Consider the following 144,179-nt stretch of genomic DNA (forward strand, 5'->3'; position numbering starts at 1 on the left):
TGCATATTTCACACCAGAATATAGTAATTTTCGGAGTGCGGTCAGCGTTTGGAATTTCGATAGTTGGGTTGAAACAATGAGTTACCTGGCAAAACTGACAAATAATTGTTGCTGCTTTAATCAAGCTTGAAGAGATAGACTTTACTTGTTAGCGATTCTTATAGAGACGCTTAAATTATTTCTATGCTTTCATATATTTTATGAGTTCTTTGATTTGTTTTATACCTACTAGTGAATGTTCTCAATAATTATACGTTGTGCAACGTGGACAGATTATTACGTCGACAGGTTTGTAATTTTCGATCGTTGGTACGTTTGTCTATCATGGCAGAACAACGACTAGTCAGGGTAATTCTTCGGCGGCTGGCAGATTAAATTAAGAGCTATAATATTAATAAGCGCTGGTGCATTTAAGAGATAATGTTGAATTTTTCAAAAAGATAGACTAAATATTTTTACTGAATTTTTATGCAATGCATTTAATATCTTGTATTTGTGTTTTCATGCAAATGCGCTACCATAGATAATGTCATTTCTTTACAGAAGCAATTCGCCAGGAAAAATGTCTTCCTGACGACTTTGCTTACGGAAAGGCTAATTAAATAGCGTTCCCTCAGTTGGGGCTGATGGAGGAAGAGAAGGGTTATGTAGACACAAGATAACAGACGCAAGAGCCCAAGATATAGAAACACTGTATGGTCGAGAATATCAATGCATCAATAACGGCTTGAAAAAAAGGTTAATAATAGTGGGAGAGTACGTCTACACTCTTATGAAATCTGACATTAGAACCGATTAACGTTTCCGCTCATACTAATGTATGAAATTGTACTAGAACCAAGAAATTTTCCATAGTGGGGAAAATAAAAATTTTGAGAGTTTGAGACTTGCAAATAATCAATTTGGGTGCAAACCAATTGCTGTGCTGCATGCGACGATGGCACTGCGGAAGAACATCGCTTCTTGTTTCACGAAACGCCGTTTTATGTTAGAATATGCATGGTTACTGTTAGGGCAGTCGGTGACTACATGGGATACATTGTGACTATTAGGGGGAGTCGGTGACTCCCAGCGATGTATTGTGGCTGTTAGGAGGAGTCGGTGACTCCAAGCGATGCATTGTGACTATTATAGGGGAGTCGGTGACTCCAAGGATGCTATCTTTTGATAATTTATTTTAATAGCGTTTAATTTTTCTGCTATGAGATCGCTATTTCCCTTATGGAAACGTATCTTTCGGCGGTATTCCATTGCATTAAAAAAATAGAGTCACGGAATGGGAAGCAAATTCGATTCGTGTTGCAAAATCGTCGATGCTGGATTGATTTAAACGCTTTGTATGGATAATGTAAAGTTATTATGCTTAGCTTCAAGAAGCTTCTAAGGGCGCTTTCTTTTCCTAACACCGAGGAATTTCAACCAGTGCATTCAAAATGAATCCATAAATTCACTATACGAACTCAGACTTAACAGCACTGAAAAGTGTTGGTGAATGTGAAATTTCCAATTGTTTGTTGCGTTGACAAATTACTGTATTAGTTTCTGGGGACAGAGTTCGTTGAAGTAGTCGTAGACAATCAAGATGGACTGAAAGACACAGTGAAGCGATAGTGAATATTTTATTATGTTACGGGCGCGTGACAAAGCGGGGTGACTGTATAAGCAAGGCTTTAGCTCCAGCCAGCGAACGTACTGCTAAAGAGGCAGGGTGGTGACTGACTTTGTGCTGAAGAGTGAAGACACAGCGAAGAACCGCTAGTGTGATGTCACTGGAGATGACATACGCAATCAATGTAACAGCTAAGAGAGATGACGCAACTATGCTGGTCGGAGCCGGACAGAAACGCTCCCATGGCACCAGACAGTGGATATACTGGGAATAAATCGTCGATAATTATCCGCAAGTACGACTGAGCTTCCTCTCAAAGTGGACCATCCATAACAGGACTATTTAAATGGTCCTATGTAAACTTAACGGAATAAACGCAGGATTGAAGTACTATTATAAATGAATATGTCATTAAGATATAACCACTCTAATTTGTTGAACTCAGCAGAGGCATTTGTATCTAAACAAATAAACGTCTGTTTAGGAATGAAATTTTTATCTAGATACTATCTCTTCGTTGAGGCGCGAGCTTACTTTGATTTCTTATGTATTTCGTAGAGTTGTTCAACATTTCTGCACATTTTAATATTTCATTGTTTTTAAAAACGAATCATAGAGGGCGTAAAATTTATCATGTGCATCTACTGTTGAGGTCGCTATCTCTAGTGGGAGAATAAGTTTGTCCTTACATATAGTATGTTGAAAATCCCATTCGAACTCTAAATATAGGAATTATGGTCATAGGATTAGTCGCTGATTGTAGTTCTGGACTCAGTTTGTCATCTTGATACGGTGCGAGGATGATAAGACCGCTACGTACCTCAACTGAAAGTATCTTGCAACCCCGGCTCGCAGTGATGGGCTGAAGGTCGCTCCCTTCTCTCGTAGTAGTTTGCTGCTAAGCTACGTTAGTTATAACGTCCTATTTTCCACGCACCATCACAGTTATTAAAATTTTCTAATGTAAATTTTTCATGATTTAGATTTCTAATAATTTTCAATTTGTAACGAAGTGAAGTGAATTTCAATTAGCCATAAGTGAAAGTGTTTTTTCAAAACGAATGTTGCAAATCATGATTCATTCATTATCATAACATTAACTGAATTGATTGATATTCATGTAATTTTTCTCATTCCGCATTGGTCTCAGTTCAATTTACGTGATAAATTACCTAATTCAGTTCGAATTTGTTCGGTCAAATGAATTCAATGTATGAGCGTTTCTATTAACATGTACCTATTGTTTTTGAGTGTTGTTGAGCATAGCAGCTACTTTTATCTAATTTGTTATCACATTTTGTTGATACAAGCGATAGATAAGACAGTATCTGTAGTCAGGAACAGGCATGCAGGTGCTTAGGTTCATAGCAAAGGTATTGTCATGTAACTTTATAGACCCGGTGGGTCTATAAAGCTAAGTCTGTGAAGTTTAGTTCCCGGTATAGACAGTGCAGAGTACATGCAGGATTGAAGCAGCGAGCTATGGGTTCGATCCCAGCTTCCTGCGACAGTTCTGGTCAAATCGGTGGGAGGCCGGGCATTCAAGCAAAGCTAAATTGAAGCAGAGAGTTGCGTGTTCGATACCTGTGAAAAGCTGTGAATGATTGCGATATTATAAATCGGCGATAGGTATTCCGTAGAGCAAATAACCTTCATCAGAACATGTTACATGCAGGTATAGCGGTCTATCCTTAACGTATCCAGGTATAGCGGTCAATCCCACGCTAACACCACTGTACCAATTTACACTATAATAATAATAATAGCGGTTTCAGCGTTTAGTAGGCCGTAGGCCTGTCGCCGATTCTTAACATCGCAGAACATCCACAGCTTGTTGCGGTCTCGAACTCGCAACTCACTGATTCAAACTCTGCTATGCTTAACCGCCCGGCCTCCTCGCCGATTCTGACCAGAAACTGGCGCACAGAGCTGGGATCGAACCCGCGTCTCTCTGCGCCAATCTTGGTAATCTGAACTTTAACCACTAGGCCACCCTGCCCCACCCTGCACCACACTAATATCACCCCAGTCTCGTACGGCATTCATCCACTTAAGAAGAGGCTACTGGTCCCGCATTGGCGTTGCCTCAACCGTGTTAATCTGTGTATGCACTAGAACAATCATATAAAAAAACTAAACCGCCAAAACGTACAATTATTTATAAAATTTCTGAATTCTCGAGTTTTTGGTGACAAACTGAATAATTTGGTGACAAACTGAAAAAGGTGACAAACTGAATAATTTTTTTTTAGCAAAGATGAAAGGAGTATTATGTTTCTTTGCCCTCTTTGTGTGCCGATTTTATGCAGTCCACTGCGAGTCGGGGGCTACCCAAGCGGGACTTAGGGAAAAAGCAAAAGGGCCTTTAGGAAAAGTTCTCTTCGTCGCAGTGGTTGGATCAAAAAGCCACAAAAACTTCTACTATGGTGTCTCAGAAGCCCTAGCAAACGCTGGCTACGAGGTAAGTGTGATACAAACACCAACATCGATTAATCATATTAAGATCAATAAGATGCCGAATATGATGAATACTTCAAGTGGCGAGAGAAGGTTATGAGGCCTGAATACCTACAAAATTTTCCATTGAACATAGTATATAATATAAACCGCAGGATATTGATTTTAATAAATTATAGATATCATATGAATAAATATAGTCCCGACGTATTACTCCCATAAGTGCAAATTTCCCCAGTGCTTGAGTGATTTGATTTAAATCCAGTCCACTGTACAATTTCAGGAAATTTAGGCATATGTGGCACCCCAGTATTGATGAACGGCATGTAATCCAATAAAAGCTTTAACTTTTTTTTTCAGGTAACTATCCTCACCCCTTACCAGCCCTCTCGTAAGATCAAGAACGTTCGTGAGGTGAGGAGACAAAACATAATTAGAATACAAGATGAATCGAGAAATAAGTTGTGTTAAGGTTGCTTAAGCCTGGTTACACATTGATTCAATTACAGCGTTGTCAGGCTTCTTATTTTGATTTCGTGCTAAAATAATGCAATTTCATCAGATTGTTCTGGAAAGCAACGACATCGCACCACACATGGCTAATGTCTGGAAAGACGGATCCTTCGCCCCCATCTGGCAACTTACTAAATTTGGACCCGAGTTGTGCGCGAAGGCTCTTGCCGCCGACGAGTATTCCGAAGTTCTTAAAGAAAAATTCGACATCGCGTTTGTGTCTGTGTTTTTCTGCGAGTGCTTCTTAGGACACATAAACGCTATGAACGTGAGTATCGTTGCTTTTTTAACGAGTCAATGAGACATTCTTGGACGAAAACGAACTAAATGTCAGGTAATTTTAACACATTATACAAATTCATCATTCGATACAACAAATCTAGTGAAAAATATAAAATTTTCAGATCCCTTTCGTTTTTGTCAACCCTGCTGAAATGATTGGACCTTTTTCTGGGGCGAGGATGGGCAACCCTACATTCCCCACTATAGACGAGAACCCCATGCTGTCATTCCCCAGGCCCATGTCTTTCGTGCATCGCTTTATATCGTCTCTCAGTGAAGTAATGCTGGGAGCCATGACGACTTACTTCAGTTACTGGTGAGCAAAACCTTGACAGCAAATTTTTTTAACTCGTAATAATATTATTTTATTGCGACTTCATAAACACTAATTTTGACTCGAGATGATATTTTCACTTCCTTTGTGGCTGAATCAACTTTCTGGATTTCTGGCCTAAACACAAAGCATCTGCGAGAGCAAGGCAACGTATATTTCAAAGGTATATTTGTAGTGGATGCATTTACCCCCTCATTTGTCGAAACGTCAAGCGCATCGAGATTTGAAGCAGCAATTTGTGGGTTCGAGTTCCAACAAGCTATAAAAATTTTGCACTACAGCTTACTTAGACGGGGTTAACTAGCTGTCAAAGGTTGATTTTTTATATACCCGATATATAAAACATTCATTTAGTAGAGGAATTTTACTTAGAGAAATTATAATTACGATTGTGCTTAGCCTCATTTCTTATACTCATGCACTTTTTTGATTCATGAAAAGTACTATCCAAAAATTCAAAGGAACATCAAGGAAATTAACTCGCCTATTTTTTCAATTCAAGTTTAAACATTAATTATAATCGAACGGTTTTTTATGTTATCTTTTTAATCGGTACCTCTTTAGTTGTTGTTTTAATGAACTCTCCAGAAATATCTATTTTAGATCCATCCTTATAAGATTAAATATTAAAGTAAATAGATTGCCACATTAAAAATCATATCTCATTTTGACCAAATTTTTCTCAAGTCCCATTCGCAGTTAGAACTCTCCGTAAGTTACGCACTTGAAGTCCTATTTTGTAAATATTCTACAAAAATTTCGTAACCATTTTAGCCTTAAGTATTTCTATAACTTAAGAAGTAATTTCAAAGTTTAAATATCTCAAATACATTTCATTAGTGCGGATTCCGTTGTTCGAAGCCAAGGACTTTTGCCTCCAGGAACTCCCTACCTGCCTGACATCTACCGCAACGCCTCACTCATGATCGCTAACAGGTTCTGCCATTCAGTGTTATCACTCGAAATTATTTTACTTTGTTGATCCTGAACAACGGATGTTGAATATATAGTGCTCGTCAAGTCTTTAATGTTAGAAAATGAGATAAATTGAGTTCTATTAGATGCCGGCACCAGTTTTTCTTTATAATCTATGTATACACGCGCTATTCAAGTGTCTTTTCATGTCTATCAGTTTCGCACAGACTGTCAATCGCATTAGAACGGCTATAAAATCCTTTGAAAATTTGATTTCAATTGTCATCTGAAGTATTGTTTTCAGATTTGAACCATTTTATCGACATCTGAAGTAACGCTTAACATGTAGAGCATTACAATGATTTAGTAATATTTCCGTGTAGTTTTTTTTATAATCTGAAGTATTGTTTTCAGATTTGAACCATTTTATCGACATCTGAAGTAATCGCTGAGCATGTAGAGCGTCACAATAATTCAGATTTATTTTAATGCAGTTTCCGCTTGGCTGAACACCCACGCCCCTACATGCCAAACATCCTCCTGCTGGGGGGCATCCACCTCAAGACTCCCAAGCCACTAGAAAAGGTCATTAAGATTTGGTGCCGACGATACGCTAAGTCAACATATGGTTTTAGTTGATGAAAAACATAAAACTGTATCACCATAGAAGCCAAGTTCACTGAATTCAAATTAGATAAAAATATTCCTAGATGATACTTAAGTTTAAATTTTTTTGTAGTATTTTGCAAAGAATTCTTGCACCCACAATGAAGAGAATACGCTAAGCCATTTCACTACTCAGGACCTCAATGATTGGGTGGAGTCCTCCGGAGACGCTGGCTTCATCTTCTTCAGTTTAGGATCAGCAGTTCGAGCCAGCGACATGCCAGCCGAGTGAGGAAACCATAGTCGTGAAGAATTTATAATAACTATAACTATAGTTAATTATATACCATATAAACAATGATTTAATGGTGTTCATATCAGTTCCGGTGCCGCCGAGAGGAGAAATTTCGATGATGAATTGCCACGCCGGGAAATGTGTATACCTCCACTTTAAACGCAAACAACATAGACATTTTTTCATCGTTTACTCAATTCAATTCGGAACGGGCTTAAAACTTTCTGCAAAATAAATATCATTTTTAGATAATTGAATTCGGAACGAGCTTAAAACTTTCTGCAAACTAAACCTTATCATTTTTAGAATTGTATCTTGACTATTTTAGGACGATCAACCTGTTGCTGGAGGTGTTCAAGTCCCTGGAACAGAAAGTACTTTGGAAATTCAACCTGCCTGACCTGGGGGTCGACCTGCCACCCAACGTCCGCTTGACCACTTGGGCGCCTCAACAAGACTTACTCGGTGAGTGATGTTTATCACCAATATTTTTATTCTTGGAAATGATTCGTTTCGTTAAGTGAGGAAAAGATTAGGTTTTCGCTTTTCCCACCAGGCAAATTGCGTTAAAACAACGTTTAATTAACATTGATTCATAGAAATAACGTTTAATTCAACGTTGATACAACATCAGATGTCTAGGGGGTTACGTCGCTCCTCCATTCTATCAGTATAAAAGAGATGAGTAGAATTAGTGTTCAGAAATTACCTTTTACTAAAAGTTCACTGGGAAAAAACTTTTTTTTTTGCATTTGAAATCGTATCAGTCTAAAATTGATATAGTTATTCATTATATCCAGAAATAAACTTTTAGTAGATGTTCATTGGGATTTTTTTTCAGCTTTTGAAATCAAATAGATCCCAAATTGCTATTATGTATTCGTTGTTAGACAGAGGATTTACTATGCAATGTGTAACTTACAGGCCACCCCAAAATGCGGCTGTTCATCACCCACGGAGGCTTGTTCAGCACACAGGAGGCCACGTACCACGGAGTGCCTGTTCTCGGCCTCCCAGTTTTTGGTGATCAGGTGACTTTCACTTAGAAATAATTATAATTAAAAATTTTCTTTCGTTCTTTCATTCTTAAGGTTCAATGTAAGTCTGCGACTAAATCCCAATAAATTAATCCAGCCTCTTAAATTTTTAAGATAAATCACTTCCTCGTAAAAAAACCATTGGTTTCACTGATAAATAGAATTTTTTATCATGAAATTAGAAACGAATATGCTGGTGGGAACAACCTTGAATTTCTCATAGCTCGTTTCTCGCGAATATTTAAAATCCTTAGAACAAAAGATTACTGCGTAACTTAAAATCCCAACTGACTGCTCAACGATGATGCCCAGTTTAACCAGTTTGAGCATAAAATTAGTGCATTTTCTAATATTGTTTAATGTACATGTTACTATAATATACTATATTTCAACCCACAGCCCGGCAACATGCTGAAAGCCGAGGCTCAGGGCTGGGGCCTGAAGCTCGACTGGGACGAGCTCTCACACGACCGACTCAGGAGCGCAATTCTCCGCCTCATCGACGATCCTGTGTACGATTTATTTCTGAACAACACATTCGTAGGAGTTACCGAACTCGATTTTATTACAAATTTTATTTAATTGTTTCTGGCATACCATTTATTTCTGAGCAGCCCTTTCGTAGGAGTTGCCGAACTCGATTTTATTACAAATTTTATTTAATTTATTTAATTGTTTCTGGCATACTATTTATTTCTGAGCAACGCATTCGTAGGACTTACCGAACTAGATTTTATTACTCATTTAATTTAATTGCTTAGGGTATACAATTTATTTTTTAAGCCATAACCCCATTAGTAGGAGTTACCGACTTTTTTTTGCTTCCTGATATAATTTAATTGCTTCTGACAAAGAATTTATTGCTGAACCCACTCGTAGAATTTAGCGAATTTTATTTGATTTCCGATATAATTTAGTTGCTTCTGGTCTGAATCACGTCTCTGATACACCGTGCTGTTTTGTTGTATCATTTCTATATAATTTTACGATTTCATTCCAGAGCAAGTTATTTCTGAAGATTTTAATGATTATCCTGACTGTACCTGGATGTAATTACAGTACTGACTGTATTATTCATTATTAAATAATCGTCATCAAAATCATTCAAATGAATATTATAAATCATTTTTATACTTCATTAATTTGCTTACACCGTAAGTTCACAAAGAATTTAAAAGCAAAGAAAATGTCTCCAATGACGATATTGTGAATTTATATGACATTTTCTTAGCTTTTATATCATTTGATATTAAACAATAATATAATAATATAGCGGTTTCAGCGTTTATTAGGCCGAAGGCCTGTCGCCGATTCTTAACATCGCAGAACATCCACAGTTTGGTGCGGGTTTGAACGCGCAACTAACTGCTTCAATTTTGCTTTGCTTCACCACTCGGCTTCCTTGCCGATACTGACCAGAAACTGGCGCACAGAGCTGGGATCGAACCCGCACCTCTCTGCTCCAATCCTGGTACTCTGAACTGTAACCACTGGGCCACTATGTTCTTAACTGTTTACGGAATTAATTCAGAGCTCGACAAAGAGTCGCCACCATCGGAGCCCTCATGCGCGATCGCCCTACATCCCCGGGCGACGACATCGTCTGGTGGACAGGCTACATCATCAGGACGGGCGGCGCTCGTCATCTCCAGTCCGGTGCTGTGCATGTATCATGGTACGCATGTGGAGTATATATATACATTAATAGGCAATGTGTTTTTATGCAAGTTGTTGTAATAATTAAGTTTTGGTGTTTCATGACGTGGAAGTCATCTATGTGGTCATTCAGTTTTCGCTTGGGTGATTGCACACCTTGTTACACGGTACCATGCAAAAAGCAAATATGTTTCCGCGTACATGCCCGATGCTTGTAGACACTGATTTTATATATGGAGACGAAGCTCAGAAGGTTATGTATGGAGTTGAAGCGAGTAACTCGGGCAGCAGGGTAGAGATAGTGCTCCTACTAAGTACATAAATGAATATTAAACAAAAATAATGGCGCATTAATCAGGGCTTTTGCAAATTGTATTTTCATTGTGTTATTTAATTAGTTTGTAAAAGTGCCATGAATATTATTATGTTAGCATTTAGATTTCTTAACGCGGTTTCGTCGCTTATTAGGCTGTAGGCCTGTCGCGGATTCTTAACATCGCAGAATACTTACAGCTTGTTGCGGTCTCGAACGCACAACTGACAACTCATTGCTCCAATTCAGCTGTGCTTAACCGCCCGGCCTCCTTGCCGATTCTGACCAGAAACTGGCGCACAGAGCTGGGATCGAACCCGAGCCTCAATGCGTCTACTCTGAACTGTAACCACTGGACCGCCCTTCTCGAATTATCTTCCTCACATTCTTCTCTGTTTAGGTATCAGCTATACAACGTGGATGTCTGGGCGGTTGTCGTACTCTTCGTCTTGCTGATACTCTGGGTCGAGTGGAAGATTGTGCTCTTCATCTACAGGCGTATCGTTTCAAAGCCAGCATCCGACGTTTCCAAGAAGCGCAAGAAGCATTAAAAAAGATTTGCGATTTCACATCGATTCAAGTTGCTGGTTCACAGCAACATTGTTCACAGTTTTCTTCATAAATAAAATTTTCAAAAAGACGGTAACTCCATCAGTTCCCATCATCAGCATTTATTGTGCCTGTTTACTTGAAACCTGTTACACTTGAACATCTTGATACTCGCATATTTTAATTGTCCCTCTACGCAACCGAATCGCACTGCACGTACAATTTTTTTTTGCAAAAATTAAATTATCGTAGTTTCGAATGACATACGAGTACATGCCTCCAAGCGTTCGGTTCAAAAGTTAGTCAAAAGTTTTAATTTGGAGACCAGGCGCGAGACCGACCGGGAAAATGGCACTGAGGTTTTGCTGGATTAAAGTTCGTCTAAGGATTTTTTCCCCTACATTGGATCGTATCAGAAAATATATAAGGATTTAAGTAACTTTGTTCCATTTGAGTTGAATGAAGATAGCTTTTTTTAAACCACTTTTTCTAGAATTTTTCTTCATATTTTCATCTTTACCAAAAATGCTTGATATCATCGAAGCCGCCAGAGGCGCTACTGTCGAAACGGATGAACGTTTGTTCCATAATTGCGAAATTTGGTTGTTGGTGTCCGAGAGCGGCGAGAAGTCGTAGCGCGGGAAGCAGCGCAAGAAGGAAACTCTGACAGGGAACAGGTTGGGAGGTGCTTTGTACACCACAAAACTTGAAAAATAAGAAGGAACGTGTGAGGTTACTGTATTCCAGTCAATACCTGGTAGAGTCGCGGTAAGAAGGCTGCATTTCCGACTTGTCGAAAATGAAAGACGAAATGTCTCTTCTTGAATATGGAGAGGCTACAATGGAAGTCAAGAGCTGCATGGTAAGCACTGCTGCACTAATCATTAATGTATGTGATTGAAATTTGTTTAATGAACGCGTGAATTTTTTATTTCTAAAGTTAGTGACTAAACTCGGAACTAGATTTTATAAACGTTTATTGAACTTTAGACAATTTACTGACTAGTTACTGTCAGTCTGTTAATGAGACTGAATCATGAATGAGTCAATGACTTGCTAGGCTATGTGTGGTAAGTGGTTAGCTATTATTATTTTTTGTTTTACCTACCTAATGCTACCATTACCAATAGTGTTTTGCAATCTCAATTTTGAAGATGCTATTTGTTATATAAGAATTCCTCTAGAATTTAGAATCAGTCTCTCAGCTCCTTAAAGGCAGGAAGTCTTTCTTTTTAAAGTGGAAAATTTTGCAGAATTTACCCACAGATTCAAATTAGACAGAAATGCCTGTGAATCTAGTACTAGTACATCATACATGTTTAGTTGTTTCTAGTCTTTTGCTAATTTCTTCATTGGAAACCAAGAAAAACTGTTCATTTTCACAAATGATTCTCTTAAATTACTCATGAAATGATTGCTTTTGCCTTTGATTTTTGGTAACAATTTCTGCCTGATATTCCAAATAGGCTTTGCTTGTGGTATGAAAAGTAGAAAATTTTCCACCTGAATTCAAATGTTAGTCATGGATATTTTTTTAATTTTTTCTCTATAATAGAAGGGAGCATATTGTTTGTTTACCAGTAATTAAAATTTTTACAGCATTCTAGTAGCTATAATTCAATATATCTACCCATCAAGCCGCTAATACTAACAGGATTGGAGGTAATACTTTGGATTAAATGCATCCAAAAAAGGGTGTTTTTTTTAATTAGGTAAACGCGGTATATTCCGTCACATTAAGGACGCATCGAGAAATGAAAAACTAAAAAAAAAACCGTATGCATTACTCGAGTTCTGTTTGCTTTATTTGACTTGCAAAACACCGTACTACGCGCCAGCAACAATGAAACGTCACAAAATGTTGCCATATTTATTTAAAAGCCTTTAGAATGGAAACCTACCAAATCCCTATATTCCGTCACTGTGTGTGGCAATATTCAGCACCTGGTGAGGCGTATTACGTCCGTGCTTCAAATTCTACTGATACGTAATGCCGTCACCACGTGTTCGAATTCTGTTTGCTGTGTGAGCTGTATTGGAATACAACACGGCTTTGAATTAGAACACTAATGAATATAGAACACTACTTAATTACGCTTTTAATTAACAACTATTAAGCTTTTAATTAAGCAAATTTTAATTTTTGTACACAGCTTGGAACGATCTGTGTGTGTCCAATTAAAGTTGTGACAGAATTAGTTTTCATGTGTCTAAATCCATTTCTCAACTTAATCATCTATTAAGTTATTCACTATTTGGTAGAGCAAGGTCAACTGTCAAATTTGACACATTTTTCAATGATCTCACTGGGTAGCGTGCATCGTCTCTCTTTGGATCTCAATATTTTCCCACTAGATGGCCAAGACCTAGTGTTTTGGCATTAGTTCGACACGCAAATGTATGACGTCACCATTTCAACCATCAACGAACGCATGGAACTAAAACAAAGCTCAATATAGAGGAAAAACTAAAGAGGTGACGGAATTACCTACTATGACGGAATATACCGCGTTTACCCTATATGTTTTTTGGGGTGTAGATAAAGAATCTGGAATTTGTATTTGGCTGTCGGCATTGGAAAACCAATTTTTATACATGCCGATTTTTATATATTTTCTAAGAAAAAATGCAAGTTAAATCTTGGCCCCAATATCCGTGGATTTATAGCGTTTTTAACTTAGCCTGGGTGACCCATATTCTCTTGCAACCACAACATTGCAGGCAACCACGACATTGCAACCACCTTTAGGTTAGGTTAGGTTTTTTCGTCGATTTTTGTCCAATTTTTTTACGAATTAGAGCCTAGGGGAAAAAAATCAGTTTTCCAATGCCGACCGCCAAAAACGGATTTCAGATTCTTTATCTACACCCTAAAAACATATAATAAAAAACACCCTTTTTTTGATGCACTTAATCTAAAGTATTACTGGATTGGAATTTTCCTATTTGTTTCTGAAATCTCTTGCTTCTGGCATGCCAAATTTTAATACATTTGTAAACTCACCAGCCTGATCATGCACTTTTGTTAACAATTAGATAGGCAATTCATCTGGCGGGAATCTTGTGGTTCCGGAAATGTTGGGATTACTCCATACTCGGGAAAGCACTAGTTGCGGCCATAAGGGTGATGTTTTCCATGCTTGAATACTAATAGGTAGTGCTTTTCCCCAATGTTTGGAGTCATGAGATTCCTGCTAAATGAATAACCTCCTATCTAGTTATTAATAAAAGTACAAAACCAGGCTGCAAATTTCAAATGTATTGAAAATTTTCCATTTGGCAGCTTAGAGCCATTAGATTTCATAAGTAGAAAATTTCAATCCTGCTAGCCAGCATTACTTTAACTTTAACATGTGGTTCAAAGTAGAAAATTAGGCAAAGGTAATCTGTATTTCATTAAACACTGAACACTGTTGCAATGCTATGTTCCTGTTGACTGTTGTGCAGTTAGCTATCTGCTATTGAATATTATGGCATGAGATCCAAATAATTGTCAAAAGAATTAACCATATTGAAAATGACTGCTGATATAATGAATATATATATACCGTAAAATGGGGTAACTTAGACCGGCGGGGACATATTGAAAATGACTGCTGATATAATGAATATAATATATTAATAAGACATAAAAATTATAGCTTATGGTCCTGTTGCTACTACCTCCTGGATGACATGGAAATGTGGTTAAAAAACTAACTAAATCTAACTTAGTCTAAGGGAGCTAAGCCATACAAAACTCTTTCCAGCTTTGACTCAAGTATGTTGTTACAGAATCCTTTATTTATCCACATTAAGAAGAGAAGTGATTCCAACTACCAATAATGCAGCATCAGTTGAGCCATTAACACATTGACTACGATTGCTTCATCTTGTACAATTATTTCATTTTTTGTACTTTTTTTAAGCAGGGTTGCCAGACGGTCATTTTTTCCGGACAAATTCAGTGATTTAGTTTTTCTCAATTGCGTTGGCTGGCTAAAATTTATGACAGGGGTACTTCCTAATTAAATTTTAAATGCTGCAAAAAGAAAATGAATGGAATTTTTATAGCAGAACCTACAAATAAACTAGTATACATTTAATTATCGGCCTTTTTTGTTCTCGGATTTTGCCGATTTTAGGCAACCTGAATTATGTACCACTACCTCCTGGAGAAATACATTTTGTGGTACATATATGTACCAATACGTAGTCAATGTGTTAAAGAAGCAAATCCCAAAGCAGCTCTAATGATCCCAGAGTGTAGGTATAAAAAGGCCATTGTAAACATCAGCATTGGCCATTGGGTGTGAGAAGCCATGCTGAATGATTGAATGATATTAGTCTTAAAATTATCTCATTAGATTCTAGATGAGCCATCTAAAATCTTGGTTTGTGTGACTTTTGACCATTCTTCTGTGGGTGCTTAAAACTTTGTCAATTGATTAATTTTTGTTGAAGAAATATCTTATTAACATCATTATTTTTACAGGTTCCCTGTAAGCTGAAGCTCAGTGAACAAGGCATTGCCTTCCGAAACCTCAAGACTGGTAAAGCCGAGACTCTCGCTCCATCTGACATTGCTGTTGTAAACTGGCAGAGGCTGTCAAGTGGCTATGGCATCAGAATTTTCACAAGTAATGGAAATCTTCATAGATTTGGAGGTTTCAAAGATTCAGTGAGTTTATTAGTTTATAATTTATTTGTGTTACCTCAAAATTTGTCTTGGTAATTAAATATTTTTCTTTTCATTGTGACCTCTCATTGAGTTAATTAAATCTAAATTTTAAAATGTGTCATCACCTTCACGCGAATAAATTTGTTACAAATTCTCCCCAAATGAATGCCTTTAAAAAAAACTTCATAAAAATCATTATAATTTTATTATAATGTTATAAGTTATTCTAAAACCAATCTAAATGCTACTTTGCTCTCCTGTGTAATTATTTATTATTTAATTTTATTTTAAATTCAATCCTTTGAAATCAACTTTTAAAAGAGTACTATTTATTTTATAAATGACTTCTCATATATATATTTTTATGTATGGCATTAGGGACTTATTTCCATCATACAGTATAAATGAATTAGAGCTAATCATCTATAGAATATTAAAATTTTATGATAATAATGTAGTTACTTACAAATATTTCCTTTGCTTGGCTTATGCAGGAACAGTCACGTCTGGAGAAGTTTTTCAAGAACACCCTGAACAAAACAATGACTGAGAAAGAATTTAGTGTCAAAGGTTGGAATTATGGAGCAGCCAAATTTGAAGGATCTGTTTTATCATTTGAAGTCAGCAACTTGACATCATTTGAAATTCCTTTACATAATGTGTCTAGCTGCACCACTGGCAAGAACGAAGTTACCTTAGAGTTCCATCAGGTGAGATGCAAAGCATGCACCAATAATACTTAGTGATGCAATATTTAACATTTTTTGTTGAGAATTCTCTTAATTGATGAATATTTTATTTAATTTATAACCCGTGAAAGCAACATTAAAATGAGCATTTCTTTAATTAATGCAAGGAGGACTTAATTAGTATTAGTTATTGGAAATTTTATTTTAATTTAGTTCAACACAAGGGATTCCAGAGGTCCTTGGTTATTTATTGCCTGAAAATTCATCGAATATGTCTTTGGATATCTCGTATTGAAGCTACAGTATTAAAATGAAATAGCATTACTCTTTTATGCAATCATTTGATTTGTTTGTTTGGTATTAATTTGTCAATTTTTCACTGGTCAGCCTGATGAAGCACCAACCAACCTGATGGAGATGAGATTCCATATACCCACTAGTGAACTGGCAGGAGAAGATCCTGTTGAGGCGTTCCAGCAGAAAGTATCTGAGAAAGCTTCCATACTCACCGCTACTGGCGAGTCACTTGTTACCTTCCAAGAACTGCATTGTCTCACTCCTCGGTGGGTTGTCTGCCAAGAAATTGGGCTTACTTTCCACTACTAAATGTCCTGTTGTGTTTCAATAAATTGACTGATTTATTTCTACTTAATTCTCTATGGTACATTGGCTTGCAGCCAGAATAATTAATCATTTAATTTATCAACATAAGCTATTCTATGAAAAGATATGTCTGAATTTTTACAGTTATTTTGTTTATTATTCGGCTTGGTGGCTGAAGAATTTTCTTGCTACAAAGCAGCAGAAACTAAAATTATTTCAACAGTTAAATCTTAGCATAAGAGTTAGAGTCTGGGTTTCAGTTTTTGTTAGTTATGTAGTGTATTATATCAGTTTCTTAAATTATATTGCAGTGCAAACTCCTTTATTTAATAGGGTCACAAGCTGGTTGCCTATAAGAAAGTCTTATGTTGCAGTGGTCGTTACGACATCAAATGCTACCCAACCTTCTTGCAACTGCATGGCAAATCCTTCAACTTCAACATACCTGTGGAGTCAGTGTTGCGGCTTTTCTTACTGCCTCACATGGACGGTCGACATCATTTCTTTGTTGTGAGTGATACAAGTTTGTTTGGGTGATCTGTGATGTGAGTAATATAAGTTTGGTTAGGTGACAATTATTGTGAGTGATGCAAGCTTGTTGGGTGACATGTGTTGTGAGTGATATAAGTTTGGTAAGGTGACCTGTGTTGTGAGTGAAACAAGTTGGGTTAGGTGACCTGTGTTGTGAGTGATACAAGTTGGGTTGGGTGCGTTGTGTTGTGAGTGATACAAGTTGGGTTAGGTGACCTGTGTTGTGAGTGATACAAGTTTGGTTGGGTGATCTGTGTTGTGAGGAATTGAAATTTTATTAACTAGTACATAAATGTCTTTTTTTAAATACAGATTTATGCCATTACAAGTTAATTTACTTAGTATTAGAAGTTTTGTTTCTAAAACTTATTTAGCTATCATCCCATTAATGTTCATGTAGATGAATTAATTTTGATATGTTTGATTTGTTCTGTCTTTTTGTTAGTTATAAGTTGTAATAAGACCTTTGCTTCTGCACAGGTGTCATTGGATCCTCCAATCAAGCAAGGGCAGACCCGCTACCCTTACCTCATCATGATGTTTTCTGGGGACGACGAGGACGAAATAGAGCTCCCTTTGTCTGAGTAATAATAATTGAACTATTTTTACTTGTATTAACTGTGAATTGATGGAAATGTAACTACAAGAATATTATAGAATTGGGAACACCGATGTATATTTGAGTAGCAATAATAATAAGTTCAAATTTGTCATGGATGTAATTTTACTGTTAGTTCATGTAACTGAATCATAAAGAGTTTACTTTGAATTAGAATAATGTAATTTTTCTACAAGGATCTTTATGTGAATTAAATTAATCCACCTGTGATAAAAAAAGTTTAAAATGCGAGTGAATGGTTTTACTTACTTTCAAAATATTTAATTTGGCCTGCATAATTTACTGCTTCTGTTTTGAATTGATTTGCTTACCTGGCATGCAATTTGAATCAAACTCCATTGCTATAATGAACTCAAGCTGCGGTTTAAAGTAATGTAATGAATTGTTAAGAATTTATTAATATTTTAATTGTATGCAATAGACATAAAAAGTGCTCATGGTTTTGAATAGCAGGTTAAAAATTTACCATTTTTTTTAATTTGAGCCAGATTCTGTATTTATATCATGCACTGAAATTGCGCTAACCATTTATAGTTACTCATGATTTGTTTGTGCAGGGAGGAATTGAAGGAAAAGTTTGACGGCCGGCTGGAGAAGGAGATGAAGGGTCCACAGTTTGAGCTCGTGAGTCGTCTCTTCAAGGGCCTCTGTGGCAGGAAGATCGTCACTCCTGGATCCTTCTTGGGGTTAGTTCTGTCCTGCTGCATACTACAGGTGCCACTTCCCTTGGATGGCTGCTTATCAGTTGTGGTTGTCTGCTTGATTATTGATTAGTCAGTCACTTCCTATTTATTTATTGATCAGTCGCTTCATATCATTAGGTCCATCTGATTACTTTGTCAACCAATGCTCATGTGAGAATGAAGTGAGGTATGTGAAAATGATGTGGAGTATGTGAGAATGATGTGGGGTATGTGAGAATGATAGGGTATGTGAGAATGATAGGGTATGTGAGAATTGNGGTATGTGAGAATGATGTGTGGTATGTGAGAATGATTTGGGGTGTGTGAGAATTATGTGGGGTGAATGTGAATTATGTGGGGTGTGTGAGAATGATGTGGGGTATGTGAGAATGATGTAGGTATGTGAGAATGATGTGTGGTATGTGAGGATGATGTGGGGTATGTGAGAATGATAAGGTATGTGAGAATGATGGGATATGTGAGAATGATATCGGTATGCGAGAATGATATCGGTATGCGAGAATGATATCGGTATGCGAGAATGATGTGGGGTATGTGAGAATGATGTGGGGTATGGGAATGTGATGTGTGTAATTACTCATTATCCTCCATCTGTTATTATATGATGATTTTTTTACAAAAAACACTGATCAAAGATGGCTTGCGTTTGATTAAATTCTAGTTCAAATCATTAGGTTCCATTGAGTTATAATCCTCATGAACTAGAAATGCTGATGGTAATTTGACAAGATATTTCATACTGGGAAACATTTTGCAGGCATTCAGGGAACCCATGCGTAGGGTGCTCATATAAGGCGGCAGCAGGCCACCTGTACCCCCTAGAGCGAGGCTTCTTCTACTGCTACAAGCCACCCATACACATCCGCTTCGAGGAGATCACGTCTGTCAACTTCGCGCGCTCCGGCTCCACAACGCGCTCATTTGATTTTGAGGTCTGTTATTTCTGCTTATATTTTATGCATGTGATATGCAGAAACTAAATTTGTGGGTTCATTTTGTTCAGTAGGCTAAATTCTGTGATTTTAGTAAGCTATTTCAGTACAGTAATATCATTTGTTCCTGATTATGATAGTATCTGGATTAAAGAACATAAACCTATTCTTGTAGTCGATTTTGACAATTTATGTCCGAAATTTCGCGTCTTTACTGACCTTGTACCATTGAAACACTAGTCATCTGAGTGGAAGTTCTTATCTTCATGTGTCAAATTCCTGACTTTAGCCTAAAAGCTTTTTGTTCATGTTTGATTTTGTTATGTAAATGTTCATGTTTATTTTTATTCATTTTTCAGGTCGAAGTTAAAAACTCCGGAACACACACGTTCAGCAGCATAGAAAAGGGCGAGTATGACAGACTTTTTGATTACGTCAAAAGTAAAAACCTACGAATCAAGAACCGAGGCAAAATGGTATGTAATTGCTTCTAAATTGTATTCTTTTTATGAAAAAATTGGAGTGACCTTAAAAAATCATCCAAAATTGTGAACAATCGTATTTTGTATTGCTTTTATCTGGACAGTGTTGACTTTAATGTATATTTTTTACTTACTCACTTTTTGGTAGATGGCATTTGTTGTAAGTTAGTGATTTATTTGCTAAATTTTTACTACAATCGTATTTTTGTACTAGCTATTGCTTATGTCTGGACAGTGTTGACTTTAGTGTATATTTTTCCTTATTCACTTTTTGGTAGACAGAATTTGTTGGAAGTAAATGATTTATCTGCTAAATTTTTCCTATTAAATTTGTGTTAAGGATGGAGCACGTCACGGCGACGACGATTACCTCAACTCGGACGATGAGCCCGACCATTACATGAACCGTGTGAAGGCGGACGCTGCCAAATACGGTGACGATGACGACGACGATGAGGACGAGGAGAGCACAGACGAGGACTTCGCGCCTGGCGAGGAAGGCAGCGACGTGGCTGAAGAGTGAGTCAAAAATGCTATGATCTTAATTCTAGGAAATTATATTAGCAATAGTTATAGCTGGAAAAGATTTCGTGGTTGTTATCTTGATTTGGAATCGATTATGATGGGTCCTGTTTTTGCGATTCAAGTATGAGAGAGCCTGCTTATTTGTACTGTAAAATCTCGTGATCCCAAAATATTGGTTTGCTGTTAGTACAGAAAGCAGTCGTTAGGTCGCTGGATATTGAAATCATTCTTTCCTTTGATGGATATTGCCTCCAATCATTCAATGGATATCGGTGTGTGTTCAAACAGGTTTGACAGCGATGCGCCCGACTCCAGCGATGATGGCTCAAATGCTTCCGGTGGTGAAGATGGAGAGAAAAAAGAAAAAAAGGTATGTTCATCAAGCATCTTGTATCAATTTCAATATTCGTTTATTAGAATGCGATTTGATCGAATATAGCTAAAGCTTAACACCTATTCGTGAGCTTTGGCATTAGTCTTAAACTAACACTATAAACTGAACACCAGCATCAGCATCCATTTCCATTGTTTGTGCCAATGTTTCATATAAATTTTGAAAGTGTCTATCGAAATTTTCACTCATTGTTATATGCTACTGTAAGTTACTGACAAATTTAATTGTCTTGACTTTTAATTATTTTGACATAGCCGAAGAAAGCAAAAACTGTGAGCGAAAAGCCGCGCAAGAAGCGCCAAAAGAAGGACCGCGACGACAACAAGCCTAAGCGCCCTCAGTCAGCGTACTTCTTGTGGCTCAACGCTCACCGCGAGGAAATAAAACGCAAGAATCCTGGCATTTCCATCACGGATTTGTCGAAGAAAGCTGGCGAAATGTGGAGGGAGCTTAGCGATAAGAAAGAGTGGGAGGAGAAGGCTGCTGAAGCGAAATCGGACTACGACGAAGCCATGAAAGAGTACAAGGCATCGGGAGGTGGCAAGAGCAGTGGTGGCTCTGACAAGAAATCTAAACGAAACGTCAGCTCTAGTAGTTCTCCTAGCAAGGCCGGCAGTGGCGGAGGCTTCAAGTCCAAGGAATACATAGAGTCGGAAGAAAGCTCTGATTCTGGAGAAGACGAAGCAAAAAGTAAGAAGAAGACGAAAAAATCGAGTGAAGTCAAAAAGGAATCTGAGGCTGAAGAAGAGTCATCCAATGCCAGTGATGAGGACATGTCGGAATAAGTTTATCTATCTGTTCACAGGCTACAGTTTTAGCCGGAGCTAGTTGTTGCCAGCTAGTTGTTGAATAGTTGTATACCAGTTGCCTGTGAGGATGCCTTTTCGAGAAACTATATAAAGATTCATTCCGACCCTTGTGGCTTTTACAGTTATTGGAGCCGTTTTCTTTCTAGTAAAATATGATTCTGACTTTGAAGTATATTGCTTTAGTTGTGCGAGGCATTTATTTTAATTTTTACTTCAATCATCACAATATTCTGAAAAGAAGCTCGGATTTGTTTGTAATCTCTTTTCTTCAAGAAAAGGCTTGTGTGGTTTATGAGAGCTATGCAGTCATATCCCATTGTACGTATTTCGGAATCTCCATCAATCTTTCAAACTTATTTTTACTTCGTTGCTTGAATTATGGAAAGCCTCTTGTTTGGTGCCACATCCGCAGTAATAGTTGAAGCCTCGATACTTTTTTCCATTTTTTTAATTTGTTTTGTGTCCTAGTTTGAAGGAGGCATTGTGACCATAAATGGTAGTAAATCTCTTTAATGATAACCCTGGTATTAAACACCTTAGCACACTTAGGTGGAGGCACCACTTCTTACAATTTGTATATTTAGTGTGAAAAATTCGGCGATGAACATGTCGGAGACGAAGAGAATAGAAACGTTGAGCTACTAGCTACGATCAGGTTTTATTTTATAACCTCGTTATTTATCAGGCTGACTAGATTTGGTTAGGTTTCGTTGTCTTCAGTTTCTTCAATCAATCCATCCGTTTTCTAAGGAACTTTATAAATATTGGATATTTCGCTGTCGAGGAGTGATGTAATTTCTATGAAAACCTTGGATAAAAAAATAGGAGCTTAATCAACGCAAAAATGCGCGTGGATCATCACAGATAAAGCTACTCGATATCGTGAAGTCGGGCACTTGCTCCGATGCACGCTTATTATACGCTTAGGCATGGAAATGAATAAACGAATGGTTTACTGTTAATTTTCGCTTTATTTTTTTTTTGTTCATTTTGCGATCATAGTTTACTTGAGTTATCGCTGTGGACCAGTTATTATTTACAGTTGCTTTGCAATTTGGCACTCATTGATGTGCTGAGAATTCCTTCGCATCCAAGAAAATCGATCTTTGCTCTGCTGTGTTGGACCAGCTGGCAAGAAATAGGGACTCGCTGACGTTCGATTGATTTCACACTTGCATTCTGGTAGTTATGGTTCTTGTCATTAGAACCGTTTTAAGAAGTAATTTCATATTCAAATAATTTTTCTATGTATCCTACTCATGATGGTACAACGAACGAACTATCTGGAACCGGAAAGCGATCATTCCTACCTCTGTCGATGATCCTACAGCTTCATGTACACTTTTCTTTATAATTTTGAAGAAAGTTCGACGGAATCGAGTATTACGGCTAGTCCGAATCACGTTTTGCGATAAAAATGTTTCGTTCGGACGTGCTTTTGCCTGGGCGTGGCGTATATGGCGACTGCGACTTAGGCGTCGCGAGACTAACCCCCAAGCACATCCAGTTCTAAAGATCGATATGGCCTCCCCTCACAGCCTGTAGTGCCTGGAACCAACACAGAGCAGAGCGTAAGGTTAGGTGGTCTCAAGGAGACTGCGTGGCTGTAGGTCCTTCTTTAGCTCGAATAAACGATAGTGTTAGTGATTATAATGAAGACCAAGTGGTGAATGTGTGAAAACTGACCAAGTTCTTTCTTATGTGTCGAGTAGTCACTTCAGTGCTGGAAGCGTGAAAATATAAAGTCGATATTGTATTTGTTTATGCTGAGGTGCGGTGACGTCAGTCGGTGAGCTTGGGATTACCGTGCTTGTGGACGAAAAGCTGGATCAGTATTGCTTGCCAGTTTCTAGGCGTTACCGTATATACAAAGTGAGTTGATACATCTTTAAGTTGTTTAAATTGATTTCTAATATTCATATCATCTGTATGAGGACTGAAATTTGGGTGTTAGAAAATGGGCTTGTTACCGTTCTATTTCACGATGGCATAGCTGTACTGTTATTACTGTAGCTATAAAATCACACGGAGTTAAAACCCGTCCTATTTTTTATTTGCTTATGATAAGGATCGCTACAAAAAATTGACAAGAAAGATATCAGTAATTCAAATTTGAGTAATCAATCCGAGAAATTTATGAAGAGGGCGTTTTATTTTATTAGAATAGTCATTTTAAAATGTACAGTTCGGCTCACAGTGATCAATACACTCTAAAAGCCACTTATGTATTTTTAATTTTGGTACGTTTGATAGTGTAAGAGCGTATCAATACAGATTTATCAGAAGTGATGGATTAAGTAATAATTCTTAAATTAAAATTTCAGCAGGATTCAGATCACACAGAGGCTTCGTTTCTACACAACTAACCTGTGTGTAACGAAATAGCTTGCCGGAAAATATTTACATAATGTAATAAATTGTCTGTAATCTATCCAATCTGACTTGATGTTCAGATAATTTTTTTTGCCAAAATGTTAACATGACCACCATTGACTTTCTTCACTGGTTCTATGGAGTCAAAGAAGGTGGGCGGCTGATCCAGGTCAGATGCAAGGCAAGCATCTACTGCTAACCCAATTTTAATTTTTACGAGATCCGGCCCTAGTGCGGTTGAGAGCTGCCTTCCACAGAGCAAACGGCTGCCACAGAGTCAATATTATCTATTCGTTCGTTACTGTCTCATTAAAACAAAGGACGATAAATGCTGTTTCCAATCAGTAGTGATCCCATAATAATTTGGTACAGTGGAAAATTTCTCATACGTGCTCAAAATTTAGAGCACGACTACGGTAGTGCATTCGTCTGTACAGAACAGTGACTCATTCTTGCAAGCACTGTATGAGAGTTGCCATCGTTTACTTTTTTGGAAAGTTTTTCTGTCGCTATTACAATTGTTTCGACATTTTGAAATGAATCAATTGTGGTTTTCATATGGCATCTTGGTATATATGCGATTAGAGAAATTTTGTTAGGTTAGTTTCTATTTGAAAATATGCTAAATTTCTCTTAGTCGATGCCTCAAGGTATATATAGGCTATACGGTATCCAAGTCTTGCAAAATCAATTAGTCTCATTGAGTTTTTGTTACAAATAATTAAAGCATCGATAAAAAGTTTGTAAATGTGTAGTAGCGCTTTACAATAGTATTAAAAGATTCTGATTAAAATCTGGAGAGAGTTGGCAACAACAATAAATGGCACGTGCATCAGCTGTCGAAAGTTATGACGTCACTTAGTAGTTGTATGATCGTTGTTTAGTGTGGTTGTGCGGCTCTCTTGGTGGCTCCTTCCTGGATTATTGCATCTACTTCACAAGGCTCCTACAGAGTAAGAAATTATTTGTCTTTCTTCCATTACGTAATTTAATGCTGCATTTACTTCCATCTGCTATAGAAAAATTTATCACTGAAAGTTACCAGACCGCAACATTCCCGTTGCCTGCAGCCGACGTCACGGCTTGCGCATTCCTCTAGCTCCTTCACGAACTCTGAAGGCAAAAAAGCGGCGTGAATATTACTTTTTGCATTAACACTAATCAGTTAGATTAGTGTGCTTGATGTAATTCAAGATTGCATATTTTCTAAAATGTTCCAATTCAGAAACTTGTTTATTTAAGTAGGAAGTATCGACAATTACAGTATAGGCTCTGTTGCTGCAGCATGTAAAATTACTCGATCTCTCTATTCGTTTATATTTTTCTGTTGCTGTTTCGTCTAACAAGTATTTCGTCTGGCAATTTAAGTATCGAAATGTTTTTCTATTTTAAGGCTGCGTAATCTATTTCTCTTTGCCCTGTGTGGGTAGATTTCTTTGCAAAATTTTAGATATTTTAAGAGCCACCAGGGTAGATACGTTGAACTGTTCTGTTCTTCAAGCACAATTTGTGAATTTTAGCTTCTTACGTTGAATTACGTTGTATCATTTCGAGATCTTAATCGTTTCCTCATATTTTGAATCGTCGGTATTCTTAACTTCTTTAAATTTAATTTCTTGTATATTTTATATGTCTGAAAATCTGCTCCACTGGACTTAAATGATTCGGTTAGGAGAACAGTGTGTTAGATTCAGCTTAGTCTGGTTAAACGCTGCGGATTCTTCTGAATTCCTTGTGCCTACCAAATGTATGTATACGCGATAGAAAAAAAACTGTCTGAATTTACCGACCAAAAATAGATCAGAGGTTTAGCAGACCACTGTGAATCAATGAGTTTTCGGTGGCCACATAGCTCCAAAAGTCTCCAACGTCGGTTTAAAAAAAAATCTGCCCAAGAAAGACAGTTTATAGATCTCCTGTGATCTAAATGTAATCCTGTGTGTCACGAAAATTACAAGAATCGGCGACAGGCTAAGCTCAGCCTATTCATCAGCGCCAACACTAAAATAATAATATACCTAATGATACTAATTTACAAAATCGCACATAAGAGTGCGTCGCGCTGCTTCTCGGAGCGTAGAACTGCCAGAGCAGAGCCGTCGAGCGTCCCGGCTATTGACTAGCGTTCATCCATTCATCGATTCACGCGTACGGTAAAGCCAAGCGCTATTCGGAGCCTGGTTACCTAATACGAGCTGAAGTTCTGGAGCAGCTCAATAGAGTAGAATTACGCCCCTTCCCTTGTTGGAAAGCTGACGAGTATCTTTCTTGATTATCGTTTATCTGTGCTGACTGGTCGCTGCTTTCTGTGGAGGAAATATTTATTGCCTTTACTCCATTGGTGGATGTTAGTTGAGGGTGGCTTTTTTTGTACTTAGAGGAATTTCATTCAATGGTTTCTTTCCGAAGAGATCTGTTGATACTTGACACGTAGAGCCACTAGTTGGAGCCCCAATAACATTACAAATCCGTTTTTAAAATAAGAATTGTTGATAGTCGTAATTTAGACGAATTATTCCGGATTTGTTGATAGTCGTAATTTAGACGAATTATTACGGTTTTTTTTTAATCAGAGTGTGACTTTTAAGTATTGCATTACATAATTATGATCAATCTAGCCTTGTATCTCGTTTAGTTTCAAAATATTACACAAGCATGTAAAGAAAGTCTCAAGCTACTGTATTGCTCCTCCATAATTCCGCCCTGCAGGCCCTGCCTCATTTGCAAACTTTCGTTCCTTCTCGAAAATTTAAACGAAAATGAATTTCTATCGTTGTATGTATATGTATATTTACAAACGCAAAGCCGCAATAATTTATTTTTGCTTTTCTGAATTGCGTAAGGTTTGCCCGTTCAAAGAATTTTCTCATTTTTATCTTGGCATGATAATTTCTTCGCCAAGAACTATGGATCAATTAACTTATTTTTTGTCAATTCATGGACCCTTTTCCTTTAGAAGATTCCCCCGTGTAGACTAAATTCTTTTGGCAAGTCTTTATGAACGCAGTCTGTTTTGACGTTAGATTTAAAACGTATTCAGATGGTCATTCCGCGGCTCGGCGTGAAATGCTTCATTGTTAATCTCAATGTTTTGAGATCCTTGAAATATTAACTATTGGTAGCGGCGCGGAATGCTTCCTCATGCTGCTCAAATTTCGAAATTGACCTAAATGTCTCTCGTATATAACTTGATCGTTTTTAAAGTAGCTATGCTCTCATACATAACTTAATTTTATTTAAACTCTATCAAAAATTGACTAGAGGGTTTGTCTTGCTGTCTTGTTTATTTTGGAATTTTTTTAATTTGTGCGCTTGCCGAAACGTGAAGAGGTCACGGAGTTCGTTACGATCGTCAGGCTGCCACACACAACGAAATCTACCGTCAATCGTCGGCGCTTCGGAACTTGCCAAGTCTCTAAGTTCGTTCACCTGCCGTAGAGACCGAGTGTAGATTTTCGCTACCCGTGCCTCTATCTACCGTCATAATTACTGTACTATTCTCTGTAATTTTATTTCACTTGATACGCTCTGGTAACTAAGCAGGCATTTAGGGTTTACATTTCTGTGGTCTAATTCATGTTGTTACTTGGGTTGAAAATTTTCACCTTGAGCTCTCTTAGTTTCTCTTGAATCATTCGTGGAAGCTGCAATTTGTTCGTTGGAGGAGCGTGTTTTGTTTATGGGGTTTGAATACACCGAACAAATAAAGCCCCTTTTCAATATCTATTTGAGTAGCTTAATTTAGTTTTTATAATTTATTATCCTTTCTTAAATGATAATTTGAACTAAAAATCTTGAACAATTGCGATAAGTCACAGAATTTTCATCCTTCTGAAGACTAATCTCTCACACGTATCGTGGGTATTACGTTTCAGATCTCGGCTGCGGTATAGGTGCAATCCGCGATGGGAAGTTGATCAACTGATGGTACTTTTTAAGCGTTTATATTGCAATTGTTTGGTGAGATTTAGAAAGGTTTACAATGCTTCCAACACTCTTACTACCGATCTGTTTTAATCTGCCGATCGACGTCCTCAGAAACCTGCGAATCGGCGAAGATCTGGAAACTTTCGAAGATTCTTCTCATTAATATTTCCTGGAACCGGTGATGAAGTAAAAACGCGGTATAAACTCGTCACACACCGGATGTTGAGAAAATACTTTCTTTATTGCTTGAAACCGCATCTAGAATGCTGCATAAAGTTTCTGACTTCTTTGCTTTCCTTTCAAATCGTACTGACTTGTACCGGTGTTTACCGCCATGCGCCAGAAGCGCCCACCCTTGTGTGGAGCTCAGTAATGAGTGGGCGTGCTGTTTTCTGCCCTGTCTTCCTTCACTGAATTTATAGTTATCGGTTCTCTCGATGATAGAAAAATACCTCTGGGCGGGTTTTGTTCGTATCCGGAGTGATTCGCATGGTCGATTACCGGTATTATTCGATCGTATTCAAGTTATGAAGTTATATTACTCGTATACTAACTGTAATTAGCCATTTTGACGACATGATTTCCTGCCTTTACAGGATTATTGGAATCAAACATCGCCAATATTCATCAGTAAATTATTCAGAAGTCTTGGCGGATAATAATTCTATATAAGTATATTATTCACAGTATTTTGACGACAGTCCCAAACCATAACTGTCCAATTAACCTGCAGTTGCATAATTAGTCTACAATTTTGAACAATTGATTTTTTATATGAACTGAATTTCGAGCCACTGGTCATTGAAAGACTCTTGATTTTCGTTGAACAATCAAAACTTTTTGACCATGTATGCTGAACTATAATTTAACGCTTCTGAGAATAGATGAACTGCGAGCAAACTGACAGCTGATGATGGAAGTTTTATCAGTGTAAGCTGTTTTGTTGTTGCTATTATATACCTTTTCCCATTCATAAGTGGGTTTTGTGTGTTAATCGAGTAGCGTTCTATATTTTGTGGAAATCTGAGCGCTTATTCGTAATACTCACCGTGTCTCGATATCACCTCGCTCTGAAATCATGGTGAAGAAATCTTGAAATCGGTAAATCGACATTAAAATTAAAGGCTCCAAAGGAAAAATTTACCTATACGAAGCATTTTTTTGAGTTTTAATTTTCTGTCGTTGGGCAGGATTACTTAGGTTATAGATATTTTTTTTTGCATTTGTTTGTATCCTGTAAGTTCGAGGAAAAATATAAAAATTTCACTTGTTCAAATTCTAAAATTTTCATTACTTTCAGGACTCCCATCACATCCATCACGTCCAGCATGCCAGCTTGAGATGCTAATGTTACCCAAGGTGAGTAATGATTATTTCTTCAATAACAATCTTGACAGGCCTAAATCATGGATAATCTGATGCACCTCCAGAAGTGGATCCAACAGTTCATTAATCTATGCTCTGGTTAAAATCCACCAAATCGCTATTACCATCCTATATTTTCAAAACTCGCTAAGTGAACGTATAAGTACTTACGCACTATTTTCTTGTCTATGATTGGTGGATTTGGCTTGAAAAGGCCGTCAATGCATGATTGGCGGATGAACTTACGATCTCTTAACTTTTTTTGAAAGTATGGGCCCTGACGCCGATATCTCGACAAGTCTCTCGCGGTTAACTGGAAGCTCAAGTTTCTCTTGGATGTTGTAAAACGCGCTTTTATCTCCAGATTTCGGGGGTATCGGGTATCGAATGTCTGCCGCTTGCCATATGGAGACGGGCTTGCTCTTGGTATTCCTTATATGCTTAGGGTTCTTTACTTCTCTTCTAAAAAATATGTATTGTATGTAGGTACTTTGCCCCAAGCATCCTTGTTAACGCTCATTTATTGAATTTCGAACCGTTTGAAACCATGGACGTTGAACTTCTGATAGGAAATTTCTGTCTCCTCAGAGAATTCGCCAAGGAAAATTTTCATCAAAAATGAAGGGTTTTGGACTGACAGCAGATTCTTTGTGTTCCCTTACAAGTTTAAAAGCTTTTTAAAAATAGCGATTTTTTTGTTCTAATTTTGATCAGTTTAAATTCGATTTTTTCATCTTTAATCAAGCCTATTGCTTTTCGCCGCATTTGAGGGAATGTTCAAAGCCAGTGCTGACTGTTGATGAATTGACGAAGAATTGCATCGCTACGTTTTTCTACCTTTTAACTTGACTTTTTAATATTCATATATGGTTCTCTCTTATTTCATATAGTAGTATAGGACCTTAAATCGATACCTATTTATGTTATGCTCTCTTCCCAATATTTAAAGTAAGCTGTAAAACTACCAAATTTTCTTCTGCATGTAAATTTTTTTGTGATTTTCAGTACTGGCTGGCTTAGATTTTAAGTTAGTGTTAGCGGTGTTGTCCATTGTGTTTATGTTAATAATTTAATTGGTAGGCATGAATGATCTGCCACGGCTTACCGTAGCTACTTTGGAAATTGTTCTCAATTTTTTATTCGATATGAGGCATATTGAGATTTTTCTCATCTGACTTAATTTATTCGAGACATGTCGTATATTCAGATCCACTTAAAAGTGACGCTTCATCTTGAAATTTCCTGGAAACGACGTTCATTTCTATTTTAGATACGGCTTGTGTTGTAATCAACTTCTTGATTATATTCACTTATAAGTGAATTAAGCTGGTATTCTTCAATGTTGCACTAAGATTTTGGCCCAAGGTTGTTGTAGCGGGTCGTTACTATTGACTCCCAAAGCCTGAACTTGGTACTTGAGCTGTGTCACTTTCGCAGACGCCACACAGTGTCTTTTGTTATTGTATATGTCAGCCAGCCAATGTCTATTGTTACAATATATGTCAGTCAGCCAGTATGGCCTGGAATAAGCTGGTATTCGTGGCATGAATGTCATTACAATAAAGATGACGAATGTGATGGCGAATGTGAGGTAGAAGGTGAAGAGGTCCGAGTAGCTCTCTCCCCTCTAGTGGCCGCGAAGACCTCATAATATTTGTTCTTTAACCCGCCAGGTGAAGAGAGGGGAGCTTTCCCCGAGCATAACCTGAACGCTGATGAGGCAGGTTGCGTTTCTTTTGTAAATCTAACCCTCGCTAACGCCTAATTGCAATGGAAGTACGTTGTCATCACTAGTGTTCACTTGTTTAAATATGTCTTCTTACCGATTTACCAAGTAATGCTTTTTCTCTCGCTATAGATATTGAAGCGGTGATATGTTAACATGATGGTTTGAAAGCGGGTTTGGATTGAGCAGCTCCAGAAATGACCAGAAATTTTAATGAGCAGATGCGTTTGAAACTGATGCTGTAGGCACAGGTCTGCAAATTTTCATTTGTGAAAAGGCTTTGTTTCTATATATTTTACCATGATTTTAGCTACGGCCTATCCTTTCATTTTATTACCATCAAAGTTTAGTGGGAAAAAGATGCAAGGATTCGCGTCATTTTCAGATAGGGTTCATGTCGCTGCTCTTATTTTGGGATGAAACTAGAAGAAATCGGATTCAGGCGCCTACATTTTGATGATCGCACGATCAATTCACAATATTTGGGCAATGATTCTATTTTATAGACTGCATTCCATTAATTGGGCAATAAATCTTCCCGCTTGGCGGCTTCCTCTGGTGCGCCTCCGCTGCCGTTAAAAGTATTGCATTTTTATTACATTTAATCACGACTTACCCATTTCGCAATAATGAAGTCCTTGACCACCGGGAGTTTAATCCAGTTAAAATATTCCTAAACCTCGCCGGTCACGAGATCGGGCAAAGGTCGCGTGTCAGCTGTTAATGTGGCTGCACTGTGGAATCTGGAGCTTCATTGCACCAGAAGAGTTTTTATTGAACATTCAAGTCTGAATTGGCGCACGAGCTCCAACGGAGCGAAGAGGTGGGCGTTGGGACCCGCTAGCTTGTGTGGCACGCCGCTCCCCGATGCTGGTGCTACTGGTGGTTGTTCCTCTGCTGCTGCTGGTGGTGGTGGTGGCGGTTGTTCCTCTGATGCTGGTGGTGGTGGTGGTGGCGGTTGTTCCTCTTCTGCTGGTGGTGGTGGTTGTGGTGATGGTGGTTGCTCGTACCTCTGCTGCTGCTACTGCTGCTGGGTGGTGGTGGTGGTGGTGGTGGTGGTGGTGTGTGTTACTGGTGTGGTGGCAGTGGTCGTGTTGATGTTGCTGGTGTGGTGGCAGTGGCCATTTTGATGTTGCTGGTGTGGTGGCAGTGGTCGTGTTGATGTTACTGGTGTGGTGGCAGTGGTGGTGTTGATGTTGCTGGTGTGGTGGCAGTGGTCCTATTGCTGCAGGCAGTTCAAAACTAGAGCAAGACGCTTTCAGCTGCCACCAACGTTGACCCCCATGCAATAGAAAGCATTTTCTTCGTTCTGGCTATCCAGTGGAAGGCGGTTAAATGTAAAAATAGCATAGTTTCCCGCATGAACTTTATTAGTGAAGAACCGGCACCTGGTCATGCGGTACCGGTACTTGGAACGCAATAGTTGTACAAATATTGGGGTTGTTGTTTTACCTTTTTTTTCTTATGTATGGCTGCCGTCATCTGATATTTTAAACTTAATTTAAACTTAAAATCCGTGGAAAATTTTGATACGGTGGTTCATAGCATAGTTAAGGTTTATTTTTATTTAAAATTTAACTTGATATTTGCATGTTAAGCTAGTCATAGTAAACCACATACAGTGGGGGGAAATAAATATTCGTACACTTGAAAAATCGTATTTTATTGTATGTAAGTACACAAACTAAACAGGAAAAGGGATTTAAATTATGTATAGAGACGCATAGTATTCAAAAATACTATCAAAAGAAATTAAATCTCAATGCAACAAAAAACAATGCAACATGTTCACTTTTCGGATGAAAAAGTATTCGTACAAAACAATAAATCCGCATTATTTTAATTTAATACTTGGTTTAATACCNCGTGCTAAACGTTCCAAATTATTCCATGGGTTCTATGTCGTGCTAAACGTTCCAAATTATTCCATGGGTTCTATGTCGTGCTAAACGTTCCAAATTATTTCATGGGTTCTATGTCGTGCTAAACGTTCCAAATTATTTCATGGGTTCTATGTCGTGCTAAACGTTCCAAATTATTCCATGGGTTCTATGTCGTGCTAAACGTTCCAAATTATTCCATGGGTTCTATGTCGTGCTAAACGTTCCAAATTATTTCATGGGTTCTATGTCGTGCTAAACGTTCCAAATTATTTCATGGGTTCTATGTCGTGCTAAACGTTCCAAATTATTCCATGGGTTCTATGTCGTGCTAAACGTTCCAAATTATTCCATGGGTTCTATGTCGTGCTAAACGTTCCAAATTATTTCATGGGTTCTATGTCGTGCTAAACGTTCCAAATTATTTCATGGGTTCTATGTCGTGCTAAACGTTCCAAATTATTCCATGGGTTCTATGTCGTGCTAAACGTTCCAAATTATTCCATGGGTTCTATGTCGTGCTAAACGTTCCAAATTATTTCATGGGTTCTATGTCGTGCTAAACGTTCCAAATTATTTCATGGGTTCTATGTCGTGCTAAACGTTCCAAATTATTCCATGGGTTCTATGTCGTGCTAAACGTTCCAAATTATTCCATGGGTTCTATGTCGTGCTAAACGTTCCAAATTATTTCATGGGTTCTATGTCGTGCTAAACGTTCCAAATTATTTCATGGGTTCTATGTCGTGCTAAACGTTCCAAATTATTTCCCATCATTCTCGTGAGAATCAGGTTTCGAATTTTATGCTTAGAGAATTAAATTTCCGATTGTAAAAAATTAAGCTTGTTGAAGAATTATGTTGAAAACGTTTAGGCAGCATTCTTAATGTTCCAGATAATGTATCGCACTGTCGAACTAAGGTTAACGTCGCTTCAAGTCTAAGTTTTTCCGCCAGATAATGTTTTTGTCCCAATGGAATATTTTCCTATTGACGTCTATTAAAATCGCTTCCTAGTAAATGTTGTTTATGAGAACGGCGATTGGCCGGGTTGATAGCGTGAACCGAGGTCCGACGTGTTTACTCGTGACTAGTTTAGTAATACACCGCTAATTAGCTGCGTGGTACGAGACATCCCTATCGGTATCATGAAGTATCACCCAAAGTTGGTCCATCCCACCTATATTGGTTTGTTGGTGAAATGCACAACTTGAGGAATCACTATATACAAGCTTTATCATTCAGTTTCCAGTTTTTTTAACGAATAATTTGGTGTGGAGTAAACCGATCTCCACCCCAAACACTATGATCGATTCTAACCTATAAGCCGGGCTATTTTAACCACGTAAGGCTTCCCTCTGGTGTATAACAGCTCTTGTCCCTCTATCATTATAGTCTTTGGGTACCGTCCACCCTCAAGCGTTTCATCGGGGGCGACTGAATGGCTTCAGCTTCAGCTCTATTATATCATAGGTAGCCTCCGTGGAAGGGTATTTTTAAGCAATATTGGGTTTTAAAAGTCGGAGCACAGCAGATGGGAAAACTTAGTGTTTTTTAATAGAAAAATGTTTGAATTTTTTTAATAAAAAAGCCTTGTGGGTGCTAGTGAGTAATCAGAACTGTGTTAAAATTTTTTTGCAAAATTTTACTTATCGCAAAAAAGTAGTTACAGCATTGAACTGTTGATACGATAATGGGTAGTATAATTGATGAGTATATTATCAATAAGTTCCCTTTCCATCGTCTCGTAGGTTATTGACAACTATCAATTAACTGCAAGACATAAAACGAATGAAACCATAAATGCAGTGATATAGTTATTCTGAATGATGCCCCCACTTTCATAAATTTATTTAGGTATACATTTAAAATGAATGATTTATACACCAATGTAAAAAGAAAGACATACCATTTTTTAACCTATTAAAAAAACTGAAACGGTCGCTTGAGTTCTCGCACCAGCCAGCCGCCTTTGTGTTTCACTGTCCCTTGTGAGTGACATGGCTATACTGTGCAGCACAAAGTTTGCTGCGTACTTGAGCTTAATAGAAGTGAGTCGCAAGTTACACTTACAATGCAGCGGGCATTTCGTCTCAAATTCGGTATTGAACCACCGACAAGATAAGCATTAGCCGTTGGCTTAAGTAATTTGAACAAACTGGAAGTGTGTGTAAAGGAAGAAGCTCAGGCTGACCGCGTGTATAAGTTTTGGTCGCAGTCCACGCAAGTCAGCAAATAAGAGCTAGTAAAGAACTTGGCATACCCCAATAAACTGTATGGAAAGTTCTACGAAAACGTTTACTGTACAAGCCCTATCGATTACAACTTGTGCAGGCTCTAAATACAGTAATACCTAATGACAAAGTGAAGCGCATTGAATTTTGTGATATGCTACACATGATGATGATGGAAGCTAACGGATTTCTACAGCGCATGGTTTATAGCGGTGAAGCTACGTTCCACATCAGTGGGAAAGTCAACTAACACAATATTGACATATGGAGTGTGCAAAATTCAAATGCAACATTGCAACATGAAAGACTAGCCAAGATAAACATGTCCTGTGCCATATCTCGTACAAGGGTTTATAGACCTTTCTTTTTTGCGGAAAGAACTGTGACTGGAATCAGTTATCTGGACATGTTGGAACAATGGCTGTAACCTCAACTTGCTGAAGATCCATAGGACTTCATTTTCCAACAGGATGGAGTTAATGCATTCAGTTAGCTGATTTTTGTGTTTTGTTCAACTCGCTGAGGCATATTGACGAGTATGTTGGCAATGGCTTGGCGTATGTTCTACAAATAAGGGAGGGTACTGGGACAACCATTATAAAAAATTGAACCAGACCCTCTTGCATTCACACTTCCACTTTCCCTAAATGTGTTCACCCACGTAACAATCGATTTCCGATCAGTAACTCGAACCTGAAGCACGCATACGGAACTGAGTACGGAATGCTCGTTGAGTAACGGCCATTAGAAAAGTACGCCTTGATGGCAAACGCACGCTATTCCTTTTTTTAAATGCATAGTGGCAACTGACTAGGCGGGACACAAAACTTCACAACCTTGCCTTTAATATGAAACACTCTCCACCCTTTTTCTATAACGTCTGGCTGATAGACGCGAATTACTAAACAGGAAGTTTCCGTTATCATCTTGCATTTAAGTGTATGGCTCGTGTAGCTTTGCCCCGACGATACACGGGTGCACTGGTGCAGTGACGAGCGGTATTCTTGATACCTGTAATACCAGGGTGACTCTAATGCCCTTGCAGGTATCGATCTTCAGCAGTGCACTCAATACACACCTCCTTAGAAGTACTCCACTCCCCTGCAGTGAACACTGCACTCTGCTTCACTCTGCAGTGTCTGCACCTCGCTGCTGCGTGCAGGTTATAGCGTGGTGTAGTCGTCTTATTAGCCGCTTCTGACAGCGTCGTTACTTTGCAGCGTCGTAAAGCCCCTTCATCGATTGTTGGCCCCCTCGATACTGCGACTCAGCGTTGCTGATAAGGCACTTTTACCAGTCACTGACACGTTTTTTTCGCGTATTGCTTCTATACTGATGGCCAGTATATTTCTCATGCTTCTCCTCAATCACGTTTCATTTGTAGTACAGTTGCACACGCATAATCGAATGACAGAAAATCATCTGAATGTCAATATATATTGCACGCAGAAAACTCTGCCACCTATTCTTTCTTGTGCGAATACTTGTACCTAACCCATGGTAGAGGTCCAGTGTTGCCAGGTGCCCAATAGCTCTTGTCAGCGGTGAGGTGAAAGGCGGCGTTTAGCTGTACCAGCCAGCGCGCTGTGGCGTACAGAAGGTCGCGTTATCCACAGTGAAATATGCAGTTTCTATGCATGCTGCCCCTTATGGAAGTAATATTCATTGGATTGACAGCAAAATGGTGTAGTCTACGAAAAGCTAATACTCTAAAATCTGCACATGGAGCGCGTGATATGTTGCCACTCTCGCCAGAAATAAGACTGCATTTGATCTTCGGCGATTGGTGCTTCGTGGATGCGCTTTAAGCAAGTTCGTTCTGCAAGGTGACTTGTGATTTGAGTCGGCGCTCTCACAATTCCTTATTTATGCGTGATAATTCCTATAATAATTCATAAGATTTTAATGGTGTATTTTCTTATAGATTATTAAATAGCATCGCATTAATTACAAGAAAATAGAAGCTCAAGTTTTCATGTGACTAATTTTTACGATTACGACGGTCACATCTTCGTATACCGTGCCTTCGTTGGTTTATTTTGCTTTGTATTTGTTCGCAGTTTCAAGATATCATGATTACGGGCGCTTGTTGGCCACCAGCTGCGCACTATCGCACTGTGCTCAGTAAAGGTCGCGCCTTGCAGAGGAAGCTTTCATCAATGACGAGTCTCGCGTTTGCTTGCATGCACTTCTTCCTGTCGAAAAAAACGAGCAGGCTATGCGCGGCGGATAACAATGCGAGGCTGTCCGTTGTTTCCAATCATAATGAATGAGATATGTACTCTTAATTGGGAACCAGGAATAATTTCCATGCCGACTTTCCCTCGAACTTTCGAATTTTTAACCCACGCAGTTATGTGTTGGTCTGGTTCTGAGTTATCATAAATTCGGAAAGGACGCCAATTCAATAGAAATTTACTTTTATATAATGAGAATGTTACGGCCAAACCTCCTAAATTTCTATAGAGTTCTCGATTGCATCAACTAGTCTACTTATACATTGTTCGTGCTGCATTCTTAATTATCTATTCTGGATTCATTGGATTTGTTCATGCCTGGCATTCCGAAAAATACCGTCTTCGTTGTACCTTTAGCTGTCTTAACTTAAAAAATGTTTAAAACACACAACCAACCGTGAGCGTGTTAACATCACTTAAGATTACTCTGAAAGCTGCAGTTGTACTTGGATGTTAACAAAGCGCATTTAGGACCAGGATTCAGCCACTTATTATACTTTCACCTGAGTAATGCAGGTGTGTAGGCATGAATGAAAGCTGTTCTCGCCCCCACATCAGGCCGAGGTGAATATTGTGGGCGTGTCGCCTAGAAAGCAGAAGTGTGTTATACCGGACAATATATGGGTTGATAGTTGGTAGTTACTCATTCGCTTATAATTTAATATATAATTCGTTCTATAATCTCCTGAAGATAGAACGATTGATACTGAAACTCGTTTCTTGCGAGCACTCCGAGAGGATAGCTAAAATCACTAATAGGATTTATAGGAAGATATGATAAATATGGAGAGAAACTCGCTACCTGATGAAGGTGCCCACAAGAAGCACCTACATCAATGAATTACCCGATCACCTATAAATTTGTGGACCAGCTAATGACGACATCGACCTCATGTCATGGAAGATTTGCGCCCTAATGTACCAGTTTTTCCCGCGAGTCTTGCACTTTTCCACCATTGCCAGAACATCATTATCGCAGTTCTACGAAGCAATGTGGCGCAGAAATGTTCGCAGATTTTTAGCGAGCTTATTACCTCGTCATTACTGGCTTGAGAGCGAGGCTCTTCTGTGCTACGATCTTAAGTCGGTCATGACTTCCGATGTCATTTTTTGTTCACATTGCTGTGTCGAACCTTAGAATTTCTTTTATCGGGATCGATTTCTTGTCTCTTGAGCTAGCGTTCAATCGTGGACTGGCAAACGTCTTTCTTTCTTCGTTATTTATTCGTACCCAGACATTAATAGATAAGCAATGCTTTGCAATGGTTAATTTCGCTACTACCCTCAATCTTCGTTGCATTATTATCGTCATGAACACTTGCTCTATTTTTTATTTGCTTAACAGTACCTGATTGCACACTTGCACGCAATGCTGTGTACAAACCACTTGTTGTGTGCTCGCGTGACAAACTGCTGCATGCGAGATCTTCAACACGCACTTCGCACTTTAATTCTAGTCTTATTTTAAACTTTAAACAGCTTATTAAGGAAAATTGTGTTTATCGACTCGAAGGATGGTGATTGTAGCGGTCGTGTTTGCAATACGTATTCATATGTTGAATGATCTCAGTACCTTACAAACACAATATAGAATATTGGCTTGTAAAATGATGAAAATAGTGTGATCAACCACTTTCCAAGTCGGAAGGTTCCAGTAGCAACCAAAGGACCACCAGGATATCCTCATAAGAAATTCGTTTCTTGAATTATTTTAACCGCTCCATCGCCTGTAAAATTACTGACTGCCTTGAAATTCAGGCTTTGGATAGTCAGCGCTCATGATGTGGTTTGGTCGAATGTTCGTATAATTTTTTCCCTTATCTGCTTGTTGGCGACTCGTTGGCCTAGCAACTGATGTGAATCAGGGAAACTTGTTGTCTTGATTGCATAATTTAGCACATTTATGAGTAATATCTGATAATGTTTAAAAGTAAATATTGTTACATGTTCACTCGTCGCATGACAGTGTTGATTACAACGCTTTAATGCTAAGTAGAAATGTGAGTTGGTTTGCTGCATGTAGTTGACATGCATACGGCTTGGTTTCAGGTATGCTATGACACGCGAGTGCTTGTTTATCGGTATGACACTTGCGCTTCTAAATAAATTCTTTTAGAAATTACCTTATTTCAGTTTTATTTTCACGAATATTCATAGGAAGCGATGCTTGATTTTTTTAGTGAGCTGAAAGTAGTGAACTCAAGTTTATACTGAACCGGAGGACAATATTAGTTTTTTGCGGATGTCGATGACGTGACGACGTTGCGTTACAAATAAAATTTCAATTTCATCGTCTCTCCTTGTGACTTGTGAGTTGTGACAACTTTGCAACCAATAATTACTAATCGAATATTTCACTTTTTGGCCGTTAATGAATGATATTTTGCTATGAAAGGTAATCTTATATTAAATTAATTTTAAAGAGTACTCAAAATATATTTTTCTTTATTCACACATCTCCATCATCTTATGAGGTTATTCATATCAGTCAGCCTTCAAATGATGTAGTTTTTTATGACACTGTTGAAATTAGAAAACGAGTTTGGCGTATGCTGAAGTAAACCTATTCCGTAAAGAAGTTTCTCATCAAGTGTATTTTATAATATTATATCTCTTGCTACTACGAGTATAGGACCCTCGCCGTTTAATCTTGTCATCTTTGATACGCTCTGCGATAGTTTTATTAATATTTTAGAATCCTTGACGTTAAATACTTTCACTTTTGATAGATTATATTTAATATTTCTAAGTCTTGTCTAACGCCAACGCTATGTTTTACAATCTACAGCAGTAACAGCACTACAGGCTATCAGGACTGAGGCTGGCTACTGAGTACTGGCTACAGTCTCTCAACGAGCGAAATTTAAATCGACAATTTAAGAAGCCGAAATTAAATTCTGGCAACGGTGCTGTTTTTGGCTTGTTTCTGTGTTTTATCGTTGGCGCTCCAAGTATGAACGCGTTCAAGAACAGACTAGATAAAGCTATAGTAAAATATATGTTCAGATTTGAAATGCCTAGCTCCTTATCGAACCCGGTGGAAGTCTAGTAGCTATTTCAAACTATCGTCAGTCATGAAAATATCCGGTCAAATGACACGATATTAGATCTTCTGTGAACAAGGCGTGAAAAAGAAAAGAATCGGCGACATGCCACAACAGGCCTACACTTCAGCGCCGAGATCACTATGTTATGTTTTGTTGTTATGTTATTTGTATAAATTATATAATGATGCTCGGTTGCCGGAATGCTGTTGCTGCCCACCGAGTTCACCGACTCGAATTTCTTAGTTCTATGTGCTCGTATCTTGGATACAATTGTTACTAGTTCAGATTTTATCGCAATCAAAAGACGTTTGGTCTTGGATATGAATTTTAGTTGTAGAAATGTTTCAGCGATGCAATTTGCCATTCTTCTCGAAACGAGGCTCTAGTCAAGATGTCACTGTTAATAATTTCGTATCATTCGTTAAAATTTCCCGTTCCCACTATTTGTTGCTAAATAATGGTATAATTTACACTTATTTGATTTTATCGTCCTTTTCAATGTATTAAACTTTACCGGATTGAATATTTCGTTAATGCTATTGATATCATGAGATGTCACATGAATTTGAGATCTGACAGATTTGTTTCATGCATGTAAACTTTCTTTACACTAATTTCATTCTAGTATCTGAGCTCTGTTTATCTTGAAACAATTTTTTAAGAATACCAGAATTTCCCCAGCACGGCTGCTGAAGTCAAGAATTTTTTTTTTTTTAAACGTCATTTTATCTATTTCTGGCTGTGATATTTGTATTTTTCTATAAAGAAAACTTATGCAAGGAATGTGGCAATGTAACTGTAATAGGCCTGTGATGGAGCCAAGTGTTTCTCATGCCGCGTCTTCCAGTCAATGTTTATTGGTATTTGTTCTCTGCTGTGTCAGCCGCGGCAGGGTTCACACTTTCGCCGCATGTACATGAACCGGTGAGCATGGCGCCGCCGGTGCCTAGTTACAATGCAGTGCAAGTGCACTATCCTACTGCAGCTGCTGATAATAGTTGCTAGCTTAGACTGGGCGGCTGAACCTGCATTGTATTTCCACCTCCATGATACTCGCTCATCTTACATTCCTGTTCGTACGTACAAGTGTAACAGAAGTCATTAACCCAATTTTTTTGTCAACAAATTGCGCCTGCTCGTTTTTTTTGCTCAATTGTTTTTCATATTTTTATTAACGCGCATGTGTTTTGTTGCCTGCATAGTGTCCTCCAAACTGCAGAGCGTCCCACCTCCACATCGCCCCACCTCCACGAGACCAGCTTGGCACCACAGACAACAGCCGCATTTGGGGGTGCGGAGGGGGGGAGGGCGAGAGTGTAGCTCCAACCTTGGCTCCAGTCGACTGCACAGTGCACGTGTGTCTGCTCATGTGACGACAGTCTGTCCTCACCAGTAGTTTTGTCTGACATCGCCACAGTAAATCTCATGTATTTGAACGTCTTTAGAGGATTCACAATTCGGACAGCTGATTTAACAACTTGAATTGTTTTCTACAAAGCTAGATTGCGAGGCACACATGCTGAAAAAGTGCTGTTCGCATAAGGACAAGTGTTTATAGACGCTAAGCAGTGACGCCGGTTCCTCGAGTCTGAGGTTCGAGCATTCACGATGGGAAACTACACCCGTAAACAGTGGTTAACGCTCATCGTGTTCTGCATTGCACAATTCTGCAATGCCGTGTGTGTGTCACTACAAGCACCATTCTATCCACATGAAGCTGAGATGAAAGGTGCCACAGCCACGCAGTACAGTTTCGTGTTTGCAGTTTTCGAACTTGTAGTGTTCACTGTGTGTCCAATATACGGACAGTTCTTGGAGAGAATAGGAGTCAACTTCATGAACAATGCTGGAATTTTCACAGTTTCAGTATCGTGCATTTTATTTGGGTTTCTTAACCGGATGAGCGGACCTACTGTTTTCTTGACATTCTCGTTCATCATTCGGATAATAGAAGCGCTAGGTAATGCCGCCTTCATCACCACAGCTTTCAGCATTATAGCGCAGGAGTTCCCCTTGAATGTTGCTTCTGCTTTTGCCACTCTGGAAACTTTCTTCGGGCTTGGTTTGATAGCGGGACCCACAGTCGGAGGCGCTTTGTACGAGTTGGGAGGCTTCACTCTGCCATTTGTGGTGCTCGGCTGCGTCTTGATGGTCGCAGCAGCAATGGTGTGGTACTTCTTACCTGTGGAAGGTAGTCTCAACAGACCAACTTCAAGATACTCGGTGTTTTCGCTTTTGAGGAAACCAAAAATATTCCTTTTCGCCTTCACAACAATGTCGGGGTCTATCAGCGTTGGCTTCTTGTTTTCAACTCTGGAGCCCCATATACGTCCGTTGAATCTAACTCCTCTGGAGATCGGCCTAATCTTCGTATTAAACGGCTTTGCTTATGCCGTTTCTGCGCCGATTTGGGGCCGTTTATGCGACAGATGTCTTCCAGAGCGAGCTGCTACAACGATGGGGGCTTTAACAGTCACTGTGGCTTTCTTGATGTTGGGTCCTTCACCCATTCTTCCCATAAAAAACAGCTTACCTCTGTGTATATGTGCCTTGGTGATTCATGGCCTTGGCTTCGGGGCCCAGTTTGTGGCCACTTTCAGCGGGACGCAAAAGGATGCCGTCGAGGCTGGGCTCCCTGACGATCTCACAACCTACGGCCTCGTGTCCGGACTCTGGAATTCTTCTTTTGCGCTTGGCGCCTTCATCGGGCCATCCATCGCCGGGGTCATGTTTGATACCATTGGATTTGGTTGGGGCACCTCCATCATTGCCCTGCTTCACTTATTGGTGGCCATTGTCACAATCTTCCTATCTTGCTACTACCGCTACTATCCAGACGAAGATCTTTCTGAAAGAACGTCTCTTTTGCAAAGATCTGCAAGAGGAAGTGAATCCGCAGACTCCACGTATGGCAGCGGCTGCAACTCAACCCGCGTGTCTCGCGAGGATATAGCTATAGTTACTGTTGATTAAATTATTACGCTTAGAATATTGTGACAATAATGGCTTTGTATATTTTTACTTGTTGCCGTATGCCTCACAGTCGAAGAAAGGCTATCGTAAGTCAAGAAATTTAATAGTTTCGCAATTTTCTGTAGTGATTCCTAATCATTAAGAATGAAAGGTTTTTATTAGTGATTTGATATTAAACTCCGATGGCGTGAGATGAATTAAATTTTATTACGAATGTACATCCAGCTTCTAGAATTTGACCTTTACTCGATACTTACGAAGAATCCTAGTTCTTACACTAGACTAGTTCACGAAATCCCTTGATTCGTGTTTAAGCTGCTAGCTTGAAAAATCACATCATGTTCATTTCACATTTGAAACTAGATTGCAACTAATGCAGCTAATTTTCTTCCATCACGAGATATGAAATGTATGAAATCATTCGTACTTAGAGTTATGTGCTTGTTAGTTTGTTGAAGAAGTCTCGACTGTATATGGAGGACTTGTATAATATTTACAGCGTTTGTGTGCTCGTGCATGCGAATCAACTCCTAATCTATCATGTATCGTTTATTATTGTTATCAATGTTATGCGTTTATTATCTCATTTTGTGAGGATTAGTGTCACCAAAATGTGCATCGTTTCAAATCCAACTAAATTTGAAGTCTATTTCTCTATGGGAAGTCTAGTGTAATAATTTATGCTCTTTGAGTGCCAGTTCCTCGCATATTCAGAGTTATTTTATTTGCTATTGAAACACGAATTTATCAACAATCGTGTGTTCTTCAGATGTTTTATTCTTATCGAATGGATCTAATTTAAAAGCGGATGTCTGATGGCATCTAATCTGTCAATTTAGTCGCTAAATTTGATGGTTCTATTTAATTATTTCAATATGTATGGATTATAATTAGGCATTAAATATTTCTATTCAAATGTCTAAATTGTGATATTGTTGCACAAGAATCTGGTGCGTCAGTTTGTTTAACTTTGTTATTATTTCGCCAAATTTTATTTTCTATTAAATTGGTTTGAGCGTTGGTTGGAACCAGGTGCTGAGTATGTCAAGTTCTTACTAAAGTGTGATAATATTCTTGAATTGTATTGTTTTTAGTGATGATAATCAATGCTGGTGTCAATAAAAGCTTAACAAGACGAGAAAAAATTTGCACTGTTGAATAATATTTGATGACCCGTTCACAGAGTTTTAGGTTGTTTCTTGTGGTAGAAGAGGAAGGGATTGTTTGAGCTAATGTCATTGAAATTTAAAGCCCGGTACATAACTGATCCGAGAAAGACTTGTTTTCTGCATCTTACTTCCATTGAAATAGGTTTGTAAGTTCGCTGGTTACAGAAACCAACTACGTTTCTTTTAAAAACTCATAACATTATGTTATTTTCACTATATATGTCAACGACTAGCTGCTTTACACAACCGTTATTTTGAAGGATAACACTGAAGATAAATTAATATCGTCTATATTGATGCCACTAGCTGGTGTGTCAGTCCTAATGATAAGAATTTTTCAATAGTGGAGCTATTCAATATATTTCAATATTATCGACACGATTTATTTTTTATTTATCGGATGGTATGCATTGGAGTCTCGTTGTATCAAACGCGTTGGGAAAGTATTTTAGTTAATCATAAGTTGTTAGTCCCTTACCTCTCAATTGATATTATGATAACAGACGCTGCTAAAATGCATTTGTACCTGTACATCGCTATCGGCGAGTTGCGTTATGTCTTCCGTCAGTTTTGGGTGCATGTCTATTTTTTATACATATGAAGAACGTTTATACCTTCTTTCTTTTGGTGCAATGTCGTTGATTTGGTCTCACAATAAATGGTCATGACTGTGAAATTGTAACGTGACAACTCCGCTCTGCCATTATCTTATTAGTTATGCAGTGCGCAAAAAAGTGGGTTTTAAAATGTTTAAGTCTGAAGCATTTATTGTAAATGTATATTGAAAGTTCTTCCCACCAGCGAATTTGAATTCAACGGCCTCCTGTACCGTAGTCTTATTTACACTCCAGTTCCTACGAAGCTAACTTTAACATATCACGCTGCTCGTGTCATTTGTTACAAGTAAAGATGTGTCCAACGTAGAGTTTAATTTGCGTTTTCAAGTCCAGTTTCATGTGATTAAGCGCCATCACATTGCATTATCAGTTTTCAAGTCCGACTTCTTTATTCCACCACACTTTTCCATTACCAACTAAGTAATTTTTTTCGAACAGAATGCGTCTTCTAATAAATCTTGAAGATGTTCCTTGGGCCTTCAGCCTAGGATTTTGCAGGCTTTTTGGTCAACGAGATGTGTGTGAATTGTTGGTGAGATATTACATATTTTCCTATATTATCCTCGGTGTCAAGTCATTCTAACGGATTTTTTTGTTTCAATATCAGCAATTCTTACTTTTTCCGGCTAAGCAAATCTATAAACCAAAAACTCTGTAAACGCCATAAATAGGATATTGTTGTAAATAGGATTGTGAAAACCTGCTGGATTGTTTCAATAAATTTTTTGTGACTTGCAATGATTTCTTTGATGTATTTTTTTATATTTCGTCGTCGACTAAAAAACTTTCACTACGAGTCTTTCTGTCCGAAGGCGCTGTAATACCAGTGTAAATGTTATTTTTTATTGCAGTGATGTTATAAAATCCACCCACGAACTCTTTTGCATATCATGTACCGTACTTATTTATAGCACAAAATATTCCTATGCATTGAGAAATCTGAAACTGTATTAAAATGGTCGACAATGTGTTGACGTTAGTGGTTTGTGCAGTTAGTGGTTCTTGTGGTGCAGTTTGTGGTTCTTTCCCACTTGTATTGTAGCGCATGGAGCTTAAATTCCGTTTCCATGAATGATGTATTAGTTGATAGGCCAAGTCTAACATGGCATTGGTGTATTCAAAGACTGACTTCAGATTCAAATTAAAATTTGGTATCTGCAATTGAATAATATTTTCCAAGTCGATAATATGTGTAATTGGCTTAATTTATACATGCTAATGGCGTAGTAGGTGTTTATTTTAGAATTGCATTGTTGCAGGTTAAAAAATAATTATTGCACTGCTCAATTTTTTCAAATAATTGCTCAAGAAGACTGATGTATCGCTATTGACTGTGAACGTATCTTTATCAGATTGTGATAAGCTCAAGTGCCTTACTATACCTAAAATAAAACATTCAGGCCATGCACCATGCCCTGTAGTTCTATTTGGAATGCCAGTATTGATTTTGAATTATGTTAACCGTTCTCTCATTTGAATTATTGTAATTACTCTTAATACAAAAATGCATTATAAACTCGAGTATTTGAATAGTAATTGGCAATATTAAATAGTAGGTGCTAATAACTTTTAACCTGACATAAATGACTCAATGTAAGTAACATTATAAATACGGATCTAGTTATGGCGCTTGTTTTTCTAATTATTTCTGTGACGATGAAAATATATATTTTGAATTTGTCTCGTCATTCTGAGAATCTCACTATTGTTATTTATGCATAGGTTGTAGGAAGAAGTTATGGAGTTGCTAGTTATTGTGGAGCATTTCTGTCGTGCCACACCTGCGCAGGTGGCATACAATGTGATATTGTATATTTGTGTTGAGTTACAAATTGTATTTTGCATACTCGGAATAAAGATATTCCTTTTCTATTTTTATGCTTTCACTTCCCTTTTGAACTATTTATTTGGGACAAAAATCAATTGTGCCTTAATAAGACGTTTTTTGGGATCGAAATTCGCTGTAGATTTGGTCTGGGCTAATTAAGGTTTGTTCCAGATTCGGTTATAATCATTAGTCCTGTGGATTAGTTAGAGAGCACTTCTGTTGTCACCGACATGCAGAGTTTTCCATTGAACTATACGTGACAATACTAACTTTTGCACCCATTTTGATGATACCAAATCAATTCTAAACCAATTTGTTCGTCAATATTTGATCAAAAAAAATTACTGAGGCACTTTTTGCTTTAAAACCTTAATTCACAAAACCTGACGAAACGATCTTGAAAAAGACGAATTATTAACGAATATTTAGTCTCATTTGATCACGGTTGTTGTTATAGTCTGTAGTTATAGCTGCAGTTATCGCGTCGCCGTGGAATTATAGTTGCATGGCGCCACGAGGTTGACAAGTGGCATGCATACCTCTGTTCTTTTTCTCCGTCCCTGGCGTCTCGGCAGTCGCTTGGTCGAGCTGTTGCTACGCTGGCCGAGCCTCCTGTTTGAGGGCGACGACACTAAAATTAAGCTCGATCTAACTACAACAGATTTCCTCTCGGACTTTTTATAAAGCATAATTTCAAGGATAGAGAAGCGAGATTTTGTACGGTTTCGTACGCTGGTAGAGCCTCCTGCTGCTCGAGGGCGACGACACTAAAATTAAGCTCGATCTAAATACAACAGATTTCCTCAGAATTTTTTATAGAGCATAATTTCAAGGATAGAGAAGCGAGATTTTGTACGGTTCCGTATCTTCACTAGGTTAATTTCTTATGTGAAGGCGATATTACCTATTAAATATATTGACATTTATTTCGAGTATATTGCTGAATCCAGCTTTTCGAGATGAGCGGAAAAATTAAAATGGCTCTAAACGTAAATATTTTCCAGCGAAATTAGTCATAATTCATTGACAAGTATTAACTTTGTCCAATAATCATTTTATTGCAAATTATCTGCAGTTACGGGCTTACTTGACAAGCTTGCAAAATTTTCAACAAACTTCGTTTTTCGGAAATGCGCGTTTGAATCGGTACTTTTGATCTAATTGTAAACCACTCGGCCAACGTAAGTTTCCCATGAAGAATTAATAGAAATTGTTTTACAAATGTAAGTATTGGTATGTCTTGCACTTACTTGACATCTGAAATTATAGGTCGATTTATATATATCGACTGTTTCGTTGACTCGTGGCTTGCGTGCTACGGAGTCCGCCGCCTCCAGATATTTCCGGTCTCTTCTGCACTGTCGTATGTGGAGCGCTCGTCGCGAGCTTAATGCGGTTCTTATTCCAACTAAACTCTCTTCGCAATAGTCTATGGTGATAAATGCACGAAAAACATGCTGCTTTATACGTACATTTTACTGCCAAGTTGTGATTACCGAGCAGAATTTCACTCGTACAATTTCTGCCTGAGGAAATATGTTAACGAAATATGTTCATTCATTTTGGTGTTGCTAGATGTATTCAATGCATGGTATCCAAGTCTTACGTCATGCTAAAGATGAACAGAATCAAGCGCCTCATGCTAAGAACAACGTTGCCTTTGATATTTAAATATTTTTTTCATCTCATTCATCTATGGATAATCAGAATCAAGCCCCTTATGATAAGAACAAATGTTACCTTTCATATTTTAATTTTTTTTTCATCTCATTCATCTATGGATAAACAGAATCAAGCCCCTTATGGTAAGAACAAATGTTACCTTTGATATTTTAAATTCTTCATCTCATTCAGCTATGGATAAACAGAATCAAGCGCCTTAGTCTAAGAACAGATTTTGCCTTTGATAATTTTTATTTTTTTTTCATCTCATTTGGAAGGTTTCACATTAGAACTCGCGCTGATTGGAAACCTGTCCAAAGCGCTGGATAATTACGGAGGCCGTAATTTATGCACGGCCCACGGCGCCAGACAGATTATATTTATTGGCTGCCCGGTGAAGTGCCGAGCTTTGGCGACGGGTTTTTTTCTTCTGTTGCCCAAGCTGTTTTTTCTTGGACCGCAATTCGCAGTTCGTGGAAGCTTTGCATATTCGAAGACTTCACGATGACCATGACTTCGGTCGGTGACTGTACTTGAAGGAAAATGTTGTGTTTCTGTTGGCATTTTATTCATACAGACACAAACGTTTTCTCGGCATAATCGTCAATAAGTCGCATTATTTTAATGACTTATTTTAATGTGCAACATAGGTTTAACACGTTGACTACGATTGCTTCATCTTGTACAATTATTTCATTTTTGTACTTTTTTTTAAGCAGGGTTGCCAGACGGTCATTTTTTCCGGACAAATTCCGTGATTTAGTTTTTCTCAATTGCGTTGGCCGGCTAAAATTTATGATAGGGGTGCTTTCTAATTAAATTTTAAATACTGCAAAAAGAAAATAAATTGAATTTTTATAGCGGAACCTACAAATAAACTAGTATACATTGAATTATCGGCCTTTTTTGGCCTTTTTCGTTCTCGGATTTGGCCGATTTTAGACAACCTGAATTATGTATCACTACGTCCTGGAGAAATACATTTCGTGGTACGCATATGTACCAATACGTAGTCAACGTGTTAAAATATTCAATTATTTCAAAGAACTGAAAAGAAATCATAGAATTTCTGATGTACGTGTATCAGTTATTTGCTTCAGTCGTCCATGGTCGCAATCTCTTGTGATTTGTGCTCGGCGTCTAAGCTTCGGTTTTTTCTAGAAAAAAATGCCTCGTTTATGCAAAAACGGCCGTGATGCCCAAGAGTCAAGAAACCTTTAATTTGAATAATGAGCGATGTTCATTGTTTGAAAATTGAATAGGTCCAAGTTAGTGTATCACCTATAAAATTGCTATCTTCTTGCCAGAAACTGTATCCTTGTCTCTTGTTAATTATTAATTTAGTCAAAGTCCTGTACCTTGGTCCTTTTAATTGATGATGAAACCTTCGTAATCCTCATCAAAAATTTTTTGCGTTGGTGGAATCTCATGTGGGACATAAACCGCGAGTATTTTTATGGTTTAACGCATAGTACTGGTAGTCGTGAGATCGATGTTAAATTTCTAATTGGCTAGTTTTTTCCCCTATTTATTGAAAATTTATTTTCTCTTTTTTTTTATGGTTGATCGAGTGCGCTATCAGACGGTGACGCAGCATTGCTCAAGTTATCTCGCTTGCAGTTCCTACGTTCTATATACCGCAGTATATGGTATCTTCTATGTTGATTTATAGTATAATCCACTGCTACTCGTAGTATCAGTGGATGAAGTATCATGTATGTTGACTCTTGTTGACTAATCATGCTTGACAGCTACTCAGCATGTTATTACTCGGAGAAAAATTATGCAATCATTGGTATCTTCGTTGTCAACGCTGCAAACTGACCGCGAATACCCCGGCATCGTTCATGGTATGATTATGTACTTTCTCTCCCAAAATTGTATCAAGTCAGAGAATATTTATCCTCTGGCATTATATTATTCGATGTTTAAGAATATTTAGAATGAATTAAAATAAAGATGCTGGCCAAAAAGTATTTGAATCACGATTCATGCTTCCTACAGCTATTTTCTTCCTGAAGAACTTTTTTTTTTACTTTTTCACCAATATAGCATTTCTTTCACATGATTTATGTCCTTATTAGATTGGGAGCACATTGACTTTGAGTGAACACACATCCCCAGTTCTGGTAGAGCTCATTGGAAAATGCATTTCATAGTGCGCAATGAGAAATTAGTCCTCAACATTCAAGGCGGAAAAAAATTTCCGGTTTGAAATTGTTGTCGACGCAATTGCTGTTGCTGTAAACCATGTAAGACATGCTTGTTTATGTTTCACTAGCAACTGGATTAATAGTACTGCGGAGGCAATGAAATGCTCATAGCTAATGATTGAAGTTTTATATTGATGGTCTAATTATAAAAACTATGGAATGTATAAGTAATGTTAAACTAGTACAACTAATGAAGCAGAGAAATGTACCACTAATAGAGCAGTGAAATACCAGGGAACTATATAGGAGCATGGGGTGACGAAATTACTAGTATATACGAAGCTATTACAGCCATTGGTGCAGTTCATGCAGAGACCAAGTAGTCAATAAATGGCTAGGAAATCACATCGCTTCTCCCAAAATGAGCCTTAGCACCAAAATAAGAGAAATATTGAGAAGAAATAACTAGAAATGTGTCAGACTTGCAAGAATTTATTTTTATTTTATTTAAAAAAATGTTAAAATATCCCGGTTGCCAATATACGTTGTTTCAACCAAAAATGCTCGGAACACTGTAGATACATAATATCTATGGGATACAAGTTTTTTGTTTTACGGTGGGTAATTGTAAGTTTTGGAGATCGTTACCTGTCGTTTAAGAATACGAAGCTAGATTTATCTTTGACCGCCATCTAAAGCATGGCTGGCGAGACCGGCATGCCGATGCGCCTCTAGCGGTTGCCGCTAGTAATCCAGCTCGCTCAAGTCACTCGGTGGTGATAAGAGTAATCCTCTACACGTCTCAAGTTCTAATCTTAAGATTATATTCACTTCCAGCATTAAAGCATTAATCGTTCAAGCGCTTCCAGCAGTAATCGTAGCCCTGGATCACTAATGGAACACCGTCCCGAACACGTCTTGAGAACGATACAAAATTTCACACCCATGCACCGACTGTTTCAGGCGCGAGAGTAGCTGATCTGCGTTTTATATAGAGTATCAATGAACGACCATTTTAGATTGGTCAGTATTTGTTAATAACGTTAACATTTTGGCAAAAACTAGAAAATACATTTGAAAATAATTTAAATTCAAAATTTCCGGTACTCTCAATACCGTCCTCGAGCGCGTTATGCTCTCGAGTTGTCGCTGGCGAACGCCACTGCGCGAAGAGTCGATAGCTGCGACGTGGCGCTCTCACTCCCTACATGGTGGTGCTCGATCGCTCGGTATGCTCCGAGAGACTTCTCGACTCCTTTTAAATGTTTTAATGCTATGTCATATGGTGATTTATGACGTTCCAGAATACTTCATCCATGTCAAGGACCATGCATACTGAAGCTCTATTGATTGGCTATGCAAGGTAAAATTATGTGTAGTATATAATATATGACTTCTTACTTGATTCACAATTTTGACCGTATATTACTATGGATGAATTTTTTTTAATAATCGAGTCGCTTTGATCATTTTTTCTTGTTTGGACGCGCAATTAATGTTCAGTGATTTCAGTTCGGTTACAAATGAATGTTGCGTGATTCTTATTGAACGCTTTGCAAAAGGATTCGTTCATATGAATGACTTTCGAAAATAATACCTGTTTAGAGGCACATGACTCGATACAATTCAAGGCCGAATCCCTAACAAAATTTAGAGTCGCCCCAGCTTCTGGTACTCCAAATCAGAAGCTGCCGCGTCTGTAAATTTTCACTGGGATATCGCTCATTCAAGTGTGTGCTCGCGCCTTCTCTGCTTGGGGCATCGAGTGTATGCAGCACTTTTCACAATCAAGACGTATGGCCCGTAACGTATTTTAATTTAATAACTGCGCTACGCTAAATCTAATATATTGCGTAGATTGCACACCGCGCTTGTCAAATCGTATAGTAACTTAAATGATGTATATGGTATTTTTTCGCAGTCATTCATTATGCGCCTTAAATTTAATTCGTTACTTTTATACCTGCCCCCAAGTCCGATTAACGTTCCGGGAAAAACAAATATTCTTACTCGAATAATTGTGGGATTGGTTTTCAACACCACACAATGCCACTACTGTACCATAGTAATGTACCTGTGGATGCTTAATGACCCAGCTACGAAGGGTAGCACGTTTAAGGAGTTAGGCTCCATTTGCCTTCATTCTTATTGTGTTCGTTATTATGGTTCCAATAAAGCCTATTCGGTGCTGCTATGTTCTTCCCAATCTTCACGCACGAACCGTCGCCCGTTACAATAAATTGCTCCTACTATTAACATAACATAGTGATCTCGGCGCTGCAGTGTAGGCCTGATGTGGCCTGTCGCCGATTCTTTTCCTTTTCGTGCCTTGTTCACAGAAGATCTAAAATCGTGTCATTTGACCGGATCTTTTCGCGACTGACGAAAGTTTGAAATAGCTACTCGACTTCCGCCGGGTTCGATATGGTGCTAGACATTTCAAATCTGAACATGTATTTTTCCATAGCTTTATCTTGTCTGTTCTTGAACGAGTTCATACTTGGAGCGCCATCGATGTCATCGGGGAGGCTGTTCCACATGTCGGTGATTCGAAGCTGTTCCAGGAGGCTGTTCCACATGTCGGTGATTCGAGAAGAAATTTTGTCGCGTGGAGAAGTTGCAGCGCAGTTTTTTTAGTTTATAGCCGTGGCCCCTGGTGTTGGTTCTTGTTTCAAATTCTAGTAATCCTTCGGGGACCTTGTATAAACCATGAGCATACTTGTATACTTCAATGAGGCCCCCACGCAGACGTCGATAACTGAGGCTTGGAAGCTTCATAATCTTTAATCTTTCTTCATAGGACTTGCCCTTCAAGCCTGGAATTATCCTTGTTGCGCGTCTTCGAACATTCTCTATTAAATTTTTGTCCTTTTCAAATCTCGGTGACCACACAACATTTCCAAACTCTAGATTCGGGCGCACGACAGCAACAAACAACTGCTTCATCGCTTCTGCATCTAGGAACTCGTATGAGCGTCTGATTAGTCCAAGAAGTTTGTTGGATTTGTTAGCTTGCGTTTCAACATGCTTAGAAAATTTCAGCTCCTTGTCGACATAAACTCCGAGATCTTTTTCCACACTAGACTTTTCAATCATTACTCTCTCGTTGCAACCATGTGTATTCGAGTAACAACAAATGTATGAATGAGTGGAAAGCAATAAATATTAATGAATATGTTTTATTCTATGTTTTAATTTCATCCTTAGGTAATAGATTAATCGGTTTTATTTCCAGTTAGGAAGGAATTTCACTGTCGCTCATGACTGAACTTGCAAAGTGGTAAGTGGATCCTCATTTTTTACACTTATTTTAATATTATTTTATATAGTTCCGTCTTAGTGAATCATCTCGGCCAGTGCCGCACTTTATTTATTGAACAATCGCGTTAATTGAACGACAACAAGCTGTTATTGGTGCTCAAGGCTATGAATCCTCACGATGATTCGCCCCCTCATTTGACTTCCCTCGTTCCCCGCTCCCGAGTCTGCATAGATGGTCGCACTCTGCAAGCTGTCATGCCCCCCGTATGTTGACAAGCAGTCGGGTCAAGGTGGCCACATTTTCGCACGTTAGTGGCGACTTACGACAAGGAAGGAGTGCATGCTTGCCCTGAGCGTGCATGAGAAGTACCCGGGTCTACGTCACAAAATTTTAGATTTAAAGCTGACTTTTTAGCGCATTTTCTCATCTATGAAAAAAGGCGCTATTGTGCTCGTCATGTCCGTCCGTCCATCCGTCTGTCTGTCTGTGACTTCACGTTTTCGTCGATTTTGAGATAAGGCGCTCTCTGTCACTCACTGCAGTGAGTACTGAGTTATATTTTTTCATTCTTATGTTGACTTGATGTTATTTCGCGTGCAGGCTTTTAGTTCTTTTGTGGAATGGTTAACAGCTATTACCTGCAATGTTGTTATTCTATAATAATAGATGTCGTTTAGCAGACTAAGTCTGTGCACAGATAGAATAAATATGAATTGTAAAATGCTATTTTTAACAGAAATTTGAGGAACTTTCGAGTTTGAGGAAATTGAGGAACAATATTAAACGGGGAAAAGGATGATTACAGGAATCACTAAAATTCTTTGACTCGATCAGTGCCGGAACATTCGCATGTTGCATTTCTCGGCAGCAAGTTGGCGTGAAAGGTTCCCCGAGGCTATCCAAAATTACAGTTCTTGACGGTTACAAAAAGTTTAGTCAATGGTTTATATGCCAGATTTGCCACAGATTGAACTAATAGCAATCAAATCATGCACTCATGCCTCGTTTGATGTTTTTCCTAACTACTCATTCAATTTTGCTGCAACTGCATTGAAATATCGTGTAAAATATATTCCTAATCTGCATAATGAATTAATCGATGATTTATGTAGTTTGCTCGTATGTCATTAAATGCATCTCCTTAAAACCCTGGGGCCATAGTTTCAAAATTCGCTAAGTCAACGTGAGTACTTACGCTCTATTTTCTTGTCTATGATTGCATGGATTTTGCTTGGAAGGCCGTCAATGATTGGCTGATGAACTTACGATCTATTAACTTTTTTGAAAGTATGGTCTCTAGTGCAGAGGTCTGGAGAGCTCCCCTCATATCGGTCTTTTGATAAGCTCAGACGCTTATAGATTGCACTAGGTTCAACAACGTCGACACTCAATTAATCCTACGATTTGTGTAGGAATTTCGTTATGAAAAATAATGTGAGTCAGCAATGTTAGTTTGGGGTAGGACGATATTGTCCGATTCATTTGCCAATTAAGATAAGAATTACTAAGTGATAGAGTGGACGATGTGGCCGGCAAGTCAGGAGTGAGTTGGATGCTGTATACTGTACTAAGTACTGCACCTTCTTGTGAGTCGTCTTGTAGTCGACCCTAACCTTCAAATGCCTCATTAACTAAATCTTCTGCAATCCTTTTATGGTAGAATTGACCTGCAGATAACTTGTTTCCGTATCAGTATAGTCCACAGCCCGATGTCCTTATTGGCATAAGTACTCCATTGATTTCTTTAAATTTTGTCATGTACTTATAATAATATGCTGTGTCGAATTTTTCAATTTTACTCAGACGGATCTCGGTTGCCTTGATTTTCCAATATGAAAACATGAGCTTATTCGTTGCTGGTGTTGGGCTATGAATTACATGAAGGCTAAGCGAAGGCGTCTATAAATGGCACTTGTATGTTACTCTCTTGCTAATGTATTCAACGCTTAGCATCTGCTCGCATTTCAACGCTGAAGAAACGTGTTGACCCTGTGCATGGTTCTCAAACTGCGGCCGTTGTGCGCGATCCGCTAGCGGTACACGAGAAGCTTCAAGTGACACGTGAAGACTTTCAGTATCATGAACGGGTTTTAAATTATATTAGTTAATTTCAATTAACATACATAAATGTTTACTTAATAACAACTATTTGAAACGCGGTGACTAAACGAGCCGGGCCCTCCAAGTGGTATGTGCACTTTTGCGAGAACAGAGTGGTAAGCACAATAGTTACGTAAGGTTACATGTGTTCCTTCGATAATATCGCCTAGAAGTGAGTCAAATGTCTTGTAATTCGAATACGTATATACGACGGATTTTCATTTTAGAAATAATGTGTTCATATCGGAAATTGTTGGTTGTTGATTTCCTTGTTTTGCGAGCTTCATTTGGTAGTCTATCAATCGTCAAAACGATTTGGCGATTTGGTAGTCAATCAATCGTCAAAAAAATACAACTGGTTTCCTTATCAAGATTAATTTGTTGTAGCTAATTTTCTATGCTGTGTAGTGCGGCGTTTTCTTTTGAACATTCCATGGGGAAACCAATACAAACCTGAATTAGCCGCTCATTCAACCTCGAACTATGTTTATGTTTCCAATTCTGTTTGTCTTTTTGTTAGTCTATTTGTAAATTATTATTAGGTTAAAAAAGGGGTAAAGGTATTGACGTGAAATGAAATTTGTCAAGCCGGTGATCGACGCCTGCCTTGAACTGAATTGCTGGGCCCCTTATGACGCCTGCCAGCAGTGATCAATAGCCCAGCTCGTGTTCTGTTTATCTACTTTCGGTTACTGTTGTTGTTATGCGGCCTTCGACGACTTTAAACTCGTCTCTCACGAGGAGCAACAGGTTCGTCTGTTGTAATACTATTCCTACGAGGACGTTATTTATCCGTGCATCACCACAGGGGATCAATATATTCCCTTGTTTCAATGTTGTGCCCATTAAAGCTAACTCTTCATCTCTCAATGGAATGAATTAGTTCGTTTGGTGCGATGCCATCCGTAGCTCCACGTCTCGTAAATCTTGTCTTGAGAGATCTCATTTGTTCCTTTCTATAATGAAATTCATGGCTGACTTATGAATTGAGTGTGCTGGACGAAGTTAATAATGGGTTAAATGCACTTGATTTTAAGCGAAGAGACCAAATTAATCTTCAACTATAGTTTCAGTTCGAAACAATTGGAAGAATAATTTCTATCAAGAGCCTTTGGTGTAATGACAGATTTAGCCAATTAATTTTACCATCGGTTTCTTAATTCCACTTTATGATTATCCTTGCAATTTTAGATTTAATCTGATTATCGCTCCCAATTAGTCCATCAAAGTTTCTATTTTCGTTCCTGTAATTTATGTTGATTTTCCTGTTGTTAAATTTCCTTTCACCGCATAGAATGAGTCGGAAAATTTTTTGGTCTAAAATTGAATAGGAATGTTGAGATTGAATTGAAATTTAATCTTAAAATGCAAGTCTTTTTACTATTAGAATCTATAGCCATCATATATAGATGTTTAATTGTAGAAATGTCATTTAGAAATGCCGTCTATAGCTCAAAGTGTCGGTATGAGACCATATTCGTAGGTATGTCTGTTGAAATCTTAACTGAATGCCCATCTCAAGTACATAATAGAACAAATTACGTGGATTATTGGCTTGTGGAATGTTGAGGAACAGCACGGCATGCTCGTCACGTGTCATCAGGCCTCGCTTTATGGAGTTTCAATTTGGCCGGAGTTGTCGAAAGTGAGATGTAATAAAGAGGAGAAAGTTCTCGCGGTTTCCCGTAAAGTTACCGTGATGTCCCGTAAAGTTGCCGTGATGTCCCGTAAAGTTGCCGTGATGTCCCGTAAAGTTACCGCGGTGTCATACGCCTATACCGCATTAAATGTCATCAATATTAATTTAATACACGTAATATTTTCACACTCGCAGCATGCTAATTTATGCCTGAAATCTCTATCATATATAAGAATTTCGTCTACCCAAATGAAGATTGGGATTCATAGCTAATAGTGCGCTGAAGCATTGGTCAACATTAATTTCTATCCGTTACAATGTGTAAAAACGTGACTCAAAAGGCAACAAGTTTTTTTCATTATAATTGAATTGGTTTCGTAGCTTCGATCTAGACGCCTTGAAAAAAATTCTAATCAAGTTGATGTTGACATGAGGTTCCTTCAGGCAAATCGCTAATTATAGCTGCACTATATTGCAGAGAGGTAATTCGAGGACCATTAGACCATTTAAGCGAGCTGATCCAATTAAAAGGCGCCTTGTGCTCGCTGTCCTCATCTTGGTTCCGTGTTATCTGAGTACACAGGCTACGGTGACGCCGCCTCAAGGCTGCCCCGCCAACTTTTTGGCTTCTCCTACGATCCTGAAATTGCGTCGTAGCTTCTGGACTATTCCATCCTGCTGAGCTCGCAGAAAAATGCGTGGGACTATGTCCAAATAGCGATGTAATTTTTTACTTGTGTGGGTCACCCTGAACCACTTTGGACCGCTTGAAAAGCGTATCAGTGAAGAAAATGTATCACTATTTCGATAATACGGCCTTTGCAGTGAGGGGGACGACGTGTAATTAACTGTACACAAATCCACTCATCTTCTCCGTATTTAATGCGTAGTTATCATTAAATTTAACTCAAGTACACGTGATTTTGGAAAAAATTCTTGCATAACAATAATTTAACATGCACACTGATTCTCGACGACTCTTCTTATCTGCATTTATGAAGTCGCCAATCGATCAACAGTCATCTGCGTTGACAGTTAACTGAATTTCTTCAACTACTATGTAGTTCTTTTTCTAAATTCGATATTTGCAACATTTATAATATAGTTTTCCCCGGGATCTGGTCAAGGGTTGTTTAATACACTCTATTTATATTTATATCAAAACGCCTAATCGTTCTCCCGACAGTGCTGAAGCCCATAGTTTTTAATTGAATAGTTTTTAATTGAAGTTTGAATTGAAGCGAATAGTTTTTAGTGGCCAACTTGGTCAGTGCCGGGGACTGCCTACCTTATTCGACCATGTGATCAATATTGTGTTGTAGGGGTTACGTGCTTGATATGGATCTAAACCTTCGTTCCTTGTAAGAACCTGTTTCGTGCTATCATGAACAATAGTTCAAACTTTCTCTTGCATAGTTAGGTATTTAATACATTTAGTGGGTTATATGCGTATGGCGTGATCTATTGACTTTTACTTTTCTAGTGCTCGCTTTAGCTTAAGCATTCGTTGTGCTTGAAATAAAAGCCATACTAATTTATTTGTTTGTATATTTTTTTATGCGCAAGCCTATTCTTTCTCTACTGTTAATAATAAAGCAATCAGAATTTTTCTTTCTCGTTAATATTGAGCTATTTAATTTTTGTTTGATACAATTTTAGCATGCTAGTGATATAGCAACTCTTCCATCATATTTTATTTACATGTCATGGCCGTTATTTTTTAAAGTTGAATGTACTTATCGCACATTTTGTACCTCAGAAACAGGGCAGGCGTTTCATTCCAATGTTCAGTATCATGATTGGCGTTTCATCGCCAATACTCTGCCATCGCTGATTCCTGAGCATTTCATGGAGCTTTAAATCTAACGTTATCAGCCATGTGCTAACAATTTATGCTAATATTATGCATGCATGCTGATCATGCGGTCTCCACCAATAGTGAACGCCACTTCAGACCTTGTAGACGACCACGTATGCGCTTAATAAAACTAGGACAATTAAACGCAATTGCAAACGTACTACGAAGAGTTTACAAATGCCAAGGAAACATTACTCAAAATATTGTTCAGTGAGTGGCTTAATTTTTAGTTGCGTTAAATTATTACACTTAAGGTGATTATTTAATTTGTTCCTGACTGTCTATGGTTCTTATTTTCAAATTTGAAATTATTCAGAGGTTTTTGATACATCCCAAAAAATTATTAATGTTTGAAAAAAAGTTCTTTACTAGTCTTGAATCATTAAATTTAAACAAGACGTGCATGTAAGTTGTAAAATGGGTTTCATTGCGAAATATTCCAAAGTTATCAAAAATCGCGGTTATATTTCGCTCGTACTGCGCCTATAATGATAAGAAATCGCGTATTGCCTCACCCATATACTGCATCCAGCCTTGCTAGTACCCACGCCGCTGCACCGAGAATGTCTTGTCATGTCAATACACATGCCCCAGACTTCCTCACTTCAATTTTTCCTGTTGATTGTTTGATTTGGGTAAGAAAAGCGTGACCCTGACATCAGTGTTAAATTCTTCCTAAGCCTAGGCGTAAAAACTCGTTATACTGCGGTAGCGAGGTTATGGAAAACAAGGAACTACTCGACTTCGAATTCTTGGTATTTACTCTTTGGTTTGTGAATGAATGCTCGACCCTGACATGAGTACCGAAATTTAACTCTTCCTCTAGCACAGACACACACAACTCCATAAGCTTCAGTGGCGAGGTCTGTAGAACTAGGCCTTTAATGAAGCTCAAACAACTTTTGTAGAGCCGCCATATATGGAGCACGGCTCGGCCCGAGTATGTCGGCATCCGCTGCCGTTGGCGTCGCCGCCGCCCAGCAGGCTACCCGGGTTATTGGGTGGTGGACTTTTATATTAAGCCTATAAAATGTTACGCGTTTTGATATGACTTTGATAACTTTGGTTTGTCTGTAGCATTATTGCTCTCATTCGTGATGATCTTCCTTACTTACTCGATGTTCGTTTGAATTATCCGATCTCTGTGGTATGGTATATTAAGCCTATAAAATGTTATGCGTTTCGATATGACTTTGATAACTTTGGTTTGTCTGTAATATTATTGCTCTCATTCGAGTTAATTTTCCTTACTTACTCGATGTTCGTTTGAATTATCCGATCTCTGTGGTATAGATCACATTTGCATATAATCCAGATCGCGCGTTCACCTGATCTAGCATGAGCTTGTCGAGCTGATGCAACGCTTTCTATCTCCATGACCCTTCTACCGTAGAAGTACTTTTTTAGCATAAATCTACTCGAATGTTCTACAAGTCGGTGCCTTATGAACTGATTTTTTTCATCCACCCTTTGATGTAAATTGAAATACAGTAAACAGAACTGGAATGCGTCTATTAGCATCTTCACGTTTATCATATTCAAATTCTGACATAAATTCTAGGGCCAATCACACAATATTTCAAACTTGTCAAACAGTTGACTTAAAAAAATTAAATTAAAAAATCGGGAAATTAAAAACAATTACTGTTTTTATTCATTATTTTGTAAAATATCACTTGAGCACGTACTAATTATGTCATCCTACATCCTTCCAACAAGAAATGTATTCAAGCATATTTCGTACCGACATTCCCTAACACTAAGCAAGATAAACCTGCACCACACACATACAAATCAAATTACTGCTAAAAACCCTATAAACGGAAACTATTTATATTTATTGTGATTGAAAATTTTATCTCAATTTTACATATCTATCGTCATCACGCTGCTTCAGGTATTGTTTTGCAATATTTCTTATAAGAATGACAGTTTGCGGCTCTGTTAGATTACAAGTACACGAACTCACCGCATAACAATCATTTAATTGCCATCATTCAACTAAAGATTACCACAATGAATAGTCAAAGCTTATAATTAAACATAGGATAAGTTGCATTCATTTGAAAATAATTTCTGCGTTTAAAGATTCTCTGGAGTCACCGCAACTTGTGGATCTGGAGGACGAAGGCTCCGAGTTGAGGCTCCCGTACGTCGAGTCCCACGAACGTCTGTTGAGTTGCGTCTCTTCTGTGTAGGCTTCCTCGTCCAGATTCCTGTATATCGGCTTCCCAGGAGGCTTCGTACAACAGTAGCTACATATGATAATGAGAATAACTACCAAGGCGTGCAGTCCAACGATAAACTGACTTGCGTAGCTGAAGCCAACGGCGTCAAGCAGCACTCCTGCGCTAGAGGGACCGATGAAGGCTCCCAGTGCGAAGGTCGAAGTCCACATGCCAGACACAAGTCCATATGTGGTAAGGTTGTTTGGCATCCCATAGGCTATTGCGTCTCTATGTGCTCCACCAAATGTCGCCACGAGCTGGGCTCCAAACCCAAATCCGTGGATTATGAGAGCAGCAATGCAAAGGCCCAACGATTCCTTAATGGGCAAGAACGGCGCGGGGCCAAGCAGTATAAAAGCTACGATTACTGTCAGTGATCCAATGAGTGAAATGATGATCGGTGGCACTCCTTTGTCACAAAGTTTCCCCCAAATCGGCGCAGACGCGGCATACGTAGCGCCGTTCAGAACAAACACTAGCCCCGTTTGAAAAGGTGATAGCTGTAGCGGCCGCAAATGTGGTTCTAAAGTGGCTTGGACGAACCCGATGCTGATGGAGGAGGCAATGATCGAGAAGGCTGCGAGAGCTACAGGAGGAATTTTAAGCAATTCTATCATTTGCGATCCGCCGTGCAAACTGTCTGTTTCAGAAGGTCCGTCCGCCGAAGGAAGTAAGAAGAATGTTAGCGCTGCAGCTGTAAGAAGAAGGCTGCCCATGCACACGAAGGGTAGCGTGTAGCCTCCAAGTTCATACAGAGCCCCACCAACAGTGGGACCTACGATTAGGCCCACCCCGAAGCAGGTCTCAAGCGCTGCAAACGTCACGCTTACATTGTCCGAAAATTCTTTAGCTATAATGCTGAAAGCTGCGGTTAGAAATCCTGCGTTTCCAAGCGCTTCTACAATCCGGACCAGGAACGAAAGAGTCACGAAGGTTTTAGTATCCTGGACATGATTTAGGAAGCCGAATAGAATGCATGTCGATCCGGTAATGAATATGCCAGCATTGAACATAAACTTGGCTCCAATCTTTGATATGTACTCGCCGTAGATTGGGCTTACAATGAACACCACCAATTCAAAAATACCAAAAACCAAGCCGTATTGTGTTGCAGTAGCGCCTTTCGCCTCGGCCTCCGCAGGGTAGAATGGGGCCTGCAGAGATACGCAGATCGCGCTGCAGAAATCTGCCAGTCCAATGATCAGTAGTGTTGCAATTTGCCGGTTTGTGTATTTACCCATTATTCGACCCATTATTATTATTATTATTATTATTGTTGGATGGCAGATTCAAAGAAAATCTATATGCTTCTAATTTAATTTCGGAATTTATCTAATCTGACTTTACTTCCTGATAATTTCTGTTTATTTTGAATGTTTGAACACTCCAGTTCCGATATCCTTTATGATAATGAACACTAGTGTTGGGATATGCTTTATGATAGTGAAAACTTCTTGTTCCGATATACTTTATTGCAATGAACACTTCTATTATTATATGATTTATGATAATGAACACTACTGTTCTGATATAGGCACTGTGTGATAGATTTTCTATACTCAATCCGACGATCACTGCGAAAAAGTCGCTAATTCCGTTGCTAATTTAGAGTTGAAACTTGAAATAACTTGAAGGGTTTCTAGAAATCATAAAATTTTTTCTTATATTTATCAATATTTTATTTTATTTTCTGTCACGTCTAATTTAAAACTCTGCTCATAAATAGTCGTGCAAGTGTCGGAACTTTCTCTTAAGCTATGGAAACGTTTTTTCTGTTGATGGGTCAGCACTGCTTGGAACTGGAATGAACTTGATGTGGTTGCCAAGGTACATTCCTGTTGCCGGCCGCAAACACCGCTCTTCTGCTATTTTGTTGTCTTAATGCCCACACTGACTTTTCATCCAGCTATTGTGTTCTTGTCGTAAAAACCCTTTCTATTCGTCTCTCAGTTCATTTCTTGACACACGAATTTTTTATTTGCTCGTCATTCGTTTATTGGTTTATGTTAATAAACTTGGGTTTATTTTCAGATTTATTGCACTGCCATGAAGATTTGTTGTTGCTCATATATATCTCTTGCACTCTTCACTGTAATTAAGCCTGTCGCTGGACGCAGTCAACGAAACATGCTCATTAGATGAAAATATTTTGCACACCCACCGATCCGATGTAAATTTGAATACACGCACTGTAAGAATCAAATGTCTTGCACACGCACTGCTCCAATTTAAATATTTTATACACTCACTGCACCGATGTAACGTTCCGCACCGCACCGATCAAATGTTTAATTGCAAGGCAAGAAACACCAGCCAGACTGATCGAGTGTGTGAAGACAATGTTTAATTACAAGGCAATAAACACCAGCCAGACTGATCGAGTGTGTGAAGACAATGTTTAATTGCAAGGCAAGAAACACCAGCCAGACTGATCGAGTGTGTGAAGACAATGTTTAATTGCAAGGCAAGAAACACCAGCCAGACTGATCGAGTGTGTCAAGACCGCTACTCAGAGCGCGTGTTCTGTCTGGGCGAGAAGCTTGTCGCGAAAGACGGCTTTGCCTCGAGGAGACTCCCTCTAGCTGGGCACCACCGCTGTACTACCACAACAGACAGGGTGGTAGGGGTGGAGATCATTCCTTACCTGACGCCACAATCTCATCTACTGTTATGATAGTCCAAGATATGGAGGTAGAAGAGAAATCGTAGTAAATTTCCATTGGGGAATCGATTTTTAAATTGGATTTATGCTCTTGGTTTGATCTCACCACCGTGCGAATTTGTATATGTATGCTTGTCAGTGCAATGGCGCCAGAAGATATTAATGGCGCTGCACGATGTCCAGCCTGCCGCCCCCTGCCGCTGCTGTACAAATGCGCACAAGGTTGTCCTGCCATCCTAATGAGAGTCCTAGACTTGGTTTACATAGTCTCTCTTGAGACACTCTTGCTCTTCCTTCCTGCATGCAAAATTCGTCGTCATTTATGGCATACGTTTCCATGTTTTTGTGGCATTTGACCATTTTTAGGCCTTGATTGTCATGATCTTCATAAGGAATCATTCGATAGTTCGGGTGCGCGTGATATGGGATTCGATTTTTTTTCACTGCCGACTTTACTTTTATTGATTAAAAATCATTATGATAACTCATGTACGAAGCTCGAATTTAGTACGAGTGATTTTTACCTCACGTCATTATTTTTTATTGAGCTCTGAATGGTCGATATCTTTACATCCATGTCGCCAGAGTGTTGAGGCTGAACGAGATGATTTATGTATCCGAAGCTCTTTTTTAATTCTTTTTAGATGATTGGAGCGCTTTCGAAAGTCAAGCAACGAAGATTCTAATTTTAATTATTGGGCATTATCCATAATGAGCATGCATATTTTTCATTTTTTTGTTGTTTTTTTCAATGAGGTAACATCGGAATTAAACTTGAATTATCTTGGAGTAACTGGCAAATTATTCCGCTTGTAAGAGAAGAAAAGTAATGTCATTGATTCTCCGAAGAATTCTCAAATGAGCTAATTTTGAACAAGTGATTACAATATACAATAAGTCTACTATCGAGTGTAGACAAACATGTCACAATGAATGCCGATTCATTTATTTCATTAATTTGGATTTTCTTATATTTCCAGGTGAGTGACGGACTAATTCCATGCGCCGGTATACCCAACACGTTCAGCGGACCTAGGGAAGCGACGACAGGCAACTTGTATGGAGTTACGGTGAGAACAACTGTAGAGATTTTTTTCAGTTTTCAGTAAAATCGTAGGTTAGTTCTTGTAGTTTTTAAAAATATTTTCATAATTATTGCTTCTGCATTTTTACGTTCAGTCTATTACAAATAACAAGAAATATGCTTCAACAAAATGCCTCGTAAAGTTATTGAATTTTAATGCTCCTCCTTCAACACTAATTTATTTTTTCTAAATCTAAAATTTATTTATACAGGTAAGTGTTGAATTAATCTTATTTCAAGCATTTATGAAAGTAATTAAATTAGCAAATTTTCCAGTATGCTTCAAATAGCTCATGATTATTATTCCTTCATCATTTGTTAGTAAAGTCCTCTCAATCCAACTGTTAATGCAGCCACAGATGAGTTTTCTTTACGGAGTGTTTCTAAAATTTGATTTTAAACAACGAGTTGATTGTCGCGTATCAAAATTTAACAATTTAAATGTGAACAAATAGAGCGCACCATATCTGCAGTAAATACCCCGCAATTTGCCGAACACTTATCTAATACACGAGAACAGCATGTACAGATTGAAGTGTTCTTGTGGATTAGATAAGTGTTTAGTATTTACAGTATTTACAGATTGAGAACAGATTAAATGCGTTCCTTTTTGTTTTAAAAGTAGAACGCCGTGAAATGGCACTCAATGATAGCATTGAAAAGTTCTTGAAATTGAGTTATTGTACGGTTATTGAAGTTATTTCAATTGAGTATTGAAAAGTTATTCCTGTAGTTGTGCTTAATGACGAGACGTGTCAAGTGAAATTTTGAACGATTGAAAATAGAACTAATTCTGATGAGCTGTGATGTGTGTTTACATGTGTTCATCGCATGTAAACTTCTGGTTCATAAATGGGATATTAACTTTAAAGTTGGTATTATATGTGTGCGGTCTTTGAAGTGGGCATTGTGATGTAGGTGTGGCATTTGAAGTGGGTATTGTGATGTAGGTGTGGTCTTTGAAGTCGGTATTGTGATGTAGGTGTAGCCTTTGAAGTCGATATTGTGATGTAGGTGTGGTCTTTGAAGTGAGTATTGTGATGTAGGTGTAGCCTTTGAAGTGGGTATTGTGATGTAGGTGTGGTCTTTGAAGTGGGTATTGTGATGCAGGTGTGGCTCTTGAAGTGGGTTATAGTTATTTAGTTGTGATCTTTTAAGTGAGTTATTGAGTATTACGTGTAGCCCTGACAGTGAACGTTACACTGTTAGAAAAAACGGTCCCACTGGCATTCTAGTGGCCGGTCGCCCCGTGAAAATAAACTGTTTCGCCGTTTTTATCAGATGTTTCACGGATTTCTAGTGTTAAATTAGAATAAAAACGGCGACACGATGTTTCTTTTCACGTGCCGACCGGCCACTGAAACGCCAGTAATACCGTTAACGGTAATTTTACTAATAGTGTATGTGTTACGCAAGGTCATAAGAGTGGAACATAATGTTGGTTCTCAAAATGGGACCTTGTGCGTTCTATCTCCTCTTGTTAGTCTGACCTTTCAGCAGAGATCGAATGTTGGAGTAAGGAACTACCATGCTTAAATGATACTATAATGTTGATTTTTGGCACAGCACCGAACTCGGTCTTGAATTCGTCTTCTCATGTTTGTCTATAATCTAAATAGATAATTTGGTTTGAGTGGCCGTTTAGAGATAACGAGATAGCACTATTTGTTTTTCTTCATTGATAATTATTACAAGAAATTCATAATTCCTTCGTACGAGAAGTCATTCGTGATTTCACTACCTTTGAACTTGCATTATATTCTTCATTTTGGATAGAAGTTTGAACCATTTGAACGCAGTAAATAAGTAAATTTGTTTACAAGTATCATTCGAAACTTGGTTAATGTTGAAAACATAAATTACCTTCAATGTCCATGAAGATCGGGACAAAGAAAACCAAATTTTATACGAGAATATGTCAGATTAGCTACCACTAAGGGTATGCATTAAACAACCTGTTTTGAAATTATACATGGGTATGATTTAAAATGACAAATTCGCCTCGAATAAGAAAAAAGCTAAAATAAAATAACAAAGTGACGACTTAAGTAAAATATATTTTCCTATCACGACTTGAGTAAAGTCGTGAAAATAAACGACTCAGTAAAATAAAATAACAAAGTTATTTTATTAAATATAATAGTTATTTTAAACATTAAAATAAATATAACAAAGTTATTTTATTATATTTTTTATTATATATTATAAAATAAATATAACAAAGTTATTTTATTATAAGAATAAATAAAAGTAAAATTACAAAGATATTCCACGCACGCAGAATAGCTCGATCGGTTCACTGGTGCTAATAAGGCCGTAGTGTTCAGTAGGGTAGCATAGCCTACCCTCGTGAGCAAGGGCTACCCTCTCACTTCATCTGTCCCTCTGTTCCCTCTGTCGCAGCTGCCAGGCAGTCAGCAGCAGCAGTATCGTCTCAGGCTTGTGTCGTGCCGTGTCGCGGCTCTGTGTACCAATATGTGATTTATTATCATGTCTGTGCAAGTTATTGTAAACAAGATACCAGTTTTAATATTTATGATAGTGACAAACATGTCGTCTAGTTTCATTTCGTTACTGATTGTGAACTTATTTAATTTGTAGTGGTGCCTGAATTCTGTGCCCACGAGAGAAGTACGAACAAAACATCGGATCCGCATGAAGTGTAGTAGAGCTGCCAGGGCTGTTTCCACTCATTGCCTGTGTATGTTTCTTCTGCTTTCTTTCACTTTGCGACTTGAGTGATATTTTTGTATTCAAATAATACGAAATATTTGTGATACCTACCAATGGCATCTTCGTTGCAGAAGCTGCAGGTTGCGGAAGAGTATCGAATAAATGACGCAAAAATATTCAGATCGTGTCGGAGAACTGAAATAATTATAAATCACTTGCGTAACTGTTGTCATTCTAAAATGAAACTTCCCATGGACGTGTCCATACAAGAATATATTGCCTTTTACTTAGCTTTAATTGAAATCTGCCTATAATTGCCATCGCATTTTCATCATTACTTCTGTTCAACAACCCTAATCGACCTAGATTTTATGGGAAATTTTTTATTTACTGTAGATTCTGATGACGATGTGCATGTTGGCCTGTATCCCTTATTCGCTTGCCAACACAGACTTTGCCCCGCGGCTGAGCTAGTACCTAATTTTCTTGTTTCTTTCCGTAAGTCTTATCTTTTGTCCATGTAAATCTTGTGGCTGTATTGACTCGCGGTTTTCAATGAAGATTATTGAAAAATTATCTTCTTGTTGTGATGCAGAGACTTCCTGTGGAATGCATTGATCAGCATTTTTTAATGGTCGTACTGTAGAATTCGGAAAAATTATTGTGAATTGGTTTGAAAATCGCTCGGTTTTGAAAACTCCGGGCAGGCTTAACGTAATAAATCGACATCACATGAACTGTGAGCTGGACTGAATCTTTTCTAAATGAAACCAAACTATTGTCCGAGTACGAATTGACTAAACGATTACAGGAAAAATGTTAAATGTTACGCATGTATACACAAAGAAAATATACACGTGAAATTTAATTATTAAATTTTGAAGCGTCGTTCATTTTAAAAGATAACGAGGAAAATCATTAGGCAAGAAAAGTTTATTCAATTATTTTGTTTGGATTTGAAAGTAATTCAAATATATCAGAAACCACAATTTTTTTTAATGTGATGAGTTTGATGGAAAAGTTCTCGATTCAACATATCTGATACTTCGTGAAGTTTCTTTGTATTTAACCATCGTTAAACAATTTCTGAAGTTTACATGTTAAGTCCCGTGACGAAGGTTTAGAGATGACGCGCGGTTCTCAAAAAAGAATCAACATTACTGAACGCTCGAGCTACTGTCAAAGAGCTACCTATACCATCTCCTGCTCATGGTGAACGTGACCGCTAGAAATAGAACGGTGATTAGGGCCTTTTCTTATTTTTCTTGAGATCTATTGCCATTGGTGCTGAAAGTGTGAAAACAGTCTGATGTTTTCTTTGAAATTTCTAAAAGTTAGCTAACGTCGCTAAGCTCGGGTTTAGAATGAATCATTAAGTTTTGCTGCACCGACCAGGAATTTGTATCAATTGTTATTTTGTGTTATTAATAAATGTGAATTGAAATTGCCCGTTGACATAATTAAGTGATCTGTTGCTGATGTAAACTGCAATGATGTGGAAAGCTAATATAACCCGCAATAACCAGGATGTAAACTGGTAATCTAATTATTAAATGGAACTTGAGGTTATTTGAAGTGGTGCACTAATGTGTAGCGCTCATGCCCACTCACCACCACTCAACTCGTCACTCCTTCACATGCCCCATGCCAGCATGGGCACAGTGGGGAAACCACAAGCTCCCTCCCCACCAAAGAGATTATTCGTCATCTTTTATATTCCTACGCCAAAGTTGTATTTCCTCAGCCTCTAAAATAAAAGCCGACGAAAAGAAGTCGCTGCATCGTGATGACGGACCCAACAAGGGCAGTGCTCGTCATCCCAGGAAGCTCCTTGATCAGGATGTCATTGAAGGGAGCGATGCAGCTCACTGGATTGGCGGCACAGATCTGCTTGCTTATCAAACCTCGTGCCACCTTATCACTCGACGAGTTAAACAACCGAAACATCCTCAGCAAAGTCGAAGTTCAGAACCTTGTCGATTTTATAGCTCCCGTAACTCTTACTTAGGCCTTTCGGTTTCCCAGTCTTTGTTTACCTTTAACAACAGCGATCATTGTTCGCAGTCACGTTTACCAAGACGGAAATACATCGACAAACTAACTGTCTCAGAAAGCCACTGTGAGAAACTTGCCAGCGCAACCAATGCAGTTATCAATCGCTGTGTAAACTTCGTCTTCGGTGACGTGGCCGACGCAAGGCTTAGAGATTTATCATCCATCATTGGCACGTTAAAGCGAGTGTACTGGAGAAATGCCGATGGCTTGTTCCTACCTGTTGCTTTGTTTTTTAACTTCTTTGACAACCTTGTTGACAAATACCTAGCGGAAAGCACTACGTCTACTCAAGACGAGGCGTATCCTTTATACATGCACTATGCTGATGAGGATCGCACATCCAGCATTCGTTCACCGATCTCGTCCAATGTTCCTGCAGCTCGCGGAAGCTATTTATTTAATTCTTTAGAAGAATTCCCGTCAACAAACACAGCGCGCATGAAGATCGGCGACAGCGGAGTAGGCGACGTGTTTGATTCTTCGGAGACCAAACTAAAGCTGAGTGAGTATTCGGACTTACAAGACCTTGGCATCGACGATTATTACTTTGATGACGATGAGATAACTGTGAACAATGATGCTGTGGCTGTCCACGAAAGAACCTTAGTGGAATCTAAATCTTTCCCCAACATGAGCGACGTTACTTCAGCTCAGTTGGATTTTAGGGAAACTGGATGCGATGTCCGGAAAGATGATCTTCGCTCATTAGATTTAAATGATCTAAACTGCGATGGTGAACGTGCTTGGAGCATGGAAGACTGGTGGTTCAGACCTGTGACTGATGTTACTGACTTCGATTATCATGATGGAATTAATGCCAGTGATAACTGTGGTGAAACTTATTATCTCAGCGATACTAAATGTAACGATTACGATAAATTACCAAACGTGGTTGAAGAAATAATTCCTGTTCGTGCCAAAATGGTTGAGCGTACTCCAGGGCGAGGTAATTTTTCCACGCTTTGTAATGAAGATCTTTCAAATCAACCCAGCCAGCATATGAAAGGTGAGCTTAACTTATGTTTTACATTTTTATTTCATATGAGAGCAGCCCATGTTCCTAAGCGTTAATCTTTGATCCAATCTCTATCATATTTTTTAAATTCAGATCGGAAGATGACGAATCCAAAACTAAATCATTCACAAAATTTAGATAGAGGATTGTTCATAGTGAAACGTTTTGTATATGTTATATATTTTTACGATATCAATCCTTCAGTGATATTGTATAATCTGTGTTGCGATATCATAATACATTATTGTGATTTGAACACTTGCAACCGTCGTCTTGTAGCTGATTAATCTAAAAATTCCGTCATCTTGTAGCTGATTAATCTGTTTATGAATTCCAATGGCAAAGTTGATGTAGTCTTCCCTGCAGGGGGAAAGTAAATTTTCTTTCAGGAACTCGCGTCCAAGAGAAAACGTCTACTTTTTAGGAGATACTCTTTCATTATTGAGGAGTGATCAAAAATTTTCTGAATGCATTTGCTTCTATTTCAAAGGGAATGAAGTGCTGAAATTAATATGCTAAACGACTTTTAAAATAATAAAAATATTCTTTTAAATGTAATTTTTTATTGTGTATTTTTCTGAGACAATATCTAAACGGGTGCAATGAGTGTAAACACTAAACAGTGACTGACTGACTGTCACTGACAGTATGTCAATGAGTGAATCCGCATGGGCCAGGGATGATGGGACCGAATAGAATGTTGTTTAATATTATATCTACTCAATAATTCTAGGTAGCTCAAGTTTGTTGGGGTTTGTTTTTGCGGAATTTTTTCAAAGGTTTTGATGAGTCCAAAACATTACAAGAATCGTTGATAGGCCAAACTTGGCCTACTCTTTAACGCAGACATCACTATGGTATACCAAACTTCTAAGCTTTATGACCTCCTCGACCTGTCAATGCGAATACAATAAAGCACGTCAAAAATTCGTTTTTATCCAACTCGTGATCGCTGATGTCAATCATGTCTGGAAGATACGGTGTTGAACAATAGATCGAATTGATTCAATGCAATTCAATTTTAGATAATTCATATGCGCCGGAAAATTCCAAGAAATCATTAGTAGAATCTGCCAGAGTAGAGTCTATTATGACACAGTGTGATCACGCTCGCAGTACATGTTCCTTTGCAAAGATTTTTGGTCAGAATTACGAAACCTTGGAATTCTATTTAGGCTGAGTCTGGAAAGGATTGTGTTCGATAGTTTTATTGCAATCCTTTGTACATGTTAATCTTACACTGAAATTTGTTAATAAAGTGTTTCGTGCCCACTTTTATAAATTTGTCTTGTTAACGCGGCAAATGAATAGGATGTTTATTATCTCTATCAACTAAAGATGTACCTGGAAGGATATGTATAGGTCTTGTTTCTTCCACGTGTATAGACATTTATCCTGAAAGTTATATTTAGGTCTTGTTTCCTCCACGTGTATAGACATTTATTCAATAACAATCGTCTCTGAGTTCCGGGCAATGCAATATCCTAAGCGTTTAAGTTTCCTGGCAATCCCCTTGCTTGTTTTAGTAATACGACAACTAAACGCATGCAAACACTGCTTGTGGAACCGCCTCCGCCTGTATTAATTGAAGTTGCGAGGCTGAATTGATGTTGAAGGCTGAATTCGACTGATAATATTGAGCTTGTAATTGGAGTTGTGCATGTTCAGAGGATCAAAGAACGCTTTATTATCAATGCCACGAACGTTTTTTTAACAAGGCATGCACGAACGTTATATTAACAAGGCATGCACGAACGTTATATTAACAAGGCCACGAACGTTCTCCCCGTATATACTGTACTTGTTAATTGTGAAACAGAGTGTGTGAAAGTGATCTGAAAACGTCAAATGTTGACAGCTGTGAGCAGATGCTCTGCGCGTGTTTTCGCTCGGAGAGAGGATACTGTCCAACATATCTAAAATTGTAGTTCGCGTGAGTAATGATTTTGTTTTCGGAAAATTACTCATGGCCGAGTTTAATTTAAAAGTTAAAATAATGTTCATATGCAAACATTTAAAGATAATAATTTCTCGTCATTTTTAGCGCATTTTCTCATTTATGGAAAAAATGCACTACGGTAATGTGCTCGCCATGTCCTTCTGTTTGTCTGTCTGTCTGTCCGTCCGTGACCTCAAGTTTTCGTCGACGAGAAAATGCGCTCTCTGTCACTCACTGCAGTGAGTACTGAGTTATATTTTTATATTCAGTTTCTAGTAGCAGTCCACTAACTCAAGTTGCTCCTTCTAACTTAGTAGCTCTGAGTCGCCTGAACTTTACCCATTTTGTGGGAGTATTTACAGTCAGGAGTCGTGAGTTGCGCGTTGAAACTTGGTTTTTGTTGCTTACCTAAAGGCGTAAGATCATTGAATATTCTAAAGCTGTTAGGAATTCATTTTTATCGGGGGAGAGGGATATGAAAAGAATCTGTACTTTCTTATCGCTTTAGTGAGATAATATTTCATCGGATTTACAAGGTTTTTAAATTGAAACTGCTAGATAAAGTGTAGAGAAAGCAGCTTATATTTACTGACCAGCGGTCTCCAAGTAAACTATCGAATCATCGGTCATCTACAATCGAAAAATTTGCTTGGTTTCGTAAAATGCGTTCCGGAAAATATGAATATTGAACACATCACTTCACCAAGTATATTCGAGGCGTAGTAACTATGATACCTAGTCGCCAAATTGCGTATATTGCTGGCGACTCAGGTGAAGCTTCGTTTAAAGCTCTGCCCTCGGAACCAATGGCTGCTCTTAAAGCTGACCCGTTCATGACGCCTCGGTGACCTGCATCTTCGTCTCTTTTTATGAGCACTTCCACGCTACGAAAAGTCATGCCGATATCCAGACTGATTACGTATAAAAGTTGTGTTATATGTCGTGCACTCCGGTACTCGTCATGTAAATTTACGTTACATTTACCTTGCTATCGATGCGTATGTACCGCAGATGATCTAGCTTTTCGGATAGTCCGGAAAGGCTGGGTTGAATTTTGCCTCTACACCGCAGGGCAAATGGTGATGCATGTCCATCGACCAGAACTCTTACGGTATACGAAATGATTGCTGCATGTGTAAGTTAATACACATGTTGATATGCCCTGCCTTTCTGGAGTTGTAAATTTTATTGAGAAAAACGATTTCTAGAGTGGAATGTTGACTTACTAGTCACATACATTGTAAGAAAAAACTTGTTTTAAATTGTATTGATTGAAATTCAGCTACCGTTACTGCAGCCGTGTTACATGTGCATTTAAAACATTGGCTAATTTTAATTTTTAATGGACGTTCTAATTGTTACGTATGTGTAATCAGTATTTTCAGTGACTTTGAAGCTAGCCTGTTTCTACCTTGAACTAATTTCCTCAAGTATCGCTGACTTTGTCGATTTGCATACACAATGACACGAAGTTGTGAGCATGGCAGGTTTATTGCACCGAACTCAATAGCGGGGAAATTCTGCTTTGTGCCGTGGCAATGCAATCACCGCGTATCTGTGATTGTAGTAGAATTTTTAATCCGTTCATGCAAAGTAAACATTACATTTATGTATTTTTTATTTGTGGAGGCTGGTATATTAAGAAAACTCATTCTCTGCGTCGTCGTTCTAGTTTACATTGAAGTACTAAAAAGGATTTGACGAAGAGCGTTTTGCGTTCTGTGTTATTAGGACGGATCTTCTAAAAAGAGGAGAATTAAGTCATGGAACGTTCTCATGCCAGGCACACTGTTATTCACTTCCGTGTATGATGAGGTGAAGGAATTACAAGCATGCTTGTTGTGCTTCCTTGTCACCGCATTCAGTTGACAAGCCGTCTCGCCTTGGCAGCTAACCAAGAGCGTTGCTTGTTGGTATAGACTTTCCCAATACCATCTTCTTACACAGCTTTTTTCTGCCTTCAAATGGTATACGTACATCATATTTAAGACGTGTTTTTTAGCGTCCAAGCATCGAAAAATTAGTCGTGTTTAGAAAATGTTAAATATGTTTAAAATCCAATCATTTATTCTTATTGGAATTTCATGTTATTTTCTTGGTAAAGTGTCTAAATTAGTCAATACTATCCATATTCTGTACCTGCTGACTGCAGGTAAATTCTGAAGAAGCATTTCCTATCTCCGCAACTTCGTGGCTCCTTCAAGCTTTGATCTAATTTTATGAAACCGATTTGCTTCAATGATTTAAGTTAATTGCGTGTTGACATGATGAGTTCAATTTTCTTGGGACTACATGCAAACTTGATTTTTCAAGTGACCAATTTGAAGATTGAAACTCCGTTTATGATTTCGTATCTTGATTATCACACGAGTTTTTATATAAGCCTTGAATAGAGTGCCGACATGCTCGCTGTTGCTTTTCAATCACTATATTTCGAGCGAATATATTAAGCATTGATTTGTTCACTGCCTATGTTTTGGACTCTCTGCATCGCCATTCCAGTGGCCCAGATTATATATTTCCTATTTCCAAGTTGACATAAATTCTTCATCAAGCTCAGGGATTCCCTCGCTCGCAATTTGCATATAAATGAACGATCGCATTTCTCGCGCAAATCTCCTTATTTAGGCCCGCCTTTGCGTCGCAAGGCGGCACAAGTGTGGCTCGTCTGCTTGCGGTGGCAAGATTTTGGACGTCGTAAAGCGCTCTCACTTTTTTCATGCCTGCTTGAAATATTGCCAGCCTTTTGTCGTCGCTGTGACTTGATTAAAAATTGAGTGTACGTTTTTTTTTATTCCGGGTGCTAGTTTGTTATTTTCCTCTCTGAATGAACGGGTGTAGCGAATGAATGCTCGATATAAGCATCAGAATCATATATAATGAATGTTCGATATAATTATAAAGTAGAAATAATCATCGCGCTAGCATTTTATGAGCAAGTTGTCGTCCTTTTTATGGTGGTTCTGTTCAATTCCAGTGTTTACATCTTCTCCCCAAACATTAAAAAAGTTTCCTTCTACAGTTTGTGAAGAAACACGTTTGTTTCATCGTGAAACATCTCTCTCGACCATGCATTCTATAGAAGCTTGCTTCTGTAATAACTTTATTCTTTCTAAGAGGCACTTCTCTCTGACTCGCTAACTATGATTGTTTTTTCGACAGCTGCCAAGTGTTTGCTATTACATTTTATTACAGGAATTCTACCATTAACCTGCAGTGGGGATTAATTAGCGTATCTATACCTATAATCAGTTTGAATGCCACTGGTGTGACGATTTGATTGTTTTCTGGGTGCAGTTTTATTATGTTACAATATACGCCTGAATATGTTATGGATTTATTCTCAATGACACTAAATTTAGGAGTATTTAGTTTGTTTCTTATGCTATTAAATCAGTGACATGATGATCGTTTTACGTAATTTCCGTACCTCAATTCTCTATATTCTGAAGATAATATTTACTGGGAGAGTTCTAATCCTCTTGAATCAAAACAAGAGAGCTCAGTCGCCACTTAGAAATCAAGGTATATATGCATCAATATAGGTATATGTATTCATAATATCGTTCTGAATTCTCGCATATTGGAAATAAAGCTGAATGGCATGAAACCTCACTTCTGAGGGATTGCCTTCCCTGGACCGGCAGCTGTAGGTTATTACTTTATCATTATTAACTCGTTCTTACTTACGTTCACCGCCAGTGCGTATGCAGTGGATGGGCGTTCGCTTGTGTGCGTAAGTTATGACCACAGAAACCGCGCCGCCTGTGGAACGCCGTTAAAGCTGAACGCTCACTCTCTTCATCGCTCGCGCTGCTTCTGCAGCCCTGTCTGCTGCCGTCACTTGCTCCCTGTCTGCTGCCGTCACTAGTTCTCTGTCTGCTGCTCCTTCAGCCCTGTCTGCTGCTCCTTCAGCCCTGTCTGCTGCTTCTTCAGCCCTGTCTGCTGCTCCTTCAGCCCTGTCTGCTGCTCCTTCAGCCCTGTCTGCTGCTCCTTCATTGCTGACTGCTGCCATCACCAGCTCCCTGTCTGTCGTCACTGCCAAATTCGGGCCGAAGTCGCTACTGCCTGGGCTTAATTGTCTCAAGGTGTAGCTCTGCTACTTCTACTTCTGGTCAAAATCACTGTTGCTGCTGTTTTTTCACTGATGCTGGTGTCATTACTCGATCATTGTTCCCATTCCGGTAGTATTTAATGCTTCTACTGCAGTCTATTTTTTGACGCGTTAACTACTGCCATTGCTGCTAAACCAGTTGACCTTTGCACTTAGGTCAGGGGGTACGAAGATCTCTCCTGAGCGGGCGTTCAGACTGCAGATTGGACATCTTGATTTAAGTTTTTTGTATCGTTCAAGCAAATCGTTGGATAGTTGATAATTCATGTTTTTTAACATTGTCACGAGATGATATTATTGGACATCTTGGTTCTGATAGACACAGTTCTATTCAAAATTGAAGTTTATCGCAAAAGGACCTTTCGTAAAATTTATTGAATACTTACGTTTTTTTTCATCCTTCAACCAACTCGTTTGTTAGTTGATTACTAATGTTTTTTATACCATTGTCACGACGTGATCTTATCCACAATTTTAGTTTCCGATGTAATCTCTAACATTTCATATGTTTATTTGCTATCGAAAGCATGTTCCTAATTTCTCGTTATGGTGAACTTCTTGTCTCGTGGTTCAAAGAGACATCGTGCGGTAAACGAACCCGTTCACCAAGCAGAAGCTGCTTACAAGATTCGTCTCATCACTTGGCTGTTCACGTTGGTTCAATGAACCTACTTAGCATTTAAACTAAAAATACACATTGAGGGTGAAAGTTTGCTCGTCGCGTCGAAATGGGTCTCTGTTGATCTTTGAACTGCATTGCCCGAATCGACGCTTCATTTGACATTCGCATGCAGTAAAGAATGGAGAAGAGAGAGGAAAACTTCTATACTATTTGTTCCTGTACGCGAGTATAATTGATATTCAGAAGTTGCCGTACGACTTTATCACTGAACTAGAGCACCTTGAATTGAAACGAGTTACGAAAATTTGTAGAGCTTCTTGTACAATACCGTAAAAAATCAAAATTTTATTGTGATATATTAAATCCATTCATTGCTTCAGCTAGCAGCTGCGTCTTCATGCGGTCACATTCATGTTTATCTTCGTTCACGCTATTATTGTGTATGGGCTTCTGGTAGAGGGTCTGGAACGACCAGCACTTTTCTCTCTGCAAATGTCGACTTCATTTAGATGGTCGCCCCTCAGTTCTGCGGCACTCAACTTGAGTGATGACGCAGCATGTGACCTTTAAGGCTTTAGGTTCAGGTTCTTCATGAAGATCTCAGCCTCATTACTGATGGAAACTTCTAATGAGATATCCAAACTTGGGAACATTTTGGACTGCCTGTATAGCGAACTTCCTCAACTTGCATGCTGATGTCTTTCTCTTTTTCTGTGTAATTCTGTAGATGAGGCTGTTGAGTTTACATTAGAACAGATGTAGTACTTATAATTGACGGCAAGCTTTGTAGTTAATATCCAATCTATTCTTCATTAGTGCTTTCAAACTTCCTATTACGCAGCTAATTGGTATTATGCATTCATATAGTGTGAAAATATTGTCTCCCCGAAGTATTACTCCAGGGTTAGCTGGAGGGCTAATTCAATTATCAGGAAAGGAAATTTCCGTTTTCGTGTTCAATAAAACAAAAATTGTTTTATTACACTGTCCTGTCAGAAAACAGAAAGAAACATGCATAAACTTTCATCAAAATCAAATTCATTGACAACTTAAAGTTCTATGTAGTAAAGGTTTGTCGAAAACGCTGCTGATGTATACTGCCGCCCGTAGCTCATCTCCGTAAACAACTATTTATTAAAAAACAATGAGAGTGCAAGATACTCACTTTCTTATCGCAGCTGTCAAAGATATTCTGTTAGGTGTGTGCAATTGCAGTCATCTGAATATTTTAAATGTTCAGCCATGGTTGTTTCGGGAACTATCAACTATCACTGTTGTATGTTACAATAACGAGACCTCTAGTTAGCGATGTTTGGCGGTATAATTGCATGCATTAAGGAAAAATATTGGCAGCGTTGTTTTGCAAATTTGAATTTGCAAAAGAATTGTAGCAATGCTAATGACCTGGCCTTTCTTGGTAATGATATCGAGGTTCTAGATCTCTAAATGCAATGGTAAGAAAAGCTTATAAAGGTTTGATGTGTGGAGTCGACAAAAGTATTATTAAAGCGACAATTGACGCTTGTGTTACGACGCTTGTGGCAGCTTGAAAGTTTATTACGCAGTTTGAATTATCTCTCAAAGTAGGAGATAAAGAGATGCACGAAATTCAATATTTTAACATTCCATAAACAATATATGTCTACAAATACGCCATGAAAATGTTAAACTTAATCGCAGAACCAGGCATTTTTGCCCTCAATGGTTGTTTGTATGCAGGTATATTATCGAGACGCTGTCTCTATATGCTGCTCACGAGGCGCAGTGATGTTTCTACGATGTTGTTTTGATTTATTGCATACAATTCTGCATTTAATAAAATTTGAAAAATTCGTAAAATTTAATTCATGATTCGGAAAAAACTCGCGCTTGACTCTTAAGATGGTGCTAAAGACTTTTCAAGCGAAGTCATGATCTCATTCTGAGATAACTCTAAAGTCTAAATCTTATTTGGATTACATAACATATATAAACACTATGTACATGCATGTATAGGTGTGTATAATACATATATCCGCAAACCCTTCTTCGCAAAGGTCACAAGCAGAATGAAACGTTTATGCAGAACTTGTGTATGTTATTAAGTAATTTGCTTCACTTACTTTCCTCGATAAATGATCATGCCAACAGGTTCAACTTGAGCTTGAAAATGAGACGACTACTCGCTGATTATATGGGAGCTAAATTTATTCATTGTCCCTCGCAGAAGAATGTGGGCCAAAATAGTCTCCCCTCATTTGTTCATTATTTGTTATTTTTCATATGCATTATTGCTTCGATCAGGCACCGCTTGAGGTCGGTAGACCACGGTGAAGTCATCGATTATTTTTTCACGGAATTTATTTTTCATAAAATTATTTGTATTCACATTTGATTTCGTATTTATTCGCCTCTTTCAAGATTTTTTTTTGTATTATTTTGCATTGATCCTCGTATAATATTTTATTTGCAAGCTCATCTGTATTTGACAACCGAATTTGCGATGCAACTTCGTATTTTTAGCGCATTTTCTCATTTATGGAAAAAATGCCCTGTTGTGCTCGTCATGTCCGGCCGTCTGTCCGTGACCTCAAGTTTTCGTCGACGAGAAAATGCGCTCTCTGTGACTCACAGCAGTGAGTACCGAGTTATATTTTCTTAATTGTTCACTTTTCAAATCAGTAAATTCATAGGTAGCATCTATTTTGTTGATATTGATTATAAGTTTATTTTTGGTTGAATGTTCACTGCTACGAATTGGTGCAGCCCTCGCTGTTGGAAGCCTGCCAGAAGCAGGCGCGGTGCTGCCAGACCGTCGAGCAGCTCTCGAGTCTTCTCAGAATTATGCTTCTACAGCCCTTAATTGGCTCGTTCACATTATTGATCATGATCATATTCCTACATGAATAGCGACACGAAAACTCATAGTTACATAGTTACACTTTATTTTTATATAAACCTTAATAGAACACCTTAATTTTTTTAAAAAATAAAATGCTGGAATTTGCTTCCTAGTTTCAGGAAACTCCCTTCTTACACACTTCCTTTGAGTGTTGCATACATAATTTTACACCTTCATTATACGAAATTTGGGCGGTTAACGTGATGAAATTAAATGTTTACCGTGTTTATACTTCACCATTTTCTACCTCAACAACTTTTCTGAAAAATGTTTGAGATTTGTGCATTTTCTGTAGAAAAGGCACATGATTGAAAATGTCTCCCTAGCCATTTCTTTACGAAATAATTCATTTTTATGTTGAATTTTTTGCGCTCTGACATAACTAAGCCGCGATAACGATTTGCTTTGGCTAGCCTTTGCGTTCCGTCTTTATCCGCAGCAACATTAGTTTGGCGATTAGATAGCGCTTGCATTTAGTGTAGCTTCAGTACAACTTCCTCGTGAACTAATCATCATTAGTCACGCCATTGTCTCCAGCCTGATATTAGGTCTATTTTTTGCATTCCTGTGTTTGCATTCCGCGGCCGCGGTATTATCTGGATTGATTTGCAATTATGCTTGTTGCCAGAGTCCGATAATATATCAGCAATAGACAGAGGTTATTTACCTTGAAAATATTTTCTAACCTTGAAGGTCTAGCCGTGAAATAAACCAAAGCTAGACATAATCGGAAACAGCTGCGTCGTCCTCGATATTGCTAACATCAGTCCCGATTTTGCTAATATTTTACAATGACTCCGCGTTATCGAGTTCCGTTCCGTTCAATTTCCGTGGTTCTACTGTAGTATTAAACGGTGCAAAAAAAAGTTAACAGTCGACTAGCATTGTCCCTCTGTTTGCGATATTGCCTTTCCAGTCTTTGGCTAGTAATTGACCTTTACAGTCAATACCCATATTAAAGAAGCACTTAAATTGGAACCTGATATACACACTGTTAGACGATCCATTTGCATTATTTTTCCAGCATGCATGTTATTTTTGTTACTTTAATTTCAAAGGCACGTGTGATGCCGGATCACTCCATGTGCGGCAAGTTCCACGTCGTAGTGTCGACCGCAATCATGTCTCGGGTTGTGAGAGTGAGCGTTAGGTTCCCTTACTCCTTAATATAATTTACCGCTGCTGGTGGCTTCCAGTAAGTAGGCAATATCTTACAGACCACTTGGCGCCGTAATCTCTCCGCTGCAAGTCGCATTACACGCTCTGCGCTCAACCGAAATTTCTACTTAGTGGAGTTGAAAGATGTTTGTTCTTAGAGTCAGCCGGTTCTCGGGGGCCAGATAATAGCCTGCTGAATTTTCAAGAAAATTAGATGAGAGCTATGCTGTCGAGGAAAAATATTCTACATAGATTCCGTGTTTCATCGGAGCTTGAATGCAGCGTTTATAGGAAGTACGTGGTTTATTAAAGCCTCAATTTCGCAGTGCGTGACATTCCATGTTTTTTTAGAGCTTGAGGGTAACGCTTGCAGAGATTTAATGTTTTTTTTCATATTTGAGTGCCTCATTCGCTGGGGTTCCATGTTTTCACAGTGCTTGAAGTTAGCGTTTGCCGAGATTCCATTTTCGTGGAGCGCTCAGCCTCAGCGACCACAACCTACGCCATCCAGTTCCTCTCAAATTCCATTTTTCGCTCCGCCCTTCTTACTATCTCGTAATTTCCGTTTCAAAATTGATTTATCCATACCCGGTTGCAGTTAAGTGACCTAATACTCAGAACATTTCTCTTTTAATTTCGAATCATCTACATATGTCTCATCATTATCGACTGAGTGTTCAGTTCCGGAAAATTGCGTCGTATTGAGATGGGGGACATTTTCCATTTTTCCTCCGCACTGGGGCTGCTCGGCGTCTGCGCAGCGCCGTTCAACGCGCGCTGGCGCTCAGTCGCTGCCAGTCTAGAGACGACCGCTTCGGGATGAGGGTGTGTGCTATAGCTCTTCTTGTGGCCAACACCCTGTTGAAGGGCCTTTTGCCATATTCTAATCCTATGGCTGGGCCATTTTAAGAATGAAATTGTTTGTGTGGTGATGACGAAGTATTGAACAGAGTGTGGTGAGGCCGATGTGTTCTAGGAGCGTCACTGTGCAGGATTAACTCGATGAGACAGACGCATGGCTGACTCAATGCGCGAACTCGCATTACTCTCCGGCCTTGCGTCTCAGAGGACACACTTGACATTTATTACGTGAAAATGAATTATTCTAAGACCTAAGTCAATCAAAGAAAACTGCTAAGTTATAAAAAGGAAATTGGTGTTTTTAAACTCGCCGTTATTGAAAAATTCATAAGGCGACTCAAACAATAGCCTGAATAGGATTATTTACATGTATAGGGTACGGTAGCTCAAATACTGTGCTGCTGATATTTAGAATAGGACCTTCGAATATTTTGCATTTATTCGTCGAGCTTAGTTATCTGCGAAAAATCAGAATTTTTGGCAATCGAGATGATTTAATGTTTTTGAATTGTTATTTTTGCATTTTTTTCCCGTGGTTGCGGTTGAGCTTGTGTTGTTAAACACGATATTTTTTAGCAACATAAAATGTCGTGTTTCTTGTCTATATACAGCCATTACCTCAAAATTAAAATACTGTACACTTAGCGCAACGTTCAAAATCAGTTATCTTCATGTGTTCTTTCCTGGAGATGTTGCAAACTTAGCTTATCTGGATTAATGTTAGTTTTTATATGCAGTTTTAGCCCCCAGACGATGATGTCACGGATCAGAGACGGTTGATGGCTTTAACAGATCAACTAAATCTCATGTCCGGTCACTGCCTTGCCCTGCACAAACTCTCGTCTACGCAAAGCGCAATGTCTTGGAACTATTTTCTCCGGAATATGCATCCAAATAACAATTGTTTCTTGGCTCAAAAAAAATTTAAATCGGTTCACCCTGCAGCACTTGCCGTTATTTGAAAAAACCGTTAGTATTAAAGTAAATTATGTTATAAGACGTGTTGTGCCCGCTATCTTCTGGACATAGTAGAGCCAGTCTCAGAGCGCCATACTGCGCAGAAGGGAATGTTTGGGGAGGCTTTATCAAAGCTGCCTGTTTGTTGAGCTTATCAGTGGCTCCTGCTCTGCCACTGAGAGTGTAGACCTTGTCTCTGAGCCTCAGTGCCACTGAACTTCTGTCCTTCACTGCTCTGTCACTGAGAGTGTGTATCTTGCCTCTGAGCCTCAGTGCCACTGAACTTCTGTCCTTCACTGCTCTGCCACTGAGAGTGTGTATCTTTCCTCTGAGCCGCAGTGCCACTGAACTTCTGTCCTTCACTGCTCTGCCACTGATAGTGTGGATCTTTTCCTCTGAGCCGTAGTGCCACTGAACTTCTGTCCTTCACTGGCTCAGCTGCCACGTTGCTATGCCACTGAGAAATGTTTAGGTTCCTACTCCCTCAAACTGAACTGGTCGTAACGAGGATCAAAATCGAAGCTCATTTAACTGAACTGCAATGTTTTGAGATTGAGAAACGTAGGGTACCATTGAATCCTCGCAATTGATTTTTCGGTTTCTTGACCAATAATGAATTTACCAATAAGACTTTCACCAATAATGAATTCACCAATAAGACTTTCACCAATAATGAATTAATTTCAAAAATTTAAAAGGAAAGAAAAGATCAAGCAAATTAACCATAATTTCTTTGATGTACTTTCTTTACTTTTAAATCCTTGATTAATTTTTTATTTGAGCCAACTAGTGAATGAATTGCTTATATACAAATTCTACGATATGATTTATTAGTAATTTTCTCATGTGTTTCCTCCACAGAAAGACTCTGACGGTCAGTATTCCTATTATACAGTATCCTACGCCTCGTGCCAAATCCCGCGACTCAGGTGTTATTTGCTAGCACAACCCCGCTGTGAACACGATAAACTTCCTGATTTATCGCTAGTTTGGCATCACGTACATGTTCCTTAGATTGGGTTTCTAAACTTACAGTTCTCAAAGCCTTTGGTGTTTGTCTCGTAACTTCGGCTTTGTCGAGCGATCGTTTCGGCCTTATAAGGAGAGTAACTTTGTCGAGTTCCATGTTAAACAATTCTGATTCAAGTATTTGGTGGTTTAAGCTTTTACTGCAGCGTGATAATATCGTCACTTTGAGCCTTAAGTCATAGTAGAGCGTATTCGAAACATTGTTAACAAAAATGTTTATATTTTGGTGTTAATCGAACTCTGTTTGCTGTTGTCTAAAATTGTTATATACTATTGTAAAAGGAAAAAAGTCTGCTGTGAAGTGTTTCTCCTTTGCTTTTGAGAGAAACAATCGTTCTCTAGGCATTTTCTAATTCATGAATTTGAATGATGGCACGATGTGCATTTGGTTCAGCTGATTATTTGCTATTCATCCTCGTGAATCCGCAAATGAAGCGGAAATCATCTCTGTTTTAAAGAATCGACAACAAAATAACTGCGTGATTTTAAGAAGCCCAACACAATGCCTCAAGCACAAGAAGTTTCCATTCAAGCTCCCCTGCGAGCTCCTCATCGCCTCAACAACAATAACGACGGGGAACTGCTTCTCCTAACTAAGGACAAGCCGCTTGGTGGATGGGACGATGCTCCTGGCAGTCCCCACCGTGTGCCGTTGATCTCGAATAACAACGGCAGCCCAAGACTTACAAACAGGATTGCAAATATATACGGGCTTGGCAAACAGCAGCCTCAAGTTATCGCCTCGCCCCACGGCAGCCCACGTCACAGAGCTTTGGCCAGGCTCACGAAGCCAGCACAAGAAATAGTGCGCAAAGTCATCAATCTTCCTCCAAAAACTGAGCCCCTGGAACCTGCGAGTCCAAAGCTCAGCCGTAAGATCAGCCGCGAAGACGCCAAAGAAATTGAGGAGATTTTGTCTATTCCGAGAATCGGTTTAAGCAGCCCTAAACATAATTTTTATTTGAATCAGTCTGGCAATCCATCTCCAGGGTATCATAACCCTTACCAGCAAACGCAAGCCGGTGTTATAAAGAGTCCTTTCACCCCCACCAGAGAAACGAAGTTTCGATACGAACACCTTAGTCCCAAGCCAGTCGTTGATAATAACCATGTCAATTCAAGGCTTCCGGTTAGTCCTCGTCGCTTTTTCTCTTCTCGCGAAAGTCTCTTGGAAAACGATACAAGCGAGGGTCTAAATTGTGTCAATGAAAATGAACGGTGTGACAGCCGAAATGATTCTCGGCTGAAATCAAGACTCCCTGTTAAATTATTGCATTTAAAAGAACTTAAATACATGCGTCCAAGCTCCCCGGGTATAACCGACTGTGAAGATGACATCAGCAATAACAAAGAGTCACTGCGTCCCTCCGCGAATATGAGAAGTGATCGCGTGACGAATTGCAACACTAACATTTTAATCAATGATATAGCTTGTAGTGTTCAGTCATCAGCGTCTAGCAGTAACGTTAAGGAGCCCGCTGATGTTGACTCAAACCATTCCCAATTGACAGACGATCCTAAACAACGGAGCGGTTGCCAATATTCCCGTGATTGGAACTCTGCTGAGTTCTCGATGACCAATGACAACTCGACGTCTTGGAACTCCGCCGGCAGTGAATCTGATCAAAAAATGAGTGTCGAAGAAAAGGTTTCCATCAAGAAAAGTTCTGAAGACTCGATGAGACCGAGAACCAACAGCTTTGGTTCTTGGTCGCATTCAAACGCATCGGCTGACAAGTCCAGCGCGGCGAGTCTTGGAAACTCGACGGCCGGGGTAGAGATGATACCGAGCGACACTGACTCGGGGTTGGCAGAATCCTTGTCTTCTAAGATGGTGCTGATCAAGTGCAAAGGCGGCACTTATCTCTCGCGGATCTTCCTCAATAATGGAGGTAGGTGTTCGGGATCTTCATTTGTCATAAGAACAGCTGTCGACTTTGTTTGAATGTAAGCAGAATTCCTAATTTCTTAGTGTTAGTCAAATTTACTGCGATAGAGTTTGCATTTTATCCAGGCTTCTTAATATTCTGTAAACAATATATTAGAAATATTATCTATGATAACGACGAAGTATGCAACCTCCGCGGTCTTCGATGTTGCTTTCTTTCTTATCGAGCACTCGACGCGCAGAATTATCTTCTGTTCTGGGTGATGTAAATTATACTGGCATCTTAATTTAAGCCTAGAAACTTGCCTTACAAGCGTGCTGGTTGCCAAGGTTGGCTTTGTGATCAAAATTAGAAGGATTGATATGACAGACCATCTTGAGTGTCTTGCCTTATTTGATCGTGGCGTTGTGTTGTCAGGGTGGGACAAGCTTTAGAACACGTCCGTTTAAGGTGAGCCCATGATCCACTTACACACCTTAACTTAACCTAACCTAACCTAATTGCAGCTGTAATGTACGAAACTACGAACCTTGTGTGGGCGTCGCTTGTCATGCCGTCTGTTGCGTGTCAAGTGTCAACCTATAGCATACAAGCTCGTATGCTTTAACGCTCCTCGTTTGTTATAATTTTCATGTTTCTTTGAAATATTCAACGAGATAATAAATTCCGTTGAGTCTTTATTATTTATATTTAATATTATCAATCATATTCCGGCAATATTTTATGACAGTTAGAAAAAAAAAAACATTTTTGAAGCGCTTCGTTGTTCGTGTTGAGGGGCATTTAATAAATACTTGTTTTTATGCCTGTTTTGACTTTCATTTCATTTACTCGAGTTTGACATCTAATCATTCATCTAACTAGTTGCTTTCGTATGAGAACAACTAGGTGTTTTAATTGTGCCATTGCTTGTTTTTAGCGAGATACAGATTGAGAAATGCCAATAATTCGATGCAAATTTCACACTCTCTAAGCAGAGTCGCCAGCTCGGGAAAAGAACGGTGTAGTCCAGCACTGTCGCATCGATGCACGGTGCTGATAACGTCATTACAACAAATGGACATCCCCTTACACGGGAAGCTCAGTTCTTGCAAGCAGGCTGTGAGGCTCTTACCTAAATTGCTGTCCATTGTCGCCACAAGATAATTTTCTTTCCGTCAAAGTCCTGGACAATTTGAAAGATCGAAGCTATTTTGAGATTTAAATTTTTTTAGACGTAGATTCATGTTTTTTCTGTATTTGACTGGTAATCCGTATTTGATTGGTGTTGCTATATATGACTGTTGATCCTATATCTAGTACTATAATTTATATTATCATATCATATTATAATCATTTTGAACTCTAGGAAACATGCCGGCTTATCCAAACCAGTCTGCTTATACGATCGAGTAGTGAGGTTTGCATATCATTTGTTTTACTTGATCGAATTTTTGACATCAGGAATTATTGATACTTTTCTTTTTATGTGTTAATTTCTATTGATGTTGGTCGTAATGACGAACGCTACAAAGTGCCGTTACTGTATTTTGTTGGTACACGAAACAAAATCAAGATATGATGCTCGAAAGCGTTTTTGTGATACTCGTACGAAATTTGGATTCGGATGTAAAAATAATTAAATTATTTGCCTCTCTTTCACCGTGGAAATTTCGCACACGTTATTTGAATTCATCAAATTGGAGAACCTAGGCACCCAGCTAACCAGCTCGATCTGTAGGATGAATAGGTTGATAGATAACTAACTTCCATCGTTTCGGCTGACGTCACGACAACATTCTTAAAAGAATCCTCTCACACTCGTAATAAAAATAATATAAATGTTATACCTTAATGTTAAATAATGTTAAATTTCTTTTTATATGATGGCGGCTGGACCACATAAGTCATATGTGACTATGGCCTCCATGTACGATTGTGTGTTGCCTTGTGCTTGACGAGTCTACAAATGCCAGTACACTTCCCAACTAAAGTGACCTCCGTCGCCCCTCTTACGGAACTGTTGTCGGTCTCTTGCTATATGGCATTGCCTACAGTCTACACTACACGAATCTCGCATCATGCCATTACCTACACAAAAGTCACTTCATGTCCTTTCACGTCGCTTCAGTTCCTACAGAGATCGAGTTCCATATCAGTTCATACATGGATTGAACTTCATGCCAGATCATACAGAGATTGAACGAACTTCATGCTAGATTATACGGAGATCGAACTTCGTGCTCGCTTATGCAAAGATTGTACTTGATGTCAGTTATAATTCAGAAATCTAACTTATGTAAGTTGATGCTGAGGTTGAGTTTCGTGAAAATAGAGAAATTCTTGTCACTTTTTGTATATATTCTTTTGGTTTTGCCTACAGCACGTTTTCGCATTTCGTAAGCCTAGCCTGTCTATATATACCGAGCCTGGTGGTGCAATATATTGGTCGTTGAAAGAATAGATTGTTTACAAGTGTCTTCCACAAAGAAGATCAAAAGAATGTAAATATATAGTAGGACTGAGATATTTCAGACCGATATAAGCCAAGTTTTTCCTAGAATATCGGCATCTTGCCCATATTGATGATGAGTTTGGTAATATGGTAAAAATGTGCCATAATAACTAATATTGCGCCTGAAACAATTTTCGCAGGTTGCATCTGCTGACCTCATTTCCCTCAGAAACTGATTTGCCATTCATACATCAATTATATTATTACAGCTACAGAAACAGCTTTGGCATGAAAGAGTTGGCCGCGTCACTGCACTGGTAGAACGGTCAAGAGACAAAGGCCTTACTGTTTAATTTAACGGCCGTGTTTGTTTTGCTCCTCCTTGCAGCACATGGTTTGATTCTGCGTCATGATCCCGAGCTAATTGTCAGCTTACAATATATTTATGCGCAATTTCTTGTCATAATACTTTATGCTACTGTCTTTAGTTTTATTCTTATTAATTATATCTGTCACTGTAGTGTTAATTATCCATGTAGGTTACTTGTTCTTCATAATAAGTATTGGAAAATCTGTTTTATTCGGTCGTGAGATTTCAAATACGTTGATATTTATTCCTTTGTTATTGCCGCTCGCTAACGGTTATTGAATCACTCAATTCTGTTGAAACTTGATTGGGTGTGTGGTTTGGCATCGATGTTATCTCTTGCCTTTGATGGATCATATTCATGCACAATTCAGTGTGAATAGTGACAACAGACGAGGCTGATTGCCTGTCCTGACCTTACGGCTTCATTGCTTAACAAGATCTCATGAGGCCGAGTGAAGGGTAGCTATGCTACACTCTGGTGCGAGTGAACCCGACTCTTGTGATGCTATGTAACATGAAGAACATGCACTTTGACGCAGCCACAAAAACCCTGGTGTTTTTTCTATCTAAAAAAGTGGAGGTTTGGATTTCTCGAATGTGAAGTTTGTTCTGAATCAGTTTTGTTCATTTGCTAGTTGAAATAAATTTCAACCTCGCAGATCATGTTAAATATTAAATATTTTATCAAGCTCTTTCAAAATTTGCAATGGTTGTGGGCGCTTATAAAATAAAGAACGAGTTTATTGAGCAACTGTTTTTTTTTTGTCTTTTGGATCTGAAATATTTTTTCACTAATAAACTTAATTTGTCTTCCGTATCATAGCACTGTCTGAAATACCGAAATACACTTTTGCTATTGTAGCTTAGAGCACAATATGATATGCCATTTCCTTATCCATTTTAAGCTTGCTCACACATTCTCTGATAATCAAATTTCCCGCCTAATCAAGAATTGTAAATGTTCGTTTCCCTTTTTTTCATTCGCGCTGGTGAAGTTAAAGAGTTTCAACAAAGTAAATGAAGCTCTTACATTCAGTACTTATGAAGTCGTGTCATCCCTAACAAAATTTAGAGTCGCCTCAGCTTCTGGTACTCCAAATCAGAAGCTGCCGCGTCTGTAAATTTTCACTGGGATGAGAGCCCCGTCATGGCTTCTTTTGCCCGGATTCGGCCATCCCGTTTAAAATTTCATGTAGTGCCTCAGCTCGCATGTGTCTTCTCTTTTATTTAATGCGATTATATGACGAAGAAATTTGTCTCCACTTTCCCACGCTTCGTGCCTGAGAGTACGTAACGTTCAACTTTCGTTTTATGTTATACTTCTATTATGTACGAATGACGAAATCTTGGCACGGATATGAAGGTGTGAACTTCATTTTTGGACAGCGTTTTTTTCAATAATTTAGCCATCGATTTTTTGTGATATAAAATAAATTTGAGCTTCATTGCGTACTTATTGTACGTGTATATGTTCGAATATCTTGGTTAGACGATTGAGGGTAAGCCTTATAACAGATTTTTTCGTGAATTGGAAGAATTTTCTTAGTTGATACACTTTACACGATGTTTGGAAAAATCGTCGCTATTTATCATTTATTTTTTCTTTTTATGAGAAGCACATCGGAGTATTTTACTTTTCCAGCTTTAGCTGCGAATACGCAAAAACATTACTTGCTTCATCACGAAAATAAGTTTTTGTGTGCGCGGTGTCTGCAGCAGAAGCTTGCAGTAGTGGAGGTCATTTTTTCTTTTTATAAGAAGCGCATCGGAGTATTTTACTTTTCCGCATAAACGCAAAAAAAATTTACTTGCTTCATAAGGAACCAACTTAAGCTGCAAATACGCAAAAAATGTACTTGCTTCATCACGAAAATAAGTTTTTGTCTGCGCGGTGTCTGCTGCAGAAGCTTGCAGTAGTGGAGGTCATTAATTACCGGCCCCACGTCGGTTTGTCTCACTTTGCGTCCTCGTAACAAGATCAGCGCTACGAGATCCTTCGTGCTAGCTGGCTTCCCAAGACGCTCGACGTAAGTCCGTCAGTTATTGGTAACTTTCTACTGGAATTCTTGTAGTGGCTGATGTATCTCTCAAATTTCTGAAGAAAATTTTTTATTTCGGTGTTGAAATCGTGGGGAACAATTCATCTTGAGGCAATATAAATAAAAATCGCGGTATAATTTGCTATTCGCTGATGATGCTCAGAGCATTGATAAATTACTTTTGTTAAGGTTAGATGCCGGCTCTTGAATTACTTGATCATTGAAACAATTTGACTCTCAATACCTGCTGAAGTTTTATTTTACAGAACATAGCTGCTAATTTTGTGCACTCGTTTTTCTCCAAAAACCTTTGTATTTTTTACTGACCCAAGTCTTTTGTTTACCGAAGATGGTAAGAGTAGTGTGAGTGTGCATTTATAGAAGCCTCCATTTCGGGCACCAGAAGTCCTGTTAAGTCTCGTCTCAAAAGGCCACCTTGACTCCTTTAAGAGTGTCCGCTCCGTACATGGAGTCGCGACCTGTAGCCGCGTATATCTACGGCCGCTAAACGCAAGGGTCGTTGAGCACGACGCTGGTGTGTGCTTTACGCAGCTCTTATATACATACTACGAGTATATATGCTACTTGAGTAATGAGTATATATGCTACTTTGGCCGTACGGTCAAAACTCGCTTAAGTACACGTAGCGGCTCAAGTACACGTATAGCGGCCAATTTCTCCTATGATGGGTGGGTTTAATTCGGATAGCCGTAAGGGATTGGCTGACGACGTTACGAACTCGTAACTGTTTTCGACAGTACGGCCCCTGATCAGCACCGCGCTGGATCTCGGGCCAAGCTTGCCGTCTACGGATTCGTTTTCACCCCGGATCTAAAGTCTCACTATACTTCAACGATAAAAGTAATGGAAATATTGCACTCATGGGCGGGAAGGAGTTGATCGCTGCGTTCAGTCTTGTCAGACAATCATGGTTAACTGTTAATTTATTTATTAATTCAACAGCCTCACGCGGTGACCATGAGGGTCCGACACGGACATGCATCTTAACATCTATTGTCTCATCCGCAAAAGATGCTTATATATTCGTGATATCCATTTACAAACTTCCATTTACACTGACAAAATTGTACAGGAGCCAATAATAATATTCTTACAGCATATACTTGCTTACTCTTATATTATTTAGTGTAATTCTTTCCTGTCTTGTCACACGTGTTACGTCAGCTGTCGAATAGTTTTACTCGAGCTATTTGATGATAGACTGTTTTGTATCCATACTCGCTTGCAAAATTTTTGCACTTAACATGATTATGTTGATATTCGCATGCCAGTACATCCTTATCATAACTCTTGCATAAGTTGTATTGCTTGAGATGATTTTAGGAACGGCTTTCTTCGTGGTTTCGAAAGATAATATTTATGTGGCACTAGAGGCCCTAAATCTGCCAGCATTAGAGCCATAAATACGACCTCCGGTGTAGCTTACTTCAGCCGTATTGAACTCTGGAGCTCAGGATGTTTTATTGGAGACACCTGATGCTGCTCCCAGCGTTGTAAATTTCTTTGTGTGTACTGTTCATGAGGGTTTCTAAGCAGTACTTTGATGACACAGTCGTAAAATTTTTTTTAGCTTTATAATTATAAGAGTATTTTCCATCTAGCCTATCTTCCGATAAATTAATTTCCCCGCCTGCCAAATCATAAGAATTCGCTAAACTTTTTATATGAAATTGTCCTCCCTACTTTCCAATTTGAGTATTGCCTGTGATTTCCCTCATTAAAGCTAAGCACCGATCCTCTGCTCTGCATTAGCCGATAACATCGATCGTAACAGGGAAAGCCTGCAGGCTCATTGCGAGCTCCACTTCGATTGCATTGGCCTACGCGTTAGTGCCCCATGGCCTTGTCTGCATAAGAAGGTTTCCTGTCATTTGTTTAGTGGACTCGTGGAAAACACGCCGATAGTAAATGGCTCAATCTAATTTACATATTGGCAAGCTGCCTTCAATGATATACGAGAATTGTCCGCGTTTCACTTTGGAAATGGTTAACTGTTGTTGATAATTTTCCAATGTTCAACTGAATTTTCTAGTATTGTTTCTTGAAAATTGTTTTTCATCCCTAAACTTGAATTTAATTGAGACCATGTGCTACGCTTGTGCTAAACTGTTACGCAAAGTTATTGTTGATGTTAGCAAGCCCAACACGTGCGAGTCCGCAGTCTTCATACCGTTCTTTTCGTTGGCAATGTTGCCATAATTTCTCGTATGGTTGATATTAATGCGTGTGTTTTCACCAATATCGTGGATCATTCAGCCTGATTGCGAGCTCTCATATTGACAGGTATAACGACCTAGAACGATTCCATGCAATACGATCGCTTCTGTTAACGCCCCAATATCACGGAGCCTACAAGATGGCTCTGCCATGAACAGCTGCTATTAAATTCATCGGTAGCTCACGTCCGGCCGACCGGCAGCAGTTCACTATTTCCTGGGAATTTTCTGTAGGCTGTCGGGCCGGGAATGTGAAGTTCGTATGCAGATAGCGCCTCGTGATGGACATTTCATTAACCGCATCAGCCGCTGCGATCTGCGCTCTCAAATGCCATACCCGAGCTAACATTTTTATTGAAATACGGCACCTCTTTATTTACCACTGTAATATCAGTGATACTGAGACCACAGATCACTGAACGCTTATGCACAGGAAAAATTATTCAGGAAATATACCTTGATGACACTTCATTAATAATTATTTCTAGTGACTTTCAAAGTAGGTGTTTTCGGTAACTATCACGATAGTTCAATTCAAGTGAATTTTTGAGAATCTCGAATAAAAGCATCTACAGATCAGTTGAAAATTTATTATGTAGCTTTCCTAAAGCACGACACTTAAATTTCGTTATCACAGGAGATTTCGCAACTTTGAAGACTATACAACTGTGAATATCGCTATTTTCTTGGAAACCAATACCTAACGTCAATTTAAACGAGGGTGCACATTAACCTCGTTTTAACAATTAACGGTAAGCAGGATGCCTTCTGAAACAGTTGAAACATTGGTTGTATGTAAAAGGTGTCTAAACTAGTCACAAAAATTTTACAAGGAATAATAGAGACAATTTTTAAACTATTTGCGTGGTATGTAAAAAATTTAGATTCTTTCAACTTGAGTCGAATCCAGTTCCGGCAAAAAGACGCCATCTGCTTGATAGTTTTCCGATTGGTGTCGTTTCTCGCCAGCGCAAGAAAAATTTCGCTGAGAAGTCTTGCACGCAATCGAATGGGGTTTATTACTCGGCGTGTCCCACAACCTACAATTTATTTTAACCCCCGACATGTAATAGAAAGGCAGCGAGCTCTCGAGTTTTGTCATGAAAAGACAGCTATTTTTCGGTAGAAAATTTTCGGGAAAGAGAGCTATTTCATGCGGTAGAAATACCGCATGAAACCAAGTCGTTCTCAACTTGAAACATTTTTTCGATATTCCTACCCAGTTTTACATAGCATACGGGTTCACGTAATTTGTTTCATGAATATTCAGTCGGCATGCTCTATTCAATTCATCATTCTTAGTTCAATTGTATATTTATCAAACACTTATTAAACATTAGCTGTTGACGGGCAGCTGGGTTATATTTATATTTTAAAAATTTACTGGCAGCTGGGTTTTATTATTTTATAGCTTATTCCTTATCAAATTTTATATCAGCATATAAGATTTTATGGCACGTGTGCAGTATAAGCAAGGCGGCTCACTGTCTGGCACTGCAGAGCTTCCGGCTGCGGCGAAGACAAGCAAGTTTCGCTGCAGTTTCAATTTATAGTCGCGCTCTGCAGTGTTGATGGCTTCAATAGGACTCTCTCTGTACTGCAGCTTCAGTTTTTGCTGGAAAAATGATCAAAATCAAAGAATGTTCAAATTGGCACCCTGCTTGAACTAATAAACAAATTTAATTTAAGGGTTTCCGACAAATTTAGTTTAAGGGGGCAACCCTGCTTGAACTAATAAACAAATTGAGTTTAAAGCTTTCCGTTGCTTATATATGAAACAGTTTCTTCAGTCACAGTCCACGGGCATGCTTACTATGAATTAAATTTGTCTAAATAATGTTTTGGCGCATGATAAATTTAATATCACGAAGCGCTTTTTGGAACCTAGTGAATTTCAATTTCTCTGCGGCTTTATGTTGATTGCACACTGCAGTCTGACAGCCAATTTATTTGCCACTGCAAGATCGTCATCGGAGAAAACTATATAAATTTGAGCGCAGTGTGATGGCGCGCCTAGAAACACACTTCCTAAAAGCCTCGTTTGTATTGGGACCGTATATATGGGATTTTTCTAATAATTTTTAGGAAACGTCAGTGTAAGTTAAAAATGAATATCCTATCTACCAATCGTCCAATACGGTACTTTAATTATTTCACATTTGACGGACTGTTCATAAAAAGAATTAATTTGCTTTTGATATTCACTTTTTCAATTCGTTAAAATTCTGCTTCAAATTCTGGCGAGTGTAAATTCGTTGGAACCTCGGCACTAATTATATTAATTAAGCATGAAATTGTCACCTGACTTTTTGTTGGAAATGCAGCATAATCTAATTATATTTGCCGATGCTTGCCTGTGTGCTGCGCTTCCTTACATTCATTTGATTATTTTAAACCCGAAGTTTTGAAATTTAGAGGCATGAACAGCATAGTCGTTGCAGAGCAAAAGCGTGTGGGCTCCTAATGACCTAGGCTCCACCATGTTTACACAGTTCCCCGTGGTTGTTTACTCGAAGCACCCACGAGCCCTCGCTGCTCGAGCTCGTCTTCCCTCTCTGAGGGGAGTGTCGAGCCTCGGACTCGATCATTTTTCTATTTGGCCAGGGGAAACTCTGGGCTGCCATCTTACTTACTTCTGTCGAAAGTGAGTAATGGCTTGTTCTGTATCTGGTCTTGTGCTTAGCTCTCACACGTACACTCTCCGCGGTTCCCTGTTTAGCTTAAACTAAAATGAGTCATCATATTTCTTATTTCAGTCGAGATATTTACAAACTTTATAAATATGAAAATTTCATTCGCAGCTTAAGATTTCAGTCAGATATGCATTGACACAATTTATTTAGATTGCAGCAATGTCTCAATCTATTGATAGGCTTATCGGCTCACATAACACTTATCAGTGATTTCCGCATGCATGCAATAAAGTTTTATTGGCTGCGGCCTAGGACGCGCTCTGAGATTGGCACCCTCTTTATAGTGTAGTGAGCAATCCGAGTTAATGAGAGGTTTCAGTTGCGAGGGCCTTCTAATAAAGCTGTTATGCGAGGTATATGTGTCGTTGTTGTGCAACTGTCATCGTAAAATTTAATTATCTCTTGTTTCTATTCTCATATGCTGAACTGAGCTGTAATTATCATTGTTTCAACACTGAAATTTCGATAAAGAGCCGCTTTCTCTGTTGTGCTTTGTCTCCTGAACGTTTTAGAAAGGATCGTGTGTTTTTAGGTCTCTCCATCTTTTAAATACCTAGTTCTCTCACTGATACACTAGGCTTCTAATAAAACTACTCCGTGGCTTGAATGTGTTCGCTTTAACTTGATTATTTTGGCCGCGTTATTATGTTCCTCTATACTGCAGCTGTGGTGCTCCTTTAAAATTCACGAGGGGCTCTAAATTCTGACGCTGGACGCTGTGAGGGTCAACCTTAAATCTTACCAGCCTTGTTCGTCTCCATTCCTGTCTCGTGAAGACTCTCTGCCCTCTCCTTACGTCGTGCCTTCTTACCGATACTTCGTAGTTAAAGTCTTCATTCTCATCGCTTGAACGAGGGTTGCATACCGGCGGGCCTGAGGGCAGCCGCTCCCCTCGCTACAAATTTGGCTTCGTGTCGACCGAAATAAATAAAAGACTGGCGGTGTTTTTTTTTGTGGTCGGTCTAGTGAGCTGGACCGTGAATCTCTGTGTGTGCGAATTATCTTAGATCATTTCGATACTGAAATTTTTCCTACCTGGTGAAAATATCATGAAAAAATAATTTTTTATTCTTGCCTATTCTTTATGTCATATCAATAAATTTACTTCTTTTTTGGCAAGCTGCTGCTTGAAAAATTATCACATTTTGTAAGATGTAACTAACGTGAGGGAATGAAGAGATTGCAGTACCACAAGCACTTTGGTAGTGAAACATGGAAACTACATATAGCTGTATGATGAATTCAATTAACAGACTTGAAAAATTAATTTTAGAAATTTTACCTCATTCTTTTTAACGGATACAAAATTTCATCCAATGTCTATACAATCTAAATTTTCTGCGAAAGTTTAATATACATACTTCACAAATTTGGTCGTATTCCTAAGTTTACGTGTTCTTTCGGCTGATGTCAAAGCCTGGTTTTCTTGTTGAAATGCTTTTAAACAACGGCGAGGTTCTTTTCTAGACGTGTCTCTGTTGTCGCGTTGCTTCCTACCTCGTTCTTATCGCGTCGCTCTCTGCCTCGTTCTTATCGCGTCTCTCTCTACCTCGTTCTTATCGCGTCTCACACTGCCTCGTTTTTATCGCGTCTCTCTCTACCTCGTTCTTATCGCGTCTCTCTCTACCTCGTTCTTATCGCGTCTCACACTGCCTCGTTTTTATCGCGTCGCTCTCTACCTCGTTCTTATCGCGTTTCTCTTTGCCTCCTTCTTATCGCGTTGCTCTCTGCCTCGTTCTTATCGCGTCTCTCTCTGCCTCGTTCTATCGCGTTGCTCTCTGCCTCGTTCTTATCGCGTCGCTCTCTGCATCTTTCTTATCGCTTCACACTCTGTGTCTCGTTCATATCGCGTCTCTCTGTCTCCTTCTTATCGCGTCGCTCTCTGCCTCGTTCTTATCGCGTCGCGCTCTGCCTGTTTGTTATCGCGTCTCTCTCTACCTCGTTCTTATCGCGTCTCCCTCTGCCTCCTTCTTATCTAAAAGATGCCCTTCGGTGCGTCACTATCGCGACGATATGGCGCAGAGTTGTGAATGCGTGGGCGTGTCGACTCGAGCGCCTTTACCTTGCCTGGCACGAATGTTCTGATTGGGAAATTTTTCGTAGGTGGCAATCATCTCGTGCTATTCTCTGGGCAAAAATACTTTGAATGTGGTTCTTTTTTATTAGTGATTCTTTCATAAAATCTAATGAGATTTCATGAGCTCTTTGTGAATATTGGTTAACAACAATAGAAAAAAGTATGAATTTAAAAGTGTTTTCACTCCGTGATAAAGTGTTTTTTTTCTGTTTTCTTTTAGAAAATATGGTTTCATTAAACCTGATCAAACATGGTTTGATCTGAGAAGCGTTATGTTGAGTTGAACGATAATAAATATTTATTAGAATAATAATATTACATTTTTATTTTTTTCTAATGTTTCTTCAATTTAAAGTACTCATAATGTACTGTTATTTACATACTTTGTACCATGTTTTTCTCCTGGCTGTCACAGTTCAAAGTTTGGCAAGGTCGCTCACACTGCAGCGTCCATATTTCACGTTTTCGATTTCCATGAAAAGCCGCTTAACCAAATGGAATCCAAGAAAATACTTACGGAAGTTCGGATGTTTTCTTCGTGGGGGTCTAAAGTCTCGTGTGAGATATTGTTATACGTTTGTTTTTATTCGACTCTCATCCAGCGTTATTGTGCTCCGAAGATTGTTTTGGTCCCCATTCTTATTTATGAACTGGTACTATTGGCAATTTCGCTTCATTCAACAAACATGTTTTTTGTAATATGTGCGACTTGATTTTTATTATTACAAAATAATTTTGCGCATAATTTGGTGATGTGAGCATATTAATGAATCAATATCGTTGTATCTGCAGTTTTGGAAGTGACCAAATATAGTTAGAAAATGGACAAGTTTTACGAGTATTTCGTATCCGAGAGATGAGAAATTCAATTATATTACGAAAATTAAAAATCACAGAATGGCCCAAAAAAACTCTTTTCAGGGATAGTCATATTGACGCTTATTTTTCTTTACGAATTGTTGAACTCATTTCAGTCTACAAGATGAACCGTTACTGTAGTTCTTTCAGAGTCTTTTTATCGCTTTCAATTGACCGCTCTTCAAATGACTGTCCTTATTTAATATCTTCGTTGGTATCGCCTCTTGCCTGCCGTTATCGCTATCTTACTCTCGTATCGACAGGTTGCGTTGAAAGAACTTCAGTGACGGCTTCCTTTTGAAAATCAAGTTGGAGGCTTTCTTTTGAAAATCGAGTTGGAAATTCAAAGTCTATGCTGTTATTGAAACGATGCACACAGCTATTTTTTGTGCAGCGATCGAGTGGAGTGGATACCTTTATTGTTTTAAAAGTTACTTGTATCTGAAGGTCTTGTAACGAGTCTTACCACTTGTGGAAAACGTTACTTTTACCTCAGCCTCATTCACGGTAAACGAGATTGGTGATTCTTCTTAGTTTCCAGTTTATTGAACTCCGTAAATTGCTTGGCTTTTTTTAACAGTTTTAGAAATATTGGTAATTAATCGAGGTTTCGTCACTTGTTTTCTACTAATAAGGCTGATTGACCAGACACAGTCCTATCGAACGCATTTATATGATTAATAATAGATGTATGTTTTCCATTCTAACAATTTTTCCTCAAAAAATTTATGAACTTGATCAGGATCACATTTTGCCCTCTGTAATGATGGTCTCCAGACTCACAATTGGGTTCATTTCTTTATATTTTGTATCTCGGATATACTCGGCCCAAAGCAGAGTAAGTTCGCTTACCTCGGCCGGTCGTTTGGAGCGGTCGTATGGCCAATATGCGATCCCCTCACGGTTGCTCGAGGGACCGTTTGCCGGGCCTTCGCGTCCGCTTTCCGGGCCTTCGGGTCCGCTTGCCGGGCCTTCAGGTCCGCTTTCCGGGACTTCGGGTCCGCTTTCCGGGCCTTCGGGTCCGTTTGCCGGGCCTTAGGGTCGACCTCACAAGTTCCCATGATGACCTCGACCCTGCAGGGTCTGATTTGTCCTCATTGTCCTCTCCCCTGCCCAGGGCAGGTCCGTTCACGACCAGTCGTTCGTTATCGCTGGCTGATCTTCAACGCTTTTTTCGCCATCAATTACATGACCTAAATCTTGACGAGCTAAATCTCTAATTTAGACACTGGCTCTCGTTAGAAATTTTGGCGCGAACAGAAATATTGCCGTTGGCCAAATCCTGATTTTATAAAATTATCGAGACTGATAATCTTTGCTTAAAAGGTGGACACAAGCATTGATTAATTTTTTTTAAAGTTTTTGGGGACTGTGTTCTATCCCATTTTAATCTATGTTATTACTGTTAGTGTTAACGCTCATGCGCGAAAAATCATGCTCTTTCCTCTCGAATTTCTTGTCCTTGCAAACTAGAAGGGACGTGGGTAATGAGGTGTTAAGGTCCTAATGAGATCATCGGAGGGGGCTCGCAACTTAACGTGTTTCGGATCACTGAGCTCTGCATCTGCTTAAGCTTCCACAGGCAAGTTAGGAAAACTACAAGCAGTTGCCCAGTGAGCACATACGAACAAATCTCATAAAATTGCATGCACTTCGTAATTCTTAACCACAATTCGATATTGTCATTTAGCGCCCACAGAAAACCGTATTAATATGTTCAATTATGTTGTTTGCCAATGCCGAGTTTCTGCTTTAGCTTTACTGCTGCCCAACGCGAGGTTCGAGCCTCAGGCATTGGTAAAATCGCGTGTTCAGTGCCGTTGTGCATATACTTTTACTAATTATTTTTTACAGGTCAAGATTTTGGATGTTATTCGATATATTCTTGCCAAATTTCCAAATTGCTTCTATTAAACCAAAGTTGGGGGAGTAAAAAATAATAGTCAAAGTTTGATGTTCACCTTCATCTGAGATCGGGTATCGAATTGCAACAGTTTGGCGTTTGTGTTTACGTAAATACAAATCCCTGTTTCTACACATGTGTCTCCTGCATATGTTTGTTATTTGTTATCATCACACTAACGTATTGCTGGTCTTGCGTGACGCAAACTAGTCCGTCTTGCAGTGGCAGGACCAAAAGGATATCCTCGGTATATAGCCTCGGCTATAACAAGACAAATCCGGTGCTGTCTGCTGATTTCCCTTTATTTGTTACCTCCAAATGTACTCGTATATTATTTGTAATAATATAATATAAGTATTTATGATAATTTAGAAGTATTAATACTATAGCATTACTATAGAAGTATTTAGTATTATTTATCATTTTTCATATTATAGAAGTCGATGCGATTTATACGGTGGGCGTTTATTTGAATATTGAATAATCATGCATATTGACATAATCATGCATAAGGTAGTCATTTTCTTTTCAGATTTTAGATTGTCTTTAGTTTTTTTCAAATTTCGAGTGCAATTAAGTATCGTTCGAAAAATTAAGCTCTAATTTTTATTAACTAAACTAGAATACATGTGTTAGTAAATGGATTGATTCGTAGTCAATCTTACCTATTGCTATTGCGAATATATAGTCGCCAATTTGATGAAAAAAACTTTTGACCTGTAGCCGGGATAACTCAGGGGTTCATGCAATTGATAAAAATTGTACTAGAATAAAATGCGTTCATCTAATCGGCTTGAAAATACCGCAATTTTGTTAATATTAGAAATTCATCAGCCAATGAACTCGAAATCGATCATATGTTACACAAGTTTGACATTCTAGAATCTAGATGAATGCAGTTATCCTACTGAGTCAATATATTTTGGTTTATAAATTGTTGGTTATTGCCTTCTCAAACATATCAGTGAATATTCTGCACTTTTAAACGTAGACTAAAATTTCCTAACTAAAATGGATTCCCCTACAAGAGTTTATGTTAATTAATGTACATTAATGAACAAATATATATTAAAACATTAAGATGTTTTTGGTTGCACTGCATTTGTTAAGCGCGGCGTCTAGTTGTTCGTGCGGACGGTGTCGGGTGCTCTATTGATCAGGTCACAGCGCTGCCTCTGCAGTGCCGCTTATATTAACTGACCTTCACTCTACTTGACTTCGATTGTTATCGTGCGAACTCGGTGACTTGCGGCTGGTTAACTTGTACACCGACAAACCGATCTTACATTCTACTGCGTTATCGTAAACTTGTATACCGACAAACCGATCTTACATTCTATTGCGTTATCGTAAACTTGTATACCGACACAACCGATCTTTCATTCTACTGCGTTATCGTAAACTTGTATACCGACAAACCGATCTTCATTCTACTGCGACATCGTAAACTGGTATACCGACAAACCGATCTTCATTCTACTNTATATGAAAAAATCAAAAAAATCAAAAAAATCGAAAAAATCAAGAAAATCATGATTTTTTTATAAAAAAATCAAGTGATTTAATCACATGATTTAATCATTTTGATTTAATCACTGCCAACCCTGGACTTCATTCCCATGTGTTTCAAATGACTTCTCTAGTATCAGCGTGAACATTTCTTGTCATGTCGTTCATCAATCGTGTATCATGTCGTGTTTACCATAATACTATATTATTATTGACGTTTATATTTATTTGAAACGTATCCATTTTCTTTACTTTAAAAAATTGAGGCCTTAGGTTTATTTTGTATCAGAATGCCTCCAGAAAGTGTGCTCTGATTTATCAGAATGCGTCCAAAAATTGTGCTCTGGTCTATCAGAATGCATTTATTTAAACTTTGATTTAATTATGAACGTGTATTTTTATTTGCAGGCATTGAAGGCGTGAAGGTGGTGGGTCGTGTTGGGGGAGTGCCTTCCCCTCAGCTGCTCCCCTCGTCTCCCCACCCCTCACCGGCCATCATGAGTGCCGCCCCTTCACCAGTTCACCTCAGCAACAAGGTAATAATATTAATAATAATAATAATAAATACGGCATAAATAACAATATTCTACGGCAAAAATAATTATAGTCTACGGCAAATATAATAATATTTTACGGCAAAAATAATAATATTCGGTTTACGGCACAAATACCATGCTATTTGTGTCGTAAACCGAGGCAGGTGTTGTGCACCAAGTTACGTGTTGTATGAGATTGACGTGTTTTTCATATTCCTAGACTTGGCTTCTATAATGGGGGTCAAATGTGTTTGTTGTGTTGCCAAGGCAGTGAACAAAGTGGTCGAAGGTTTGGGGATTTTTATTATTCACCTGTGCTTTTAATGAAAAAAGTAACATTATTTTTTCAAGGCTTGAATCGAACCAACGGTCACGAGTTACTGTACAGTGAATCTAATTTTGCATGTTACAATCTCTGACGCTGAATTATTTTCGCTTTGGGTTAAATGTTTAACGTGAGCCAGGACTGAAGATTATCGATTATGGTCATAATTTTACATGGAACTGATCTTCGCTTCCATATATTTATAACGCATGACGTTGTGCTTGCGCTGTACAACAAACTCACAGCAGCTATTGTGTCTGTAATGTAAAAGCAAAGGTTCCGACACTTTCCAGAAGGACGCACGGACAAGAGCTAGCATGTCATTGAGTAAAAATGCTAAGAGCGTTGCGTTTGTCCTGAGTTTATATTATTTAATATTAAAATCCAATGAGTTGATAATTCCGGTTACTAATCCCTTCAAGAGGAAGGAAGACATGTTAAAAACTCTTTGAAAATTAAAAACTTTTCAAAGAACTAAGAAGGACTTGAATTTGTCTCGGATTGGCTATGAATAAAATGAAACGCTTTCGTCTTGTAATCTGTAGCACTCAATCAGGAATCAATAGAATTTAGCTATAAAATAACTTTTTAAAGAGAAAGTTGCACGCTATAGTGGCCTGATGTGGTGATTCATTTGTCTTTTACTATCGATTTCACCATTTTACTTTGTTATTTAACTTTCAGAAGCGAAAGTTTTACTCTATAGAGGTCTAAAGTGTTACTATCAATTTTAATTCATTATTTTACTTCTGGAAGCGAGAAAGTTTCACTCTATAGTGGTCTAATGTGTTACTATCAATTTTACTTCACTATTTTACTTTGAAACGAGAGTTTTACTCTATAGTGGCCTGGGGACATACTTTCAAAATTCGCTAAGTGAACATAAGTACTTACGCCCTATTTTCTTGTCTATGATTGGTGGATTTTGCTTGAAAAGCCGTCAATGATTGGCTGATGAACTTACGATATCTTAACTTTTTCTGAAAGTATCGGCCCTAATGTGATGAATGTGCTTTAGGTTAGCGTCGGTGGGAGCGTAGTGAGCGACGCCAGCGCGGGCTCCTGCGGGCCGGACGGCTGCTGCTACTCTGGCGCTGACCGTCCCGCGCAGCACGAGGGAGAGTTCGACCACGACACCGCTGACTACCAGTGGCTGCTGGACTACGAGTGGGTGGTGTGAGGGGAGTGTTGGGTGGTGTGAGGGAGAGTTCGACCACGACACCGCTGACTACCAGTGGCTGCTGGACTACGAGTGGGTGGTGTGAGGGGAGTGTTGGGTGGTGTGAGGGGTGTGTTGGGTGGTGTGAGGGCAGTGTTGGGTGGTGTGAGGGGAGTGTTGGGTGGTGTGAGGGGAGTGTTGGGGGTGGTGGTGTTGTGATGGGTGTATGGGGGTTTGTGTGTCCTGAGTAAAACGTTAAAAGAGTGTATATGGGGAGAGTGTGCGAGTGTGTGGGAGAGGAGAATATATGTGTATATGAAATTGTTTGCATTTAATTAGTGTATCCACATAAAGTGTTGGTTCTTGTTGTGGGCTCGTAAGCGGGCTCTCTGGGAGCTTGCATAGGATTCAATCTTTGGTCTTCTCTAGTTGTAAATCTTATAGTTGAAATCTGATCAGCTTCTCCAGTGTTCTTTTGTAATACATTGATAAATACGTAATTTCTATATTATTAAGCGATTCAGTACAATTGACTTAGACTTTTTTTATGTTTGTGTTCGTTTGCTTTGCTCCCACCCCCCTTCCTCTGTTGTTGCCTGTGTTTATTTTTTATCTGACTTTCTTCCCGCCTTGACATTGCATTGTGAATTTTTTATTTCCTTCATCTAATTTTGACCACTACTGTCGTGTTCTTGTACATGTTTTTTCAACCTGAATAATTCTCACGCTTCAAAATTCTCTTCTCGCGACCTAATGCTGCTTCGAACCTGTCATATATGGTTCGGTTTTCTGTACCCTTGTGCTTTTGACAAAATCGTTCCTCCTTCTTGAATCAGCAGTCAAATTGACGCTGATTACTATTGTGCTTATCACGCTCGCCCTGATGCCGGACATCCTTCTACCCCGTCTACCCTCTCCTTCGATATTTACCCTCCATTCTCTGAACCTCCTTTCCCTTATAATGACGTCAGTTGCTCAAAGTGCTGCAGCGATGCTGAAAATTCCAATAAACCCAATAAAAGATTCAATTTTCTTAAGAGAGGCTCACATCCTGTTAAACTTCAGACCAATGATGTCGAAAATGATGATGGAAGTATTTTTAACGAGGTCTATTTTGAAGATTCGTTAATGATTTCTCATGCAAATGAACTCAATCAAAAAAATTTAAAATTAAACAATACATTTTCTTTTGACAGTGACGAAAGTAATGATAATCAATATGGCCATTCACCTTTTATCCTAATTGAATCCATTTCTTCTGATACGTCTCCCATCTCTGCTAAATTACTGGATGAATTTGCATTGACTTCTTCCATTTCACACGAACCGATCTTGCCCCGCTCTTCATCACCACTACAATTAACCTCATCCAGCATCTTGAGTTCAAATGTTACTGAGAAAGAACCTCACCCGCTTAAGTTACAAAACCAAGCATCGTGTCAATACAAGTCCTCTCATTGTCCCGCGTGCGCCACTAACTGTCCCAGGTACCGGGAAAGTTACACCCGCTCACCACTACAATTAACCTCATCCAGCATCTTGAGTTCAAATATTTCTGAGAAAGAACCTCACCCGCTTAAGTTACAAAACCAAGCATCGTGTCAAGCTAAAGTACTGGACGAATTTGCATTAACAATTTCACACGAACCGATCTTTACCCGCTCTTCATCACCACTACAATTAACCTCGATCAGAATCTCAAGTTCAAGCTTTACTGAGATAAAACCTCACCCGCTTAAGTTACAAAACCAAGCATCGTGCCAATATAATGCCTCTCATAGTCCTGCGTTCGCTACTAACTGTCCCAGGTACCGGGAAAGTTACACCCGCGAGTCTCTCGGTGCCGGGGGTCGGGACGGGTTGTGTCGAGCGTCCGTGCTCGACACGAACCCGGAACCCGACCTACAGGACCTCTCCTATGAAACTTTGTCACGACATCTCGACGCTAACCTCGCTGAAATCGACATGGACGACTTCAGGAGCGACGATATCAACCAACTTCTGGCCCTGCCCAGCGTCTGCGCCCAGTGTCGTGTAAGATTGCCTAGAATTTGCTTCAACAAAGGAGATTTCATATTTATTATTGAAATTATTCTTTCGTGAGCTCGTTGATATAAATGTTTACATGCATAAAAAAATATTACATATGTGCACATACATCTTCTGAAATTTTATTCTATTTATTTTGCAGCTTCATGATCATGACGGCGAGGAGAGCGCCGAGCCGTCAGCCAACAACACTCCCACCAAAAGTCGTCGTCCTACCATGTGCCGCCACAACGCATGGCGACAATGTCAGCACTACGAAGACTATGACCTCGAAGAAGAAGAATTCTCTGGAGTCAGCGGCGACATTTCTTTGTACCAATCTGGTCCGTTGTTTTCCCCCCTAAAAGAACCTCCGCCTATAGGCAACACCACCTTCAGCGTCGACTCTCTCGACTGTGAAAGTCTGCACGAAGATCTCATCTTGACCTGCCAGGCCAACAAGGACAATTATACAATTGCTTTCGAAGGATCGTTCATCCAGTATTCCGAGGATTCGGATTACCATGAAGCAGGTAATGTTTTGTTAATACTATCACAAAATTTTAACTGTTCACGGTTTGTCGTATTATATTAATTTTCTATTGCCAATTTGAATATTTTGACTATAGATTTAATCTTCTCTCTTGCAATTTAGGTTGGATTCTTGCAATTAAGGTTGGATTTTTCTTTTTGGGAAATTCGACTTTATCGAAGGGAAGCAAATCCTTATACTGATTGTATTTGTCACTGCGCCCAGTTTTCGGTCTCTTTGCCAAGTTTTCAACGAGTCTGAAACCACTTTTCGTTTCAGGAGAGAGTGACACGACAGGCAGCGGCTCGTGGACCGCGGACCGTCTTGAGGACGGGCAGTCTCCGGCCCCCGCCATGACGCACTCGGACCAGCCTTACACGACCTGGTCTCGCGTCGGCCGCAAATCTTCCCCTTCTTGTCGGACCCCAGACCCTTCGGGTGCTCATAAGACCCGGGCTGCAACCTCCCACCTTTCCCCCGCGGGGCGTACGCAGGAAGTTCTTCACAAACAAATCCTGCCGCAGCAACTGCAACCAGCCATCACAGCGACTGCTGCTGGAACTGCTAAGGCTGCTCATGAGAGCCACGAAGAAAATAACAGTAAGAGCAACAGCATGCCGAACCTCATGCGACGATCTTTGCTGCGTCAGTCAATAGACACCGGTGTACAATGTATTAAAGTTTTTGACCTGCAAAACAGTCTCCGTTCAAGTCACTCTTCCGCCCGTCAAGCTGAAGGTAACTCTTTTTCTCTCGTGCGCCTCTTCATGAAGCAGAAAAGTTTAAGCAAGGAAGCCATCAGCTTGTCGTCGAGTTGTACTAGCAGATCACATGAAGGTGCTTGCTGCTCCAGTTCTGACAACCCCTCCGCCGTTGACAGTTCTGATTGGCCAATGAACAGTCAAAGCGATGACATGGAAGGCAGCGCGTCACCCGTCCCTCACTCCGTCATGCGTAACAACCAAGCCATCATCGAGCGTGGCATGCGAAGACGAAGTGGCGGCGATATCAACCCGCGAAATATAAACTCTAATTCGGGTGACTTCGGTTCTACTTCCAGTGACATCATTTCGCCCACTGCAGCCACTATCCTCTTGGAGACGGACGGTTCTTTGGTCAACAATAACAATGCGGTCAATCAAATACTTGACAATACTGGACCTGTCGGAGCTTTTGATAATACTGCTAACTTCGAAGAAAGTTTGAAGGAAGTTTGTCCCTGCTCGAAGCCTCCAATGACCAGTCCGATCCGAGAGGAGCCCGAAGGCATGGACATCTCGTTTGACAGTCGCTCTGAAAATAAACTTGTCAATGACCAGTCCGAATCCGAGACAAAAATTTCAACTTGTGCAAATTCAGGGGAGAAGAAAATTTCAGAGTCTGGTTCTTCTCAGAGCTCTCCGACTAAGGAAAGAAGTAAAGACAGTAATACTGGATCGCCGAACAAGAATGTGCTTGGAGCCCACACTGAAGGTAGAAACCGCTCACAATCTCCTAGCACTCCTAAGAAGTCAGCTCACCGTCGTGACGGCACTCAAAGGCAACGCCAAAACTCTGGCAACTCGTCAAGTGGATACGCGAGTACGAAGGGTTCAATAGAGCGGCTACGCTCTGCGTCGGACTCGCATACTCCTCAACACACGCCCCAGCGACCTCGTCCTAAACCCAGGGCTCTCAAACAAATGGCTGATCAGTGTCTGCAGACGTCTAATTTAAAAGTGTCTGCTACCATGAACACCAGTAATCTCATGGACCGAAAAGATGTCTATGTTTATTATCCCAACTACGCTCTTCCAGATCTCAGCTTCCTGAAGGATAAAAAGTACAGTGTAGACTCGCGAATATTTTTGGTGCCTCAGCACTACAGGAGACCTCCCGTGATCAGTCGAAAGGTCAGAGAGGGATCTTCTCGTCGTCCATTTTCTTGTAATGACATGGAAAAATTACGCAAACGTGGGCTCTCTCATATCAAAGACTGGGAGTCTCTTAACGTTCTACTTCCTAAAGAGCTGAAGGAAATGCTTTCTGATAACACTGAATGCATGGAAACAGTAAAACCATCGTATTGTATCTCTCCAAAGTCTCCTCGTCGACCCAATAGTTGTGATTTCGGCTCAGCGAAGACATCGAACAGCAACACAAGTTTGAGCACGCAGCCTTCCTCAGGTTATAGAGGATCATCCACTATTCTTAACGATTCAGAAACAAACCAGCAACTTGCGTCTGGTGAAGAAGCTCCATCGGTTCCCAAACGCTCTGTATCTCTACCTAGTGAGGAAGGTGTGGAAGACATGGATAATCCCCCTCCTCGGCCACCTTTGCCCCGTGGCATATTAAGGAAAGTTACGTCATTGAGGGACGAATCTCAGAAACAAGGCGCCAAGAAACGACACAGCGCCGCGGATTCGCCCGATCGTTTATCTCGGGACGACGTTGCCAGGAGACGATCTCTACCTGAATCTATGGATGCTGGGCAAGAGGAGCGCGACGACGACCAGCCCTGCAGAACTGAGGCCGATGGAGGCGCTGCTGAAATGAACTGCAGTTGCATTACCGCCTGCACTGGATTCTGTGGCAAGGGACTCAGACTGAAGAACCTATTGCCCGTCAGTGAATTACCCAACGTCTCCAGTCACGAGGAGTTTACTGAAGAAGATCTTGCAGCACTCAGGTCCCGCGTGAGCAACTTCCTGGTGGGTAAAAATCTGACCGAAGAGAACACGTGTGCTTGGTGCCCCAAGAAGAGCGTGTCCTTCGCAGGCCACGGCTGCCAACACTCCCGGCAAACCGTCGAGTCAGCGTATGACGTGAGTAATGAGCGAGCCTGCCTCATATAAATTCTGGATATCTTTCCAACTTCTAATTTCTTCTTTTATTTTTGTGAAGTATCGTAAAATTACGAAAAAATGTCAAGTCACAAATTTGAATAGGGACTTGAATACTCTAAAACTAAACACTAGCATGCTCAGCCCATCTCTATGATATTGTCATGCATTAGAAATTGTTTTGAAGGCTCGTTAGTATGCCAAGTAAAAAGTTGTCGTAATTTTAATGCGATTTATTTTTATGAAAAGTATTATAAGCTGCATTTACTTGTATTACAAACTGTTGTTGTTGTCGGAAGGTTCCCTCCAAGATCGAGGAGCGGCCGGTGGTGTACGACGCTCAGGACAAGCGGGCGCTCGTGATGTCCGTCCGCGTGGCCGTCGAGAAGCTCGTGTCGCACTTCAGCCACTCGCACGCCGCTAAGCCTAAACCCAGTGAGTGCTACTATGCAAAAGGATCCTTATCTCACAAACAGTTGATTAATATATATCAATAGAGTTTGTAACTCTGTCAGAGAATAATTGACGAAAGTTTTTGATTTTTGAGCAAAACCCACTAATCTCGGATGTGAAATCGGCCGTTTCGTGTACTGAAGCAAGAGTACGGCCTTTGATGAGTTACAGTTGAGTATGAGTTGTACTGAGGCCGGAGTACCGTTTTTGATGAGTTACATTATTATTGCTACCATCGTGGTGCAGATGGTAGCGGCGGCAGCAGCGTGGCAGCACAGCTCACTCTGGAAAAGCTCTGCCCCGCCATCTACGCGCTGCTGAGTGACGGCCTGCAGCCGTCCCTGCACTCTCTCTTCGGCAAGATTGCCAACTCCGTCTGGAAAATGATTGAGGCCACAAGTCAAATGGGTGAGTTATTCATAGTGAAGCCGAGATAGGGATTTCATGCCGAATTTCATCATTTTGAAGCTTGGATTTCATGCTGAATTTTATTATAATTGAGCTGAGATTTCATACCGAACTTCGTTATACTAGAGCTAGGATTTCATGCCGAACTTCATTATACTAGAGCTGGGATTTCATGCCGAATTTCATTACACTAGAGCTGGGATTTCATGCCGAATTTCATTACACTAGAGCTGGGATTTCATGCCGAATTTCATTACACTAGAGCTGGGATTTTCATTCCAAATTTCATTATACTAGAGCTGAGATTTCATGCTGAATTTCATTATACTACAGCTGGGATTTGATTCAGAATTTCATTACACTAGAGCTTGGATTTCATGCTGAACTTCATCATAATAAAGCCGGGATTTCATGCCGAACTTCATCATAATAAAGCCGGGATTTCATGCCGAGCTTCATTATACCAGAGATAGATTTTCATGCTGAATTTCATTATACTGGAGCTGGAATTTCATGCCGAACATCGGCTGAGGGCTGGAATTTTCAATAAAACTACCCTTAAATAATCAGAGTTCTTCTAATCGATCTTGCAAAGAAGTAATATTAGAATAATAGTGCTCATGTTGCCCCCATGTGCTCATGTTGATAATGTATCCGAAATAATAATGTAAGGCGGATTCATGCCCATTACGTGCAAAGCTTCGTTATAAGTAAATAATCTTAAAATATATGTCAGGCCCTACGACGAAGGCTCTGAGCGACCTCGTCCTGACCCTCAACAGCGAAGAATGTCTCTCTGAGGGACCCATGAAGTTCAACGCCTTCATCTTCGGGCTACTCAAGTTAGTAATTATTGTAGAATAATCTTTGATGGTTATGTTAAACATGCGTTTCTCTTTGATAATTGTATTAAACATGCGTTTTCTTTAATCGTCATGTTAAACATTCGTTTCTATTTGATGGTTATGTTAAACATGTGTTTCTCCTTAATCGTCATGTTAAACATGCGTTTCTCTTTGGTGGTTATGGTAAAGATGCGTTTCTACTTGATTATGTTAAACATGCGTTTTTCTTTGATCGTCATGTTAAACATGCATTTCTCTCACATATATCCCATCCTCGTTCTGCTCCTAATCAAGATTCATTGCATTCAACTCAGGAAAAAAGTCTCTCTTCTCTTGCTAGTTATAACTCTTTTTCTTGCAAATTTATGGAATATATCTAAATTTAAGTATGTCCTGCATTTTCTTTGAAGTATTAATGATTAAATCTTATGGTTTTAAACCGTCATACAAATTAATTGATGGTCAAATAGTAATGCATATATTTTCCTTAGCTGTGTTTAGCGCGAAACTTTTTTTTTTTGCCTCGCGATTTGATGGAATTTCGCTTTAATTTTAGAGTAAAAGATGATTGGCTGTTAAATTGTTAAAGATAATAGGACATTACCTGTGATTCTCTTCATTAATACTTTTTGGAATAAAATAGGACATTACCTGTGATTCTCTTCATTAATACTTTTTGTTTACAGCATACGCTCATTGGACGCGTGGCTGAGTTATCTCCGCACCCGTGAAAGTATCCTGCAGAAACACTTCCACCCTGAAGCTTTCCTGTACCTCTCAAGTACTGCCACCAGGAACCTATACGACGACCTCCTCATGGCAGTGCGCCCTCTGTCGTTGTTGCCCCTCCACCTGGACCTTCTTTATGAGTACAAACTCCTGCACGCAAGCCTGCTGAAGATGGAAGAAAGGCTCATGATTCACACCAGCAGTACCGGCAACAGTCCTGGTGATCGTCCTTCTTCTGTGCTCTTAGATCACCTTCTCGTCGCCAAGGAAACCAAGGAGTTTAAGAACACGGCGGCAGCGCAGCAGGATCGCGTCAAGGCTCTCATGAAAGTCCTCACATCTCCTGAGTCGACGGAGGCAGACTTGCTACAGACTGTCGCTGCAAGCGTCACAAAAGAAAGAAGTCGAAGCCCCAGGCCTCGTTCTTGCTACGATAACGCAGATGCCGTTGGGGATGATCTACATCCTGCCCTTAAGAAACGCTGGAGTAACGTGCAGTTAGGTTCTAAGCTCATCACCGCCATAGATAAACTCATGCTCGAGGAAACAAATGCTGCTTCGGGCTCCAGTGAAGACTTCTCCGACAGTATCGATAATCCTAAGACCACGAGAGCTCTTTCTCAGAATTCTGTAGATGAAGTTTCTCCTGCCATGCGAGATAGCGACATCTCTACCAAAGATGACGATATCAGCGAGCGGTCAGCCACTGACAAAGATACTGAGAATGAGAAGGGCCAGAGACTCTGTCCAACGTCTCTAATATTCGGTAAAGGAAAAGAGTCAGAAGGAGATAAATTCCGACGCCTTCAGCTGAAGTGGGAACTGATGACAGGATGTGAATTGCCAAGCAAATGCCAAGATGCAGAACCGTCGGACGCTACCGACGAAACCACCCCTCTCGCAGACGGCTCCGGCCATTCCTCGACTTCTCCCTCACAAACCGTCCGAGAGAAAGTGGTTAGCCCAAGTTCAGGAAGCCGATCCAAAATACCTCGACCAGTTTCCATGACCTCCCCGCAGAGGCCATTCAAAGTTTTCGAACCGGCTAAAGAAAAAACGTCGCCTCAAATCAAACCACCACTTCACGCTCGTCCTTTTGGTTCATCGCCCTTGACGAGCAAGGATCTCCCGAAGCCCGCGCCGCGTCGCTCACTCAAGGATAAGTCCGATGACTCGCGTCCCATGACGATGCGGACGCGTGTGTCGCCCAAGGTGGGCGGTGGTGCCAATGTCGTAGCTACGGGGAACCGTGCTTCTTCGATGCCCGGCCGCAGCGACTCTATGGAACGCGGTTCTTCACACTCCACTGGAGGCGGTGGCAGGTACGACTGCGTTCACAAGAAGAGCTCAGCGTCGTCAGGCGTACGTTCTGCAAGTCACGGCAGACGCTTGGTACCGGGCTCCGTGCCCAGGTAAGTGTTACGTTACTTCACCGTCAGTCTCACACTCGAACGGCTCCTGTCTAACTCCGTCTTTCCTGTCTTAAATAAATCGAAACAAAGACCGGTTTATATTCTCGCTTTGCACTGGCGTTGTAAGCACCGTCTATCTCGCGCCCCGTGGCTTGTTCTCTGTCAGTAAAAATTATGACTAGGAGGGAGTATGGGCTTGGGAATCATGTGCATTTGTATAATCTCTTCTCCGAAAGCTATTTTAATCAATTTATTTACTTACCTGTTTTCGAGGCAAGCCTATGTGTGGTTCTGGATATTACACACAATTTTGAATTATTCAGTATCGTTTGGTTTATTTCTTCAACATTTTTATTTTGTTTATAAAATCTTCTTCCTCTTCACTTTAGCGAGCAATTTTTATGCCTTTATTTTTTCGAATGCAAGGCACAGTAAGTTAGCTTCGGCTTCGTTCAGCTTTCCTTCCAGTGAAAATAATTTGGGACTCTGAGGCTTTAACTCGACACAAACTTGCCCATCTCGTCTTTTTCGGTAAGCGTAGTCTCGATCACTAGCATATAACGCATTGTTTATTTTACGAGTTTGGTTAATAAGTTGATTTAATCACTAAAAGCATGTGACAATGCACTTTCAGTCGCTTGAAGATAATCAGGCATGGCTCGGTTAACTGCATTATTGACCTGGAGATGCAACATTACTCAGTGTGGTCGAATCCGACGCCTTAGAATTGTTTCCTTTAATTGCATTCTTGATGCTCCAACGCAGCTGTAAATATCCAACGTAAAAGTACACGTTATGCATGGCCTGTCACGGTCCTTTATCGTTTACATTAGCTGCACCTATTATGTTCAATAGAATTTTTGAATCGTCTTATTATTTTACAGTCTCCATTGCATTCAATGCATCAGACTTAGTCAGTGGTAGTTGCTTTTTGAACGTCTTTTACCATCACTTGAATGCTTGGTCTCATTTTCTAGAAGTTGTAGGCCATTCATTCCAATGTCCCATTCTCCACTCAACGTTACAACTCTTGCCTGTAAATAAATACATTTGATATAATGAAGGGGCCTCTCTAACTTTACTATATTACAATGCTTTAGCCAATTCCTTTTGAAATTTCAGGTATGACATTTTACTTCTACGAATGTTGCATCTTGAGGGAAATACATGCATGTTAGCTGCTGAGGATTCGATCTTTGTATTCTTAAGCTCACCTTCGGTACGGGATAGTGAACAATTGCATTGAAAAATTGAAGCTCGTCACGTGAGAAACTCAAAATTTATCTGTTAAGTTCAAGTTCTGCTCGATGTTTATGCCTTCAATTGGGACTGTGTTTAAATTAATATTTACATCACTACTTTGCTGGTTTCTTGTTTTGGCATTTCTCTTAGTTCATTTTCGGGTGTATTGGCATTTGGTCGCACTCACACTCCTATTTTTAAGTGCACATTTGATACGGGTTCTCCTAATTTTATACTTCAGTTTGTTTAGAGAAGTACTGGTTTCTGTCATCTTTATGTACGAGTTTGACTTGATGATGAAAACTTCTCTAATTTACTGAGAATACCTCGGCTACTTCAGTCAGTCCGAACTATTGTCTAGTATTCACATCCAGCATTATAACTGATTTCCTGCATCGATGCAGTGTCAATATCCTTTTTGAATTGAGGATCCTCGCCCACATAGAAGTTTATCAAGAGAATATCTAATTTTTTATTCCAAACGTCATACTCTTGCATATTTCAATCTTGCAAAGCTCTTCTGGAAGATATGTGCAATTTTTATTTGTTCTTAAATGACTGAATAACATAATTTCTTTGGTTTGCAGGCAATAACTGCATTAGCTCGAATATCATCTTTCTTCCGGTTCGCACGGATGTAACGTGTAAAGTTTGTTTCAAAGTTAGTTTCAATAAACGTGTAAAGGTTGCATATTCAAAAAGGAAAATCCTTGTGCGTCACCTTGCTACATTGTTGAATTCTTTCCCCGCATACGAAACGATAAATTGAGTTTTCAATTATCTTCCGTTTAATGAGCATCATTTTTACCATCGCCAAATTTTTCTTTTATCACTTAGTACGTATAGACAAAATTTTTAATATAACCAATATTCTCTATGATAACGACCTATGACCTCACATGTACGTGGTATCAACAGGTACGTGCAGACTCTGCATCACAGACTAGCTACAGACAACGGCCATTTGTCCTTCAACCGCGGCGACTGTCTGCAGGTCGTGGTCGAGGTGGATGACCGCTACCTCCTCTGCTGCCTCAACGGCCGCAAGGGCCTTGTACCGAGGGCCTCTGTCATCGCCTGTGCCGACCAGTGACGTATTTAGAACACGGGGTGTGATGAGACCGGGGTGTGACCAGACCGGGGTGTGACAAGACCCTGGTGTGACAAGACCGGGGTGTGGCGGCCCCACTCACGGGGGGTGACGGCCCCACTCACAGGGTGTGACAAGATCCTGGCGTGACAAGACCGGGGTGTTACAGGCCCCACTCACGGGGTGTGACGAGACCGTGGTGTGACAAGACCGGGGTGTGATGAGACCGGGGTGTGACAAGACCGCGGTGTGACAAGACCGGGGTGTGACAAGACCGGGGTGTGACGAGACCGGGGTGTGACAAGACCGGGATGTGACAAGACCGGATTGTGACATGACCGGGATGTGACAAGACCGGGGTGTGACAAGACCGGGGTGTGACCAGACCGGGGAGTGACAAGACCGGGGAGTGACAAGACCGGGGTGTGACAAGACCGTGGTGTGACAAGACCGGGGTGTGACGGCCTCCCTTTCGGGGTGTTACGAAGGGCGTAACGCTGGAGGCGTTCAGGTTAAGCGTCACACTTGAATCTGATAAAGAAGCTAGTCAACCTACAAGAAAAGATCGCTTATAAATTTGAACATTCGGCAGTGTTCTAAATCATATCGAAATCAACTATAAATTCTTCATATGATATAACTGTGCTAATATATTTCATACTAATGAGATTAGCTTAAAAAGTTCCAACTTGACTACCAAGCCACGATATTGAATTTATAACAAAATTTGAGTTAACAATACATGTTTTTGGTTAGAATTAATCGAAAAACTGGCAGTTTTTACCGCAGTACAGCAGTACAGCGAATGGTTTGCCAGATAAGAGAGTGCGATGTTGCTACAGTTTCAGGATGTCAAATTATTTTTGCAGCGAGCGGCAACGCGAGGTGAACGTTCAAAAAATCATATTTTTCCTCATTTAAACTTTGTCGTTCTATATTGAAATAATTTTATCTTTGCGAATAGTTTTTGGTCATAATTTATTGAAAATTAATTCCAAATGCAACGTGTAATATGTTTTTATTTTATGAAGCATGTTTATCTGTTTAAATACTGAAAAGAACCTAAGCATCGGCGACGTTAGAAAACTTACGACTAAGTCATCTCATGTGATGTACAGCTTCTCTTTGAGTTACCCTCGCCTCTTTGTCTTATCAAGTGCTTGTGTATGTGTTCAGTGCAGTGCAATAAGCATGAGATAATGGATGTATGGGAGGACCTATGTAAAATATGGTTAATGAGGCCGCGTATCGTATTGCTGCTAGTCTTAAGCTCGATGCTTTATTATGTGGTCGTTGCAAGGTACAACAACAAACTGCTTCTAGTGAACTCATGCCTCCAACGCCTGCAAGACAAGGCCGCTGTGGGACCTCCCGAGGTCCCTGAAGTAGAGGGACTTCACGAGGTCATCTAATAAGAGGGATCTAATGAGGTCATCTAATTAGAGGGATCTCATGAGGTACCCTAATTAGAGGGGACCTCACGATGTCATCTAATAATAGGGATCTAATGAGGTACCCTAATTAGAGGGGCATCACGATGTCCTCTAATAATAGGGATCTAATGAGGTACCCTAATTAGAGGGGACCTCACTATGTCCTCTAATAATAGGGATCTAATGAGGTACCTTAATTAGAGGGACCTCACTAGAACCTTTTATTAGAGGGACCTCAAATGGTCCCTTTAATAGAAGAACATCGCGAGCAGTTTGTGGTCGTACCTTGAGAAAAATCTGCCCGAGCATGCGAGCGAGATGGTGGAGAATTTCTCTGTAATGATACTCTTAACACTATACCAATTAACTATCGCTGTCTAGACTTTACTTCAACTAGAATTACTAATTATTTACCTGTAGGTCATCTCATTGTTTGTATAATGTGTGCGTGCGAGTTATGGGTGTTCGTTTCACTCATTTCATTCCTAATCATTATAAGTGCAGCGCTGAGTTCAACCTTGGCGACAGTCCCTACAAAGTTTGAGCGTCTAAAGTGATGTAGAGGAACAAATTCTGCTCTGCGTATTAATTGTTAAAGGTAATTTCGGTGGAAGTTAAACCTTGGCGACAGTCCCTACAAAGTTTGAGCGTCTTAACAAATGATGTAGAGGAACAAATTCTGCTCTGCGTATTAATTATTGAAGGTAATTTCGGTGGGAGACTATTAAATGGTAGTCGGGAGTCGCACTTCTCTTCCATTTATTTCTCCGTATGCTTTAGTTTCTCTAATTAACGAAGGTTGATTCTATTATGCTGTTTAGCGCGAGTATTCTCGGCCGTAGTTATTATATTTCTGCCAAGTCTGTAATTCCTTGTAACTGAAATGAAATTGCTTATATTTTTTAGTTTCTATTCCTCGTGGATTTATGCTTCAATTTTTGATGTATTGAGCGTCGAGAAAATTTCTAATTATTTTTATTTTTATTATTACCATTATTATTATTAGAATTATTTTCATTATTATTATTATTAGTAACTGTTGATGCATAACCTATGATCATTGAATGGCAAAAACGAAATAGGCTACAATTTCCTGTGTTTTCTGTGCTGTGTAAGTTATGAATTTGTCACAATCCGTATTTTAATATTGTGACATTTTTTCTGAATGTATTTGGGAACTATGCAACCTGCTCACTCCGTCAAGCAATGAAAGTTAACCATTTTTTCGGCTTCAGCAACAAGCAGGTTAATTTTTAGCACAATCTATATTAATATTATTCTATACAGCGGATTTGATGATGAACACTTGTTGACTTCGTACCAGCTTAATTACGCGGCGGCGGAAAGAGAACTAAAGTAAATCCAGTAATATTTATTTTGTTGATACCGACGATGCTGCAATGCGAATTGTACATTTACCTTGTAAACTTTGGTTCGCCTCTTATATTCCTCACGCTCCGACCGCTTAGAGGCTGTACATAATTTGCATACGTACATCACTACATCAGCCTAAGGCACCGCTACGATCGCGTCTAAATGTGCGTCCAAATCGATCTTGCGTATCACGAGACCAGCGTACCAATGTAGCGGTATTTAACCAGTGTCCAAGGCTGTTCATTTCAGTTGCTTTTCATGGTGAATTTTTCCCAATATCTCCTCGTAAAGCGTTTGTTATCGATCCCGTATTTTGGGCACCGTTGTGCTCGTGTACAAGCCTCTTATCATCCTGTACTCAGTGATGTCATCACTCGTGTATTAATCTTGTCATGGCCATCATCGTATAATAATCTTGTTCGTAACCAATTCTATGCCGTAAGGTTATTTAGTAATACTGAGTGACTGTGGCTGTAACATGTATCAACATCTCGCTTCTTTTCCATGTTCCACCTCCATTACTAGTGTCACAACAAATAAACTTGAAGCGTGTTTATCTTCAAGCAAAATAAGAAGAAAGATCCGTCGTTCTCTGTTCATATCATTCATGCATTGATCATCTTGGTCGTATTTTATTTTTTGTTAGCTTTATTAGCTGCTTTCTATTCCACGCTGCCTTCTTATAGACTATTTTGCTAAGTGAATAATCGGCTTGATGGTATTTTTCTAGGATATTCACTTATATACCAGCGTTGTAGCTAGTGACCCTTAGACCCTCGAACTATAGTTCAGTGTTATCAAGAGGAACCCAATGAAAGGTACACCCTTTATCTTATCACGACGTTTGCATGAATGTTGCATATCGATGCAAGTTGCCATTTATACATCATTGGCACGAGTCTCTCAATATATCATTGCCAAATTGATCTCTAAGGTTCAAAATTTTTAATAAGACTACTAACTCGATATACTAACAGACCGAGAATGTACAGTAGAAAATTTATGCTTTTTTCGGATCGATCTTGACACCAAAAGTATTGCATTTCATTTGCATTGTATTTAATTCGGCTGTCATGGAGGTCAATAGATGTTCATGCTATGGAAGAAGATTGTTGTCTGAAACTTTCTTCGAGAGCTGCGTGTTCTTGAGATGCTGTGATTGTGATAATTTAGAAGCAAAAATTATCATTTTAGTAAAAAATTTCTGATGTGATCATTTAGAAGCAAAAATTTCCGAAGAAATTATTTGTGAAAAATCTTATGAAAAATTTCAAAATTTTAACTAGAACAATAAGGTTGAGGCAAATCGCATAGTTAATTTTCTCCGTGTCCTATTATGTCTTGACGAAATTCATAATCATTTATATAATTTACAGCAAAAATTCAACTTTTTATATTAATATAAACGAATTCTTTAATTCTAATTGGTGCTGAAAATTGTGCTTATTAGTGTAGGTAACCTAATTAGGTATCGCATTGTATAAATTGATATTCTTAAAGTAATTGATTTTTAATGACTTGTATTGATCCTTACCAAAGAGAATGCGAGGGTTTGCATTGTAAATGATCATTGTAGATAACGAGGATCCAATGCTATGTGAATATCGTGACAGCTCAGCTTGACTGTGGGCGTCTCTAATCATACTCTAGTCTCCCTACAGCCCTTCTTCTTTAATGGGATCATAGTAAACTGTATAGAGCAATAATACTTTTATTATCCGTGTTTTACCCAATATATAAACATTAGAAAAAGCATTTCACTGAAGCCAACATTCGATATCTTGGTAACACAACTTTTCTAGCATCTTTGTCACTATCGCCTGTGAATGAAAGTTCGATAATATTTAACTTGAACTTGCAGTAGTCGCGTGCTAAAACTAACTAAATTGGTCACTTTTTCGTTCGGTTTTGTTTCGGTCGATTTTCGAAGGCGTTAATTACGTATGTAATGTACCACTGTAGGGTTAAGAAACCATATAGAGGTGCTCACCAGTCGAGCGCCTGCTTGTCTGCCCTCAGCTTGCGGTCAATTCACTGCTGGTAAGAGTCCAACGACAGTTATAGTAATTACTGCTGGTTGCGCAAATAAAGGGTTGATACAAAATTATAATCAAAATGTGCTAAATCCGTTTGACACGCTTTAATCTCTCAATCTTCATTATATTCCACCTTGTAGCTTCCGCCGCGCAAGCACTCAAGCATCGATGCCCGAATGTGCCGAGCCTCCTTCCAGCGTTGAAATCTACAAAAATCTGACGTCGAGCGCGTTTCGAGAATACCTCAGGGAAGTGAGGGAGCGCGACCACAATGACGTTGATGCGTTGGTAGTCATATTCATAAGCCAGGAGGGCAGCAGTCAAAACGACATTGAGTTAGTCAGCTTATACGACCAGTTTATGTGCACCGCGCAGTTATGGAAGCCCTTCACGGGGGATAAGTGCCCAACGCTGCAGGGAAAACCAAAACTGTTTTTCATTCAGGTGAGAGAAACGCCCGTTATTAATGACGGGCGTTTTGGACGATGCAGTTCGGTCAAACGCCACTGATGCACGGATGGTGTTGATTCACTGATGCACGGTGGTCGGCACACAAAGTGCCGAATTTGACGACATCTACTGGCCCTGTAAAAAACAAAGAACGTGGTGCGGGTTCTTGGTGAACGTGGTGCGGGTGTCTGGCCACGGTCCATGATTTCTCAAAGCTCAGTCCATGAGCTCAAAGCCTCGGTCCATGCCTTCTCCGCGACAGGCCTGCGGGCAAAAACATCGCACAATATCTGCGTTTAATAATTCATTATTATTATATTCCTTCATGTTGTCATACTCGTCAGTCTCTCGATTCTCAAGTGTTTACTGGAAACCATGCTATACAAAATGTTTTTTTATGTATATAGCTTTATTGATTATAATTATACAGTTTATAGAGTATTTTAATAATTTGTAGATAAACTAGCATGGGGAAAAAAAGGCTGAACAAGAACTTCTACTTGAAACTAGTAGTTACATGCCCCTTAGTTGCTATATTTATATTTGCGATTGCACAGCAGGAAACTCGGTAAATGTTCAACCTACTTCATTTGCCGGAATATTTCCAAACTGAGTAAATAAGGTTGCTAATATCAGTTTTACTTGACTGCAAATTTGTCTGATTAAAGCTTTCTACGGCTAGCCAGTAACGGACATAACATCGATGTCGTAAGCGAACCTTGACATGCACTAGATAATATTTCTTGGAGATCTACTTGCAATTACATCTATTGTGTGCCGTAAAAATTACAGACACTATTTTAAAGAAAACTCAGAGTTCTTGATTCGTCTTTCACATTGATACTTCAAGGATGTGAATATTGTTGAAAACGCACAAAAAGATAATGAAGCATTACATTCCACTCTCCTGTTTTTTGGTTTATTCTTGTCAGAAGAAATGACTTAGGCTTCGAATTGGCAGTTGAAAATGAAAAAAATTACGACATAATAAAGTTTTTTGATATTAAATTGCTTAAATTTTATAACAAAATGATTCCTAAGAATAGATAATTCGAATTTAATCGATATTTTCTACGCTTATTTTGCATTAGAACCACGAGTAAGTCGTATGCGAACATCAGAACGTAGCAAATATGTCAGAGAAATGGCGGAGCTACATGCTCTCTATCCAGATAATGATAAGACAGCGATAGTCGTGCAGCGCGTGAATGTGTAACAAGGATTCTGGCTTATTTAACCTTGAAATACTTCACATTTTATTAGATAGGGTGTTATCAAATTCAAAAATATTTACTGATTAGATAAATTCTAGAATAAATCCAGAATATTTAATGGAATACACTATTTTTTGGTCAGGAATGTGGTGTGTTATTGACTACAGTCTACAGAACGTGCTCTGCGATCAGTGCCGCGTTTATTGTTTGTTAACCCCTGATGAAAATTTGTACAATTACTAATATTTATTGATATTCATTCCCTTATTCGAATGAAATCGTAGAAAACATATTAAATTGATACTCATTATTCTTCTTTGCTAGCTAGATCACATAACTTAAATGTAAAAACGAACTGTACCTACTGACTAGGCTACTGGCTACCTACTCACTAAGTCACCATCATTCCTTGTAGTAGGCCTAGAATAAGTAGATCATGTGCTGTTGTTTAACTTAGGGCGATTACGCCAAGTCGCCAACCAGTTAGTGAGTTACCTTACAAGTTGCAATTGCAAAATACTACATTGCATCAATACCAACTTGTTGAAATTTATTCATTGAAAAAACCTGACAGGTGACAAAAAAAAACAAAAATATATCCAGATACCTACTATCTAGATTCTAGAGCAGTATAGAGCCCAAGCTAAAAAAACTGGCACAAGCCATATGTCCTTATTACAGGATTGGAATTTTTCTAGGTACTTATTACCGTACTGAAATTGCACAGCTTGAAACTGAAAGTGACAAGTTTTCAATACATTTGAAATCTCATTCTCATGGCATGTTTGTCAACTTTTGTTGACAATCAGGTGGGACTGCAGGTGCAGGACATAGGCTAATTCATCTAATTGGAATCTTGCTGATCCAAATGTGGCAGTAAAGCTGTAGTTGCATCTTGACTGTAGATGTGACAGGTAGATAAGTTTAAAGCCTGTCCTGAGTGCAGGCATAAAATACCTATATCTACTTGAGTACTTGGCATTTGGCAAGACATGAATGAATTTTTTGAGCTGTGGTTTTGTGGGTTTGCCAGTCTGCCAGACATGATTCCATTTCTTCAAGCCGTGAATTCCATATCTTGGCCATGAAAAAGCCATTTACGAGCCGCAAACTTATTAGTTACAAAGTCCCATGCACGTGTTCGCCCACATTTCTAATTTACCCTAAAAACAGTCACTAAAATTGTCTTCACTTAAGTGGCAGGCTGGCAGCTGAACAAGTGATATGCAGTCTGACCGCTCTGATGTGACCATAACTACGCAATCTTTAAGGAAACTTTTTGGGTTGACTTGTTGTTGATGTTATTACGTTCTGCATGTTATTTTGTTGGAAGGCAGGACTGCAGGAGGCTGGTAGCATTGAAGAATATATACTGTGTATTGTGGAAGTTGAAAATTTTATGAAACGACACGTTTGCAGAGTGCAAACCGCAATTTTTTCAATCAAACAAAAAGTTATGACATTAGTCTATGATTAGAGCCACAAAATTTCATACCTACTGAAATTATATGATATTAGAGCTGTGGTATTTCAGAAAAACATAGGACTTTTCCAGCCCTGCCTGAGAGGGTATTTAAGGCCCTAAACCAAAAAATTAAAGATTCTCAATCAATTGAGCAAGAAAAGGATTTGTTCAGATTTGGTAGGAGATTCCCATGCAATTGTCAATTTTTTTATCTTCAAGGTATTTATTAAAACCACAGAATTCAATCAGTTGCTATCATTGAATGATCATAGTGATAGAGCTAACAGCCTTAAGGAAAGAATTTTTAACAATTGATTCAACAAATTTGAACAACTGATTTGACAAATTAATGTTATCACTTATCAATAATAGGTACATATAACAAAATAAACTAAGTTAATTTGTTAGAAATCACATAACAAAATGTTGAACAGTTTTGAGATAAGGCTAGAAATAAATGTTAGTTTTGCTTAACAATCGCAAATAATTTGCAAGTTTTGAATGCTTATTACATGGCAACTTTAGAGTGTTGCTTGTGTTTTTAACACGTTTTTCTTAGCTTAGCTTCGCGTTTGTTTGTTGTTAACATTGACAACAAAAATTAGCCCACTTCTGATTGCTCTAGGTCTAGAGATCTGAAATTCGGCATGCAGGCTATTTTTGCCTAACAATTTCAGATACAATCATAAAAACTAGCAATTAGAGACCTAAATTAGCTTAATTGAGTAAAGTATATATAAATAGTATATATATAGTATGACGTGCGGGCGCTGACGTTATAGATGAGCAGGCGCTTACGCTGCGTATCATCGATATGTACGTCAAGGCAAGTAAATTGGCTCGCAACAATGTTTTTCATGTGTAGCAACGGACTAAAAAGGAGAAAATAAAATACTTGAAAAAAACTTATGTTGTGTGCTTTTTGCTTTAATCATAAATCTGCCCGACACATGTTTTTTGGGGCGAGCCATAATTTATTTTCTACTTTTTAGTCCACAAGAAAAACGTGGTTTTTTAAAGAGTTTTTTAAAAGTATTTTATTTCAGCATTAACTTCTTTAACATTTTTTCCTAACTGTAAAACTTATCTTTTTTCTACGGTAATTAAGTTGAAAGTTGGTGAAATGATTTCTGTGTTTTGATTTTGTTAACATGAATTGTAAAGTAAGGTGAGACAAGGCTTTTGCAGATGTGATTGGAGACTTGCAGAGGGATTTTAAACTTGGAGTAAAGAAATTGTTGAACAGCTAACTGAGTGTAATGAAGATCCTTGTGAGAAATGGGTGTGTTGTGTGCTTCTATATTGACCAAACCTTTTTCCAAGATATTCATTGTTTAATGTTGATATGAAGGTCTCCTCAAATTACATACTGCTTGGGGTGGATAGTTCTGGGTTAATCATCTGGCTTCATAACACATTTTCAATTAAGGAACATTTTTATGTCTCCTGAAAGTTTATATAGATCAACAGACTTCGGAACAGCAGACAGACAGTGAATAATATTTGATCATGCAGTTTTGTTGGCAATTTGGTAGGACATAGGAGGTAATTCTTGCTGGAATCTCTAAGCTCCAGGAATGGCAGGAAAGCTCTAGTCATGGATCAAAAAGTAGAGACTCCTTGCCTGGCTGTGGGAACAGGGTGTCCCTAGATCAGGGGTCTCCAAAGTCCAAACTACTGCCTGCTGGCCGAATCTGGCCGATGGCTAGGTTCCATCTGGCCCACCAAGATCTTGTAGTTCAACATAATGTGTACATAAGTTCAGCTGGCATTTATTTCTGGCTACGCATGAACTAAAAACAGTAAATGGGCATGACTGGCTTGCGAAGGTTTCAGAAAGCTTGCTCTTAGCCCTTGGTGAAAAAAGTTTGGAGGTCCCTGCCCTAGATCATGGCTCATAGTACCAGTAACCCATAGCCAAGATTAAAAGTTTGGAGGTCCCTGCCCTAGATCATGGCTCATAGTACCAGTATCCCATAGCCAAGATTAAAAGTTTGGAGGTCCCTGCCCTAGATCATGACTCATAGTACCAGTATCCCATAGCCAAGATTATGTTTACTTTGAAATGGCACCATGTAGGTGATGAACTTGTCTACTTCAACTAACTGGTTGGTGTACATAGGTAAACTTTTAGAGATCCACTTGGAAAATTATAGTTGGATCTATAGAAAATTTCCCAAAAAATTTGTTTCTTTGATCCAGTCTATTGGACAGTAAATGTATTATTGCTTTAGCTGCACTAAATGGATGTTAGCATCATTTTTTCAGTTGCTGTTTTTAATATTATTTACCAAATATTCTGGTCTGAGGGAGTGTTTTTAAGACGTGTTGTTTCTATTTGTGAGCAGTGCCTTGAGAAGTGGTTGCAAAGAAGTCTCATTGGAAACAGTTTGGAAAAATTATCCTGAAAAATGCTTTCCTGCAACAAATGCAATTCAGTGCTTATTTAATAACATGTCCAGTGTTGTCCACTGTTTATAAGCAGACAATGATGCTCATTCACACTCGCCAGTGCTATTCAAATTATTTTTACTTGAATTATCTTGAAAGTTCAAACGTTAGTGCATCAACCTCAGCAAACCTTGCAATTATTATTAGCATCTATCATTCATGCTGGTCTTTGAATAGGCTGAAAATTGGTGTACCTTTGGTGTAATAATTGCTGCAAAGAAATGCATTGGAGTTGTTGAATAATTATATATAAATGCCAGAGAATTGACAATTTTTGTGTTGTATTAGAGGAAGTCAATAAACAATCAAGTTCTATAATTTATGTCAAATTAAAACTAGCATGAATATTCAGATAAGAGGAGCTGACCGGCTATTTAATTCACGCACTGTCAACTACTGATTGGTCTTTCAATCTTTCTTGCACATTTGGCAGGCACAGGAAATTGTATTGCACTAGTTATAAGCTTCAAGCTGCATATGAGGATTCATGGAAACAAAACCATATTCATGACATACTATTACTTGAATTTGTTTTATTTGGGTGATAATCTATACCTATATATGCTATAGTGTTTTAAACCATTTTCAGCCTTTGTTTTTGTATTTATCTCAGAGCAAATGTATTCAGTTAAATATCAATTAAAAATTTGTGCACTACTGAAGCATGGGCTCACAGAAACTAACCTCTGAGTCTAATAAGTTGTCTTTAAAAAGAAATAGTCATTCTGATGTATTCTTGAGCCTCCAGGATCAACGTGATAATGTACGTATTCCAAAATGTTACATTTTCCATGTTATAGTTTATTTGGTTTAATTCTATTATAAAATATTTAGAACTCTTTGCTCATAATTGTTTAGTCTTGGAATTATTCAATTTTATTTTAAAATTATTTCACAATTTTGGTGCCTGAATATTGAATAAATTTTTATAAATAATAAAACTATCCGTTTTATTAGCAAACAATAGATGAAAATTTACTTTCAACTGAAGTTAAAAATATTGTATATAATATATTTTCCATTTTGGCTATATTTGTCTTTTAATTTTCAAAGTAAGGCATTTTCTTTACAACAACCACATTTTTTCAGGAGGTTTTCTGTGACGTTCATTTGGTATGCAATGGAGGAACATTGGCAGCACACAGAATGGTGCTTGCCTCGTGCAGCAACTTCTTCAAGACCATGTTCCAAGAGACACCTGGGGAGATGATGATGGTCATGCTGAAGGATGTTAGTGCAACTGCTGTCTCGGCTCTGCTCGATTTCATGTACATGGGAGAGGTGAGGCTCAAGCATCGCCTATTTCCTGAAGGCTCTACCTTTCTAATCACCAATGCAGTGTCATGATTACAAGCAAGAGCAATTTGAACTTGTAGGTGTTTTCTTTAGAGCAACATTGCTACTTTTTGTGTGACACTGCAATTTTTTTCTTAAATGCAATGTTCAGTGGATAGTTTACCATTTCAATTGGCGGAAAATTTTGCACTAATAATAATTGGTGAGATTGTATTCAGGTTCTACTGTGTCCTAACCCTGAGTTTTATGTTCTCCAGGTGAACATTCCAGAGAATGAATTGGCAAGCTTGACGTCAACAGCAAGGCTGCTTCAAATAAAAGGCCTGCTTCACATAAAAGACAATGCAGTTGCTGGTAAGTTAACATGGTCTGGCATATGAAATTTATATAGGTTTTTACACCGAATCATAGTTTTATTTAAATATTGTAAGCATTTATGTTCAATATTATATTTGATATAGAATGTAGGTATCTCTCATCTTATTCCCTTGCTGCTTGTCTAAGTTTATCATTTGTATCCTATTTTAAATTGTTTACTTGCTCTTTGTAGTTACCTTTTTTTAAATTTCATAATATTTGCTCAATTCACAGATTTGCTCCCAACACTTGTCCAAGATGACAGCAAAAACAGTGCAAGCAACAGTGAAGATGAAGAAGAATTGGAGGCAAACTCTATGCTGAAGAATCCAGACTCTCCTAGTGCCTCGCCCGAACCGAATCACTGGCAGACCTCTTCTTTTAAGCCACTCAATGGTGTCCTTCCAGCAGCTTCTGCACATAGACCTGGCAGTTCCTTGCGTACCGATCAACACTCTCAGCAAATGGCTTTGCAAATTAGGAATAACTTATACCAACTGTCTGTGTTACCTCAGCTTCTGCGACCTGTCTCTACCAGCACTAACAACTCTCCAAAGATGAACTACCCCACTAACAGCACCATCAACTCTCTCATCACTTCTTTTGCATGCACCAGCAACACTGCAGCAACTCCTACCAATGGCCTAGCGCCCTCTGTGAGTGTCTCTTCACAAATGATGCTGAAGCGACCTCGCTCAACTAGCCCAGTTCCCCATCAGGTATGTCCCATTTTCTTCAATATGCAAGATATTTCCCTATTGTCCACATAAAGTTTATATCTGTTGAATCTCTTAGGCAAATGAAAGCTAGTAAAAACTCTTGACTCTTCAATTAATAGAGGGTTATAAATAATGGTGGTACATCACAACTTAATCTAGCTGAATTTTTCATTAGAAAGTGAAATTTAGAAGTGAAAATATTTATTAACTTCGCACCTACTTAAAATTTTTGTCTCCATCTCCCTAGCCCAAAAAGGAAGCGATATGTGAGAGCCCCGAAGTGATCATGGAAAGTAATGCCTGGTCTCCCAATGATCACTCCCAGCAACACAGTGGCTATCTCTCTGATGGGGAAGAGAACGAGCCCAACCTTAGGTAGGTAGTTTGTGGTGCTACTTTATGCTTTTTGTTACATGTTGAAATTTCAGCTTAATAGAATCTTCATGATACAAGTTCACGACACTTCTACTAAAAATTTCTTAATATATTATTGCTCTACATGTGGAAAATACTAAAGTTTGGTATGAAACGAAATGGCTGAGAACTAAAGAACATGATCATTTACTCTAGGGCCCTTGTCTATCACAAATACATATGTTTTTTTTTGCAACTCTAATTTTCTAACCCCATACTTGCGTGTGCAGAAAGCGTTCGTACTCACGCCCCTCTTCCCCGTGCGTGAGCTCAGCGCTGTTCCGCGCTCCTGACGCCCACCTCGGGGCCATGGGTCTGGAGACATTGCTGAGGCCGCGGTTCCCTCCTTCAGGAAGCGTTCAGGCGTACCCGCTCTCCTCCTTCCTAGGCAGACCAGGCTCTCCTCATAATGCCTTCCCTCCTCACAACCTCGCACATCTCGTGAGTGCTTTTTTGCTGCCTTCAGAACCTTACTTGAAATTTCTTTAGTCTAAAACAGTGGGGGGTACCGCCCCCTGGGGGCGGTGGAAAGATCTGGGAGGGAGGCGAGGAAGGAAGGGGCGGTTGGGAGGCGGCAGTCCGAAGTCGAAATCAGAATTTTGAACTTTTGTTTGACCATTTGTACATAACACGTGCACTGACACGGCTCCCCGCGATGGGTTTTTCCACCTAGATCTGGGTTTTTGTTTGGGAACCAATGGCCTAAAATATCGATTTCAAATATTCACACAGAACCAAATTAAGACTTAGGATAGGTATATGAATGCAATGTAGTATCCAATTCTCAACGAACAGTTTTTTTAGATTATGCTTCGTCTGTTCTTAATATCTGTTTATGCTTCGTTCAGTTCTTAATGTCTGTTGTATTTCAGGTGTCGTCAGGTGGTAGCTCTGCTCACTGGTCCCGTCCCCCGCCCTCCCACGCCCTACCTCTGCTGGGGAACGCCTTGTCAGGGCATCCCATGCACGGCGTGTCTTCTGACAAGGTATATTCCTCTGTACAACCTTCTAGTTACTTGTTTACTGAACTTGCTCTTTGTTACTTCCATTGGAGCGGTGACTGAACTCTCACAAGAGAGGTTTTTGGATAGTTGAATGGTAGCACAGCATTTGAAAATGGTATTCTAATTCACCTTGAATTTAACTAATTCAATTTGGTGTCTGGTATCTGGTGCTGTGACATAAATAAAGGAACCAAATAATTTTAAAACAAATATTGTATAGTTATTTCGAATTGTGAAGACAAAATTCTTTGTGTATACAACATGATATGAAAAATTTAAATAATGAAAATGAGATATGTATTTAATATCTTTAATGTATGCGTATAAAAAAAATAACTGGCATAGTATAACAATAATGCCAGGGTATTCAATTTTGTCCTATTGCCGTACTGAATCGTTGGGTAGTTAAAGCCTTGTTGGTAAATTTGATGAAAATTTAAGGGAAGTACCGAAATTTAAAGGCTTCCTTCCCTAAGGCTGAGATTATTCTCGCTACGCATTGAAAATATTCCTTGAAGTGAGACGCGTTTGTAATTGCTTGAACATTGTATTGTATTGGCAGGTGACTGTAACTGGAAAGAACATGGGCGTGGTTTGCAGTAACTGCTCAACCAACAACACAAGACTATGGAGAAGAAATCCCAAAGGTTTGTACTAATCTACGAGCGGTTATTCAGCTAAGCATGAACTCTCGAACGTTCCATTAACAGAGCAATCATGTGAAACAAGTCACACTGCGGGGATGGTCGTTGTCTCCTCTAAATCTCGTTAGCAACCACATTTCTGTTGCTGAGGAGACGAGCGGCATTCAGGTGGCCAATGAATTGCCATATGTCGGTCGGAGCTTATTGCCTCTGGCCGACCACTGGCCATCACTTTCCGCTTGCTCCGGCCTGCTCTATAAATAAGAACTTGTCCGACAGCTGAGGGTTGCAGATAGGCTGTCTACATGTTTCTTGATACAAGGCCCTGTAAACAGACTGTTAGTCAGAGGAGGTTTTGCTTAGTATTTGGACTAAATGATCTTTGAGTTCTAAATTTCTACACGAGAAATGTAGATTGAGAAATACCTGCTAGGCTGCTATACCAATTAACTGATATAAATTAGTATAACATTCCTGGACCAAAGAGGTACGAAATATGTACACATCGCAGAAGCAGTAAATTTCCGCAATTATTTACTGATATAAATACTTTTAGATTTCTGTTATCGCAACAAAATGCCTTGAGTGGCATTGAAAGAATCCCTACGCTTATTTCAAACAAGAGTGGAGTTATGTGGTCTCAACTTAGTGAAGAAATGCTTTGTACCGCTGATATAACGTCATTCACTCTTCATCAAACGGTGAAGAAATGCTGTGTAGTGACCGCTGGTATTCAGTCTTCATAAAACTTAGCCAGGAATGGGCGTGGGAATTCGATGAAATTAATCCCTTTAAACCACACTCATTTTGTAGCTCCTACACTTTGAGAACTAGTCTACAACAAGTCAGAATGAACACATGACTGAAAATTCATGCTACGTCATTATTTTATTAATATTTGATATTGTAATAGTTGAAATTGGGATAGATTGAAAATAATGTAGTGTCATGCTGTATTATTTGAAAACCAAACAATAATGAACAGATTATGTTGGCCGTCAAAATAGTTTTCACCAGCAGAAAATATCCGATCGCATGGTTGATGTTAAAGTGCCGTACATGTGCAGGTGACATTGACATTAAAGTCAGGTGACATTAAAGTGCCGTACATGTGCAGGTGACATTGTGTGCAACGCGTGCGGTCTGTACTACAAGCTGCACAACGTGGACCGTCCCAGCCATCTGTTCCGGGACAGTCCCATGACGCGACGCCGCAACCCCCGAACTATGCAGCGCAAGCGGCCGTACGACGCAGGGGGTGCTTCAGGGTCGTTACCTGACGATCCTGCACAGCTCTCCCCTAATGCTGGTCTGTAGCTACCCTTATGTTGGTCTGTAGATACCCTAATGTCGGTCAGTAGCTACCCTAATGCCGGTCAGTAGCTACCTTAATGCTGGTCTGTAGCTACCCTAATGCCGGTCTGTAGCTACCCTAATACCGGTCTGTAGCTACCCTAATGCCGGTCTGTAGCTACCCTTATGTTGGTCTGTAGCTGCCCTAATGCCGGTCTGTAGCTGCCCTAATGCCGGTCTGTAGCTACCCTAATACCGGTCTGTAGCTACACTAATGCCGGTCTGTAGATACCCTACTGCCGGTCTGTAGCTACCCTAATGCCGGTCTGTAGCTGCCCTAATGCCGGTCTGTAGCTACCCTAATACCGGTCTGTAGCTACCCTAATGCCAGTCTGTAGCTACCCTAATGCCAGTCTGTAGCTACACTAATGCCGGTCTGTAGATACCCTAATGCCGGTCTGTAGCTACCCTAATGCCGGTCTGTAGATACCCTTATGTTGGTCTGTAGCTACCCTTATGTTGGTCTGTAGCTACCCTAATGCCGGTCTGTAGCTACCCTTATGTTGGTCTGTAGCTACCCTTATGTTGGTCTGTAGCTACCCTTATGTTGGTCTGTAGCTACCCTTATGTTGGTCTGTAGCTACCCTAATGCGGGTCTGTAGCTACCCTAATGCGGGCCTGTCTCCCCCATAATGCCCTGCTTTTATTTGCCGAGTCGTTTTTTCTCTTCTTCCCTAAAACATGCAAAAAACTGATTCGTTTCTTATTCGTGATAAAATCTGAATCGGACTTCCGATCGGCGTTAGAATCGAGATGATTGATTATTGGGTGCTGAGATGATAAATTTAGCCTCTGTTTTTGTAATAATAATAATTTGGCTAACTTTTCATATTGATGTGCAGGCGCAGCAGGAAGCAGCTATGCTCTGTCACCTCGCACCCTGAATAGTCCAGGCCCCCAGTCTGACGACGTCCTGAGCGCTGCATATGCCCTCTCGTCCATAGCGTTTAACCGCAGCCTTACTCAGCGCGACACAATCCAGCACCTCGAAGCAGCCTCGTCCAGAGACGCGACGCCATCACTTGAAGCTGCCTCACAAAAAGCCAACATGGGACACCGTGACAAGAAATCTGCATCCGCTGATAAAATTTCGGAGTCTATGCATCACCGAGAGACTGTACCGTCCCAAGGAAGAAAATCTGTCAAAAGCATGCCACTTCAGCAAGGTATGCACGTAAAAGTTGAAGGTTCGGAAGAGTCGACGTTAGGGGTTCTCGGGTCGGATGAACATTCTGGATCAAGCAGTTACCCGAACGAGTCTCTTGACGACCTTTATGATGACTACGGTTCGCCGAAACAAACCCAGGTCCCTCAAGACTCGAGACAGGTGAGTTCTGATATTCGCTTGGTTTTTATATAATTGATATTAAGCCCTATTTTGTGTATCATATCAAAAATATTTTGTGTATCATATCATATCAAAAAAGCCCTATTTTGTGTATCATATCGAATTCAGAATTCCCACACTATGGCTGGTAAAGGAAGAAGACTTGGCTGGTAAAGGGAGATGACTTTTTATCGTCAATAATTTTGCCTATTCTGTAGGTACTTAAAATTTGTGAATCTTAAAACGCTTCATATCAAGAAGCATCACCAAATTCTAAGACGAGGGTGCGTTCACTTGCTTAATTTCATGTGAAAGAATAGTCTCCCTATGCAATCGTAACCTTTACTTCATGAGGAAATTTGTACGAAATAGGCGCCTCAACGGAAGGCTTCAACAGAATTGACAAGAGTAACATTCCTCATGATTCATCTTACAAATGAATGATCTAATTTACCTGTGCATTCCATATTTGAATGAGAATTTTAGTTTTATGTTCCCTCGTAATACTAGTATGAATAAAAAAATTTAGGATTCCCGGGATTTCAATTATTTTCTTTATGAAAAATAGAAAGAATTTTGTAATATATTACTGCTCTACATGTTTGGTATGAAAGGAAATTGCATGTAACTAAGGAACATGATCATTTACTCTTGGAGCTTGATCATTCTTGCCCTTCTCTATTCCTAATACATACGTTTTTTGCAACTCTATGTTTTTATATGTGTGTGTGGAAAAATTCGAGTTATCATGAGCTATTTTGCTCACTTGGCGGTGTCAGGGAGATGATGTATTAACGTAACCAAACTTCATATCATGGTTTAATAGCGAAATTAAAATGACAACTGAATTTCTAGACGGAGTCATGCTCTTCTCCACGACCTCCACCCCCTCCCTTGCTGCGGTTGCCCAGGCTTCCTGAGGACCTGACCTCCCGAAGCTCCCCGACTGGAGAAGCCCAGCAACGCTCCCCTGCCGACCACGCCTCCCGTAGCTCCCCAACTCCCATGGAACCTCGTCACTTCCCCACCACCTCCGTCACCCAATGCTTGCCTTCAGGAGAGGAGGACTCTGTGCCCATATCGTCCTCTCTTGGTCCCTCACTTAAGGCTTAGAGCTATTAATGATTTAAATCTATTTGATATTACAAAATTTATTATCTGAACTTGAAGGGTTACAAAAACATTTGAAAAGAGAGTCGAGGATATAGATTGAATGAAATAAAACTATTTGCATGCTCTCGGTATGTTGGAACACAAGCGCCTATATACCAAACTTGATCACTATTGTTACTTTAATCACCCAATGTTAATTGACACGCGGACGAAGCGGCACTCTTGGTTGCGAAGTTTGTCGTCTGCACGTTCAAACAAATATTTTGCAGTGATAATGTAAGTTGAAATTTAAAAGCATCTCTCGTATTGCGCTTACGATGTGAGTGAAGTGTCGCGGAGGTTGATAGTTTTTCCGTCATAATGTGTGTAGAAAAAAAAAACAAATAAATCCTGATCATAAACCAGATAATCGGTAGAATACGAGTCCTCAGAAATAAATTAAAGCTTGTTAAATATTTTTTATGTAATCAGCTTAAGGAAATCAGATAACTTTCAAACTATATAGAGGTCAGCCAGAATATATAGTTTTAATGCTAATTATTACACTCCATTTCATATCGACCAAATGATTGGCAAATTCACTTCAATTTTGTAATTGCTCAACAAATGAACGTTATTGCTTGACCGGGACTAAAATGAACCGCGTCACCATTTTTTTAAATTTGCAAATGTCCCTCTACTGCTATTTGATAGCGACTCTCATTTTGTATGCTTCCTACAGACGCGTGTTCCTCCTTGATGTATTGCTATTGTTCCTTTTGTTTCTGTTTATCATGCGGTATGCTGAAAATAATTAGGCTGTATCGAGAACAGTTTTGATGAGTCAAGAGTTTGTTGCGCGAGTTCCTTTTTTGTTAGTTGTCTTGGCTGTCAGAATCTCATGTGAAGACCTGTGGGAATATTGAGAATCTCATAACATTGATATCCTCCAAAGATACTTTGTTGTTATTTGTTATCTAGTTGTACTTCGCTTCGTAACGCTGCGCCAGCCTTGGGCTATCTAGACTCGCCTTTTGCCTCACCAGTCAATATTCCATGGCTAGATTTTCTACGCGGTCTTAAAGCTAATTTTATCAGTAATTTATCTCAAAGAATGTCGACTGACGGCCCGCGAAGGATGAAGGTTATTCGATCTGATCGTTTATCGTCATCTCAAAAATGCTAATCACTTAAAGCATTTGACTGGACACTTTTCTGACGAGCGAGGTTTTTCGGGTCTGTAATCAAGTATTGAATATGTTTGTGAAAATTCATTTATAGATCTTGTTGTTTGTGTTATTGCTTCCATTGCATTTGACACTGCAATTTTACCTCTGTTTAGTGGTTCAGACTGCGATATTGTTTTTTTTTAGCATGTGTTTAATCTCGACTCACGCTTTGCGAATTACTTTAGTTGTGACGGACTTTCGATCATCAGTGATGATATAATTATTCTAGTTGCGGCCGATAGCTGACATATAGAAAGAGGCCATTATAATTTGTTATAGACGCGAACTCTCTATCAACAATGGATTTAACGAACATTGATAGTCTTTGACAATTGAGGATTAATTTTTATCACGAGAAATCATCACTTGTTGTGATATATTTGAGCAGCATTGTCAGATAAATTTTGTAGGTATGTGTAACGATACACTTTTCGTAGCATTGTTGAAGAGCTCGTGATGACGTTGCTTGTGCCAGGCTTCCTTTCTTCGTTTAAACGATCACCATGCCCACGATCGTAATAATTATATTAAGCAGAAATTAATGCTATATTTTTTTTGCGCCGGATATTGGAGGCTCCGTTGGCTATTGCTGCATATTGGTCATTTTCTAGGCTCCCTGTTATAACCTTTAACTAGTATATTTACTGACAATATCGTGACCATTGTATTGAGTGCGGAACCGTAGTTCAAACATATCGCATTCTCATGTTTTGTCGTGTTCGTATTCACTAGTTAGCTAGTTTTATATACCTGAATTTGTTTCTGCATAACCTAAGGTATTTATTCTCATACTCGTTTTACACTGTAGTAGTAGGCGTGGTTCTTACTTGTATATTTTAGTGGTTTTGTATTACCGGTGGTAATTATGTTTGATAAATAATACTCCTTTTATAATTAGGACATAATGATGGACAATAGATTCTTTTTGGATTCTCATCTGAATAACTTGATGTGTGGCGTCTACGCAGCTTCCTAGTGAGGCTTAATGTGTCCGTGTCTGCTTCGATCTTTTCATGTAGTCATTTGTCTTTAGTTTTCTTTCCTGTTCATTCTAAGTTTCTTGTTTACTAATTTAATGTGTTTGTCGCCAGTCTTCAGTTACAGCAGTTACTAAGGTTAAAGGAGTTGTGGAGTTCTCCGTTGCGCCCATATTTGATTGAATTATTAAGATTGTGGTGCCGCTGCAACCATATGTTGGCTGCTGATTTGCTTTTAAAGTTAATTTGTACGCAATTCATTAACAATCTGAATCGATGCACAGTATTTGGACATGATCCACTACTACAAGTAGGAAGTCAAAAGCTGAAGTTTCAAGGTTCTCATTTCAAATTTACTTCACCCGTTTAATGGCGTGAAATATAGGCCCTTGACTTTTGATAATAAAGTAGCGTCATTTATTTCTTTCATCGATTTTAATTAACGTTCTTTGTCTTTCGATTTTAAATTTAAATTATAATTTTTTAGTGCAGCGAGCGTTGATTTGCATCCTGTCTATTGCTGTATTAACTCTTCATTTCTTAGTTTTTCCTGACATTTTCCATTATCGTAAAACACATTTTTTACCGATATGACTCGGAAAGTCGAGGTATCGTTTTTGCCCTCATGGGCTCGACAGGAATGTGCCTTAAATATCCTAATAAATCTTAAATAAGCTTACAAGTTACACAGTTGATCCAGTAATTAATCGATGTCGATGAGAACGCAGTTTGAGGCTGGCTTGATGGACAAAATTATTCGACCGTCTGACTGCCTGATTGATAAAAATTTGTTAGATACGAGTAAATCGAGCGCTATGAACATTGTCCATTCAAGACTAACATGAATGATAGGCAGGTTATTCTTGATAGCAAGTTGTTTTGATGATCGTTACATGACCAACAATTATTGTTCCGAACCAATTCTGCAAGGCTGAGGTACGAATTCTGAATTCTTCGCAGAGGTAAAACCAGGACACAATATCCTCTTTAATCTTACGACCATCGAGAGAACATTGAGTGTGCTGCTCGTGCCGTGATGGTCTGCATAGAAAAAACACAACGGGAGTATCGTCATGTTCCTCAAGAAAATCACATCTGAGGAAGTACGAGGCTCTTCAGCTCGCACCTTTCAGTTCTGACACCCGTAGTGTTAAGATGTAACTTGTTTTCTAGAGACAATAAAATAAATTCCTCGGGATTTTTTCATGATCCTTCAGTTCCGTTTAACTATGTACACTTCAAGTTTGCAATAGCCGTCATTGTCAAGTTAAATTCTTGTATACACGTCTATTACAATAAGTAATAAAGGATCATTTAATGTGCAGTAAGCGATCGTGTAGATATCCAGCAGCTCGCTGGTTAACTACAGGTTAAATTATAGTAACCAAGTTACAAGTGCATTCTTTTAATTGCAAGATTCGCAATGCCGGTGACAGAGATACGGTGAATATAAGGTATTAAACGCTTTGAAACTTATTACAGCGATCAGCGATTTATTAGCGGCAAAATTTATCTCACAAGTAAAAGTTAAAGGTTAAGTAGTAAATTAAGATTTATGTACAAGTTATTTGGTAATGGTATTAATAAAGAACCAATTAGGCTTGTAACTTAATGCTCGGTTACAAAGTCTACAATCGAGGCATATCCTGTCGTCTCAAACATTTTCGCCGAAGTTTTACGACGTGGAAGCAGAGAATAAACAGCGTAAAGGTGATGGTCGATAAACAAGATTCAGAAGACTAGCTAAAGAACAGAGCCAAGAATCCAAGATATAAAACAAATTGTTAATTAAGTCAATGGCATATCGGTTATCGGTGAGGCTTTTGTAACGAACATCTCACCATTACATACTACCGGTACCTGAAGCAAGAAAAAAATTTAAATTAACTCCCGTCGTGACGCTAATTACGAAATAGTTCATTGACAATCAATGGGCCTATTTGTGTCCCATCTCTACAAAAGGCCAAAGATGATATGGCATCAAATATGAAAAGAAGCTTGTTGAGAGAAGCATATAATTACGAATTATATGGAAAGAAATACCTAATCTACGATCGTAAAAAAGTACAAAATTTAAAATTCAAAGAATTGTCGGACGGTGAAAATCATTGAAAACTTGGGCCATGACTTAGATTGAGAGAATGTACATGAAATCATAACAATAGCAAATAAATGTTGAGTTATAACAATTCGGATACAAAAAATATTGCGCTCTTAGACGCAGCAAGAGCACAAAAAAAAATTACATTTGGGGCAATAAAATTATGGAGTTGTTTTCGCGTGACAGCGATATACAGTGGGGGGAAATAAATATTCGTACACTTGAAAAATCGTATTTTAATGTATGTAAGTACACAAACTTAACAGGAAAAGTGATTTAAATTATGTATAGAGACGCATAGTATTACGAAGAAGTTAACATGTTGCATTAATTTTTGTTGCATTGAGATTTAATTTCTATTGATGCTATTTTTGAATACAATGCGCCTCTATACATAATATAAATCACTTCTCCTGTTCAGTTTGTGTACTTACATACATTTAAAATACGATTTTTCAAGTGTACGAATATTTATTTCCCCCCACTGTAAATACACAACTTAATATACGAGGCCCAGGTTCAATACCCGACAATGAAGGATGATTTGAAGGCGACTCACAAGCGTGCCGTGGGCTGTGAAAGTATGGCCCCAGGCTGGACACTATACCCTATTTAAACATACGACCGTCGAGAGAACATTGTGTGTGCTGCTCGTGCCGTGAAAAAAATGAAAAGTTATAACAAATATTATTAACCATGCAAAAAATGTCACCATTGTACAGCTAAAAAATTACATTTCATCAAGAAAAGTCATTTTGTAAAGAAAATTGAATGTGAAACATTTTCTCATCAAATCATCTAGAGAAGCTCACTGGATGAGTTAGCATCAGAACCTCGCTCACATGTCACCGATGAAATTTAAAATCATTAATATATATAGATCCGAATTTAAATACAAGAAATACACATACATGCGTATGACCTCAAAAATGGACAACTAGAGTAAAAAATCCTACCGCTCTCTTCAAAACATACATTTTCCTCGTAGTTTTATTTTGCTAAAATACGAAGCAAGCAAAGAGGGTCTTGATGTAAAATGAGCGTCTCAAGCAGAAACTTGTTTAGCGCTGCATGCACTTATTTATCTAATATTAAACACAATGGAGAGCACCACGTAGAATCTGGCCTTTATAAAAACTCGTGATTGTATAGCCTTTACCTTACCATTCTGAACAACCTATACACGATTTTCAGGCGAGAAGACTTGAATTGAAATCGAACAGCCTGTGAAAACTACTATCTATTATTTGGAATACAAAAACGAAGCTAATATTATGTCACAAAGAGTTTCTGCGCATAAGAGCACTTTTGTCAGGTCCACAAGCCTTGGCTGGATTCTGTCCACCAAAAAGTGAAATTTTTCTCAGCCTCAACAAGTTGTACATTCCAGCGACTTCACCCCACGGCCGAGTCTGAATTGTGGTCTTCACACACACGCACTCATCCCCTAGAAGCCTGGCTAATTCTTCGAGAGTTTCCTCATCGAAATCTAAATCAAGACCAAAACAAGCACACTCTGACGACGATAACGAACGACATACTACGTCCTTGCGTCCCACTATTCGACATTCAGGTTCACTACTTAGCATTAGACAATCCACACTTTCGGCCAAATATCCTTCGCGATTGCATGGAGGCAAGAATTTGTCTGACAAATCAGATAAACATTGAAAATCGTCGAATTTAGAATTCTTTTTATTATCTAGCTCGTTTTGTGGCGGAGGAGCCGGCGGAACAAAATTACAATTTGGGGAAATTTCTTCGGATTCTGAACTTGGTGACAATTGGACAGACGACAAAGAGGAAGATAAAGATTCCTCCTCTGAAGCTGTCGACTGTTCGCTAATATTTCGGATGCGACACGGCGTTGTCTGGCAGTACGAGGCTGCGACAGGAAAAGATTGGTTAAGAAGAAGCCAATCATTGAGCGGTTCTAGGCATGTACTAACGTGGCGAGCGGACGTTCGGCTTACTGCAATATGGCGTAGCCAATGACTTTTCATGATCGCATTAGTACTCCAACGCTGATGAGGCTGCACCTCTAATACACCTTTGATAACTTCAGAAACTTCCATCGACATTCTATTCAGGTTTTCATCATGTTGAACTTGCAGTCCGAACACGCAGGTGCTGGTGCGAAACCCAGAAGGTGTGTCGTAGGCAACAAAAGGCTCTTCTGCCGTAAGGCTGAAGTACAGAGACGCTCCTAGCCCAAAGACATCGACCTTAGGTCCGTAAAATACATTGGGGCTCATGAGCTCTGGTGCCATAAATGCTACCGTACCAGCGCGAGTTACAGAAGAATTAGGTGGATTATCGGCTTCGTACTTTATTGAAAGCCCAAGATCAATTAGTTTCGCGTGTGGAAAGCAGTGATTCGTTTTCTCCACCATAATATTCTCAGGCTTCACGTCCCTATGAAGAAACTTTCGAGAATGAAGATACTCCAAAGCTCTGGTCATATGCAGTGCAACGCAACCTACCAAACACTCACATAACCCAACTCCCGAACGCGATTGTACCAAACTGGAGAGCGATGTTCCTCCCAGATCTTCAAGAGCCAAAGCCAGCCTGCCATCTTGACCAATGCAAACCTCAACGAGAGACACGACACAAGGATGACTGAGAGCCGCCAACACCCTGGCCTCATGACGCAATGAATTCTCTAAGGAATGTTTTGTGTTGTCAACAGTTTGAACTTTTGAAGAGACCAACGGAAGATCTTTATTTTTAAATAATTCTAGACCTATGATCGTCTTGAGTGCAACGAATGAGCCAAGCTTTTTGTGACGAGCTCTAGTTACAATGCCATACCGGCCCTCACCTAAAGTACAGAGTAGTTCATACTGCTGCCAATCTAATGTCATTTTTTATATTATATTGAGAGTGACAGGAGACAACCAAATCAAGGCAGAATCAAAATTACAATCATTCACTTATAGTGCGCATAAAATTCAATACACAGCCTGCAGCCAATATCCTAATAAAATTTTGCAAGATGATAGAGTACAGCAGTAGATATCCTAAGATGCTTGAATTTCTCAAAATTATTGTAAAATAGAAAGCACTCAAAAATTATCATCAGAGGGAAGAGCAACCACAGTATAAAACAACTAAATAATTGCTTATCAATGACTGCAAGAAGATGCTAACAACATGTATCGATGTACAAAAACTTCAAAAGTACCGTCATGTGCTTCATTAACCCTTGAGTACAACTAACCGTATAAATAATGATCATAAATCCTATTTCTCGTACAAAAATCTAGAGCATTGAATTAAGAGACCTAGGTATGTGAGAGTCTACATTTTCTCACGTTGTCATACAAAAACCAGAAACCGTACATCACACAATAGTGCACCTATCCTTGACAATATGGCTGACCTTTTTGAAACTTATGGCTTTAATTCTACAATCACCAGATCTACGCACTGAAATGAAAGGTACCTACTAATTATTTGGGAAAGTGAATGATTTGGAGATGCACTGAAAAATTAATTTTGCGAATGCTATTCAACGAGATTCAAATTAAATGTTGACAACCAATAAATACTGTAACAATCATGTACCATATCAATGGATATTGATGTACATAACATCATGTAAGCTTGTCATCAGATAATGTAATAGCAGAATAATATATAAAAAAAACTTATGTCTATCAAGCTACTTTATCAGGTACATAGAGTGAGCAATGGCATAAATGAAGTTTCATCAATTCATGAATGATTTTCTAATCTTAAACAGGTTTTCAGATGGAAAATAAACCAAGTAACTTGGGAAGTTAAACTAGTGAAAGGAATAACAATGCAAATTCTAAGCTATCATTAAAATGAATAACATTTTCATTTGGGTGACAAAAATGAAATATTAGGCATGACAATACGTAAAAATATTATAATACTGAAATGTTAAGGCAATATACCATTTTGGCATGTTTAATTGATATCACACTAATTGAGCATTGTTTTATCTTTTGAAAATCAACAATATTATTCTATCTTCTGAAATTGAAAATTTATAGAAAAGTAATCTGTTTACCCAAGTTTTTATTTTCTAAGGGAATAATCTGAAACAGTCAGGATATAAGATGGTAATCTCATAAACAATTCAATTTTACAGCCAGAATTGTTAGGCTCATTTGATACCTAGAAATTTTAATTCCTTTTTTATTTAGATGGCATTAGCAACATACATTTTCAGCTTGCAACCTGAGTATGTGATTGTGAAAATTTTTCATTAAAATAGCCAATTAGACAGCATGATCAAATTAACCTTTCAGCTTACAACCTGCGTAAGTTGTTGAATGATCTCCATTGCTAAGAGGAGTGATGACCACTGAAGTTCATATCCCTGTCCACACACATGGTTGAATGCCTTGTTTTTGCTGGGGCCCAAGCTTACATTAGCAGCTCAGACGTCTCTTGAAATCTATAGGAATAAAAAGAATAAGAATCTGTAGGAATAAATAAAAATATTAACATAAGGGATAAAACATTGACAGTGATGGGCACAGCTAACTGAAAAGTTAGCTTTTATAAAATATATTGTTAGTTTGTCACTAATATATTCCTTTGTGTTTCAGCCTTTCAGGTAGATTTGTTTTTGTAATTTTTTTTTGTTATAGTGAATTCAATTGACACAATTAAAATGGTGCAAAATTACAAGCCATCCTGTAAGCTTACAGATACATAGGAAATACTATATGGCTGCTGATGTGAAGCTTGCCGTGGACAAGGTCATTGTCAATGCTTAATGGCATGTCCATGGATAGGTACGGTAATATCACATCAATAATATGGTAATGT

At 39.1% G+C, this 144,179-nt stretch overlaps 7 protein-coding genes across 11 annotated transcripts in view; 5 read left to right on the forward strand and 2 right to left on the reverse strand.

The window, feature by feature from the left end:
* Window positions 1-3,598: 3,598 nt before the first annotated feature.
* LOC108671279 (UDP-glucosyltransferase 2) lies at window positions 3,599-10,658 on the forward strand. The gene is made up of 12 exons (XM_018158785.2): window positions 3,599-4,070; window positions 4,427-4,480; window positions 4,629-4,847; window positions 4,984-5,177; window positions 6,036-6,131; window positions 6,605-6,695; window positions 6,913-7,004; window positions 7,340-7,476; window positions 7,936-8,042; window positions 8,448-8,560; window positions 9,580-9,723; window positions 10,418-10,658. Exons 1-12 carry the CDS (start codon window positions 3,867-3,869, stop codon window positions 10,566-10,568), a joined length of 1,602 nt encoding a protein of 533 aa, XP_018014274.1. The 5' UTR covers window positions 3,599-3,866; the 3' UTR covers window positions 10,569-10,658.
* A 496-nt stretch (window positions 10,659-11,154) lies between these two features.
* On the forward strand, window positions 11,155-22,033 carry LOC108671501 (FACT complex subunit Ssrp1). Its single transcript, XM_018159058.2, has 12 exons — window positions 11,155-11,428; window positions 15,041-15,226; window positions 15,721-15,936; window positions 16,303-16,478; window positions 16,893-17,028; window positions 17,530-17,633; window positions 18,226-18,354; window positions 19,130-19,304; window positions 19,664-19,780; window positions 20,127-20,305; window positions 20,600-20,681; window positions 20,960-22,033. The coding sequence occupies exons 1-12, from the start codon at window positions 11,366-11,368 to the stop codon at window positions 21,488-21,490; spliced, it is 2,094 nt and encodes a 697-aa protein (XP_018014547.1). The 5' UTR covers window positions 11,155-11,365; the 3' UTR covers window positions 21,491-22,033.
* Window positions 22,034-24,254: 2,221 nt separating this feature from the next.
* Window positions 24,255-43,392, forward strand: LOC108671348 (MFS-type transporter SLC18B1). Its single transcript, XM_018158882.2, has 3 exons — window positions 24,255-24,840; window positions 29,115-29,173; window positions 41,505-43,392. The coding sequence occupies exon 3, from the start codon at window positions 41,911-41,913 to the stop codon at window positions 43,273-43,275; it is 1,365 nt and encodes a 454-aa protein (XP_018014371.1). The 5' UTR covers window positions 24,255-24,840; window positions 29,115-29,173; window positions 41,505-41,910; the 3' UTR covers window positions 43,276-43,392.
* A 17,812-nt stretch (window positions 43,393-61,204) lies between these two features.
* Window positions 61,205-64,367, reverse strand: LOC108671339 (MFS-type transporter SLC18B1). Its single transcript, XM_018158871.2, has one exon. The coding sequence runs from the start codon at window positions 63,042-63,044 to the stop codon at window positions 61,623-61,625; it is 1,422 nt and encodes a 473-aa protein (XP_018014360.1). The 5' UTR covers window positions 63,045-64,367; the 3' UTR covers window positions 61,205-61,622.
* A 1,091-nt stretch (window positions 64,368-65,458) lies between these two features.
* On the forward strand, window positions 65,459-117,378 carry LOC108671312. Of its 5 annotated transcripts, none has more exons than XM_047882549.1 (12): window positions 65,459-65,523; window positions 103,259-103,386; window positions 104,730-104,828; window positions 104,914-104,963; window positions 106,679-106,904; window positions 107,062-107,431; window positions 107,710-110,237; window positions 110,555-110,690; window positions 110,955-111,116; window positions 111,853-111,958; window positions 112,648-114,102; window positions 116,263-117,378. In XM_047882549.1, the coding sequence occupies exons 2-12, from the start codon at window positions 103,348-103,350 to the stop codon at window positions 116,435-116,437; spliced, it is 5,346 nt and encodes a 1,781-aa protein (XP_047738505.1). In that variant the 5' UTR covers window positions 65,459-65,523; window positions 103,259-103,347; the 3' UTR covers window positions 116,438-117,378. The 5 variants fall into 5 exon arrangements, with proteins under 5 accessions (XP_047738505.1, XP_047738504.1, XP_047738502.1 ...); XM_047882548.1 differs by lacking the exon at window positions 65,459-65,523 and adding an exon at window positions 71,021-71,271; XM_047882546.1 differs by lacking the exon at window positions 65,459-65,523 and adding an exon at window positions 84,676-86,733.
* Window positions 117,379-127,419: 10,041 nt separating this feature from the next.
* LOC108671460 lies at window positions 127,420-135,138 on the forward strand. The gene is made up of 11 exons (XM_018159013.2): window positions 127,420-127,620; window positions 127,947-128,138; window positions 128,411-128,507; window positions 128,745-129,229; window positions 129,477-129,604; window positions 129,874-130,084; window positions 130,516-130,629; window positions 131,210-131,294; window positions 132,409-132,600; window positions 133,487-133,971; window positions 134,827-135,138. Exons 1-11 carry the CDS (start codon window positions 127,522-127,524, stop codon window positions 135,082-135,084), a joined length of 2,346 nt encoding a protein of 781 aa, XP_018014502.1. The 5' UTR covers window positions 127,420-127,521; the 3' UTR covers window positions 135,085-135,138.
* Window positions 135,139-139,833: 4,695 nt separating this feature from the next.
* LOC108671628 (serine/threonine-protein kinase chk-2) overlaps window positions 139,834-144,179 on the reverse strand; it is a 5,749-nt gene continuing 1,403 nt past the window's right edge. The window contains exon 2 of the mRNA XM_018159199.2: window positions 139,834-143,802. Within this exon, the coding sequence (XP_018014688.1) occupies window positions 140,648-142,237 (1,590 nt within the window). The 5' untranslated portion in view covers window positions 142,238-143,802 and the 3' untranslated portion in view covers window positions 139,834-140,647. The remainder of the gene's footprint in view (window positions 143,803-144,179) is intronic.

Source organism: Hyalella azteca, unplaced genomic scaffold, assembly GCF_000764305.2.
Source record: "Hyalella azteca isolate HAZT.00-mixed unplaced genomic scaffold, Hazt_2.0.2 contig10672, whole genome shotgun sequence".
Classification (NCBI taxonomy): Eukaryota; Metazoa; Arthropoda; class Malacostraca; order Amphipoda; family Hyalellidae; genus Hyalella; species Hyalella azteca.

Bases quoted from the DNA above. Each gene is read 5' to 3' on its own strand.
- LOC108671279 (XM_018158785.2), top strand. From the start codon at position 3,867: ATGAAAGGAGTATTATGTTTCTTTGCCCTCTTTGTGTGCCGATTTTAT. The intron at 4,848-4,983 runs GTGAGTATCGTT...TAAAATTTTCAG, and splicing joins GACACATAAACGCTATGAAC to ATCCCTTTCGTTTTTGTCAA. The intron at 5,178-6,035 runs GTGAGCAAAACC...ACATTTCATTAG, and splicing joins ACGACTTACTTCAGTTACTG to TGCGGATTCCGTTGTTCGAA.
- LOC108671501 (XM_018159058.2), top strand. From the start codon at position 11,366: ATGAAAGACGAAATGTCTCTTCTTGAATATGGAGAGGCTACAATGGAA. The intron at 15,227-15,720 runs GTGAGTTTATTA...TGGCTTATGCAG, and splicing joins TTGGAGGTTTCAAAGATTCA to GAACAGTCACGTCTGGAGAA. The intron at 20,306-20,599 runs GTGAGTCAAAAA...GTGTTCAAACAG, and splicing joins GGCAGCGACGTGGCTGAAGA to GTTTGACAGCGATGCGCCCG.
- LOC108671348 (XM_018158882.2), top strand. From the start codon at position 41,911: ATGGGAAACTACACCCGTAAACAGTGGTTAACGCTCATCGTGTTCTGC.
- LOC108671339 (XM_018158871.2), bottom strand. From the start codon at position 63,044: ATGGGTCGAATAATGGGTAAATACACAAACCGGCAAATTGCAACACTA.
- LOC108671312 (XM_018158851.2), top strand. From the start codon at position 85,344: ATGCCTCAAGCACAAGAAGTTTCCATTCAAGCTCCCCTGCGAGCTCCT. The intron at 110,691-110,954 runs GTGAGTGCTACT...ATCGTGGTGCAG, and splicing joins CGCCGCTAAGCCTAAACCCA to ATGGTAGCGGCGGCAGCAGC. The intron at 111,959-112,647 runs GTTAGTAATTAT...TTTTGTTTACAG, and splicing joins TTCATCTTCGGGCTACTCAA to CATACGCTCATTGGACGCGT.
- LOC108671460 (XM_018159013.2), top strand. From the start codon at position 127,522: ATGGGCTCACAGAAACTAACCTCTGAGTCTAATAAGTTGTCTTTAAAA. The intron at 128,508-128,744 runs GTAAGTTAACAT...CTCAATTCACAG, and splicing joins AAAAGACAATGCAGTTGCTG to ATTTGCTCCCAACACTTGTC. The intron at 133,972-134,826 runs GTGAGTTCTGAT...CTGAATTTCTAG, and splicing joins TCCCTCAAGACTCGAGACAG to ACGGAGTCATGCTCTTCTCC.